Consider the following 121,896-nt stretch of genomic DNA (forward strand, 5'->3'; position numbering starts at 1 on the left):
GTCCATTCGTGATTTGGTTTGGAGAGAAGAAATAAGAACGTAATAATAGTAATAAAAAAAGAAAACAAGTAATACTTGACTTTGAAATACAGATATCGTTTTAAATATTATATATTTATATATGTACAGTCATATGAAACAAATATGGAGTAAATTTTCAGTATTTTCACAGTTTTTAGAGACTTAATCTCTAAATTGAAACCGATGGGCCGTCTTGTGTTTTGATGGCGATGGAATTAAAATCAAAAACACCCAAGATGATCTTTGATATTTTCTTTCCGATGCGAGAGGTAAATATAATGCAGGAGTGGAGTGGAGTGGAGTGGACCGTCACATCAAGTGGTGTGCAGGTGGTTGCTCTTGGTTTTACTGACGAATTTCTTCTCCTTGACACGCCGGTTCTGGAACCAGATGGTGACTTGGCGCTCTGAGAGGTTGGTGGCGGCCGAGATGCGTCTCCTCTTGTCTTTGGTGATGAACTTGCTGGCCGCGTACTCCTTCTCCAGCTCCTTCAGCTGCACCTTGGTGTACGGGACGCGCTTTTTACGGCCGCGACGGTAACTGCTCACCTCGGGCGGCAGGGGCACCACGTCTGCATGGAGGAGAGGAGCGAGAGAGGACAAGGTCAAACGCACATCCATCATGGCACACAAATGTCACCTGGGGATGGCGACGAAATGAACGGAAGACGACAACGTTTATGAATGGAGACCGGCTGCACCCTCGTGAAATTATTCATCGTGGCATGGCTCGCATTTGGTGTGCAAACACGCAGCGACTATAATTAAGGCAACTCGAAGAAACGAACACCACATGAATGCTGTCTGTACCTTCATTTCCTTCTATCTGACGCTCTCTGTCTCTCTCTCCCTCTCTCTCTCTCTCTCTCTCTCTCTCTCTCTCTCTATCTATCTAATCCCTCATGTCACAGTCTAATTTCGACAATGCTGCACGTCAATATCGAACCTGCTGAGCTAAATTAAACCAGCGGCATGTGATGTGTGCAAGAGGTGTCTCAAGGAATTGTGGGTAATACTGTCAAGCGCGAACAATAGTAGCGTCCGAAGCGCACAGGGGGCCTTGACAGCGACACTGCATTGAGGGAAAATTGCCATTTGTGACCATCGACAAGTCGTTTTTGTCGTGTTAAAAAAAATGATGACAAATTAGTTTGAAATGATTTTATTTCTTTTCAAAATTGCTCTATAGTTGTTTAGGGAGCTCATTTGTGAAATGTCTCAGTATTTTAAATGTGTTATGCTGCTTCGAAATAAATATTAAAATCTGCAAAATTAGATTTGGGCAGCGAGGATAAAAGATGATATAGATTTAGGGGACTAAATAGAATTAGTAGGGTAAAAAAAAAAAAAAAAAAAAAATGATGATGATGAATATTGCTGTTCTGGTGTGTCTCCTGGGTTGGGTGTTAGTCACCAAGAAGCATTCATGGCGCTAAACAACGTGGGGGATTACTAAGTGGAGCTTCTTGGGTGCCTGGCTTGTCATCTGGAAGCAAAACAGTACATGTGTCTTCGCGGGGCTCTATTCCCTTACAGAGGGAGCTAAATGTTGTATATGGGCAAGTTGGGTTCACATGTGATTAGTAACCCTGTATGGCATTAATGCTCATAACGAAGCAGTACAGTAAACACCTTATAATAGAGCTTAGAGGACATGTGCGTTTGACACAATCGTAAGCGAAGCAAATTCATGTATTATAATAAGGCAAGCTTCGCAATGAACCATTTCTGTGCATGTGTAACGTGATGCCGAAGTATTTATACGTGTGTGTGTGTGTGTGTGTGTGTGTGTGTGTGTGTGTGTGCGTGCGTGCGTGCGTGTGCAACACAAGTGGGTCCTGATATATACAACACATCACAGGGCGTTGAGGTTTATTGGCACAGTCCAAACAAGCAAAGTCACCATCTTGTCATAAAGGGAGCAAAGGTTTGCACTGCTCTTCTTTTATTCTGCGTGACTGAAAACCCAACTTGTGTTCATCCATCGCATGACCTCAAAAAAAGGTTGTTTTCTGAAGTCACGCCCTGAAGTTCACTGTATAACTCCCTTTGTTTTTTTTCTTCTTCCTCATTTTTTGAAAGCACGTATGGGTTTTGACAAGCTGAAGAACAATGCATCTTTAAAATAGCTAAGGAATAAATAAATGGAGGTTGCGAGGTGTTTGTTTATCTGGCACAGTGAGGGCACCTTCGGTGTGTTTTCTAGCGGAACACGATCACATTAAATATGCAAACAACAAATATCCGAGTGGAAATAAAGTGGTCACGTTGAAAATAGCCCCGATGACTTTGTCCCACGCCACCCCCACCCCCCTAAAAAAACAAAAAAACAATCAATCAATCAATACAATAAATGGCGATGTACGGAGAACTCAAAGGAAAGGTGATTTACCTGGAAATGGCGACTTCCACAGATGGTTCGACTGCGTCTGGTCCTTGGAGCAGTACACCTGCCCATCCCAGCCATTGGAGAGAGCCCAGTGCTGGTAGCCCTCCATGGGGATGAGGGCGTCGTGCCTCGGCTCGGGGTGGCCGCTGATGCCGGGCACCACCGACACGTCCAGATATCCCGGCACGGCCTGGTACGAGCTGGCGAAGCTGGGGTAGAAGGCAAACTCTTTGGCTCGGCTCGACAGTTCCTCGGTGGGCAGCGCCGTGGTGGGCTCTGCGTATTTGTCCGCGGGGTGGTACGAGCACGGCTTCTGCTGCGAGTGGGACAGCCGACAGCCGTAGTAGGGCCCCCCGAACGGGTAGCCGTAGCTGAGCGGGGCGCCCGAGGACGACTGCGTGGCGGGACACTGGCGAGCGGTGTCCGGCGAGGAAATATCCGAGTAGACGGAGCCTTGGTGGGTCGCGATGGGGCCGGAGTGTCGTCCCAGGGCTGGGTGCGACATCAGGTCCCTGCAGTGAGTCGCGGGGCAATTAGCGCTCAGTCCCTCCATTGTTTGGTTTTTATTCGGGCCGCTTTCATTCGGGCTTTTTTCATAAACGTACATCAAGCTGTCCGCCCAGCGTGGATGCACCAGCAGCGAAGTCGTCATATCAGGGGCTGCCGATGCTTTTTAAAAGTCGACTTCTCCGAGACGGGCACCTCATTTCCAACTACATTTTTACACCCGGCGCATGCGCACACGGGCGCCCCTCGTGTGTCCACTTCATTAAGGATGTGGCACGTGATACGCTAACAGGTCCTCGGCTCGGCGCACATTTGCAGCGCCACAGCGAGCCAGTGAGCCCTTTAAGAGCCGCTGGCTCGCATGTGGACGCTTCTTCCGCACGCCACGCGGCGCTGCCATTGGCTCCGAGCGGCCAGCCTCACGCCCTTAAAGGGAAATTCGCACAGTGGGGCGACTGCTGCAAATGAAAACAATCTGGGAATTTTAAACCGGCTTCCAAGCACCGAAAAAGGCCGTCTTGGGCAAAAGGCAACAAATACGACACTCTGGTCTTGTGTTGCTTTTTCTACAAATTCCCACCAGAACGCGTTACTGTAGTGCATAAAAGTGTTTTTTTATTGTATTTATTTATTTATTTTTTTTAACGGTTGCTTTCTGGAAAGAAAGCGATCCATCTTAGTGAGGCACTGGCAATGTGTAATAAACACACGTTCAATTCACATTCTGGTCTAATAGTCTTGCAAAAGGCATGCCAAGGTCATGATTTGTTAAAGCAGTTGCAAAGGCAGTCAGCACCCGTAACGATAATCAAGAGAATACAGCATTCACGCTCCATAGTCATCAAAAAACGTTTAAAAGGCGCCAGGAGGTGGTTATACGGTGCACTTACCTGTTGATTTGCGGAAGGGATCAAGTCAAAGTGCACACAAAAAAAAAAAAACATCTATTCTATATTTCCCCCCAATATAGAGCTTTTAAAAGTCTTGAAAGGTCCGCAACCGGTGTCATTTACTTTTGCTTTGTGGAATGGATATGGCAAAATGGGAAATAAGCAAAAAGGCACAAAATGGGACGCCTTTCAGAGTATTTTAAAATAAGCTATTATTGTTAAGGTGAAAATGTCATTTTACTTGTCTATTCATTTATTTCAATATTCCCAAATCTGTAGAGGTAAGAGGCGGATGTCTCCCATCTGTGACTTAACAGCAGCATAATACAAAAACAAACATACCATCTGAAATGACATCTAAGAGCTGCATTCATATAGACATTTTCAAAAAAATCAGATAAAGACTCATTAATCAACGCAAACGTAACTATTGTTCAACAAGTCATACAAGCCATTTCCCAGCATGCCCAAAATAATACTAATAGTAACTAATAATGATTAGTTGAGCGAGAAATAGACCTGTGCGTCTTTTTCTCATTGTCATTCTAGGTAAGTATGTCACCACTGTACTAATATATATATATATATATATATATATATATATATATATATATATATATGTATATTTTTCCTCCAGGGACATCACTTTAGCACGTTAACGTTTTGATTTCTGTCACAAAAATGGCTAAAAAAAAAAAAAAGCATGCATTTTCACCGCAGTATTATTCAAGCGAGGCTTACTGCGGTCCATTCATAAGGGGCGCATTACTGGATGCTGACGCTTCAAGCCCCCCAAATTAAAATAAGAACAAGCAGACCGTTGTGTCTTAAATTAGACGCCATGCTAGAATTGCGCAAGTATTTGACAAAATGCTTTTTTTTAGTTGAATCCACTCGCGTCCCAGTTTTGAGAAAGCCAAAGTAGGAAATGCGCCGTGTTCCTTGTCGTGTACAGATTACACTATTCATGAAGTGGACGTTTTGCACTGGCTATCTCATGAGCAAGCTGACCGCCTTTGAGCGTCTTTAGTTGATCACTATTTTTTTTTGTTTTTTTGCATTGCTGAGTTGTCATGGGAAATGTTGCCGTCGTGTGTGTGTGTGTGTGTGTGTGTGTGTGTGTGTGTGCCCGCCACCTCCCCTGTCATTTTGAGGAGAGGGACTATAGGTCTTTTGTCTTAAGGAAAAACACAAGCACGAAGGGCGCATCTAGGCGGCAGCTGCACGGAAGTCCAAGGTCAAGGTAAAAAAACACAGACAAACAGAGACGTAATCAGAGTCTAGACAGACAAGTATGAACTTCACACTATGCAAACTAGTTGTTATTTAGAGGCGCTGAGTCTCAAACCTTTGCTGTGTGTGAAGGCAGCTCCACATCATCACGAGTTGATATGGAAAAGGGTTCCACGATTGAAAAAAAGAAAAAAGAAAAAGAAAAAAGAAAAAGTGCTGCAGCTCTACGAAGGAAGTGGTTCCGCTCAAACTCATTCCTTTGCTCTACTCACACGAGCCAATGGGCTATTTTATTTCATTTTTGTTACTTTCTCGATTTAGTCAACTATTTCTTACTAGGATATTGTGTTTGTAAAAGATAATCGTCAAGGATTGCAGAAATAATATATATATATATATATATATATAGCATATTTATAGTTCAGCACCTTGCTATACACGAACACTATTCAATAAAAAGGTCAACATTCTATAGAAACAATTCATCTACACTCATTAAGACTAACTGCTTTTGCTCAAAAACAAATGATCAAATAAATAAATAATATTTTTGGGGTCAGTGAAAATAGAAAATGGCCAAAGCTAATAATCGAATAGCAACAAGGAATGGCGTATAATGTTTGCAATAGTTTGATGTAATGATGGCGAGGGCAGGAGTAAATCATATCGCACCAGAGCACTGAGACACTTCGAAATGACTTTTAGAACGGCGATCGTTTCTCATGCCTCGCAACGAGAAAAGTTTCAGATGGACCTAACTTCTGTTACGATTTGAATTGAAAGTTTCGCCACACTTAAGCCGCCTTACAATTGTACACAATCCCCTCCCTCAAACAATTCACATTTTTAAAAAATACAACACTATTTAGAAAAATGGATTTATTTTTTTTCAGGAAGTGTTTTTATTGTTAGCAGTCTGTGCGGTATATGGACGAACGTATATTGAACGTGAGAACATACCAAGCAAATGAAAATATGCTTGAAAATGATCATTGATAAAGTATACATTCTCTTTTATTCTTTCCATGTATGACGCAAGTCTGCAACGGGTTTGCAAACTGACGTGGATGTGTTTGGAGAGGAGGCTGGCGTGGACATGCACGCGAGGAGAAATGCTAAAAAACGTGGCAAACTACACATTTTACAAACACGTGCAAGTTCGTATTGATTTATTTGATTATCCTGAAAATCATTCGAAAGTACAGTCCCATCTATTTGAAGGGGCGAACCGGCTCCCCATGACTTAAAGCGGTATGCATGTTCCCCTTCCATTCAGGACGATAGTCACCGCGAAGTGGTGACTATGACTATCTTAACCAGCAGCCACGGCGTGTTGTCGTAAATATCTTAACAAGCAGACTTCATGTGCTTCCAGACAGAAGGTGTCTGGAGTGAAGGTCTGTGCGTGGGGGAGGGGATGGCATCCATGCCCACTCAAATGTTGCCTACCTGCGGCTTCCGCTCTCAGGAAGTATGGCTGCACGGGGCGCATGACAGTGCCCGTGCATTATCTCAACGAGCCCGTTTCGACCGGCAGTACTCCACACGAGACTGCAGACAAGGGATACTCTTTGCTCTGTTTAGTGGGCTTCGGTTGCATGTGCAAGTAAAACACGCCATGTTCACTGCTGAGATTAAGTCGAATAAAAATCCACAGGCATGAATCTCAGAGCGAGAAACGTTCCGGGAGGGTGTGGCATCAGGTACATATAGGGAGGCTGCACCGTGCACGAGGAAATGCTTGCAGCTTTGCGGTGAGCATACACACAACACACAACTAATAGTGTCAGTAAACGCGTCGGTAATAATGCAGCAAAAATGGAAAAAAAATAAATTCAATCAATAACAAAGAACCTCGATGCACATATTTCAACGTGGTCAACAATGAGTGAAATTAATTGAGCGCGTCTGGTCTTTCCTTGAATGAATGAACGCAAATGAGAGTGACAAAATTCATTTAACTGGGCATAAAGGCGACGGTGCAGCCGGTAAGTGGTATCAGTGTGAGTCGCGATTGCTGGAGGTTTGTGTGCGTGTCTCTGTCTTCCATTGAGCTTCTACTTTTTTTTTTTTGTGACTAGACTGGATGCAACGTTGGCTGCTACAAAAAGTAAGTTTCTCCGTCATTGAAAGTCCCTTCATCGGCCACACCATTAGGTACACCTGCAGAAACAAAATGGATCCAATACCAGAGCTGTGTGGAGGAAAATAGCAAAAGATCAGAATGCGCCGTTTTCAACTGCATCATATTCATAAGCATCTATTGGTGGCATCATATATACCTGTATGATCATGTTTCTACTTGTACTTGTATTTCAGTTGTGTCATTTTGCTACATGCAAGTTATGTATCAGAAACAGCTCTCAGCAGTGCACCGGCAATATTTTTTCCTGTAATAACAATTTGGCGGTTTCAGTCAAAATTCCTCTCTTTAACCAGGCAGATTTATTTCCCTCTCAATTGCATTGGAGTGTGCAGGTGTACCTACTGTATAATATAGCGGGGCGTAGGTTGCCTGTGTGTGTCAGCTATTTTTGAACCACAAGAGGAAGTTTCAAGTAGTTCTAAGCTGTTCTCTCTCGTGAGACTGACAAAAAAAAAAAGAAGGAAAACAAACAAACAAAACTAAAGCAGCGTCTAATTTGGGTGTTTTTGACTTTTTGGGTTGGAATCGAGATTTTTAAAAAATGCTGGTAGAGCCCATGGAGACGAATGCCATGGAATGGCGGGGTCAGAGAAACAGAACGTTTAAAATAGGAGTGTGTGTTTAGGTTTTTTGTTGTTGTTGTTGTTGTTGTTGTTGTTTTTTTGATCACGTATTAGGATGAGCAAATTCCTGCCACGTTCCACGAGAACTTTTACCTTCCACACATCACGCCGCACCATTGCTCAAACCCCATGAACTGTATACAGCGGCGCATCCAAGTCACGGGACGTTTGGATGACTCGCGTGGCCATGAGCCCAAATATTCGTCAAACGACAAGAGCAGAAATTCAAGTGTCCTCTTTCAGGCCTTCAATGCTTTCCGCTGCAGTGTGTCGGGGCGTGCGCGTGCGCGTGTGCGCGGGGAGGTGGGTGGCACATGTTAATTGAACTAAAATATTTCAACACGTTCGCTCAAAGAAAGAGTCCTTTGAATTGACTGAATTTGAACATGTAGATCGGCGGCACACGATTGAAAAGGGATAAAGTGACATAATTAAAAAAAAAAAATCCAACCCCCCCCCCCAAAAAACAACAAACAACAAAAAAAACACAACAACGTCATTGTACCACATTTTAATTGCGTGCAACCGATGCACATGTTCAAATGAAGTAAATTCAAAGCATTCTTTTTCAGTGTGGAAAAATTGGTTATTTCCATTGACAGATGCGGCACACGTGCGCAAGGGTTTTCTTCATCTTGAAAACTAAATCATCCTGCGGATGTGTGTGCACTGTTCGTTTGCACGCACTGCGTCATTAGAGTGGCAAGGTGACGCGAGAAAATGAGTCCAGCGCCACCAACTATTTGCCTTCCAATTGAACACGTTTCAACTTCACCCTTGAGCGCCATAACCTTTTGTTATGGTAATAGCAATAGTAAAGCATTGAAAATATTGGGTGTGATTGCGTCGCTTTCTGTCAGCACCAATATAGATACACGACTGAATTCAAAATATGCAATATGGAGACATCTGAATCGAATTCATTTCTGAATTTGTGTACATGCTATGTGCTCCAAATATTGTCTGTAAGCGTGATTTATTTTTTATTTTTAAAGAGGCTATATTCAACACTTCAGTGCACAGCATAGGTAGCCCTGCATCATCTGCGGAAACAAGAGTGGAAAACTGTTTCAAAATCAACTCTTGCAAATGTAACAATGCCTGTTTTCGTTTGACTTCAATCAACTAGAAGTATACATATATGATATTGGTATGCAGGATTGAATTAGTACGGATAAATCCAAAGTCTGATTCAAATCCGACTCATATAAGACACCTCCTATTTCAATGATTCTGAGCTATGTCGCCTATGTGTATTGCACACGCCAAGGCCACAACATTAGGAACACCTGTTGGTACACACGCGCTCACGAAAACGAACAAAAGCAGGCGACGCATCAAAAATGTCAACAATTCACACTGCCGGAGAGCAATTCATTTAATATGTTTATTATTGGGGTTGAGGTTTGTAGTGACGTACAACTACACTAGCTGAATCACCTTGCAAGATTTTTTTTTTTTAATTATTATTTTTTTTTATACGGGGTGATTGAAAAGGAACTCCCCATTTTAAAATACTAATAATTTATTCATATTTTGTAATATTTCTTTTCTCTCATTTTTTTTTTTTTTTGTGGTCTGTTTGTGCCATGATGTATGGAGCAAGTCTTTTCGACCAAACCGACGACTTTGGAAGAACTTGAAGGGCGAATTCGAGAAGTTCTGTGTTCCATCACGCGGGAGTTCCTTGTGAAATCAGTGAACGCGGTTCCAACTGGCGCCCACATCGAATTTGAAATAAAACTCCATGCAATACACTTTCTTCTCATGTTCATTTCTTGTCATAATTATAGTTCAGAAATAAATCACAAGCCCTTCAAGTTACTTTTCACTCACCCGAATATATATATATATATATATATATATATATATATATATATATATATTTATTTATTTTTTAAATTTATTTATTTATTTTTGTTTTTTTGTTTTTTTTGGTTTTTCTTTGTGCCCATTTCATGCAGCTAAACATAATTTTTTTCCACGAGATGAAAACAGAATTTTCTATTGTAGAAGACAAAATCTTCCCCATTTTTTTTGTATTAGAATGTACTCAATGTCGTGTTCAGTGAGTGTAGTTTACGTTGCATCCGTGAAACACTGTACGGGAGTGGAGCGAAGAAGAAAGAGGAAGCCCCCCCCCCCCCCCCCCCCCCCCCCCACCCCCACACACACCCATACATGCTATACAGATAATCATATACTTGTGGATATAGCTATATTAAACCATGTACTGATAAAACACTGTGATATTTACCTACGGTTGAGCACGAATAAACTATTGGCCTACGTCATAATGTGTACGTTGGAGTACTGTTCCAACTCTGGTCTAAGGGGCGATATAGTCGCCAAGATATTATCTTTTCGCCGCATCACATCTACGAAAGAAAATGTCAAGTCGAGTGTCTTGTCGTCTTCAGCGAGTCCTTTAAGGGCGAGTGGCTGGTGGGTGGGGGGCCTGCACATCCACGCGACAAAACATCGATCGCCGCAGTGAGGTGCAGCCCGAGAGCAGACTAAATAAATCCTGGGCACGGCGCGGCTCGTCGGAAGTCCAAGTTCAAGTTAAGAGAGGCGGCGGTGGCTCCTCGCAGACAAAAGACACACACGTTCATCGTCAATCATCTCAGCCTGCAGACTCACACAAGAGCGAAACACTCCTCTGCCCATTCGTATCACACCCCGTCAAATCCCATAATATAATCATGCAAACGTAAGGGTGTCGTTATAGTTTGGAAAAAAAATCAAAATCAAAACCAAAACAAAACTATTACACTCACTGTGATTATTTAGCACCAAGTTGTCGAGGCAATCATCTTCGGCAGACATTTTGAAAAATCTTTCCTCGTTTTTGATTGCACATTATGACTGCACTCTAACAAGTTGATAGGAGGGAGTCGATTTGCAATGCGCAAGCGAGCAACACGAATAAAAGATGGTCCACGTGTGAGTGTGATTCAGCCATATTTCCGCGTGTACGTGAACGTCACAGAGAAGGCACAGCGTAGTATAACTTTTCTTAAAACGCAGAGAACAACTTCAAAAAACAACAACAACAGAAGAACTCACTGGCCACTTCATTAGGTACACCTGCACAACTTAATGCCAAAACAAGAGCTGCGTCACAACACGTGACGTCACAATGACTATTATGGCTCCGACAGAATGCTTTTCTCATCGGGTTCAAGAAACAATATTAAACTATCGACAATTCCTCTTTTTACGATGCACGCTCATGGTTTTGATCACACGGTAGTCATGTTTATTTTGTGCTGGAAGTTTGTTGCGTGTGAGCGCATTGCATCATACGCAAATGTGTGTCCAACATGATTCCCCTCTCATGTATTAAGAGTAAAACCACATATTAGAATCCCTTTCGCATGATGCGGTGTAATTTTACCCACTGCACACCACGGTAATAAACAATGTTCCATTAATCTTTGCGAACAAAAGTGAGCATTATTATCTCTGGAAAGGCAAAAATAATAGAGTGTTAGTGTTCCTCGTGTTTTGGCCGGCGCGTGTATTTCGTCGTCTACTTTAAAGATGACCTTGAAACATTCTTAGGGCTGCTTCCAACATTTTGCAAGCATTTGATAGCAAAATTCAAGTGAGTTTATTTATTTTATTTTTTTTTATATTTCCCGAAAGGAAACATGCAGAATCGAAGCAGACCACGAATAAAAGCGAGTGTGTGCACACAACTTTCCAGACGCATCTCTGTTATTAAACATCCCACTTGGATTATAAAGCTTTTTTTTTTTTTTTTTTTTTTTTAAATCACAACACCCAGGGCCATTGAAGACGACATACTGTAATCACAGAGTTTTCACTATTATAATCCTTCCTAATACGCCTTTTGAGATGAGCCATTTCGGAGCATGCACGAAGAGTACAACAGACTAAAGTTTACCGAGAAGGAAAAGGGGGGGGGGGGGGGGGGAGAAGTAACGCATCTCCAAGGGAGGGAGGCCTGCCTCAGCGAACCGAACTGCGTGCAGGAACCTTTGGTCCAGCCGGTTCGGGCGAGTCTGCTGTCGTGTGTTTTTCTGCGAAGGTAAAGCGATTCTCAGTGTGTGGCTGCAAACATTCGATCCTATGGTCATGACGCGCAAAAATCAAGGAAGCGCAACGGTGATTTGTTCTACGATAATGGTACAGTAATTCAGTTGGAATGCTGAGATGTTTAAATTTGGGGCTGACTGGGGCCATTTATTCATTTATATTTTGTTTAATTGACACTGGAGGAAGATGTATAAATTAGGTGCGAATGCTATCTTACAGTCGGTTGTGTTGCACGTGTGACGCGTACACGCGCCTCGAATAAAATGCCGTCGCTGGTCTATGGAGCAAAGTGGAAAAACACTTTTCGCCATACTGCTTCACTGCGGCAAACATTTTGATGTCGTTTGTCGTGTGTTTCCATTTATAGGCAGAGGAGAGTAGAAAGGCCAAGGCCATAGTGGGGGGGGGGGGGGGGGGGAACTAATTCAACGGGGAAATCTTAGAAGTACATTTGGATGCCTGACTTCATATAGTCACACCATCACGCGACGTGCGCATTAAAGTGTCACCCCCCCCCCCCCCCCCCCCCCCCAATTTGCAGGCTGGCGAAGTCATTGATTTAAAAGACTTCCTTTGCACACACACAAAAAAAATGAGTGTTGGGGGTTCTCGACTTATTCCAAAGAACATCCAGACCACACACCTCGTGGAAAATGAAACGAAGTAGCACGGGAGCCACGCTTGCATTTGGAGCCACGTTTTCATTGTCACCTGCTGTCTTGAGCGTCAAAACCATCCTCATTTCTGACAAGCTTGTCCTTTGCGCAAATCCAGACGGACAGACGGACAGAAGGGACGCTCCAACCAATGCACACAAAACAATTAGTGCAGGCTCATTAGTGTCGGTGCGGTGCGCACATGAGCAATATGGCCAAGATGAAGTTCAAGTTCAAAGTCACTTTCCACAGTCGGGGTGCAGGGCAGTCTTCCGCTTCCAATAAGCAACATTTTGCGCCGAATCGAGCAAATCACTCCGATCGACAGCAAAATGATCACACTGTGACGTCAACATATCCGAAGACGCTTTATAGAAAGAGGGGAGAACATTCAATGTCCGAATAATATTGATTCAATGTAGTCTAAAGTTGATCACGGAATTGGATGCAAAATAAAAACCACAACACTGTTTTCAAACCGCTGCTAAAATAAATGAAACGAAAAGTAAAAGAAAAAGCGCTTTAAATGATGCCTTTTAAAGGCAGGTGCATTGTTTAAACCGGCGAATGTCAACAGATGATTATTTCACAGCTTGGCTACAATAAATACACACGTGAATATAAAGTTATTTAATAGTGGAAAGGTGATTATAATTGTCGAGTTTGCCATCCTCGCTTATAAACTAACATCTGTGCGGTGTTTCTGCTCCAATGGAGCAGGTATGTCAACGCAAACCTTTGCACACGCATCGCGGCACTTTCATGAACTGACTGAGGGCCGACCACAGCGCAACATTTTGCAACGTCCGCTCTCGAGAAACAAAAAAAAAATAAAAAAAATAAAATATATATATATATATATATATATATATATATATATATATATATATATATATGTAAAACTATTAGGTAACGCAAATTGGGCTACATGACTGTAAAGTTCCAAAGTTGCCATTCGTTTTCTATTTAACTATATTAACTTTTTTTTTTAAAGTCGAATTTGTTTATGAAATATAAAAACGAATTCGATTTTCTTCAGACAATATAGATTTTTAACCTGTTGACATAATGCTGAGTATGAAAACTACAGTTCTGAAATGTTATTTGACTTTTACATTGTTTTTCCTAACAATATCTAAAAAAAACAAAAATACAAACATTTAAAATAACACAATCCATCACAGTAATCCAGAAATATTCTATATGGAGGCTCAAACTGACCCTAATAGTAAACAAATCATAACCACGTGTTATGTTTTCAACAAACACGTTTAAAACACTTTCATTTTGTCCTAACATTCTTTATCTAACCCCACGGTACAAGCAAAGGTGTTTAAGGGCGCGTGTGAATGCATCAGCATCCGGTATAAAATCAGAACGCTGAATTCAGTCTCTATTAAAAGGGGATTCATACATTTCATCGCGCTAAAGACGTGAGCGTGCATTACACATTGTTAAGGGGCAGACAGTTTAGCGGGAAACGCAAGACAGGAATCCACCGTGAATTTCGCAGCGCCTCTAAATGCCTGTGGGATGCATCTCCCATGGCAAATGGCTCTTGTGTCAACGCTCCTCAGTCTGTTTGGACTCCTGCGAAACATTGGAAGTAGCCTCATTATGAATATTTCTTGACAGCCAATTAACAGGTCAGGATACGTTGGGACGCCGATGTGCGGCGAAAGCTGGGAGAGTCCTTTCTTGTATTTGAGGCTAATACCATCTTCATGCCAAAAAATGCATTGTTGAAGTGTTCAGGACGGAGAAATGCAGAAAGACCCCCAAGCTCAATAACGGCAGCCGCATCACACAGCTCCATGTGCATGTAATATTAATGCTTTTCACTGCAAATTCAATCTTAAATATTAATACATGCGCTGCAGCAATGAGCTTTTATTGTTTTTGCTGCCTGCTTTGAAGCTATTGGTATAATTTTGTGTGGGCCTTCTTTGGTATTATCCTCCTGATTACAAAATATTGCCGCAATCTACATTCCGTGTACGGATTAGTGCAAAACGAAACAAACATGTTTCGCTTAAATTATCAGCTCATTCAGAGGAAAGTCTCTCATAAAAGTGCACATTTCTTTCTCCCAAAATATTTGAAGGGATCCCATTGTTCTTCTGGCTATCGTGCACGTGCTTCAGAGGATCTGTATTACACCACAGCATAGTTTTCTATAGAACCATTGTACACCACTGGGGTTCAGTACTGTTTATTTGAGAAAGATGAAAGTTCTATGTAGCACCAAAAGGACCACAGATTTCTTAAAATATACATTAGGATTAATAGACAAGAACCACTTGGTTCTTGTTTGGAGCTACATTGCGCTATTGGAAAATGCCTGGTTCTGCAGACCACAATGAATGTGTGCTCAGTAGTACCCAAAAGCAGTCCCCCTGCGCATACAAGCCAAAGAACCGCATGACTCGGACCTTTTCAGAGTGTATGCATTCGCTAGATCAACTAGTTATCAGATGTATTATTTCAACACTGAAAATCAGTTCATCGAAAGGTATCAATCATTGGCGTGATCACACTTCAGTTTTGTAACATTACACTTGATCGGAAGGTTTATATTGGAACTGAAATTGAGGATTTCATTTAACATTATGTTCACTATGGTGGTTGCAGTTTAGTGCCTCATGCTGAGAAATGTTTCCAATATTTTGTTCTCTTACACAGTCACATTACAATACATAACAAACTTGGAATATTTCTTTTAACTTAGGTTTTCTTGTACGGGTCTCATTAAATTGCGCAGGTGTAGGCTACCGAGAGCTTTTGTGGTCAGTGTGTGTATTGATGCGCTCATTTTCATAAAAGAGGAAACATTTTTTACTTGGCCCCAACTAATCCAGTTAAGTCCCTTCTGCAAACATGTTTGTTTAGTGTATTTAATATTTGCAGCTCAAGAAACACTTTCCACGCCACCTTGACAGACAAATAACAATGGAGCCCTCACCTGAATAAGGGTGAAATACGGCTCGGAAGGTGACCTCGCTGCAGATCTCCCAATGAACTGGCTTTTCAACATGTGTGACCTGCAAGCTTGTGAAGTATTTCTTCTTCCGGCTTTGGCCAAACTATAATTCAGTCACTTCAGTTTTTACTTGAAAACAGTCATAATCTACTGTATATCACGCAACCACTTTGAAACGGAGCTATTCCTTCGGTACTGATTAATATGAAGGGTTACCAGTTTGATATAAACTATTGAAATAAATTTGCTCGACTTACCTTTAATTAGGTTATTAATAATAAAGAAGATATTCATCCATGTAAAGACACTGATCAGGTTAATAATTTCTCACAATAATTACCAACTTTGATTTAACAAGATGGCAAACGGATAAATCTTGATATGCAAGACTATACATTTCAAGCGTTAACATTTTCAAATGGTCGCTTCTCCAACATTCCTAGGAAATCACAATGTCCCATGACTGGTGAGCACGTTTTAAAACAAGCCAGGGGGCTGCTCATGTGTCCTTGCAGGCTACCAGGTGCCCCGACTTTGTGTTATCCTTTTTGTTTTTATAGGAAGGTAGCTTTGACAAATTATTTTTTCTTTCCTTTGTACACTATGTTTTATGCACAACACTGCATTATGTGTAATTGCTTTTAACCTTACATTATAAAAGTTATTTATAATTATGTAATTAGAATTTCTATCTACTTCTCTTTAACCTGCCCAAGATGTTTTATTTCTAGCTTGCATAATTTCATTATTGCCGACCACGTTTAATTGTATATTCAAATCACAATTAATTAAAGTCATAAAATGTGTCATTCCACTGCATAACCCTTGAGCAATGACCGTAGCAGTTTTGCTGCAAGCTAGCACCATGCAAAAGCTTACCAATGGAAGAAAAAACTGAAGAAACACTAAAAAGTATCAAGACAAGTAATTAAAAGTCAAGTTAACTGCACATCATACAAAATAGAAACCCAAATAGAATACAGGAAATCTGCAATGTGAATGAGCTAAATAGCACTACGGTGGCTTTGTGATGAGTCTTCACACCACAGCAGTAGGAAGTGACCATGCTGATCGACCATTATTACGGCAGACAGAGAGGAATGAGGCCCGGAGGTCCCCGCACGGCTGCAACAGCTGGCAAGTTCACAATCTGCACAAGAAAACCAGAGAAAAAATATTATTTTTGTAGCTTTGGCACACATGTTGCTATTTGGTGCGTTCTTCCATTCCTGCTGTGCTAGCACTTACCTGAATTTTTTTGGGTTTCCTTTAAGTACCACTGAAGTTGTAGTATATCATCCATTGCAGTGTCTATTAGTGCAACGTAACTGGCTTTAACTGTGAAGGAGTCGTCATCTGAGTGACCAAGGTCAAAAAGCTAAATTCTTGTGAAAAAGCATAGAATGCAATTTATTGGAGACAAGCACCAAGGTCGAGCAAAAGTTATTTATTTAAGATCATCAGCAGGAAAGTCAAAGGGCAGCAAACATGCCAAGCATTTCCAAAGTAGCAAAATGAATCATTCTCATGGTACACACTGGCAAATACATTGTTTTCATAAAGAAAGACAAAAAATGGACAACTGATGTTTAAAGTAGAGCAGATGTTTTGTTCAAAACAATTTCTATGGTTACCCGAAGCACTGTCATCCTATCTGAAACACAGTGGAGCCATGTGCATTCACGGTTCGGCATTTGCAAATTCACCTGTTCGCTGATTTTCCCCCGTTACTGGCAACATGTTCCACCAAAAATCTCGTTTTCTACACTGAAAAATAATTTGATTTTCTAGTGTTATGTGAAAAATGTTCATTGTTTCAGGGGTGACAATAAAGCTTAACACTTTTTAAACCATGACAAATATTGAGGGGTTGAATTTACTATGCTATATTGTGCCACTTGAGCCATACACACATTGTTCATGCATTGCGTCACATTCATTTTTCAAGATATGGTTCAGGTCCCTTTAAGTTGGATTGGGACAATTACAGGAAGGATTACAAAATACTGATTACAAAATATTGTCCAGCTTGTAAATACGGTACTTACACTGCAGCAAGTACCCATTGTAAAACAGAGAGGTTTTGCTGTGTGGTCATGGGAAAGCATCACTTTTCAACACTGTTGAGGAAAAACAGCTCACCTGACATGACAAGTCTGTTGGGAGAGAAACACTGGGTCACAACGAGCATGCTGGGATGAGGTAATACCACTTTGCCACTTTGAGCTGCCAAATTCAGTATTATTGGCTGTAATGGAAGAGCCAATTTGTTTTGGGAGCATATTGGAGAGCGCGGACTGAGTCATCGATCACTTTGCATTTGCACTGCACAATGCTGCCTTTGAACAGGACACCTACAAAAAAGTGAAAAATTCAGTCAAGGGCGACCAAGGATGATGAGCTATCATTTTCTAATCTGGTCGATTAGATCACGATTGAACTCAAAGTGTCGTCTTCGTCGTCCTGGAGCCTTAGTGTTGTGATATAATTTAAAGATCCTGTCAAATGAAATCAAAGATTGGTTTCTAAATACATTGTACATGATTGAAGACAATTGCTTAAAATGTACAAAGGCTGAAAACTCTGCAGCTCTCATTCGTGGAGCTACACTGTTAAACTGTTGTTCTGCAGCTTCCGGTGGAACCAAACACATTATATACAGAAATAGAAATAACAATGGAGCAAAGGAAGAGTAGTTACACCCACTGTAGAAGAACCTGAGCGCCTTCGTCCACATCGACGGTTATCCAGTGCAATTATGATGTGAGGTTAGCTCGCTAGCTATGCCTACACCCCAAAAAGGCATCTTCCCTTAAGATGGTCCAGGTGCGTGGCTACTTTAGAGCGCCTTATTGTCAGCTGTGAGTGCTTTGGCTTCACGCCGATAAAGGCAGAATAGCAAGGAGGGGGGGGGGGGGGGGGGGGGGGGGACAAAAAAAATTTCAATTTGACAGAGAGTGTGTGGACCAGGGCTTCGGGCTGGCGTGGCTGATTTAGAGTGCCTCGTTGTCGTGGCATGGAAAACCCTCGCAACAACCCAAGGATTCGAGGCTCAAACATGCAGTTATGTGGAGGCATAAGAAAGATGCGAAATGAAGTAGCATCCATTTTTCCAAGTCGTAGATGTTGGGGTTTGATTGACAGATGACAGTTGAGTGGGGCGTGGTTTCAGCGCATTCAGGAGACACGCACACAGCATTCGACAGCAGAGAGAATGGCTCGATTTTTATTTTGAAACCTTTATAATCTTCTCAGTGGTGTGACAAATTTAACTGACATTAACATTTGACTCACACATATTTTCACTCTCCAGGGAATTCAAGGCTGCAAAGGTCCACTGTGAACGAATATGTGGTGTTATAGGAAAAAATGGCTCAAAAAGCAACACATACATGAAAACAATTGAGGCTAACAAATCTGAGGTGAGTTAGTAAATTACTCACCTCCCCGATCTTAATTTACTAACTTCATTGAAAGTAATACCAATTATATTGGGATACATTTTGTCCAGGAGTTTTAAATATCTTTAATATGTTTATTCAATCCGAAAAAAATCACCTGCAGCACTGATAAGCAAAACTCACACACACGCATTTCTTTTAGCGTTGACTTTTTAGGTAATTTTGTTTTTATTCTTTGTTTTTTTTTTTCTTTGTGTGTGTGTGTGTTTTAAAACAATGTTTTAGTGCACTGAGAGTCAAAAGAAGATGACAATGGATCAGGAAAGAATTTCCTCGATAAAATGAAATACAATTTATAAGATGTGTAGTACTGATGTCTCTTCATCATGGCAGCAGATTGTTTACAACCGAACACGTCACTTCCTGTTCTGCTATTAAGATACACCATGCAAGGGAATGTTGCTGGGCACGTTTCAGCACTGACCCCAGTTTAACGGAGATGAAGCTGATGTATGGGAGTACGTCGTGTCACCCTGTGTATGCGGGCTGCGTAGCATTAGTAGCACATTAGCAGAGGAAGCAGCGGCAGTCACACTGGTCTGTGCCGACAAATATATTCCATGCAGAATTCAATATATTTTAACCTACCTTTGGAAAAATTTTGAAATTATTGATGGACTGGATGGCAATACTCAGAATGAAGTAAAAACACGACTAGGAATAACAAGCTGGAAATGTAAACGGCATCTGTATATCTGTACCTGCATCGTAGTCATATTAGAAAACCAGGAATGGGGAAAAAAGTTCTTGAGAGAATGTATTTCATAAAGACGAATGTAGGTGTGAATCCATACTCATGTTCCTCTGTAAATTGGGTGAATGATTTAACAACAACAAAAACATGGCATCTAGAAATAAGGTCCTCATTTTGCCTGCATATACAGTACAGAAGAACCTCGAACGTCAAATAAAATTCATCCAGGGGCGTTGGTCGACCTCGGTTTTGTTTGGCTTTCTAACCAATATTAGTAATATTCAGTATATGGTAAAGAATGGAAATGAAACTGTTGCCATCATGAAACCTTTGTTAACTGTACACACTCATTCAGGAGTACAGATTTGTTAATATTATTGCTGTTAATATTTTGAAAAAAAAAACGACAAAGCTTCAATGTGAAGGCAATTCTTTTTTTGCAGATGACAAACACACAGACACGCGCGCACACCCAAACACACACACACACACACACACACACACACATGCACACACACGCACACATACAATAAAACTAAACGCACACAAAAGATTTGTTTGTGTAGTCTTTTTTCAATTTTAGAGGCATATTCCTCCTAAACAACCTCATTTATAAACGAAGAGCTGTTTTCCGCTTTACTACTAATAATCCATTAATATTATTCAAAGAAATTTTACGTGAACCCACATGAAAATTCTACAATCCTAATTTCATCCTGTTAGCCATTCATTGGCTCAGCCTGATTAAGTTAAACAACAATTGACAATATTGTTGATTTACAAAATCAGTTTATGAATATATCTATTTTTCAATACATTTATTATTTGTGACAGACCGTTCCACAAATTTTCCTGGAATATTAATATATTGAGTTCACCAAACCACATGAAAACACAATGTAATATGGGTATGTATCAAGTCAATTTTGATCTCTATAGCATAAGACAATAGACGTCATCTCAAGGTAGTCAACATGTGGAGCAGCTGTAGAACCTTGCAAAACCTAACTGAACCCCCCCCCCCCCCCCCAAACCCCCCCTCGTGAGCAAGCACCACACCAGGCAGTGAGGCAGCAAACACAGTTTACTGTTGGGTGCACATTCATGCTGCTTCTACTAACTCGTAACCTTCTCGGTAATAACTAAAAAAAAAAAATACACAGAATAGACGGGGTAAAGGAGAAGGGAGTAGGACAATTCATGACAACCTAAACGTCAAGGCAAAAGCACGGTATTTGAAGACAATTTAAGAACTGAAAGGCTCGCCACATAATACACACCCCGCCGCTGGAATACATCTGCTACTTAAACGCTAAGTTTTTCTTGATTTCCCATGTTAATGGTTCTCTTTATTCAATACGTCATCTGCTTCATGCTCAAAATATTACTCGCTCTTCAGAATCATCACAAGTATTCATCGTTGAAAAATACTGTCTTTAAAAAAAGCGAAATTAAACTTGATTCAGGGCGTTCGCCATGTTGGATAGATTACGACGCTGCTTAGATGCTGATTGGCTGAAATGGCGATGACTCAGTCTGTCTATCGCGCTCCGGAATATTAAACAAGGATATATTGCGGTTTAACACAACAAGTCGACCCGTCAGATAACGGAAACTGTGTACAATAGATTGTGCAAGGCAAGGTTTTAATTTGGCGATTTATCGCTTTTTGGAAAAGAGCTCTACACACTACACATTAGGGCTGGGTGGAAAGAAAATCCCATAACTTCGAACAATGGTCGACACAAAATTTCTGCCTCGGAGCTCCGCCAGGACACCCCCCCCCCCAAAAAAAGTTTGCAAACCCATGTTTCAGACGGATATTTATTGCAAATGGACGCAGTGTTGAGCCAATGACGACCTTTGCCAAAAACGACAAAGCAGCGTCTGTAAGTGACTTTTAAGACAGTGTCAAATGTGCAATGTACATATAACATGATAAGCATGAGAGATCTGAATTGTAGCAGACCTCGAAAAAGTAGTACAAATCTTGAATCAAAACAGGTTCCCTTGATCTGCTTCTGTGTTGTTATTAATGTTGCTACTTTTCACTTTTTCTTAACCAACTGGAAACTTGATTGGCAGTTACAGTATAGTCAAGTAACAGGCAATATATCCATATTGCCTATGAAGGCATTAATGACTTTTTATACCTCTGTGCGAAATGTTTAATATTTTTCTAAGTGCAATTTATTTAACAGAGCCTGAGTCTGTTTTACTTATATTTTTTATCTAAGATATTTTATTTATTGTTCTACATTACAATGTTAATGTTTAATCTTCTTAGATTTAGAATCAAATGTTAATTGTTCTTAAAAAAGGAGGTACTTGAATTATTATATTCTAATATTATACGAGTGGCATTAAAAACATCAACGATACTACCATTTGTCGTTATAGTTTTGGTGAAATATATCTTCCTAAAAAATGTGTTATCGTCACAGGCTTAAACACATATAATATATTGAGAGAGAGAGGAAGCGAAATGGATAACACAAAAACATTGTACAAACATTAAAAAAATAGAGTAACAACTGTAATAAAAATCTGCAATATAGCGGGACCGCAGAGCAAGAACCGTGAGGTAGCGGAGGATTACTTTCTCTGTATTCCGTGATGATAAATTGCAGGCACTCATTGTTTCCATGACGTGCGTCCCGGGCTCACATAGACTGAAGTGCAAAACGATCTATGCGATGCTATTTTAATACGAACACGCTGATGTCGATAAAATGTGTTTGCGGCTACTCTTTATTATTTTGTTAGTTTTTCAAAAATGTCGGTCCCTTCTGCCCGACCTTGTACAAACTCCAAACAGGAAGGCCGAAACCTGAATTCAAACTCCCAGACTCAGAACTGTGAGGTATATGTGCTAACCACTCATGCTGTGCTGCCCTTTTTTAAAACAAGTTTCCCCTAAAAGAGACACAGTATACAAGCGATGTGTTCAACCCGCGTCCTACAGCAGGTATGAGGACAGAGCATGAGGGCTCTTCCCATTTTTACCGCTGTGGAGCATACATGTTTTTATGAGTGCGCTTTTATGTTGGTTGGAGCATGCACGGCGCACAAGGACACGGGTATTCAAAGAGAATATGCAGGCTAGCAATACACACTTCTACAGTAGTTTCACTGTGGTCAACTGCAACACAAAGAAGAGTAATGTGCCTATGAAGTGAGGAGGAAGGCCACAGCGTGACCATGACGCATTCTAAACAATCTTAGCAAAGTGCAAGGATAAAACGGAACACTGTAAGAAGTGTGTAAGGTTGCACATACTAGAGTTTGTGCATTGAGATATAAGGTAAATTTATTCCAAGACCACGCTCGGAACTCAAAACACTTATACTTACCACGTATCTGAAATTATCATTCCCCACTGAAATGAACGCAAATCCCATTAATCCGTCCAGCACCAGAGAATAACCCAAAATATTTAAAATAACATTGAAATCTTAACACTTGAAATCATCCAAGAATGACATATTAAATATAATGTAAAGAATCAAACGGTTTTTGCCACATTTTTTGCTTCGATTCAATGAACATTGTGCTGCTCCTTCTGATATGTGGGCCTTGGCCACCTGGGGCCAGTATAATACACACATAGAGACAGATACGAAGAAGAGTTTGAAGAAGAGACGATGTCTGTGGTCCCCCCAACTCCTGTTAGTTTACACTCAACTTGTATAAAGTAAGCCAGTTTCAGCCATTCACTGAACATTAATCTCAAAGGGAAGATACAGAAGGAGAGATCCTACAAAGCAAGAACAGCACTAACTTGTTAACTCACCTACGGTTATTACATTTTTTCTTTCTAAGCATCTGAATGCCTCTGACAAGTGAGTGCAAAGTTTTTAAAGCTAAACTTTGAAGGGATTTAATAGCCACACATATAAAAATCTAAATGTAAAGAAAGGATGTGACCTTAACGCCACGTTTGGCTTTTCCAATGTTCGTATTTGGTAGAAGTACTCCATGTCGTAATACAAGCACATCTTATTGTGACCGATCTGGCGTTGCATTGCGGGGAGCGGCAGTGTCTATGGCTGCCTGATAAATGCACGGGCTTGGCTTCCTTTTTTGTTTCAAGTCCTTCCCTGCACGATATCCAGATATCCTCTTATCTAGTATGTAAATGAAAGCTTATCAAAATCCACCCTAACCGGCTGATTTATCCAGAAAGATTATTTAGTGGAATTTACACCGTGTTCCAAATTATTAGAGATATATGTTTTTATTCATTTTGCACTAGTCAGTGCAATTGAATACAACTTTTGACAATTATTTTAGCTCCTAGGGCGATTTGAGATTTTATTTAACATGGCCACCATTTTTACAAAAAACAACAACAACAAAAACAAAGGTTGTAAAGACCTCAGAAAAAAAGCTTACATTTATGCACTACATAAAGATAATTCAAAAAACAAAAACAAATGCTATTTCAACCAAAACACATTACCAGTGAAAATATGTGTTAACATAGAAGTCCCTTTTTGATATGATAGGATATAACAATTCGTTCATCCTTTATAAATTCATGGAGCCTTTCTGTTTGTATTTGTTTGTATAAGAGTTGCTGTTTTGAAGTATACTGCCGTCCAAGTTCAAGGATCTTCCTTTTAAGGATGCGCCACAGGTTTGAAATAGACTTGTCAGGAGCTGATGGTGACCACACTATGAGTTTTTCCTCCTTTTATACCCATAGCAGCTAAAACTTGAATGGTATTATCTGCAGCACGAGACGTTGCGTTGTCTTGCTTGAGAATTGTTTTTCTTGTTGGCACATGGTGGCCATCCACCAACGATACAGAACTCCATCCAAAGTAGCATGGCATTGATCAATGAATAAAACCATTCAGGAAGTAGTCACTATTTCTTTAGGAGCTCACTTCAAACGTTTCTCCTTTGGATTGGAGATCGGTTAGAGGTGGCTGAAATCGGCCTTATTCAGGACTTCGTTTCACGAGCATTTGGAGGATCTCGCATCAAGAGTGTTCCGGTGATTTCAGAGGTGCCAGCAGCGTTAAATACTTCCTTGCTGGTCATCAGTGGCTTTTTAACAGCTGCTCTTTTCATGACGCATTTGTCTGAGGGAAACCTTAATACACCTTTATCAGAACGAACCCATTTGCTCATTGAGTAACGAGGGGCAGTTTCTGATATGGGAGATAGCAGCATTCTATGAGGGAGGCAGCTCGCTGGCGTGTTAGCCAATTTAGCAGACCGGTCTTCGCCAAGATGGGTGTACCGACGCAACAAAGGTGGTCCTTTGACATGCAACCATTGCATGCATTTGGTGCCTGGAAGTTGACTTCTAAATTGTGGACTAAATAAAGTAGTCAACATTACACAGTTGGTCACTCAAGGTCAGCGTCATATTTTAACATCATAAATTTCACGTTTTAATGTGACAAGTTTCATGTTTTAACGGCATAAAAGTTATCATGTTAAAATGTGATAAATTTGACTTCTGGTTTTCGGTCTTGTTTCGAAGAAGAAGAAGACTGGAAACCGGAAGTCACATTTATCCTGTTTTAATATGATAACTTATGATGTTAAATCGTGAAACCTATCACATTGTTGTGTAATACTGAACTTTTTTTTTTTCTGGTGCGGCAGCAATAACTTTCCGTACCACTGACCATGTCAATGTGACATCTTATTCACAACAACTCATTGATTCAGTAGAGCTTTTATCAAGCATTTTTTTTTTTTTTTTTTTTTAATCTCTTTTGGGTGACCATACAATATGTTCCCATTTGTCTGCCAATGCAGAAGTGAGCCAAAAACAAATTCTATTCTCCATGTAATGTGTCAGAAACTTCATGTTTGTTGAGGACAATGCTTGCGGGGTGTGACATTGTGACAAATATAAAAAAGTAAACATATACTGTATAGCAATTGTAATTCCCCATTAAGAAAGCCCCAAGTGCAATCTATCATAACACATACTTGTCAGTGAGTGCATCTACCCTTTAAAAACATAACAAGGAGATGCACTATTGCTAGATGTGTGCGTTTAAGCAAAGTTAAAGGTATTTTCTTTGGAAGGATCAATAGTGTAATGAATTACTTGCAGTGAAGTCATTAAGGACAATCCATCACAATTTCTCACACACATGCAATTTCTATTGCAAAGTTATGCCTCAAAATAAAATCAGCGGCATAATAATCAATAGTTCATTTTCCGCAACCTTATGTTATGCCTCATTAACATTCACTTGCTGTGTCAAATCGCTAAAGTGAGTTGCATCTGATCTACGGTCAGTATTGGGGACTCATTTCATCATTTTGCCTCTGATTTTTGTTTTGACACACACACACACACGCACAAAATACTCCTTCACACATTTTAAATGTGCTGTGTGCGACCAGACCGCGAGACCCTTCATACCTTACAGTAAATCTTCATAAATTATTGTCCATCCTCGACAAAAACTCATTTCCACAAATGCGTCCTCAAGCTATCAGATGAAACAACGCAGTTTTACTTCCACGGGAAAAGCAGGAGCCCCGCTGTTGAAGTAAGACTTTGTAATGGTATTGGGAGGACAATAAAAGTGTCAAAGCTCTGTGCACACGCCATCACAGACTCAGCCGAGGTCTGCTGCTATTTATCAATCATAAAGAATTGTATAAGTCTGAAAGGGAGGTTCGGTAGTTGACATAATGTGATGGGTTTACTTCGTTGGCATTATTGGAAACCAACAAAAACACTCACCTGTTTTTCAAATAAGCACTCAGATGTTTGTGTGGATATTAAGTGAACAAGACAATTAGATTTATAATCAACGATCACTTCTGAGCACCGACAGCGTTCATATGATTTCAATCTACTTACCATCTATGTTGTAGTTTGGGAGAGCTGACGCTGATGACCCGAGACAAGGGAAATGCCAATAAAACGAATCAATCAAAGTGGGACATTTCATTACATGACATTGTGTACAAAGTAAATACGAACACTTACTCAATGCTGACTTTGTTAAATGTGACATGAATATAATGACAAACTAAGGTCTCTACGGCTATGTAGTGAAAAACCGGAACATTTTCTTCTTTGTGTTGTTGAAAAGGATTGGGTACGATTGACATCCACCGACTGAAACTGCGGTAATATGCGTACCAGGCAAGTCGCAGGACTTTCTTCATAGAGAAACGATACGCAAATGCATGGTCTTGTTTGAACAGCCCCTTAATCATTTGCGGCAGACCTATCCCAAAACAATTTCTATTTGACAATTATTACCATCATTTCGTTGCATGGCATCTCTTTCCAAATGATGTCACAATCAGGAAAAACATGTTGGTAATTCTCGAAGGGTAACTAGTTAAAGCAACAATAATTTATTATTCTTTGACGGGAGCTCTTCCTCTGCTTGTGTAAAGAGTTTGGATTCTTCCTGTTTGGAAGAAGGTTCAGAAGGTTCTTCCTCTCTTTGTTTGCCTGTCTGGTAGCAACCCTCTGAGACAGTAGTAGAATAAGCTTTAGTTTAAAGGATAATGATTTTCAAACCAATGGACTGAAATCTGCAAGCTGCTGCAGTTAGACAGGTGTGATGTTTCACACGGCTCTTAATATTGAACGGATTCATTGCCATTAAACTTTGTTACCCGGTTCCCAGGCAACGCTTGCACATGTTCTCCAATGACCGTGATGATCTCCTCTTACAACCCCAAAGCTGACATTTATAGTTTTTGAGCAAGATATCGTCGCATCGAACAAATGATTTGCAATGAAATTTGCCTCCGACTTTTATGTTACCCCCAGGATGCATCAGACTGATGTTTCAATGACAATTTAGTGGCATAACCTTCAATATTCAACTCGGAGTGAAAGTGACATGAAGGAGAAAAAAAAAAAAAAAAAAAAAAAAAGGGATCCCCCAAACCATATTTGTGTTGGTTTGACATTAGGGTCAGAGGCCATTTCTCCAAGCAGCGGTGTGTATACTAACATACAAATACATTCTACATTAAAAACATCATCGCCCACATAATGACATAAGCAATGACATGTGACCAATGTAGTGCTAAAGATTGTACTGTTAGGTTTGAAAATACAGTGCCGTGAAAATGAATCTGTCTCAAATTTGTAAATTCTTTGCATAGTTTCCGCACTATTTAAGATCGTCAAACAAATGTAAATAACAGACAAAGATAACTGAAGTAAACATAAAATGCTGTTTTTAAAAGGTGATTTTATTTACGAAGGGTAAAAAAAAAAAAACTCTTCAAAGCTACCTGATGTCAAACATCTCATAAAGCTGCAACAAAATGCCACGATCCAAAGAAATTCAAAAACATAAGAAAAATAAAGTAATTGACATCTATCAGGCTGGAAAGGGTTACATAGGCATTTCTAAAGCTTTAGAATTCCAGAAAACCACGGTCAGAGCCATTATCGTCAAATGGAGAAAAGATGGAACAGTGGTGAACCTTCCTGGGAGTCGCCAGCCTACAAACATTTTATTAGATTAAATTAAAGTAAAGCGATGACTCATCCAGGAGGTCACAAATAAACCCAGAACAAAAATGTAAACAACTGCAGGCCTCCGTTGCCTCAGTTAAGGTCAGTGTTCATGACTCGACTGACTGGGCAAAAATGGCAGCCATAGCAAAGTTCCAAGACAAAAACCACTGTTGACAAAAAAAAGAACAAAAAGGCTTGTCTTACTTTAGCAAACAAACAAACAAACAAATCAATCAATCAATAAATAACTTTACAATCCCAAGTAATCCCAAGACTTTCGGGAGAATATTCTATGAATTTATGAGATAAAGGTTTGTGTCTTGTTAAATCTGGCATTTCAGAAAAAGAACAGAATAGCCTATCAACAGTCCAACATGGTGGTGGTAGTGTGATGGTCTTGGGCTGCTTACTCCTTCAGGATCTGGACAGCTTGCTGTGATTGATGGAACCATTAATTCTGCTCTTTACCAGTAAATCCTGCAGGAAAATTTTCGGCCATCAGTTCGTGACCTAAAAGCTGAAGCACACTTGGGTTCCGCAACAGGACAATGACCTAAAACACACCAGCAAGTCAATTTCTGAATGGGTTAAAAATAAATAAATAAATAAATGAATAGTTAAATGTGGCCTCGTCAAAGTCTGGACTTGAATCCGATTGAAATGCTGTACCATGATCTTAAAAAAAGGCCTTTCGCGCTCGAAAACCCTTCATTATTGCTGAATAAAAACAATTTTGCAAGGAAGAGTGGCCCAACATGGCGGCACGGTGGACGACTGGTTGGAGCGTCAGCCTCACAGTTCGGAGGACCGGGGTTCAATCCCCAGCCCCGCCTGTGTGGAGTTTGCATGTTCTCCCCGTGCCTGCGTGGGTTTTCTCCGGGCACTCCGGTTTCCTCCCACATCCCAAAAACATGCATGAATTGGAGACTCTAAATTGCCCGTAGGTGTGACTGTGAGTGCGAACGGTTGTTTGTTTGTATGTGCCCTGCGATTGGCTGGCAACCAGTTCAGGGTGTACCCCGCCTCCTGCCCGACGATAGCTGGGATAGGCTCCAGCACGCCCGCGACCCTAGTGAGGAGAAGCGGCTCCGAAAATGGATGGATTGGCCCAAAATATCCCCACAGAGATGTGAAAGACATATTGCCAATTATAGAAAACACTTGATGTCAGATTCTGCTGTTGAGTCTCCCAACCAGTTATTAGGTTTAGGGGGCCAGCCAGTTATTAGGTTTTGGGGGCCATTACCTTTTCACACAGGGCCAGTTTTTTTCCCCTTAATAAATAAAATCACCATGCTTTTTATGTTTACTTGACTTATTTTTGTCTGACATTTACATTTGTTTGATGACCTCAAACATTAGAGGGAGGATACTATGGGGGTGAAAAAAAAGAAGAATTTGAGGACAATACTTTTTCACAGCACTGTATGAAATTTGCATTTATACTTACAGCAATGAATGTGCTTTACACGTCTATGACAATTCAAACCCAAAGTGGCAGTTGTTTCTGTTTTAAGAAAATGTATATTGCTGCACATGTTCTCTGTAAATTGCGTGATGTTAAATGACCAAATGATATGACATTCTTTGAATGAACTTGTAATAGAATTTCAGAGATTTATATTTGTCTCCCAGTCACTAATATGTAGCTTTGTGAGTGCCCATACTGCTCTGTTTACAAACAGTCGGCCTAACTGCACATTTAGTAAGTTAGAAACCTATTCACGGACCTACTTTAAGTTGTAAATGCTGTGTTTTTGTGTTGCCAGTTTTGATGCTGATTTTTTTTTGGGCGCATTCACCAAAAACTACAAATTGATTCAAAGGACTATTTGACCAGGAGTTGGAAACTACACTTGGATATTCTTAGCCAGATGAGTGACAGAAGGATTAAAACAATAATACTACTCAGGTGAGTAAATACTATGTTTTGTTTACATTACTATAATGATCAGAAATTAGTCTCCTTTTGTGAAAGGGTTTCTACACCATAATGATTTATAGCACATTTTTTAAATGAGATTTAAGATTATAAATGATTATTAAGAGAATTTTGTTTTAAGGTGTCCGACATGAAAACCATGTTTTTTGGGGGGAACCTTACAAAATTCCAATCCATTGGTTTTAAATGAAATATTGTAAATCACGCTGTATTAGCATGGGGTTCTGTTACTTACATTTTGTAAGCAGCAATAAACCATGCAAAATATTAAAATGATACATGAACACAAATAAAAATGGACTAATATGTTATTCATAGTAAATACAGTGAGGCAGTAGGTGAAGGTAGGGCTGTTATTTTCTTGAATCAGCTTCAATTGACAGAACAAAAGCTGTGACAAGTATAGAGCGGATTTAAGGGATAAACCAACCTACGTTTCGTTATTGATATACTATGCTTATGAATACATTTCAATGAAGCACACAAAGAATATCTTGAAGCAATTATTATCCTGTATGTAAGCCCTTTTAAATAGAAAAACAAACAAACGTGTAACTAACACGAACAAATGCGTGCACACACACACACAAAAAGACACAAACTCACACACACACACACACACACACACACAAACACACAGACACGCCTGTAAACGTGGCAGTCGACAAAGCTTCAGCAGGAAAGGCAAAATGATCATGACTGATTTCTCCGGGTTAAACGGTTCATGGTCAGGAGAAAACAGATAAAGAATCAAATAGATTGATTTAATTTCTCAATTTATATCATAGATTATAAAGCAGTTGTAGTTTTCACATTCGCATTTATGACGTTACCCATCTCATGTCAGTTTTGAGAAGTGATCACATAGTTGCAAGGCAAATCTATTCCACTTATATCTGAGAAATGCTGTTTTGTATCAACTGTACATTTTTTTTTTTTGTAATTCCCAGTTAATACAGTTGTTGAAAACCTTGAAAAACTCTCACTTTTGATCACGCTGGAAGTTGAGCACCTCAATTCTTGATATGAAGAAAGTAACCGAAGCCGGATAGCTGCACGTTTACTGCAGTGACCAGCCAGCAGAGATGACATCATTGGGATTTTATTACCTGCGCCAAGGAGCTAATAAAATCCGAGGTTAGCTTTTCATTACCATTTGTTTGTTGTTTGTCACCTTTGTTCTCCACCTCTGACTGATATCAAAACATAGTTGTCTTTACTTCATACTCAGGCAAAACATTCCTCTCGTGAAAAAGAAACACTTTTCACCTTCCATTCTTACACTGTAATCAACTATTTTCTATTATTACTATAATCGGCTAGTTTACCTAAGAAATCTGCATACATATTCCACATAAAAATCCCTCTTACGCTAATAAGTGCGTGGGTGAGAGGAGCGTCAGCCACAGTTCAAACCATAGCGTCGGCTCCAGAAAGCTACCTAACTGCAAGGCGCTCAGTACAGGGCAGACTTTCTCCAGATTACGTAAATGTGTCTTGCGTGTGTTAAAGGTACCTGAAACGAAATTTAACACGCGCTACCGTGATGCCGAGAATCCTCGTCAACGTTTTGTAGAAACCACCCTGGAGTTTGAATGTAAACTCTGGCCTGTCTGCCTGATGCAAACAACTGCGAGTTAGTCACGCAATATCTAGCAGGGTCACTTTTATTGAAACTACTCGGAGGCCTTTGCTGGGTTACCGAAGTTTGACTACACAGTCATGTGTTCGGATTTGTATAGGGTGTGACCAAAACTATGCAAACAGTTAGGGGAGTTTTTTTTTTTTTGTTGCTATATCATGAGTATTATGGCCGTTTCATGAGTCATAGCATTTCACAATTGTTTTCATCATATCGTTTACTCGAGGCTTCTAGCATCTATAAACTTTTTTTTAAACATTTTGTTTAACAGAAAGTGATGGTCAGTTTTTGTGTAACAACTCACTCTTTAAATATAGTAATGCAATTTACTCCAATTCTTTTCATGGGAGGTTGGACATCTGTTTACACTCATATTTTGTCCGGCTTCTTCAAGCCGTCTAAAACAACAAATGTGGTGAATCAAAAATAACGCCTCTGCGGCGCATCATTTCTGGTGCCACAATTAGATGTGCAAGTAGAAACGCTCATTTAGGCTTCCAATTCCCTTCATTTTGGTAGTCTCCCTTAAACTTTAAACTCTAAATAAGCACACACCCATGTCTATGTGTGCCCCTGTGAATAATTACTCAATTATAGCGGTACAACATTGTCATAAAGGCCTAGCAAAAGGAAAAACAAACCTTTTTTATTTTTTTTATTTTTTTTTAATGAGACCACAAAAGTGTTTGCTGCTTGGTTGGCATTGTCGGGCTTTAAGGACATATTTGGACAGGTAGGTGGAGCTTAAAAAAGGGAGAAAGTGCTCCCTGGCTTACCATCCAAATGTAAGTAAATGGAGGAAAGGGGCTGCAACATGACTGCATTTAGCAGACGATAGTTAGCTGACACCTGTACAAACAACCACATGGCCAATTCAAACATTTATCATTACATGAGAATACTCAATAATATAGATAAATGAAGGATTCGTTTTGGGGAGGGGGGAGGAAACAATTCATCAATGCCAACTGCTGTTTTTTTCGTCGCGTAATAACGAGTCTGTTTGTCCATCTCATTTCTCCTCATGTCAGGCTCAGATGAGATGCCTGACATCTAGGCATTTATTGTGCTGGCAAACAATGGCTGCTGGCTGAAGCTTAGCATACTTTGGAGCAACAAGCAGGGCTTCGTTCAAACAGAGCAGATTTTCCAGCGTTAATATTAGCTAAATCTTAAATCCAGCCAAAACATTCCAACTGCTCCAAGTTGGACGCGTGTATGATAGATGTGTTGTGAGTAGCCATAGATAATTTATTGAAATTGATTATTTTGAATAGTTTTGCTCTATTCCTATGCTAAGCAACATTTTTAAACTGTACCATACTACTTAGATATTCAGGCTATGCGTGTATAATACGCAGGCAGTAACAGTCAACTGTTATTGCTTTGACTCTCCAAAACCATCACTTTTCTGGAAAACTAAAGAAATGGCATGTTTTTAAAAAAAAATTTTTAGCCATTAACATTGCATTGTCAAAAAGCCATTTTTAACACTTTACATTGGTCAATAATTCGTAAAAACAACAGATACTCATGGGGACTGACTTAAATGCATCGATTTGTAAAAAAAAATAATAATAATCTAATTGACCAAATTTGAATATAGGAGGTTCCTGCCTGACATTGACAATATACTGTTAAATTTTTTTTTGTGGTAGTGGGGGGGGTCGGGCTGTACCAATAATTTTCACTATCTTGAAACTCCTGTATTTAACCACAACCCAAATATCAATGGTGAAGATCAGTCAGTTTTGAGGCTGCTTCTTCATCGGTGGATGATTAAGTGGTCTGAAGAAACAAAGACTTAAGGGCAAGCAATAAATCAATGAAGACCTTGTTTCCCTGGGGCTATTCAGCCACTTGGGGTGTAAAACTCTCAAAGGCAATGAGCACTTGAAAGTCTGGAACTGTGGACAGATACTGGCCAGCAATTATCCTGTCTGCGTGCCTCCTCAACGCTGCATACCAGATATCTTGGGACGTCTTCTGCAACAGTCGCGGTTATGGACAGACAAATGCTAATGGAACTTTTCAGAGCTGCAGAGACAGAGGGCCTCTGGCCATCGCTCCTAAAACACATGCCACACAGCCTGCACCACCCACACCACACAGACATGTTATTGATGACCAACGACGGCTCGCCTCCCCACATGAGCCAGGGTGGCCGCCATGGGCAACAAAGCAGTAAAAACAACTTGTCAACTTGCTCATCAGCAGTTCCAGTCACTTGTCTTGTTAGTCAAGACAGATATCTCAGAAAGGTGTGTGCGCGATCGCCCCGATTCCTCGTCACCTACAGTTGAGTGTGGTGCCATCCAAGACATTAGCGTTTCCTTTTTGGGCTGCTGCCTAGTAAGGAGCGGGCTGACCAGCACCTGTCAGGAGGATTGATGTGTCCAGCTGGTGAGGAAGAGGTGGGTTAAGAGACATGGGAGCAGGGACAGAGCACATTAAATCTGATGGACAAGATGAGAGGGGTGTGGTCGGGGCCAGAGCTGAAGACTCGAAGGCGATGGCGAGATGAGGTACGATGGAGCGGTGGATGATTGCTAGAGAAGGTGACGGAAGTGCCTCTACCTTGAATATCTTCAAGGTGACTCAGTATTACATGTACATTTCCAGTGGTTTACTACTGCAGAAAGGGATTGAGAGCAAAGGTAGAGCGATAATTTCAAGGTGCAAAAGCTCTTTGCAGATGTCCAAATATGCAGTAAATCACTGCAAAGACCTGAGGGTGCTCAAATGCTTTTGAGTGAATCGGTCTCTGAGCCAAGAGACTTCAGAACGACTAAAACATTAACAGAAGCATTCAGGGTAACGACAGCAGTCCACCCATCCCCCATCGGCACCTACACAATTCCAGGACTGTGCAAACATGAGAAACCAAAATGGCTCCCCATCGAGATGTTGTCTAAATGCGCCACAAACGTTCGAAAGCGAGCGAATGCCGGAGTGGACGACAGGCTTGTGCACAAACTAACTATTTAGCCGCATGCCCCCGTTTCCATGAGTCATAAAGCTGCCCCTGGCATTTGAGCGGAGAGGTTTGTGTGTCGAGTTACAGGTGTTCTTTTTTAATGCAGTTGCTCAAAAAAAAAAAAAAAAAAAAAAAGCTATGACTCATCTACTTTGGAGGGGCTGAGGAAACACAAGTGACATTGGTCTTGAAAAACAATCTTAAAACCAAGATGTAATCTGTGGTAAAGCAGGATATACTACCACAAGTGGAGAAACATTCAAGAAAAAAAAGCTACTTGGTGAGAGGGAAATTAATGTATATATATATATATATATATATATGTGTGTGTGTGTGTGCGTGTGTGTGCATATGTGTGTGTGTGTGTTTTACTTATTCATAACATACATATAAACATCCACGCACATATATGTATATATTTAATAAAATAAAAATGTAATATTCTTATATAATGGATAGATAGATAGCTTGCTAGCTAGCTAGATAGATAGATAGATAGATAGATAGATAGATAGATAGATAGATAGATAGATAGATAGATAGATAGATAGATAGATAGATAGATAGATAAATGGATGGATGGCTGTTTAGATGGATGGATGGATGGATTGTCAGTCATGTTAAAATGACTCTAAATTTGAAAATGACAGCAAGGAGCAGTCAGGTGTGATTTAAGTGATTTTTTTTTTATTTTTTTTGTCTGAATAGATTAAAAAATAGAAATAAAGTATTGGGTGAATATTCAGTCAGACGTTTAGTGCTACACCGTTATTCAAATGTGCTGTAACATTGACGTACCTAATTCTTATTACTCATAAATGGCTGAGTGGTGAAATGAGTAGTATGAAATTCATGAAATTCTTTTTAACAGTTTTACGGGCACAAAATTACAACTCTACATTTTGAATTCATTGAACTGTAACTGTTGCGCTAAAACTTTGGAGTGTGTATCAATGTTCTTTTTACGTATGCTATTTCAACTTTTTGTTGCACGCTGAGCATTTATTGTCCTAACATACCGCTCATTCACCAGGAGGAGACGATCTCCATTCCATCCCTCACTTTGCCTCTTCTAGCCTCGGAATGGAAAATAAGACATGTGTAGTGAACATTAATAGGGATAGAAACCACTAAAGCCCTATAATTATCGGACACTCACAAAGCTACCAACATCTAAAAATGATCATTATCTATAAAAAAAAAAGGTGCTCTTCTTAACAAAATGAATAACTACACTTTCAATTTTCTGCATGCGTTTTGCAAATTTTTGATATGAAGTGGAAAGCCTCCAAGACAGAAAATGACGTGAAGTGGTCTATGACGCGCTTGCTGTCTTCATGCGTGTGCTCTACTGCCCCCTGGCAGATGCAGTTATCATTGCACTAACGTGTCAACACAAATGACCACTCCCTAGAGACAGAAAACACCACAGAAAAGAAGAAACAACCCAAGCCGTAAACGCGTCATTTCACACCATAGAAGAAGAAGAAGCCCGAGTTGTGCGAATGCAAGCAAATCATAGTGAACATTTGGACAGATATGTGAGCCTTATGGGAGATGTACACATTCTATGGTCTGCAACAACAACAGCAAAGAGAAAAAAAAGGTTTCCCATTGCAACTCTGTGTAGAAGATCGCAACCATATAACAGAGATCAGATACCCTTACCTTTTATTCACGTTTTCTGTCAATATTTGAATATGCAGCATTTGAGCTCCAGTACTCGTAGGCTAGTGAACAAAATGTTCTAGTCAAACATTTTCCATACACCGGACTCACCGTCAGCAGGTTTATGACCACTTTTACAATCCAATAACATGCAGGAGGATCTGAATCAGAAATATTGCCTATATATTGAACACAATGTTCAGTTTTGATTGACACTGTCAGAAAGTAATTCATACAAAAATATGTTTATCAATGTGGTGGTAATTTGCATGCAGAAAAGCTGTTTATTTGGCTACCATAAATGCTCCATGACGGGGGTAAAATATTAGAAATGCCCCAATTCTCCACCAATGCTATGTAAATAGTAAATCGGAAAAAAAATGAAAATAAAAATAAACTAGCAATACAGATAAAACCACATCGCAAAAGATCATCTCAGGTTGGAAATCATAATTTATGATAATGATAAGGAAGAGTTTCAACACAGCTGGGCAGTTTATCTGCGTGTCAGGGTGTTTCACATAAAGCTTGCATGTTCACGGCTACAGTCGCTGTAACACGGTAAGGTCAGATGTGCTATTAAACTGCCCTCTGTCACAGACACATGCTATGTGACTTCACTGCGGAGTAAAGCCCGAAACTGACACTGTGGAAATGGGCACTGCATTACAGTACCGCAGCCAAACTAAAGGTGGCAGCACAGCCCCTGACAAGACTCCACTAAGTGTGAGTGAGCACATGATACCAGAGAGCATCTCGAACTAACCTTGCGTCATTGTACACCGCTAGGCCACACATTGCTATGATAGGTGCCCAGTATCTGGGCGAATGGGGCCAACTTTATGGAAAGCCCTTCCTGGTTTCAGGAACGCACTATAGAACTACTGACCCTAAATGACTAATCGATAGCTTCTCCTCCATTTGAGGTGAGAAATACGCCGGTGTCTCTTTTCACAGCTGAAAGAGAGTTTTGTGCTCAGCAACACCTGTTAATGGATGGAGATGACACTTCTGAAAAGGCCTCATGGAGGAAAATGTACATTCATTTGTCAAATGATGTCACCAAGGCAATGCCACACAAAGTAATGTTGAATCACTACTGTATAATGACAAAAAAAAATGGACAAGCCTACTTGCACACGATGCTTTTAATCTTATTTATCAGTGCTAATAAAGTGTTTTGTGATTTACCAATGTGTGTGCGATTGAGATCGGACTTTGCACTGCCTCCAACTCTATGTTGCTTCTACGTTCTGCTTCTAAGCTGTTTAGTTACAGTACATGCGACAGGCATGATATTGGAAATATAAGCAAAATAATAACCACTGTTATATTAATATCTCTTTGACAGTGACTATCAAAGTATCATGTCTATTAGTGGAGCATTGTAAGTGTAAAGGCATTTATTTTCTCTTTTTAAAAACACAGAGCTTGTATTTTAGCTCATTAAATTGTGACAGTGTACCTTTTGTCCAGTGTGAGCACTGTTAATGGGGTTGTACGTAGGTTAATTGAAAAATACACTTCAGCATTGAGATTCAAAATTAGAGAAATATGCCTGTCACATTGCTCCCTGATAAAATCCTGAAACAAGCTGCATGCTGTGATGGTGTTTAATTTTATTTGGAGAATGCACTCGTTCTGGAGCATCTCGGGGAAACAAGTCAATCACGAGGTTTGCGAATACGGTCCTATGGACAAATGATATACCCCCTGCTAGGCTACAAAAAGCAGATCAATATAGAAAGCATGTCAACAAACCAGGGTGGAAATGAAGTTGAGATGGATAGAGAATAGGTCGAGGAGGAGAAGTGAGTGTGACCACTCGTGCTTCAAATAAAGCACATGGCTGAGGAAAGAATGGAAAGGTGGGGGTGAGGCAGAGAGAGAGAGGGGGGGGGAGGGGGGTGTAAGAGCTGAGGAGCAGCGGGAATGCAAATGAGAGGAGATGCAAGACGCCCGGCCACGAAGGAGAGAAGAGGAGAACATCCAACAGAGATGGGAGGGGGACAACAAGAAATGGAGGGAGAGAGGAAAACGGTTGTGTATAAGTGATTTATGCTGGTTGTATAATTTTCTACAACACTGCCACCCCCTCCCCCCCAAAAACACCCCACACACTATCGCTCCCACCCTTCCCTATATGGCTCTCCTCCTATTCTGCCTCCACATCCTTGCACCCTCCCACCAGGCTGTGCTCCTCCTCACTGTCACACTAAGAACAGTCCCTGGCCACACTGGCAAAGTGATTAAGATTCTGCCGTGATGCGACTGCAGCACTTCGCAAATGGAAGACTGGACATAATTTCCCTAAAATGCTGTTTTTTATCACCTATTTCCCCTTCATCAGCTTGCCGCACACGATTGATAGCTGATGGCACCTCTGACAACTTAACGATTTTATGGTTAGATTTATGGGCTATCTGCTCCTCTCCTTTTACAGCTCAAACTCTGTAAAAATGCTTATTTCTTAGAGAAGGAGAGGGAGGGCGCGCGTCTATGTGTATGGAATAGTATCATACCCAGCAAAATCAGCGTATGAGAAAGACGATCCGCTACACTGCATTGCAGCCAAAAAGGGGCTTTCTATGACTTCATAGCTTTTTGAAAGCCTAAATTATGTCTGCACATTACCATATATTAAATAACACTGTGTAGATAGTGGACCACCTAACTCTCATCAGCTCTTAATCACCACATTACAAAGCATCAAGAACCAGCTGTTACAGTGCAATCTTTTCCATGTGTCACGTCATAATTTTAGGAATGTTCCTTTTTCACTGTAAAGGAGGTTACTACAATAACAACAATACGCTAAGTGTCATTTTTCACTTCATATCACATTAACAGTATAAGCAGACCAGCTAAAAGTGTGATTGATGTACATTAGCATGATAGAACATTGCACTTCTCAAGTCTGGACAATCTGGTTGACTTTGGATGAGAGGTGTCATACTTAACTTTTTTTGGGGGGGATGGACGCACTGGGCTGTTTTGGGGGTGATGCCACCCCAGGAACACCTCCCAGCCTGGACAGATTTACAGCCAAGTACAGACTCCCAGTTAGCCTTCTCCTCGTCTCCGCTGATGAGCCTGGCAGATCCCAGACGGAGATCCCTGGGGACTCGAGTGTGGCAGAGAAGGCGGAGGTGGGGAGGGAGGAAAAATAGTGAGAGAAAAACAGTCTGGTGTGATCAGTGAATCAAAGACAGCCAAGGAGGACACACCCTGCAATGGGGTAATACCACACATGTTTTAACAGGGAGCGTCCATAATTCATTACAGTTACCAAGGATACAAGGGGCACCTTAGGAGGGAGGCTGCAGAAATCATTCCTACTACATGTTATTCGACACGGCATATGCACGAGTGGGTGGGCAATTAAAATTCGAAGCCTACGGTCAACGTGACCTCTGTAGCAAAGACCAATCTTTCATTAAATCAAACCAACACATTTCTTGTCTTCATCTTTTCAATTCAATTCACTTTTCCCTCTTTATACAGAGTCCGAGACTAGAGGGAGCGGAGAGAATGAACGTTCCAATTTTTTCAACAAAATCAGAGTGTGCCTTTACTGTAGGACAAAGATTCCCGCTCATCCAACTACAAACCTAACACCGCTGCTGTTAGATTTGTGATTGACAGTAGATAGAAAAGATGGCTGCGCCCGTGTCAGCTGCGGCTGCTTTGGATGACGATAGTTTTTGACAAACTAGGAGTAAACACGCCATTACAACCAGTAGAATAGATTACAAGAGCTCAGCCGAACATTGCTAGACCTAACTGCGACTGCCAGTTCATGTTGTCACTGGGGATCCAACACCGAAGCACTAGTCATTGTCGTCCTAACTGTTACATCACTTGGAGCCGGCAGACTACGAAACTGCGGACTTCCCCACCAGAAGGCCGCCTCAGGAGCGTCAGCACTGTCGATGTAACTCCTACGATTTGCTGGGTAGTTAAATGTTTATTGTTTTCAACCGGACTGCGCCATTAGAGCAATTCGTCGTCATTATCATCATCATCAGAATTGCTAACGTGTACGTAGAAGTATTGTACATTGTGTATGTGCGTGCGTAGCTGTAAATTGTTTACTGTACTGTATTTTTAAGAGTACAGTAAGATGTTTGTGGGTCAAAGTAAGGTTAAAAATATACTGCCTAACGGTGGTGTCCTATACACGGATGGCTGCAAATTGCTAAGGCTTGGGAAACCACCGGTGCCGACCGTAGGCGGAATTTTACAGGGGGCGCATGTCACCTCTGTTTTTCAGAGGGCTCTTTTTGTCCCTTGCAGTTTTACCATCCATCCTCCATTGCTTTTTCCCCCTATTTAAAGATTTCATGAAATACTTCTCAGAGAATATACTCTACTTAATTGTTAGTCTCGCTACATCTAATCTATTTTATCATTGACTATCATAGTTACCTGTTTTCAGATTCTGGAGCAAACTCGAGAGTTTAGTTTTGATACTGCAGCTTAAAGAAGGTATTCTCCTACCTACCATATGATTTTTTTTCACACTACCTGACTGGTCTTCCCGGCTCAAAATGCTAGTGAAGTCATCTCCAGATATATGCCTGTGACTCATGGTATAAGATAGAAAAATAATAATAATAATTTTTAAAAAAAGGTGAAGACAATACATGCTGCAGAAACATACAACAGCTCTATTAACATTAACATTTTTGCAACTATTTATGGGATTAGTTGTTTAACTTTCATAAAACATCAACAACATTTAAAAACGTCACCTCGTGGCTTCTGGGTATATCTCCGGTAGCGAGCCGCCATGTTTTAACGATGACGCCGTCGTTGACGTCATGGCGGCTCGCCCGCCTATTACAGTAGCATTGGTTTACAGTTTTGTAAATGACGCTTGGCTGTCCCAATCACGTCGCTTAGACGTTTTAACCGCAAATTTCATATTATGCACAATCGGAACATTAACACTTTGCTTAAATATAGACAATAAAAAACTGTACTTACTGATTCAAATCAAATGTATTGTACATAAAGTTAAATAAAAATTGTACCTAATTAAATGTTTGAAAAAAAATCCCTAAATGATTAAATTAAAAAACATTATACTTAAAAGTGAAATACAACTGAATTGTACAAAAGTACTAAACTGTATTTAAAAAACTAAATAATAGAACAGTTAAAACCAACATGCAGTTTGAACCTTTAATTTGGATTCTTTCAGGTACCAAGGAGTCTGCACTATACCACCCTTTACGGACCACTGCTCTACGCTGTTGTTTTATACATAATTGTTATCCACGGGACCCTCCTAGTACACTAATTATTGTATTTAAAATTGACCAAAATTTGTCATCAGCATTTTAAAAACTCGCATACCCTGCCTTTAAGAGGCCTTCTCAACAATCATACAGCCAGACATTGTCTGTGCACCAAGAATACCTGCTTAGACACGTTTCAACCAATTTCCAATAAAAATTCAGCATTGTACACCATGAAGTGTTGTTGGCTCAGTGTTGCCATGACAATTATGTAAAACTTGACCACAATTGCACGGAAAAATATTTACGTCTCTGAAACAATGTAGAAACATGATACATTTTTTTTTTTTCCCCCCATGGATCATAAAAGCAGCCTTACACTCCCTGGAATGCTTAATTAGTGTGCTCATTATCTATTATTGCTCTATCTGGAGTTTATTGGGGTCTGCTGAACAGCTACAGGTATGCTTTGGGGGGGAGACTCACAACACACTAGGTTTGGGCTAATTATGCTATTTCTGCTTTACATGGAGGTTGACTAATTCTTGAGATGCACATTCTTCACATTTTCCCAGAGTAAGTAAGATTAGTAGAGGAAGGCACATGCAGACGGTATGACTTGAATGCACTTAGCTTTATCATCATCTTTCTTTGGATGGCACCAGTCTGTTGGCATCCAACAGTCAAATCTGGACAATATTGAGATCCTCATCAGGATTTGAATGAAGGGAAGGCTTTAATCGTGATAATGAAAGCTGTTGTGTCTTCTGAAGGCCTCAAACGGGTTTAACTTGGAAAAGCGTTCTCTATCAGATTAGGAAAAAACGAATGCTTAAGCAGCACAGTTCTAATAAATCCCTTCAAATGTGCACATTTGATTAGAACAGTTTTAGAGTAAGAAACAGCAGGTGTGTCCAGATCATCTCCTCTTTACCGTATATTGCTCTTTAGGATGTTTCTGATTAGTGTGAATATTAACGCCAATGGGAAGTGAGCATGGATGTACAAAAATGTAAAAAAGGAATTTGGAAGAGCTTTTTAAAGAGCGCCATTTCATCAGAATCATTATTTTTTTGCGGTTCTCCAAAGGCTCGTAACTGGCGGCCTATGAAGAGAGACATGCCGCAGTGGGGCTTAATTTAAAACCAGAAAGGTCACCGCACTAAGAAAGGTCCTCAGCTCAGCCAAAAATATAAAACAAGGAGAAAAGGCAAGCAGTGGGGGTGGGAGTGGGTGTGAGCTGAGAAAGAGGGCAGAAAGAAAGGAGATGAGAGGATTCTGATTGAGAGTGGGGCCCAGGCAGGAGGGAATAGGTTCATATAATTTGGAAAGACAGCATTACAGATGGGAATGCAAAATGAGGAAGGGGAAAAAGTGAGCCCGGATAATGACGCAAATTGCAGATGAACTGGAACAAGCCTGAGATCAAACAGATGTATGAGCTTTTTTGTTTACTCTAATTGTGTTTTTGCAAGTAATTTGTTATAATGGGCTACAATATTAGGGAAAAACACTGCATCAGTGCAGTCTGTGCAACAATCTGTGTTGGCACAAACACAAGCACCCCGAGCCTTTTGCTGAGTTGGGCGCCACATGCTTAGTACTGGACCCGTGTTCTAATGGTCAGATGGGAGATTTGCTTTGCCATATGCAACTCAGCACAAAATCGGTATGACCCGATCAGTCTGTTTACAAGCATTGATGACATTTGATTTGGCTGGGAGATATATCCCTGTCATGTGTTGGATTTGGCCTTGTTAACAATTGTAAACTGTTGGACTGCCCCCCCCCCCCCTCCCCCAATGCATTCTACAAACGAACATCCATGTCTTCAATCACTTGTTTATCTATCAGTTCACTTTAGTTGTCCGCTGGGTTTTTGACTGCACAACATTACATAAAAACTCACAGGAGCCTCATGGCAGCGGCATGACAGCCTCTGATGTAAAGCCCCATGCTTCGCACAGATAAGGCGGGTTCAATTTTAATGTTGCTAGCACACCGAGACGCACCAGGCTCACTTGTAAAACAGAATGCCCCAATCGCTTGTAAACGCGGCAACCTAGGAGGAGGAAAGGGTTGGGGGTTGGGCCGGCTGAGGTGGGGCCGCATTAAGGAGGAGAGGAATTCTACTTGCCCAACTCGTGCAATACATTCGTGGATCAATTTTGTCTCTCAAAACCCCAATCCATTCCCCATCTCGTTTAAAAACTAATACCCAATTCCAATCACAAGTGCAGTAAAGCATATCTTGTAAAAGGTCATAGTGTGGCCTCTGAGTTCTCTTAAGTGATATCTGTGTGGCCCACTTTCCTTTGAAATACTGCACAGCTCAGTTTAAAACCCGAATCTATATTTTCAAATAAGGGTAATTCTGATGTGAAGGGCCACGTCACAGAGTTTGGGCATATTCTTTGTCTATTTGGGTAAAATGGGAACAGGAACTGCAACCAAAACGGACAAATGGGGGATGTTTGGGATAGGTGTGTGTCTGGTGGCCACAGGCTGAATGCCGGCATATAAGTGGTGCCTCCCCGTGCACCCAGCCAGGGGAACTGATCAGATGGACGATCAAACACTAATCATTCCCTCACGGCCCATACCGAGTAAAGCTGTCATTAATTTTGCGGAATTACATCAAATCTGAGACATTCTTTATGTGGCCCACGGCCTGTAGACAGTTATACGACAGGGACTGCTGCGCTAAGCAGATGGGGCAGCTTGGTCGTGCATACTAAATAACTCCGTCAGCCTTTTCTCCATTTCCTCCCTCCCCTACACCGGTACCTATTTGGAGGCATTCTGCTCCGACTGTACGTCTTTGTTTTCTATCATTCTACTGCCTCTCCGTGAATATATAATGACATCGGTCTGACTGCATGCATCACCCGCCTTAAACTGATGTCCAATACTTCACCAAAAATGCTGCAGATTGTTTAATTGGAGGGCAAAGGGCAATTATGTATGTTACTAGTTTGCTGCAAAAGAGCATTCAAGACAAAATGGGTGAATAGGATGAGGGAATAAATTGCTGGCAGACATAAATGTTAATGTTTTTCTCTTGGATGTTGACAAATCTAATGGTTACACACAACAGAAGGTCATAATCCCATTGGAGGTTTCCTTGGCAACTGATTACGTCTGGAGGCAATGTACAATTTATGGCTAGTGACACATACCTGCCATTCCCTTTGAATGAGACATGTGGTAAGCTATATTCAGAATGACCACCCCAGGTAATGAAACTGCAGTGGCACTCAGGGGCTGTGCCATTTTCTTATATTGAGAAGAATTCCAGGCCAGGTTGGAAATAAATACAATAAAAATAAGAAAATAAAATCAACAGACAAGAGGAATTAAATTGGTGCGTAATAGTGCTGCCACTGATAAACAGCATACTTAGACTTTTGTGCCATAACTGTTTTTTGTCTAATCTAATGCTAAAATGTGTATGTGTGTGTGTTTACGGCAGTCAAAGGAGGCATAACAGTAAGCTGCCAGAACAAGAGCACGCCGTTCTATGGACAATCAGTCTACAGATGACTCTGAAACCTCACACGATCCAACTAACCCGCAAACGTTCTTATCATTGAAAAGTCAAAGCAATCCTCCCGAACAGAAAGGAGCATTAAAACTGCAACATAGTAAAAATCTCAAGCAAACACACAAACACAATAAAGGCAGGCAACAACAGAATCAACGAGTCATTGCAATTGAAACTATTTAATTATCCCGCTGCACAGAGTGGTACCACTCGCTCACATGGAGACTGCACACTATTAATCCACTTAAACACAATTTATGGGGACTAAACATCGACTGTCCATCGACATAAAATTACTTGAATCATCCTTATAGCGTCTTGAGCAGACCAAATTAGCCAAACTGGACTTACTAATTGAGGAGGAGTAAAAGTACTGTGTGACTGGATTGACTGCTCGTTGAGCAGAGATAAATAAGCAGGCTATAAACTGGATGAGAACACCAATAACTATAATTATAAATTACCAACATTATTTAAGATGAGGTTTCTGATGCAGGGTTACATTAATTCTAAATGTAATTTCTCCTCATGTGCTCACGGTTGATGCATTTCATGGTCCCCATTGAACATCAGGCTGTATGCATTAGTGTGTACAATTTGAAACCATTTAAAACATTCTCATTTGAACCTTCCAGAATTCTCATCTACCGTTGGTTCTAGTATATATTGAAAATGTAGAAAATGCGTCACAAAATGTTTGAAAATACAGTACCAGTTCATATCAGCCTTTTCCCTTTCCTATTTGTATTTGGGTCTCCCAATAAATTTCAATGAGACATTAAAGTTTAAAAAAGTGCCAATTTTGTGAGTTAAAAAAAGCAACAATGAATCAACTTGACATTTTACTTGAAACATACAAAATGAAAAAAAAAAAAAGAATTAAAAAAAAAAGAAAACCGCCCCATATGGAATTTGAAATCTGGCATTATTATTATTATTATTATTATTATTATTATTATTATTATTATTATTATTATTATTATTATTATTATTATTATTATTATTGACGGCACGGTGGCCGACTGGTTAGAGCGTCAGCCTCACAGTTCTGAGGACCCGGGTTCCGGCCCCGCCTGTGTGGAGTATGCATGTTCACCCCGTGCCTGCGTGAGTTTTCTCCGAGCACTCCGGTTTCCTCCCACGTCCCAAAAACATGCATGAATTGGAGGCTCTAAATTGTCCGTAGGTGTGACTGTGAGTGCGAATGGTTGTTTGTTTGTATGTGCCCTGCGATTGGCTGGCAACCAGTTCAGGATGTACCCCGCCTCCTGTCCGATGACAGCTGGGATAGGCTCCAGCACGCCCGCGACCCTAGTGAGGAGAAGCTGCTCAGAAAATGGATGGATGGATATTTCATTCTGTATTTAAAGTCCTTCTTCAGAAAGCATTTGGGTCTGAAAATGGTATACTGCCATCTGCTGTGCAGCAGCGGTACTGTAAAAATAATCCACGACAGCTCAGCTATGGTGGACCCAAAACCTCTTTTGCAAAGCACGTTTTAAGATTTTCAAAGTTACCTGACAGTGACTTCAAAGTACTGGTTGTTTCTAAGTCTTTTTCAAATAAAATTAAAAATAATAATAATAAATGAGGTGAACTTGTTCTAACACCATACTCAATGGTCAAAAGTAGTTAAAAGGGTTTTTAAAGTGAACAAATTGTCACACGGCGTCAATACATTCGGTTGGAAAAGGTTTTACAAAAAGAATGACAGTGTTCATATTCAGTGCTTTCCACCAGGGATCTACATGATTATAGTTTCCCCCACTAAAACCAAACAATGGCAAGGTTGTCGTTTAAAAGAACTCGCAATCAAAGAAATTTGACTTCCGCAGAGACGAACAACGCGAGGCGGTGACAAGGGTCATATTACGCCCGACGTCACTTCATCTTCGCTACATAGATTTCTGGGATTTGTAGTTTAAAGTGCAGACTGCGGGCGTCGGATGAGCGTAACAACAAACTACAACTTCCACAAGTCCACAGAAGAATGCGAAACCTGTCACGCTTGTGCTGCTTTTTGTTATTGTTTCTCGGGGGTCGTGGAGCCACGCAGTCCGAGCAGAAGGGACGCGGTTGTCCAGCTCAGCTCTTGATGTTTGTGTCGTTATTTTGTACAAGATTAAGCCGCCCAGATTGCGAAGTGAAGGCGGTGAAAGGTGAGGAAGATAAGATAAGAAGATACGGTGAGGCACGATAAGTGCGCAGATACGGTTTAAGTGTCCATGATGCTTGTTTTTGTCACGCGCTTCAAACTGAAGTTCAAAGCAAGTTGGCCTTCTCTGTGTTGTTCACAGTTCTCTGTGCATTCGCAGCACGTTCATATATTGAGCACAGGCAGCACTGTTGTCGGGCCTCCAACCTTCGTCCTGTGTAACGTGAACCCTCGCTAACATGCAGCTAGCTGTACATCTGTCGCCAGGCTCGCGTTGTCGACGCCATCAAGGACATCATATGTTGTGCAGTTTTTCAAACTATGGCAAGTTTGATCTCCATGTGCTGAATTAGTTTAATTACCACCGTACTATGGAGAACCATTCGTGATGTAAAATAGATTGGGGTAAAATTGGCATTGCATCGTGTTTAAAAAAAAAAAAACTAAGACTCAAAATGTTGAGTAAGTTAAAAGGCCTTCTGTAAGTTTAAGATGAATGGCAAAGTTTGGGGCCAAGAATTGCTAAGGTGCACATGGTGTATAAACCCCGCACGTGCTGGAGGACTCCCACACTTGTCAACAGTGTACAATGGCCTTTAAGTCTTTATATGACCGAAATAGCCCTGGTGAGAAATGTGTCATATGTCAGGTTGCTGAAATACCCTGCTGTCACTGGGCTTTTTAGTTGTACTGTCCTTCGTTAGAACGTGCTCCCAAAGGAGAGAGCATATCTTCTTACGCCGACTAGTCGACTCCTGCTTTCTTCAACTCGTTGACTGCACTTGTCGATTTCGATTTGTTGTGTATAAACACCATTGAAACCATTGCACTGTGACCCCCCTCCCAAATTGCAGGGTGAAAACACAGCGCCTTTGTGTTGTGTTACCATGGAAACAGTGGCGTTGGTGGAGTTTAGAAACGTGGGCTGCAGTTACTTCCCTCAGAGCAGAGTGGACTGTCACTACACACTGAGCTCACAGCACAACTGGGCCAGCAGTGACTGGGTCGGGCTCTTCAAGGTACCGTCCCATCTGCTCACTGCCACAAATTCACAGTACACTACATGTATGCCACTGCAACATACTCCTTTATCTACAGGCGGGATGGTCATCAGTGACGGACTACCACACGTTTGTGTGGGCACTGGCCCCAGCCGACTGTCAAGAGCGAACAGAGGTCAACTGTTGTGTTCAATTTCAGGGTACTTGTGTTTCCTCTCCATGAAATCCCATAATTAGACAATACCAACAGAGGATATGTTCCTATGAATGACTGCATTTGAAAACGGCTACTAACGTTAAGGTAGAAATACAGCTAGACAACAACAAACTACTACATTTATATAATAATAAATAATACATTTACCTGACACCTCATTTGGTGCGTTATAATGTCGTGAGAATATATAATAACCTATATTAATGGCACAATGGGGAAATTTGCAATTTGATAATATATTACAAAACAAGCACTGTATCAAAAGTTGTGCATTCATTTATTTTTATTTTTTTTTTTTTTTTTTTACAGTTTTGAGGCAGGTGACACAGTCCAAGGTATTAATCTTACAATATAATAATCAGTGTGAATGGTGCAGTCCACGCGCACTCCAGTAATAAATTGTTAAATTAACATTGCTGACTGTGTCAAGACAAGTGACCGTTAATATCTTTGAAAAGGAATTTTTGTAATTCTGCTCCTTTATTGGATCATCATATTTAGGCCATTGTTCATACTTATACACACACAGTGGGTACGGAAAGTATTCAGACCCCCTTAAATATTTCACTCTTTGTTATATTGCATCCATTTGCTAAAGTAAAATTTTTTCCTCATTAATGTACACACAGCACCACATATTGACCAAAAAAATGGAATTGTTGAAATGTTTGCACATTTATAAAAAAATAAAAACAGGATGTATCATACAGCCATAAGAATTCAGACCCTTTGCTCAGTATTTAGTAGAAGCACCTTTTTTAGCTAATACAGCCATGAGTCTTCCTGGGAATGCAACAAGTGTTTCACACCTGGATTTGCCATTCCTCCTTGCAGAGCCTCTCAAGTTCTTTCAGGTTGGATTGTGAACGTTGGTGGACAGCCATTTTCAGGCTTCTCCAGAGATGCTCAGTTGGGTTTAAGTCAGGGCTTTGGCTGGGCCATTCAAGAACAGTCACGGAGTTGGTCTGAAGCATCTCTATCGTTATTTTAGCTGTGTGCTTAGGGTCATTGTCTTGTTGGAAGATGAACCTTCAGCCCAGTCTGAGGTCCTGAGGACTCTGAAGAAGGTTTTCGTCCAGGATATCCCTGTACTTGGCCGCAATCATCTTTCCTTCGATTGCAACCGATCGTCTTGTACCAGCAGCAGAAAAACACCCCCACAGCATGATGCTGCCACCACCATGCTTCACTGTTGGGACTGTATTGGACAGGTGATGAGCAATGACTGGTTTTCGCTTAGAATTAAGGCCAAAAAGTTCTTTCTTGTCTCATCAGACCAGAGAATCTTATGTCTCACCATCTTGGAGTCCTTCATTTTTTTTTTTTTTTTTTTTTTTTTTTTTTTTTAAGCAAACTCCATGTGGGCTTTCATGCGTCTTGCTCTGAGGAGAGGCTTCCGTCGGGCCACTCTGCCATAAAGCCCCAACTGGTGGAGGGTGGCAGTGATGGTTGACTTTCTAGAACTTTCTCCCATCTCCCGACTGCATCTCTGTAGCTCAGCCACGATGCTCTTTTGGGTTCTTCTTTACCTCTCTCACCAAGGCTCTTCTCCCCCGATTGCTCTGCTTGGCTGGACGGCCAGCTCTAGGAAGGGTTCTGATCGTCACAAACGTCTTCTATTTAAGGATTATGGAGGCCACTATGCTCTTAGGAACTTTAAATGCAACAAAAACACATTTAATGATTATGGAGGCCACTATGCTCTTAGGAACTTTAAATGCAACAAAAATGTTTTTGTAACCTTGGCCAGATCGGTGCCTTGCCACAATTCTGTCTCTCAGCTCTTCAGGCAGTTCCTTTGACCTCATGATTCTCATTTGCTCTGACATGCACTGTGAGCTGTAAGGTCTTATATAGACAGGTGCGTGGCTTTCCTCATCAAGTTCAGTCAGTGTAATCAAACACAGCTCGACTCCAATGAAGGTGTCGAACCATCTCAAGGATGATCAGAAGAAATGGACAATACCTGAGGTAAATATCTGAATGTCACAGCAAAGGGTCTGAATGCTTAAGGATGTGTGATATTTCAGTTTTTCTTTTTTAATAAATCTGCAAAAATGTCAACAATTCTGTTTTTTTTCTGTCAGTATGGGGTACTGCGTGTACATTAATGCGGAAAAAAATGAACTTAAATAATTTTAGCAAATGGCTGCAATATAACAAAGAGTGAAAAATTTAAGGGGGTCTGAATACTTTCCGTACCCACTGTATATATATATATATATATATAATAATTATTGTTGCACTACTATGTGGCACCTTTGGTTTCAAATTGCTCTTTTAAAAACCAACACATTTCTTATTTTTTTTGTATTGCGACTTATTTATTTTATTTTTATACAGACTTCCTTAACATGCAGAAAAGGGTGAATTCGACTCACCAACCTTAAGGGGACTATTCGTGAGTGCGCGATAAGAGCAGGTGTTGTTTTTAATTGAGACTCACTACAGAGCTGCTCTCATTAAGCAAATACACTCAAACCAACATTCAGTTAACAGTTTGCACATGCAAACGCACAGAGCCGATGAAAGTTAAGTCAAACTATTAGTTTTGTGAGGGAAATTCAGGTTACAGTATGTGGTTATGGTCTGTAAAGTGCAGTAAATGACCTGAATTTTAAGTCTTTTAAAGCTGCTGTCATTGCACTTTGGTGCAGCTTCATATTCCCATCTTTGTTTGAAATTCTAATGCTATGGAATTATGGACATAGTCAAAATAGCACAAAAACATTTATGTTTTAATTAAAATCATACTTGTTTTAAATATTAACAACAGGATCTGAGAGTGGATCATCTTGTACACAGGATAAATTTCTTTGATTCTTTTGAGTCTCTGCTTCAATGCTTTTATCAAGGCAGGGGCATTGAATAATGACAGTGGCCAAGACAATGGCGTAGGACTGTTGACAATGTTCACTTGGAGTCTTTCATTGGCCGCTGATGAGTATGATTCAGTGTGAAGGGCACAAGTACAGCAGATAAGGCACTGACCTCTGTCGGAGTGATTCATCGCAAACCTAAGCATATTGTCATTGTTTCTCTTCATTGAAAGAGTCGAAGAAGGGAAGAAACGCAAAAGAAATTGTGGATTGTTTCTTACCAGTGATGCAGCCATTTAACAAGATGCCTAAATGTGACCCACGTTGATGCAGGGAATAACAATATAGCTCATCAACTTTCCCATCCTCCTCCCTTTGGTGTGTGTGTGTGTGTGTGTGTGTGTGTGTGTGCGCGTTGTTGAAGGGAATCTGTATAAATTATTCTACAGTGATGTGTTAGAGAATTATATTAGTTCACCTTACTTTTTGGTCGGGATGTAGTCACTTCAGCAGGCGGGACCGTGGTTACAGAAAATGGGGGGAGGGGAGGGACATTCTATGAAAAAAGGAAAGAAAACAAGAATTCTATACCGAAAGGTGAGGTGACCCTGAAATCAATGTGGATGGATGGATAGATTTTACAAAGCTATGACTAGCTTGACCTACATAGCTATGGAAGCCCATTCCAGACAGTTAAAAAAAATAATATGTATATATACTTTATATATATTTTTGACTCGGGAAAGGAAGCCCCTTTCTGCCATTATTTTACATATATCTTTTCACCTTATGGCGGAAACGGCACATTTAGGAAACTTAAAACAAAGCAAGACACAAACAAAAAACTACCACATGCTCTCCATGTGTTGCCAATGCCAATGCAACAGAAGGGGGCGGAGAGCCTCTTTGGAAAGTTAAAATCTCATAACCATTCATTATGCCACCTTTCTTTCGTGTTAGTTGGAATACATCAAGGAGAGATGAAAAGGTGCTTCCTTTCCAACATAGGAAAGGACAGCACTGTTTCAAATAAGTTATACTTCACTTTTCGTTCATCAAAGTTTTGATGACAAAAGTCTCTCTCTATGTTCGTTTTCTCTATTGTCCAAAAGTTTTATTTATTTAATTGTTTTATTTTTATAATACTTAGTGTTGACAGCTGGGGAATTTTCTGAATGGATAGTAATGTTAGTCTTGCAGTTTTGGATGCAAATCTTCATGTTCACATTGCTACTTGTCTTGAAAGACTTTGTTTATATACAGTACGCTACATTGCCAAAAGTATTCGCTCACACATCCAAATAATCAGAATCAGGTGTTGTAATCACAAGCATCTCGGCATGCAGACTGTTTATACAAACAATAGTGAAAGAATGCGTCGCTCTCAGGAGCTCAGTGAAATCAAGCATGGAACTGTGATCGGATCCCACCTGTGCAACAAGTCCAGTCGTGAAATTTCCTCGCTCCTAAATACTCCACAGTTGACTGTCCGCTGTATTATTTGAACGTGGAAGCGTTTGAGAATGACAGCAACTCAGTCACGAAGTGGGAGGCCACGTAAACTGACGGAGCGTGGTCAGCGGATGCCGAGGCGCCTAGTGGGAAGAGGTCGCCAACTTTCTGCCGAGTCAATCGCTGCAGACCTCCAAACTTCATGTGAACTTCAGATTAGCTCAAGAACAGTGCATGGAGAGCTTCATGGAATGGGTTTCCATGGCCGAGCAGCTGCATCCAAGCCGTACATCACCAAGTGCAATTGCAAAGCATCGGAAGCAGTGGTGTAAAGCGCGCCACCGCTGGACTCTAGAGCAGTGGAGACGTGTGGGGTTGTTTTTCACGATCTGGGCTTGGCCCCTTAGTTCCAGTGAAAGTGATTAGCTTGTTTAAAACACACGCAAGGCAAATCAGGGAATGGGGCTATCAGTTTAGCCTGTCATGCATTATATTTTCTTAAAGAAAAAGACCGCTGTTGGATTAATAGTCTCATCCTGCTGTCACTTAACCTGCTTCAGCACCAACCACACATTAGGGTTTGTGACCAGCAGGAGACTGTTTAAGGTGCTGCCATTTTACACGGTTATTCTTGATATTTCACAGCTCCCAAATGAGGAATGATAGTATGAACCAATTGAAAGGAAGGTAGTGACAATATTTGCGCATTTGATTCATTTAACGTCTGTTGCTCCCAGTGGTTCAAAACGACATTGGTGCCAAACTGCCTCTATTTATACATTTTTGGTCCTTGTTTTTTTTTTTTTTTTTTTTTTTTTTTTTAAAGCTACTTCACCCTAGCTAATATACTCCAGTCTTACATTGTTTTTATAGGGAACATACCTTCAATAAAATGTAAAGAGTTTGGGGATTTCAAATGATCAGAGAGTGCATCGTCACTACTCAATCCGCATACACTAATGAAAGCCAATCTAACAGCTGTATCATAAATTCTGCTGTCACAAGGACGATAACAATGCTCGTTTTGATCATTTAAGAACTCTCAGTATGATAGTTTCGCTCAACTGCAGAACTGCACTGTTCCCATAATAATAAAAATGTTAAATTAATATACCTCTGTATAATGCAGTACAGTTACCACCATTAAAAACCTACAGAGCTTATATAGTCATTAGTGTTTAGAATACATTTGCATATTTGTATATTATTTATGAAAGTGTCATTAAAAATGGCACATCTTGTAAATTGCTTAACACTGATTTTGTAGTCATTATTGATAGATTGCGCAACTAATATGCTGGAAACTAAGATGTGTGATTTTTATCTCATCAACCCCTTTCTAGCATCCTACCTTCCCAAGCCGAGTGCCCAAGAGTATGAATTCGTGTATGTCGATGCGAAAGGGGACGTTTGCTCCCGCAGCTCTAAATTCACATTCTGTGCCCCAAAACCCCTGGAGGATCTGGTGACCCTTGAGGAGGAGCCACATGGGGAGGAAGAGGGCACAGATATGCTTCTGGTGGTACCTCGGGCTGAACTACTGCAGGTGAAAATAACAATTACAAAGCTGCATAGTGAATAGACTAGAGATTCTTTTGAGTGACAACTTTTTTTCTTTCTCTCGACAGGGCCGACTGCAGGAATGTTTGCGAGAGCGGGCTGAGCTGCTGCAGATGCAAGAGGCGACGAGAGAGCAAAAGGAGAAAGAGAGGGAAGACTTCAACAGAGAGAGGGTTGCCTGGAGCGGACTTCACAGAGACCTTGATACCGACATCAGCAGGCTGCAGGAAGAGCTGAAGAGGAGCCAAGAAAAGATGGAGGAGGTGGAGAGGAAGCAGAAGGTATATTCACAGACTACTCACAACAGCTAATAAGATCCAAAATGAGTTGTGACAGTGTCAACTGTAAACTGAGCTTTGTTATCCTTGTAAAGGCAGACTATTTGATCGAAGAACTGAGTTGTTTAAATGGTTGATGTAAGTTAGACATGAAAAATACAGATTCATTGTAAGTAGAATACTCTTCTACGTGCCCACATGAAACAAACAACTACCATTTAAGATCTAAATAGCATTTATGTGTGCCTGTGGTCTCTTAGGAGGAAGTGGCTTTAGGGGAATGTCTTACAGAAGAAAAAAGTGCTTTATTGGAAATGAGAGAGGCCAACAAATTGCAAATTGAAGAACTGGAGGAAGACATCAAAACTCTGACACAGAGAGCTCTGGAACGAGAGATAGAGTTGGAAAGGTTAGTCACTATTCTTCCCTTTTCTTAAAAAGAGAAAAATCTTTACACGACTCTGTAAGTCCTCTTAAATGTGTGCAGGATAAAAGAAAAAGCTAAAAGGACAGCAGCCCACTGGAAAGAAGAGGAGAATGGCAGAAAGATACTGCAGGTGCTTTCTCGTATATTTACTAGAGTTAGTGTGTGTCTGCGTTGTTTTTCTTACTTTTCCCACCTGTATGGTCGCTGCTTAGACCAAGCTGGAAGAGACAGAGGGCGATCTTCGACGTTTGTCCAAGGAGTTCCAGGGCCTGAGGAACTCTTTGGCCCAAAGAGACACCAGTGTGTTGCAACTCCAGAACAGCATTAGCAGCCTCACCCAGAAACTCACCACAGCCCACAGGAAAGAGGTCTATGGAAACCCAAATGGGCACAACACATGCACTATATTGTATGAAAATGAAAAGACACCTCTGAAGGAAGGAATCAGTATGACTGGTCCAGTGCACAAAGCGAGGTCTGGAACGGTATTCCTGGATTAGTTTTGTGTTGAATAATTTGGCTCACCTGTACAGAACAGAAAGTCTTTCCAGAAGCAGTGTAAGGAAGGAACAACTACAAATTTGATGTCCTATTTTGATATGGCAAACATTTGACATATCTATGCCAAATTCCACACACCTCATCAACAACTTTTATTTCAAGTCACAACGGGTATTTTGTAGCAAGTAAGTCTGATAACATGATTTTGTCTTTGTTGTCAGGCGTTGAACGAGGCAATGCTGAGGGAGATGAGGAGCATGCAAGAGCGTCTGGATGTGAGCGAGCGCGCCGTGGAGGGCCTGAAGAATGATTTAAGCGCAATAGTAGCCCAAAGAGATCGCGGGCAGGCCGAACTGCATCAGGCCCGCCTTCAAGCTGCCCAGATAACCCTGCAGCTAGCAGATTCCAGTCTTGCCCTAAGAGAAGGCAGAGCACAGTGGGCTCAGGAGAAGCAAAGTCTTCAGCGGACCTCTGAGGTGCAGTGGATGGACTCACTTAGAATACATTTTTTTGTGTCACTTGTTTTTTTTTTTCTTTCTTCAATGTCATGATGGGTTTGTTGCTCTGGCAGAAGGAGCATGAGCATCTAGAGAACCTTACAGCCGAGATGCAGACGATGGAGGAAAAGCTCCAGGAGGAGAGGACAGAGAGAGTGAAGCTGGAGGTAGAGCTTGGGAGAGAAAAGGATTGCAACCGGGTGAGATAGACGACAAAGTGATCATCTTGTCAACTGACACACCTATTCAAAAGAATACTCATTTTATATACTCATACTCATGAAATCTATGAGAGAACTCAACAAAATAACAAATCATTTCTTTTCCACTGGTTCCACACAATTGTTTTTCTATAATTCAAGAAAAAACAACAACGAAGTTAATGTTGGGTCAGCACCAGCTTAAAAAAGCAACAGGTTATTCCTCATGTTTCTGAGATTGTAGGATGAAAGCTGCAGAATGTGGACTGAATGGGTGGCAAATAGGAGGAAATGAAATGGCAGCATTTGAAGGAAATAGCCTGTCAGCGACATATTGGGATGAAAGAACCATGAAGTAGTTAATTTTTTTGAACGGTGAACTCAGTTCAACATTTTTGATGATGAACTGAATTAGTTGATTTTTGGAATGGTGAACTCTGAACGTGTGTTTGCATAGAAAGTGGACGACCCCAACCGTGGGAATCCATACACACAAGCAATGCATACAAGCAAAGTTACAGTCACTTGGAATGAGCATAGTTCTACACTCTTGGAGAGAATCTGACCAGTCCTGTATTTTTTTAATGACATTTTTAGGTCCAACTGAGTGAAATGTGCAGGGAGCTTCAGGAGCTGAAGGCCAGCCTGAGGGTTGCCCAGAAGGAGAAGGAGCACCTGCTTTCTGAGAAAAAAGTAACTACTAGTCCAGTTGCCACAGTGGTTGAATATCCTTAATGCTCCGTTTACGTTCTCTTTGTAATCAGCTGATAAGATCCAGAGGCTACTTAATGGCTTGTATGGATTAACAAATAAATAGCGGTTGTTTTTCCCCTCCTTGAGACGAGTACTCCCATTAAACTGCTACTTCATTCAACTGCAGTCATTATCAGCTTTAAATTTAGTCCGGGTAACATTTTGTATCACTCTCTCGAGTTCCAAATAGCGACATCATTGCTATTAATAAACCAATCAATTATTGAAGTGGGGCGATAATGTACACGAGCATACTGTTCTTGCAAATGTCCCAGACGTTGGGCATCTTTGGGCCGTTGTTGTCTTTTTAGCTGTTAGTGAGCAATATAAAACTTTTATGGTATAATATAAATCAGTGTTTTTCAGGGCACTCAGTGCTGCTGCTAAAATGCCTGCACAGTTTTGTCTGTACCTAACCGCTCTCGCTTGGCCCGCCACTTACATGGTGTCGACGGCCAATGTTTTGAAAAATGCCAGTCCGGTTTATGTAAACGCTCATCATTGTGCCACAATGGAAGTTGTCGGTGGCAGATGATAAATCTCTCAAGTGGAATAATGTTTGACGTCTAGTAGTAGTTGTAAAGTGCACGTTTGCCTAATGGCAAACACAGCGTATTGTGTAGTGTGCGTGTCCACTTTATGTGGCAGACATATGGGGGTTATGAGAGCACTAGCTACTGAAGCTGTGATTATGGAAGGCCCGTCCCGCTGTGTGCAATGATGGCTGTTTCCCCCACGACAGGACTTGATGGACTACATCTGTCAGTTGGAGCAAAAGATGGGAACAGCAGCCAGTGCCAAGTGGCGCGCTTCCCCCGCCGCTTCCACAGGTGAATGAAGCCACATTAATCTGCCCAACACCCTGCAGATGGGAACAGTAAAAGTGTTAACTTTCATTCAACGACAACACTAAATAGCCTTCGCAACGCCTTGCGAGTGGCCTGACTCGGGCAGCAATCTGCGCTTGTGTTCCTGTCGCCTAGGCTGTCCCGACGACGCCTTGTCAGATTTGTCAGATGTGTCAGAGGATGACGACCCGGAGGCCTATCGGCCTCTCCATCCAACGAGACCTCTCGGAAACTACAGCCTGTGCGAGCAGGGACGGCCGAGCCTATCGCTCCTCACCACCCCTCCGCCGTCCCCGCGGGAGATGGAGAGGAGTCTTGTGGTTATCAGCCAGCCAGCTCCTCTTTCCTCACCGTGCCAGCCTGGACCCGACTCTCTGGCGCACAGCTCGGATTCGGTGAGACCCAAAAGCTGAACAGAATTGTTATGTGTGATACTGAAAATGGCATATGCCACCACACCTGCCAACACAGCCAGTGGATCATTGGCTATCATCAACCCGATGAGCAATTAGAATGCTTATGTGTTAGTCAGATTGTTAATAACTGTGTGCGTGTGTAGGAGGAAGAACCGGATCCGCTTAAATACGGAAGAAGACACAGCTACGGAGAAGAAATGGCACTGCTTTCTGATCACACGGACACAGTTCTAAGGTAAAACACCAACACAATTCTGTGAACATACACTCACCCCAAGTATACAATCGATCAGGTGTTGCGACGCAATGTATTAAAATGTCAAACGATCATTTTGACACCAATTTCAAGTGAAAGCACACTTACTAAAGTATAGTGCTTCATTTCAGTGGCTTGTATACCTACTTTGGTGTTAATACCGCCCCCCAGAAAATAATAACAATAAGATAAAATGACAGATTTCCTGCTGCTAGTATTATTTATTGTTTGTAGATGTATGTAGTTGTTCTACTAGATAATGGGCTATATGATAATACATAAAGTAAAGCATGTGTGCAGCAAAAACTTAAAATGTCTTCTTATTTTGCCTTTAAGCCAAGGCAGTATATAACCCGAGCAAACGCCACAGTGAGGGCCTCACAGGAATATACTGAATAGAATGGAACACAATAGAATAGAAAAGATATTTGTTGTCATTGATGCAGAACCATGGAATACAGTTTTAGCAGCAGCTTTTGGTTAGGCAGCATAATTATAAAAAGAGATATTTAAGGTGCCCCGATCTATTTACCACAAACAGTAACGTACAAACATGATATGAATGAAACTAGCATTATTGATCACTAAGTATACATCAATAAATAAAACAGAGCCTTATCAGTATAGAAAGATGAATCTTAAATTCAAATTTGCAATTAATCGAGTGAGACTTCAGAGAAAACACATTTGAAATATCCCAAACGCATGTGACAAAATGTTTCTACGATCCGATGAAACTCAGGTTTTTGGGCATAATTCCAAAAGGCAGGTTTGGCGCTAACAAACACTGATCATCACCAAATGAGCACCATACCTACAGTGAAGCATGATGGTGGCGGCATCAGGCTTTGAGTATGTTTTTCTTCAGCTGGAACTGGCGCTATAGTCAAGGCGGGGAAAATTATGAACAGTTCCAAATACCAGTCAGTGTTGGCACAAAACCTTCAGGTTTCTACAAGAAAACACAAAATATGTCAGGAAAAGCCTACCAGAACATCTGAGTTTTATTTGGAGTAAATCACTTTACATTGTGGCAGGTGTGTGCTGACTTCCATTAAATATGGGTTTGAATTTGATTGGTTGATTCTAAAAAAATACCCACATACCCTTATGTGAGGGTGTGCAACCAAATTATATGAGCTGTGAATTTTTAGTTCATCTCTTGAAATGTTTTATTTTTTTAAATTTAGTTGAGTTGTACAGGCAGAGGTCACATGAATTGTGGAAAAGTCACAAAAACCAGGCACTTGAAAAGGGGTGGGTAGACGTTTATCCACTGTACAGTACTTTATGCATCTAACAATACTGCAGCAATAATCACACAACGTTGAGATTTTTGTATGTTATGATTACTCACTCACCAGCCTCCACACTGCCGCACCGTTGGAGGTATTTGATATCGGCAGTTATATGACTATTTAGCTGTTATAGCCTCTGAAAGCAGAAATGGTTCCAAAAACATACAGTACACTGTATGAGCTAGAGCAGCTTCAAGGTCGTCTCCTGCATTGCCCTCCCGTTGAAGGCCAAGGTCAGACATTACAAATGTAGCACAGTTGAAGATTTAAAGTGAAGGAATTTAGATTTGCATTATTGAGACCATATTAAAATTAACATTTCTTTTGAAGAAGCCTACAAATTTGCCCTCTGTCACGGTGGCTGATTTAAACATGAGCAATGCATCACACTTTATGAGCCCGCCACTTGATTTGTGTGTACAACCTCACTCCGCAAAGTAATTAGTGAACCCAGCCAGCGGGAAGACGTAGCCGAGTAAAAAGTAACATATTTCTCCTTGAAATATAGTGTAGAAAAAGAATAAAGAATCCCAAAATGGTGGAATTAAGTGCCTCCACTAAATTGTACCTCACACATCTGGCCTCACACAAAAAAAAAAAAGACTTCTCCAATGAATTCCGAGCTCACTAATGCACACAGACAAAACGCCAGCAATTATTTATGGTGACAGGGTGAGTATGGCCAGAAGATGAAAGTTTTGAATATGTGCTCGTAAAAGAAGTTGAGGCAGAGGGTTGAGACAGTTGGGGGGAGGGGCCGGGGGGAGGGCCGAGATGGGAGGACAAGGGGACAGATAAGTTGACAGCGGGCCGTAGCAATGATTTACCTGCGGGGGTGTAGCGTCGTCACGGGCCAATTTTCAGCATCATTAAAGCCCTCGCTTTTCCTCTCAGACACTCCCTCCGTCTAACCTTTTGCAACCACACTGTGCATTTCTCGCACTTGTGCTCACTCTGCTCTGTGTCCCCCACGCCCCCGCCCCTTCCCACCAGCGATCTGTCCGACACATCGCTATGGTAACCAAGCGGAGCGGAGCGGACCGTCCCACACGTGAGAAGAAGCTCCTTTTTCGTTTTTACATTCTTTCTCCACGGACTCAACGTTTATATGCAATCTTCCTCCATTTCGCCCTCTACACTGTTGCTCCTTTGTTGTGACAAAAAAACAAAACAGGTCAACCGTTCGTTTATGACAGACATAAGACGCTGGCCCAGGTGGACAGAGCGGGTGTGCAGGCTCCGCTTCGCAGGTTGTAGCCGAATGCTTCCAGTTGAATCATTGCTACGTGGAGAGCTTTACAGCGGATGTGATGTCGTTTTTATGACATTTGTGATTAGGAGTCATGACAGGCACCGTAATTATGATGTTTTGTGCAGGGCCGGGCCCCGCTGGAAATCATGGCAAAGCTCCCTCGCAAGCATTAAATTCTCCCCATCGCAGCTTTGAATGCGATTCATGACAGCATGAAGCATTGATACAGCATCGAGCTGGAATTACTTTAGCAGTAAGGCAAGTGCTGTGACGTTATAGTGCTCCCCCATTTACTCCTGGACTAAGATTTTAAAATGCACTTTCTTAGACACGTTAGCAGTTGATGAGCGCGCAGTAAACATTTAGAGTTGCCGAGGCGCTCAAAAGACGTTTTTGCAATCAAACGCTTGTTGACCAGATTGAAGTTGACAGAAACTTTGCATTCATAATATTCTAACTTTGATGCTTTCGTTTTAGGCCAGCTGGACTAGCATTTTCTTGCTGCTCATAGGGAGGTTTTAGTACAATCTTCTCGTCTTAATTCACATTCACGCAGCTCTAAATTTGGGCGTAAATAATTAAAGAGATGAAAGAAAATCTTCTTTATGGATACCGACATCATCACATGCTGTCAGCGTGTTCCCTGAGGCGTGTGGCAAGATACTGCCTAGTAAAAATCGCTGCCTAGTAAAAATCGCTGCCTATCTTTTCATCAATACTGTATGCATTTTTTTTAGATTTTGTATTTGTAATGAAAACCAGTTGTGCTGCAATTAAGCTAAATTTAGGTGATTTCAAAGAAATTGCCACACTTGGCTAAGAAACCTTGATGCTTATACATTTATGTGCTGATTTTGCACCTTATTTTCACTAGACTAAGGTTTTTATGGTATTCTTATGAAGTTATTACATGGATTAGGGATGGGCAGATTCATCAATCAACTCGCTTAATTGTTGCGAATTCAGTTGATTGTGTGGAATAGATCATGTTGGAAAGCAATTGCGGGAAATTCGAGTGCACTTCTTGGCTGCAACCCGCAGAGGTGCTGCTGATTCAGTCTCAACTAATTTGTTGTCTAAAAAAAAAAATAATAATAATAATAATGAAAAAAATGTCAGCTCTGGGACATTGAGCTACATCCAACACGATGGCAGTGTTTCCCTCGAAACAGGAGTTCAGAACATTCAAAGAGAGATTACAATTTACAACTTGCTTTTTTCCTTAGTCAATCAAAGAAATGTAGCCAAATGCCCATCCCTAATATGTATACTTAATGTGTTTTCATCTTTATCTTAATCCTTATATATTGTGTGTTGTGTTTACATATATCTACACTTTTTTTCTTTGACTTTATCAAGATTTTCTATCCAGATATTTTTCCGCATTTGTTTTAATGTATGGGAAGAATAACAGTTTATTGAACTGAAGCTAGAAGGGAAATGGATTCATAATGTGCACAAGAAATGGAATTTAATGTTTAATCATCTTCTGTGGGATTATTGAAAAAGTCATAACTGGGAATTGTGAGCCAGTTTAGTAGGCCAATGTCTCACTGTCAGTGTGTTCTTCTGGTGTTCATCCTTCATGTTTGAAATGGTTTTAAAAGCACACTACATGTACAGTATGCTTGTGTTTGTAAAGCAACTTTTTTTCGAGGTCGTCACATCGCAATAAAGCTCCGGTAGTTACGGTTTGTTTACGCCATGTATTTTCTTTCTATCAGCCATGTAACAGGTTTTGGGCTGGGGTTCTTGTATAATAAAATGGTTTATGTATCCGTTATTGGGCATAATGTCTTATTCTGGCCAAAGATCATGGCAATATTTGGATCCTGGCGTGACATTTCACCGGCAATTAACTGTGCCATTTCTTTTCTCACCGGTGCCACATTCCCTTCTGGCTCATTGTCTGCTTCAAACACACTTGTCGGGGGGGCTCCCTGTGGCGTCACCACCTTCCCCCCTCAGGGCCGACCTCACCATCATCATCATCATCTTCATCTTCATCCTCACGCCTCGCTGCTCCACTTGACGGTTGCCCCTTTTTTTCTTTTCTTTTTCCCCCCCCCCCCTTTGAATTTCTTCTCAAGCACACTCCCTCGGTCTTGAGTGTGGGGTGACGATAGCTAATTATAAAATCAATGATGCCGGGCTGCCTAGTTTACAGCCCCCTCTAAAACCTTAACTGGGAAATCACTGTGGGATTGATGACTCCCTCACTCTTTATCTCTTTTAATTAGAAATGTAAAAGATATGAAAGAGCCAGAGGCCAGAACACATCGCTGAGTTTTTTTTTTTTATGATCCTGCCTCCTCCTGCCCGAATCACCTATTCCCTCTACCTGAGCCTTGTTTATTTCCTCTCCCTTCATTTTCCTCCCTGCTGGCACACCCTCCATCCTGGCTCTCCTCTCCGCCTGCTTCTCCATCACTTGTTCCATTACCCTTTCTTTAAGATGGCCCGCGCTCACATACACACACACACGGGAAGGTGTTAAATTTATGGTCTTTGCACTTGAGAACGTTCCTCACCTTCCCCTCACCTCTCCTCTCTTTTCCCTTGACTGAGCCGCAACCCTCGGCGGGTTCGACGCATGTGTAACAAATGAGGAGCACGTCCTTTCTGTCTGCTCTGACCCAAGCAGGAGCTGTAAAATGATGTCGCGTCACACGTAACGACCCCCGCTGCCACCCGAGTGCAGCCAACATACTGTTTGACTCGTACATCTGTCTTGTATACAGCTTCAGGTTGGTCCATGTCTTCATATCGCATCGAGCTGCAGTCACACCTCCGTTCCAGGACTTTATCAGGGTCAAATGTCAAAAGATTCCTCTCGCAATACTTCAAGGAGTTTTGTTAGTCAACCACTTCACTGCTGTTGCTGCTGTTTGCATTTATTCTGCTCACGACATTGGTTAAATAGCCTACATTCATATACAACAGAACCTCCTAACCTAACTCATAAGTGGTCCAACTTGGAGGTCAACCAAAAGAAAATGTCTTAAAAGTCAAACAAAACTGGAGTTCAAATCTCTTGAGCATCTACAGCAGGGGTGTCAAACTCATTTTTGTCTCGGGCCGCATTGTAGTTATGATTTCCCTCAGAGGACCGTGAAACAGTGAACAGTGAAACCATATAAATGTTGAATCATCAAATCATATTATTACCATTGCACAACAAATTTAGGGACAACTACTTTTGAAATCAGAAGACAAGGATAATAGTTTGTTCAAGTATTTTGTTTTAAGTTACTGTAGAAGAAGGGTTTGGTAACAGAAAAATGCAATATCTCAACATTATTGTTTATTATTATGAATATTGTATTTGCTTTTTCTTGGGAACAACAATTGTGATGAGGACAACAATTGTGATGTGTGTGATGGGAACAACAATTGTGATGATGATTTAAAAAAAAAAAAAAAAAAAACAGAAATTGAAATTGAAGCAGTCTGATGGGTAATATGAGCAATTCCATTAGTTAGGAAATGCATATGCAATCGATTTCTCCAAGAATATGCTAACGTAAACAGCATGCAGCTACAACGCTTTCTGGCAGCTACACAACACGTAAAACCATCAGGGCGATCTTGAAAACGATCGGAAGTTTCTCAACAAACAGTTGAAAATGTGTATCGTATTAGTTCACAGCCAACTATGGTGAGTATGTAATTATTGAATTAGTGCATACATACCAATGACACAACCACAAAGCTCAAGATGTGCTGCCTGCCGACAGCACAGTATGCATCCTCGTTAATTTCAGCAATATTGTACATAAAAAACACATCATGTTAACAGATGTCTCTTCAAAGGGTGAGCAGTTTTACTTTATTCTACAGTGGTTAATATTGTGTTAAAGCACAGGTGTCAAACTCTAGGCCCGGGGGCCAGATCCGGCCCACCTCAAATGATGTGGCGGGCCGGATCTGGAAGCAAATCGTGTGTGTCAACTTCCGTGATTCTTGCTAAAATCTGTTCCAAATGTTTGGATATTCATATGTGATAAATAGTAATGAACTATTGCAAGCATGGTTTGCCTCCAAACCCCTTTTACAGTTACTTGAACAATAGTTGAACAAACCATTATCCTTGACTTCTGATTTCAAAACTAGTTATCCATCAATTTGATGTCTGTGTAATAATATGATGAGGTAATTAAACATTGATATGGTTTTACAATCATAATGGCCCTCCGAGGAAAACCGTATCAACAATGTGGCCCGTGACAAAATGAGTTTGAGACCCCTCTGTTAAAGGGTCAACGACATGACATGCATATTTTTGTGTCTGAGTCAATTATTTAATAAAAACAACAACTAGTTTTCAGGCTATTCATGACATCTATCACTTTATTCTGTAAAACCTATTTCTTTTCATACATTTTTCAGTCATTTCAAATACATTCGTTTATGTTTTGGCCTCAAACACTTTAGATTTTAGGTGATACAACTCTCCGAGCAAGTGAGCAGGCGAAGAAAACTACAAAAAAACTCATTTTTATCATGATGAAGTAAAAATGAAACTTTGTTTGAAGTCTTTTTATTATTATTTTTATGTATTATTTCCCCCAAAATATCAAGAGTTAGAAAGCTGTTATAATAACTGCAAATATTTTGTCCAGCAATTTACATTTCCTGAATATCAGGGTGGCGCAACCATAAACATTGGACTTGTATTTTGAAGTGAAGAGGTTTGTTCACGAGTGACGGAAGAATGGAGCGGGAGAACAACAGGCGGGCCGGTGCAGCGTCTGCAGTGATGCTGATGTGATGGGAGCCCCTCCGGAACCCCCCCAGAAGAGGTAGATGAAGTGCCTGGGGACAGGAAAGTTTGGGCTCACCTGCTTAAGCTTCTGCCCACGTGACCCGACTCATGAATGAGAGAAAGAAAATGGATAGATGGAGACAATAACTGTAAACAGGATGTTGCATCAGCCAGATGACCCCAAGTGACCCTTGGAACTAAGCTAAAATGTTTGTGTCTGTCAAATACTGATACAAGTAACTACTTCAACTCATATGTAGGCTGGTACACATTCAATGTCAGGTGGTACAACCAATGTAAAACCCCGCCTCCCGCCCGAAGAAAGCTGCCCGCGACCCTCGTGAAGAGAAAATGGATGGATGGAGGCGGTGCAACCAATTTAAACCAATAAATGAATCGTAAAACTGACCAAATTGTTTCTAAATGTAACGTGTGTTTCCCTGTCATTAAATTGATCATATTGGATGTTAAAGATACTTAAAACCTGATCTACAGAATATAAGAATACATACTGCTATATATACACACACAGACACACACAGCATATACAGCGTTTCTTCCTTTTCCATGTTAGCATATCTCCTCCATCCTCCTCTCTTAACACCAACGGCACAGCACTTGCCTTTTCTGGACACTCGTATGACAAAAACAAGGTTTTTTTTTTTTTTTTTTTTTTTAATGAAATTGGCACTTACACTAAGTCCATGTTAGTCAATATGGCGGTCTAAATAGCCAAAATATGGGGCCTTTAAGCTCCTGTCACACCTACAGTACATCACATCTCACCACTGTTCTGATGCCCTCTTACATGTCCTGTACTGTTCTAACATACTTCTCTGCCATTGTATGGTAGTATTGTTATTGTATATTGCCCTTGTGTCACAATGTTAGGTGTTCTACAAGTTAGCGTTACTATCATCACACATTTTGACACACATTTTAAAAGTTGTGTGAAGCTTTACAGAGTTGATGTTAGATGTTCAGATGAGGGCAGCACAGTGGATGTCCGCCTCACAATCGAGAGGTCCCGGGTTTGAATCTGGTGTCCATGTGTGGAGTTTACCTGTTGTCCTGGTGCTTGCATTGTTATCCAGGTACTTTGGCTTCCTCCCACATTCCAAAAACATATATGTTCTCCGTGGGTGTGAATATGAGTGGTTGGTTGTATGTGCCCTGCGACTGGCTGGCTACCAGTACCAAGGTTTACCCTGCCTCTCGCCCAAAGTCAGCTGGGATAAGACTCCATACTCACCCCCGAACCTAATGAGGACAAGTGGTATGGGACAATGGGACAACCGTTTAAACAGCATGACATCGTAGACTTTCAAATGCAACCACCGAATCGGGGTCGATCTTAAGACACCAATCAATCAATTATGTGCCTCAAAACGTCCATCCAAACAGTCTATGAGCTCGTGGACGACCGACATCACAAGATTCGAATGCTCTTTGCCCTTCACAATCCAATTTCTATCCTTTTTTCCTCTTTTATTTCATATAATCATGTATGGCGGAGCTGGAAATATGTGTGCGCCTCTTTTAACCCACCCTCCCGCCTCCCCATGGTTACCACGGCAACCCCCTTCCAGAGGCTCAGTATATGAGGCCATTTGATCGTTCCTTGTAAAATAGTGTATTATGTACGAGCCTTATTTTATTTTTAGTCTGGCATTATTGATCTGTCTTTAATGATAGTTAATTAAAGCAATCATATAATTGATAGAATCTCATCTCTGTTTATCACCCTGCTCTATCAATTAATAAAATCAAGGTGAGGCCTTTGTATCTGAATGGCACACTGGGGTGGGGGGGGGGGGGGGGGGGGGGTGTAAAAATAAAAATAAAAAAGATGTTTACTATGACTATAGCTGCTCCGCTCCGAGAATTTATGAGAATATCAAAATAAACGGATTTGATCAGCTGAGGTATGCGTTGTAAACTTCGTGCTAAATGCATAAATCCTGATTATTGATGTGACATTTACACAGGCCATCACAAAGGGTTCTTTTATTCATTTGCTTGTTTCTGATGTACTTTGGGCAAACATTTAAAAGGTGCTATTGTGACAAATGCGATAGTGTTTAACTTTAAGGCCCTGATGTCCTATAATTTGTCACAGATTGGGTGTCAGATCTCGGAGGGCTCTGCTATTTTATCTCATAAAAACAAACAGGATGCTGTCTTCTACAAGATTGAGTATTATTTATTGAGTATATTTTGGGCTCCAAAATCAATCAAATTTGGGACATTTCCCGTCCGAGGGTCGACTATTCAGATTTACAATTTACTTCCTGGACTATATATTTCATACATACACATATGTCCCCTTTTTATTTGCACGTTTGACCTTTTCCACAAGTGTTGCCTGTGGTGTGCTGTGACGCGCACCTCATCCAGGAGCTTCTCCACCGCGCGTTGTCCTTAAATTCAAGTCATAAATCACCAAAGACAAGTTTAGCTCACAGCTAGCAGAGTACTCCATCTTCGAGACAAAACTATAGCAAACCAAACGCTGCGATGCAGCCCTGTTAATGCGAGCAGCTGCCTTCCTTCCAAGTGCACGCTGAAGAAGCGTTAAGAGCAGACTTTTATCTGATGGCCTTGTTCACCAGAAGCCTATGATGTACGACCCACTGCACCCACTTCTCCACATGACCTTAGCACCCATGCAGCTCTTTTTATTGATTTATTTTGTATTTTTTTTCCTCTCGCAGAGCTGCAGGCCCGAGTCACGGTGCACGACCTCCCTCTAGTGGCGGAAGTTGCTCTTGTCCGCTCGAGATGACGAGTTTTGCAAACATGTACATGACAAACTTGAAAAGGTCGATTATATGAAATAGTCTCTGTGCCAGGCCTTGTACTGAGAAAAAGAAGGGGAACTTTTTTTTAAAACTACAAGCTCTTGCTAGCGTCGGCTGTACTTTTCGGCTGGCACAAAACCACCAAACAATTCTCTAAATGAAGGTCATGGGTGGGGAATACAGTGGGAGAGAAAAGTATGTGAACCCAATGCAATTTGTTAAATGTCTGCATAAATTGGTCATACAAGTCTGAGCTTCATATAAATCACAAGAATACAACAGTCTGCTTAAACTAATACCACACAAAAAAATTCTCTCTTTTCATATTTTGATAGAGCATACCATGTAAACATTCACAGGACAGGGTGGGAAAAGTAAGTAAACCCTTGGGTTTATATAACTGGTTGACCCTCCATGTGCACAACAATCAGGAGGACCTTTGGACCGTTCCTCTTTGTAAAACTGTTGCAGTTCAGCAAAATTCCTGGGAATACCTCTCTTGAGATCATGCCACAGCATCTCAATCGGGTTGAGGTCAAGGCTTTGACTGGGGCACTCCAGAACCTGTATTTTCTTCTTCTGAAGCCATTCGGTTGCTGATTTGCTTCTTTGTTTTGGATCATTGTCCTTTTGCAACACCCATCCCCTTTTGAGCTTCAACTGTTGGATAGATGGCCTCAAGCTCTCCTGCAAAATATAATGATAAGCATGTGAATTGATTGTTCCATCGATGATAGCAAGCTGTCCAGGTCATGAAGGAGCAAAGCATACCTTTACCACGATACTCTCGCCACCATGTTGCACAATCGATACAAGGTTTTGATGTCTGTGTTTTTCCCTCTACACGTGGCGTTGTGTATTCCTACCAAAGAATAACATTTTGGTTTCATCTGTCCACAGAATATTTTGCCAGAAGTGCTGTAGAACATCGAAGTGCTCTTTAGCAAACTTGAAACGTACAGCAATGCTTGTTTGTTTTTAGACAGCAAAGGCTTTCTGCTTGGCGTTCTCCCATAAGCCCCATTCTCGTTTCATGTTTTACGTATGATAGATTTGTCAACAGAGATATTGGCATTTTGCAGTGTTTTCTGTAAATCTCCAGCTGACACTCCAGTTCTTTTTTTCTTTTTTTTTTTCAGCTTTAAGCCACACCTCCAATCTTGTCTCATGGACTGGAATCCAGGTTGGCTCACACCTGACTCTGATCAGCTCTTGGACAATCCATAGAGGTTCACTTTTTTCCTCCGTCCTGTGAATATTCATATCCATTTGATGATATTTGTATATAATCTACACTATTTGTCTTAAATGTTTTGCTCAATGTCTATATGGAATTGTTTCACATTTGCACCTTTTTTAAGAAAACTGTCCATAACTCTCACAAAAGTAGTTTATTGTGCCTCTTACTGTTTATATGGCTTTTCTTTGTATAACAAGAGTTGACATAAACAATGGGTACACAACACATTGGCCATGTTGAAAAAGTAGAACGATGAAAACAGCATCATCTCAAATGTTCTGTCTCCATCAACATTCCATTAACATGGTAACAGCCCAGCAGAGAGTCATCACACAAAGACACTTTAGTGTGTGACAGCACCGTAACAGCGGACATCCTATGGCTGAAAACACGCTCACGCACAGTTAGCCCAAAGTCATTCAGAGCCTGGCTACGTTTTGAGTGAATTTGAAAGGGAATTTTTATTTGGTGAATGGTGAATCTTCATTGTCATAAGCCTGATTTTAACAGACAAATGTGAGGAAACAATATTTTGCACCATTATAAAGGATACAGATAACTTGTAGGATAATCTACAGCATTCTAAAAAAACAGTGATTCTCAAATTGGGCTCCCTCCAGTGGCATGCGAAAGAATCACTGCCTAAGTACAGTTCAGTTGTATTGAACTTTCGACCTCAATACGTTTGCATTCATTTCATGAACTATTTGTTTTCAAACATTTACTTAGGTGCAATTTTAATTCAACTTTTATGTGCAATGCAAATCATTTTTTTTCCTGATATCTGAGTGGAGTGTTAATGTTCAAACAGTGTATATTGTTACAGTGGCTTCCAAAGTTAGTATTTTAAAGTATCTTTTTAGGTGGCACTTGGTGTAAAATGTTTGCGTTACCACTGATCTAGAACATTTGGCATGCATAGAAAGAGAAAGGCTGTGAATATTTGAATAGTTATGAAAAAAATTCAACACATTCTTAAGTCATTTCCAGCTAAATATACACGTTCAACAAATACAAATTCACGTTAACTCAATTTGGCTTGGGTATGAATAATTTTGGGCTTAACTGTACACACACACACACAAACGCACTTGCACACAACTGAAAATGAGGAGACCTGCCCACATTCATGTTATTGGCCCTCTCGTCGCTACAGTTTATATTGCTTGAAAGAGAAGAAAAGTAAAATTCTGTATTTCTGCTGCTTTTCCCACGACTGCTTGCCAAATGAGAGATTTTGGCAACATAGAAATATAGAAATGATACATAAGAACACATATTCCTACACATTGAAAAGAGAAGTGAGGATATACACAAGAAATGATGATATAACGATGGCTTTTTTTGGGGGGGATGAGAAGGCAGCGTGTTGCATGGATGCCAGCCTGAGCGAAGGTCAGGCAAGGACGATGCTGGAAGTAAGTCACGCTGGCAACCATGCCACCTGCTCAGACTTCTTTGTCACCTTCTATGTACACGCAGAGGGGGTCGAGCTAATCAAAACGGGGTCAAGGATACACATAAATATTGCCTGTTTCTAGTGCCTGCAAGCAGCTAGTGTTTGGTCCTCATCGAAAAGCCCTGAGTCTTATTCTAAAATATCTTCCATAAGAATTTTCCTGCTTTCCACTTGCATACGTGTGTTCAATTGCTGCGCTGTTTTTGTTTGTTTATTTGTCCTCCGTGTGTGTATATATTTTCATTGACATCATCGGAAAGAGCTCCGAGGTTGATTGTATTGCCGGTTGAACATGCTCATGCAATTGTCTTGTACAAAAGTGCTACATGTACGATCAAGTGTAAATCTGCAACAGCTGAAAGTGTGTGTGTGTGTGTGTGTGTGTGTGTGTACGACCTGCCAGTAGTCAAACTCCCCCACCCTTAAAAATCGGAACTTTCCCAAACTTTGGCACAACATTGAATTCAAAAGCGGCGGCCTGAACGAGCTGAGCAAAAGAGAATGCTCCCAATTCCTCTGACAACAGAGATGTGATTATTCACTGCAACGTGACAACAGTCCTCATTGTTTGATTATCACTGTCACCCACAGTGAGGTCCCCTCCCCACTGCCAATAAAAAACAAACAGACTGTTGAAGTGTTACGGAAGACCCGGTCTGCATTCTGCTTTCCGTCTGAATATCTCCTCAGAAAAGCTCTTCAAAATAAACAAGGAAGTCATATAAAACCAGAATAACAGACAAAACTACAATGGTAAATGAACTTTCATAAATTGAGAAGAAAAAACAAAAACAATAACAACATCGATAACCACAAAAAAAAAAAGATTAACATAATGTGATTTGGTTTTGCCTTGTACTCTTGTTTGTTTTGACAAATGTGCTTTGTCCTCTTCAGATAGGAACAACAATAGTGGAGACATGAGAGCTTCGCTTCTTTTTGTCATGTAACATTCCCCTTAGCCTTGACAGGAGTTTGTGTGTGTGTGTGTGTGTGTGTGTGTGTGTCTGTTTTATTGTCGTCTCTCCTTTGCCCGATGTGTCTGGAGTTCATTTGTCATGGAGCATGTGGGCCACAGTTTAATGCTTCTGAACTCATAAGGCTCCGCTGTGGAGGACACCAGGATGTGAGGGAGGGGGAGCGCAGGAGGGTGAGAAGGCCAGCTTTTTATCGAGGTGCGAGATGGAGTGAGGTTATCTATGTGTTGTGTGTGTGTGCGTGTGCGTATATGTGTCATCAATCAGTGCATGTGTATGAAATGGGCTGTTCACTGAGCCCTCCCTACAAGGCCTTTCCTGTTGCCGTCTAAATCTATGGCATCCAGAACCCCCCACTGCTCCCCATCGCTTTCCGAGCCCCTGTCTCTCTCTTCATCGCCCACGTCGTCGTCGTCGTCGTCCTCCTCTTCCTCCTCCGGCGACGGCTCGCTGCCGTTCTCTGTGGCCCAGCTGTCGTCCTCGTCCTCGGCCTCCTGCTTCAGCACGAGGGTGGGGGGCAGAGGTGGCTGCGGGGGCGGGGGTGGCGGCGGGCTGTCGTTGCGCTCTGTTTGGTCCTCGAAAGCCTCCGGGTTCTCCAGCATCTCCCTGATCAGAGGAGGCATCGGGCCGGGGATTTCCATCTTCAGAGTGATGGCTCTCTCGGCACCTAAAAAATATGTATATATGTATTTATATAACATATGTGTTTAGTCTTCGCATATTGTACTTCAACACGGATACGCTTCATCATGAAGTCCAGTTCAGTTCAGCTTTTAAAGGCTAAACCTTGATCTAGCTTCTGTTGGGAGACGATTGACAATTACTGTAGTTTAAATGTTTTAAATAACTTTTTAATGGGGCAGCACGGTGTCCCACTGGTTAGCACATCTGCCGTACTGAGATTGGAGGTTCAAATCCAGGCTCCGGCCATCCTGTGTGGAGTTACTTTTCCCTGTGTATGCTTGGGTTTTCTAGCCTCCTTCCACATTCCAAAAACATATATGTTAGATTAATAGAAGACTGAATTATCTTTAGGTGTGAATATGAGTGCGAATGCTTATTTGTCTAAAGGTGCCTTGGCATTGGCTGGCGACCAGTCCACGGTGGACTGTACTCTTGCCCAAACGCAGCTGTGATATGCTTGGGCTCACCCGCGACTCGCAGGAAGATAAGCCATATAAAGAAATGATGAATGGATTCGATGGAGGAGACTGGAGAAGCTCACTCTCAATGTTCTGAACTACTATTCTGATCCCATATGATGACATAACAGACTGTATGTAGCTGAAGCAAACAGCATCTTTTTTCTTAGTAGGTAGTGCACTTCTACACAGTAAAAGCAATCAACTGATTATTATCCCCTCGGGCTGAGTCTGGGATGTGCAACTCTTCAACTCCTTCAACAAAAGTTCAGGTACATCTCAATAAATTAGAATATGGTAGGAATGACCATTCATTTCAGTACTCATAACATTATATACAGTAAATGAAACACTTTTAAACAAATATTAAATGAAACAAATACTTTTCAGAGAGCACATTTCTGCCTAATTTCTATCTTAAAAATCACTTTCATCGTTTCTTGACTGTTATGCAATATCCTAGTGTCTAGATATAGTACATTTTGGGTTTTCGTTTACTGTAAACTATAACCACCAAAATTATACAGATTAAAACTTCATGAAATGTTTCACTCTGATCGTGTGTAGTGCATCTCTACAATATGACTATTATATATCATTTTCTGAATTGAACTACCTAACTAAATCCTTTTGATACTATTCTATTTTGTAGAGATGCACCTGCTTGAGGAATATGGCACAGTAAGCAAAAGACAAGTATGAGGACATACAAGCCATTTTTATGGTGGCTCTTATTGTAGATCATCACGTTGTCCTCTAGGTGTCACTTTTGTCTTTGGGCTCACATCTTTATGAAAGGACCTTTAATGAGTGAGCAGGTTTTGCATGAAGGCGGTACGGTGGAAGGCTGCTTAGCACATCAGCCTCACAGTTCTGAGGACCCAGGGTTCATAAATGGCCTCGCACTGTGTGGAGTTTGCATGTTCTCCCCGTGCCTGCGTGGGCTTTCTCCGGGTACTCTGGTTTCCTCCCACATCCCCAAAACATGCATTGTAGGTTAATTGAAGACTCTGAATTGCCCGTAGGTGTGAATGTGAGTGCAAATGGTTGTTTGTTTGTAAGTGCCCTGCGATTGGCTGGCAACCAGTTCAGTGTGCACCCCGCCTCTCGCCCAGAATCAGTCAGCACGCCCGTGACCCTAGTGAGGATAAGCGGTACAGAAAATGGATGGATGGATGAGGTTTTGCAAGTGGAAGCAGCATCAACAGTTTTGGGATGCTTGCTACACTACAGTAAGTCAAGCATGCGCTTTGTATTGGTGACTGTTGTATTATGAATCCTGGTTTTGGGCTCTTACGTGAAATAAGCAGTAAGCAATACTATATAAGTTAACTGTTAAATTAACAACGACAATGCTGAACCACCTTGTAGGTACCATCCCTACTGCTATCTGTACTGTTAACAGAAGGGTGTCAAAAGGTGGTATGGCACAGATTGTTTGTTTTCATTATTGTCATTACCATTAGAGAATATCTATCGAAATACAAGTTGTCTTTACCCTTGGTGCTGATGCCCCTGAGGTCCGTAATTTTCATAAGCATTCGGGGGAACATGTGGGGCTTGTTGGGGCGACGACGGCGGGCGTAAATCTTTAGAGCCTCGAGTAGAGGCTCTTGCAGCTTATCCACTTTCTGGGGCTCCTCCAGATCCATACGATCTGATGAAAAGTGCAGAGAGAACCCATTATTTGTTGTTTGTTTTTTCAACCTTACATGTAGTCAATAATAAAATACACACAAATTCCCTTGATCGAACAGCGGCAATGACAAATTAGGCTGCAATACCTCCACAGATGAGGCAGATGGCACTGAGGAGGCCAGTTTCGGTGTCGTCCATCTCCAGGGGTAAAAGCTGGCCGGCAAAGGCAAACACCAAGTCTGTCAGCGGTCCAAAACCGGCATTGTGCATCTGAGTCCGGTTCAGAGTCAGGCCGTCAGAGAAGGTCATTGTGTCCTGTTCTGGAGTGTAGCGTGTGCAGATCCTCAGCATCTGTGGGGGTGGGGGGGGGGGGGGGGGGGGTACACTTGTTGGTTATCATGATTTGACTTCAATGAAAAATGGCCAGGAGATAAAACTGACATGCTCTTGGTGCGTAACTTATCTCATAGCCAATACCCAGCAAGGTCAATACAGAAGAGGTGAATCCTCTTGCATTACCAACCATGTCCAACAGATGCCACTATTTCTTTATATCAGAACGAGCTATTGGTTGTCATTCCATTAATAAGTCAATTACATGGAAAGAAAAAAGTTACTCACCAGAATGTCCAGGCAAGCAGACTTGAGAAGTGTGATCTGGTCAGCGATAGTGAGGGTGGTGAAACCTGGCAGCCGTTTAGCGAATTCCACGATCTTGATGATGCATTTGGTGGACAGCTCGCTGAATTTGTCCCATAGACCCAGATCAAGCTGAACGCGGTGGTCTGAGCTGGAGTTCTGAACACACACACACAAAAAAGCACAGACGAATCAGCGTGCTGCCTGCGGAGGCGGCGGACAACCGTGTTTGCATTGAACGTGTTTCCGAGCTCTCACAATGCATTTACATTTTACATCCATCAAAGAGGTGAAATCTATTTACATGTTGCATCAATCATTGGGAGGTCTCACAGATGGCTAAATGGGGAACTGAATTAATGAAGCCACCGTGACATTGGGAAAGCTACGGTGAATTTATGTCTATGCAACTTGGGAACTGTCAGTGACGCTCGAGTGTTAGCACACACTGGAAGTAAAACATAAAAGAAATAAATAAATGAAAAAAAAAGGGAAGGTAGGGGATACATTAGTGTGTGACTTACGGTGGTGTATTTGCCTAGTTGGCAAAGTGACGGGAAGGTTTCTTGATGAGCTTTGCTGACTTTATTGACCAACTCCTCGAGCTCTCCACTGAGCTCGTAGCTCTCTGGGAGCACCACCTCCTCCTTCACATCCTTCTTTTTCTTGTTTCTGTCATTGCGTACCGCTAAATGAAAACAACAACAACATAAAAAAGGAATTTTCCCTGGGCAAGCAGCAAAGAGAATGTTCTCTCGTGATCACATGTGACAAGACTCACGCGCTGTGTTGTTTTTACCAGCGTCACGACTATGGAAACCAGAACACACTAACAACTGAGGTTGCCCTTAACAGTATTAACATATTTCCTTTAGCGCAGCTTGGACGCTGGCTATCTCTATTTTATCGCCACTCTCTTCCTTGTCCATTTCTCTATCAATTTGATAGGCCAGTCTACTCTCTCCCTCCTCCCATTCTTTCCTTCCTTTCAGGATATCCAATAATAGCAGAGGCACAATGTGATCCCGGTCTTAACGTACATCCCACACAAAACATTACACCCGCGTGCGTGTCCCTGGGGCTGTGTGCGGTGCGACAAACTGCCATTTGCGCCCGGACATCCACCCGACTTTTAAAAAGGGCAGAAGTGCGCATCTTTCTTTGTGCAAACAGTGTGAATTCTGCCACCACGATGGCAAATGTAAAGGTTTTCTACTTGCAAGCAGACTTGGTGTGTTATCGTAAAAGAAAGCAGTCATATGACTACTCGAGTCACATTGACAATGAAAACAATTTGAATGGTGCTCCCATGACTCCTACATTACAGGACGGCACGGCAACGAGTCGCACGCACAGTGGGAGCTCTTCAATCGTTAGCGTTGACTTTGGTTTGTCAGCGAGACTTCCGCCATGGGTGCTGTCACATGACTCCCTTTCATCAATCCAACGGAACTACAGATGGCGTTTGACTCCATTTGACCAGTCAAATGGAGCCAGGCAGTCACATGATCGCACACAAAGGCTCCGTGGCCTCATACAGAGGCAAAGTTTTCAAAGTGAAACATTTTTGTGAAACTGGTAACAACAGAGAAAAGAACAATCCCTGCCTGTTGAGCATATTTGCTGTGTCATGAGTGCACACAAAGAAAGTTAATTCAAGACAATTTCATGTGGCAGAATGTGCCTTCATTTGTTAAAGATTACATTTATTATTGTTTCAGTCACAGTGACATTGTTGGGCAATATGTTAATTTGCACATTCCCCTTCTATCTTTTTTTTCTTTTCTGGGTGACATTCATGCTTTGATTTAAGCAGTACTTGAATAGTCTCTTAGTAATTATTTGGAATACTACTTTTTACTTGAGTCATATTATTCTAAAGTAACAGTACTCTTACTTGAGCACAGTTTGTGGAAACTCTCCCCACCTCTGGAAGTCTGTGAGTCTGCGTGTGAGTGTCTGGCCGTGAGCTGTGGCTGACAGCAGCTCCTAGGCGAGTGTGCTTATTGTGTATAGGTTAAACTGTTCACCCCTGCATCTGCGACTGTGGTTCTCCTTTCCAACATGCGAGGGAAACAATAAGTAAAGCTACTGTAAAAAAGCAATCGCGATACGGCAGAACGCAAACGATGAACCACGATACAGTGGAAAACAGATGGATTATCAAATGTTGTGAATTGCATAAAAATGATCACGATAACGATGAGGCAAAATGCCGGCTGTCATCCATTGTTATCCTACTGTGGTGCTATTCCTTTCTTTGAGGTCACACCATTTTTGTTGGTAATGCAAATTGCACAATAGTGAGCTGAACTGTTACCTGGTAAGAAACACGGCTGAAATCTGTCCATTTTGTGTATAACACATTGATAAATAGCTTCGTGAGGTGTAGTCAAATTCCCATCCCTCTTTGAGAGTCAAACTCCTGATCTGTTCATGAGTTTGTATATACCAAGTGGAGTTGTAGCACTCACCTTCCTTGGACATGCCGACCTCAAAACACTTCTGCAGCCTGCAGTACTGGCAGCGGTTGCGTGTGACCTTGTTAATCTGACAGTTCTTGTCTCGGTGGCAGGTGTACACCATGTTCTTCTGGATGCTGCGACGGAAGAAACCCTAAAGCGTCGGGAAAGAGCGAGATAAAAGGGGAGACGGCAAGAGAGACGGTCTCCATTATAGTCAAGCCATCAAATTATGTGACATTTAATTGCGAGCCACCCTTCCCTTTGAGACAATCTCTATTTTTAAACTTTGCAGTTCTATGCCCTTTCTTTCGTCGCAATTTAATTTCCTCAGGTAACGGAAGCCAAAGCAATTTTCCAAATGCTAGGAAAGCAGAGTAGTGTTACTACGGCGGGATCTTCTCACCTTGCAACCCTCACAGGAGCTGACCCCATAGTGATACCCTGAGGACTTGTCCTGGCACACAAAGCAGGGCTTGTAGACACGAGGTGGGGGAGGTGGAGATGGAGAACTGGGTACCATCTCCTCTGAGCTGGTGCTCTGGGTCTCCACCGCTGTAGAAGGGGGGGGGATGGAGAAAAAGAGCAGAGCACATGAGCATGTGATATGTCACAAATCGTTGTCCTACGGCAATGGAGCGCTCATATGAATACATGAAGCATGTCCACTGTTTAGAATTGCTTTCAAGGATGAAATGACAGCCACTGGCATTTATGTTCTCGGTGATTGATTTGTGAAGCCAGCAACATGCTGAGCGGTGTATATATACAGTGTGTGTGTGTGTGTGTGTATATATATATATATATATATATATATATATATATATAGGTTTTTGTTTTTTTATTAGACTTTACACTGATCTGATCGGCTCAAAAATTAGCACTTTATGTTCATCGGCTTTAATGTCATAGTTCGGTGAATTACGCATTTACTACGTGTCACCATCATGTATGAATTCAAAAGCTAGTTTATTTTTAGCCTTGTCACGTGTCTCGTCAAACTTGTCGGTGAAAAAACATGTCGGCGGTGAGGGACTTTTTTGCGACGTCTCAGATACGAAATCCATTTGCAAAACTGTGCAAAACTGAAGTACCACGTGGAGGAACGTCATCTAAATGCTTCAACAACAAATTTGATCAGGCACCTGAAGAATGTACACAAGGAGGAGTATGCCGCATTCAAGCAACGCAGCATGGAAAAGGAAAAGCCAACAACCAAACGGACGATGATGCAAACTCTGGACAACACCCGTGCAGACAGCCGTACAGTAAGTTAGCACCCATGGGAGCCCCCGCGACCTGACCTCGCAGAAATGGAAGAAAATGGATGGATGGATGGATGGATGGAAGTTAGCACCCATTATTTCTGTCTCAAATAATGTTGGTTTGACCTGACTGAATTTTAAATTTATGTCAGTGGGCAATCCAAGAATGCGCCCTAGTTTTCATTAATGTTTTACCGTTTATCTAAAATGCTAGAGAATACTTTTGAAGATCCTCAGTATAAAATACACAAGTATATACAGTAAATGAACACGTCGTTTAAATAGACACATTGCTCCATGTTGTGATCGGATGGATTGGTGATTGGTCATCAGATTTTTAAACTCGCTGGTCGGTGATCGGCCCCCAAAAATCCTGATTGTGTATAAAGCCTAATATATACAAATGAAGGGCCATAAACATTTTACTAAACCCAATTCAATTAAATCAGCGTAAGCAGGGTGAGAAGCTGTAATGCCAAATCTAGTTTCATCTGGATCTGATCTAGATTGGAGATTTGACATCAAGTTAAAAAGTGGAAACCCCCTTTAATGTGTCAAAACTAAAGAGTTCCCAATACAGTTTCACTAGATGCAATTCTAAAAGGTAGAAAAGGATCTATATTTTCAAATATTCTCCATCCAAAGGAATAAAATGAAGGTAATGTATCCCGGTTTAATTTTACAAAGGGCACATTTTATAGTCTATGTGTGAAAGATTGACATTATTATGTACAAATACTAGGCAGAGAGAGGAATAAAATATGAATTGCATGCGCCAACCTCAATTTCCGAGAGCCAATTACAATCCTGCATGTGTGAGTGCTTGACAGTTGAGACAAAACAGTTTTACCGTTTTTGCCGTTGACTTGACACCTCCTCTGATAAGACCAGGTGACAGAGCGACTCAAAACTGGCTGCTCGTCATTCCACAGACTGACACTGGCTCATGAGAACATCTAACACACACGCACGCACGGCTAATTGCATATTGCGCATATTGTCCGTGCTAAGAGTTACACCAGCACCACAATTGTAACATCAGCAAAGTAACCTCAAGTCATATACTGTATTTTGCTATGCTATGTTTATGATTGTGAATTTTATACCAGTGGAACAGATACAGGCCTGACATACACGCATCTTAATTCCCCTGGCAACATGTGCTAACACACATACAGCACCAAGCTCTCTTCACACATGCACCTCTTTCAACTTTCCCCATTAGTCACCCTTAAACTTCAACCCCCCCTTCAACTTGGTATCCTGCCACCCCCTGACACACAAACCCTATTTTTCTCTTGTTTCCTGGCCCTAAATTCCTCGGTGCAGCCCTGCCAGGTTTTAATAGAGGCCTCGGCTCGTAAGGCAGCCTATAAAGCTTGGCTGGAGGCCCCGGCCGGGCTGGCCTTCACTTTATTGGGACTCGGTCACCTTGGGCAGCTATTCACACTCACACCAGCTGAAGCGCCCTGCCCGTAAAAAAAGGCCAATCATAAAATAAAAACAGGGAGGCTCTAAAATTCGAACTTTTACAACACCCACCTCACCCCAGTGCCCTCAATGGAAAGCACAGAGGGCTAGCCTAAACTTAACCTACAACCCCTCCCCCCTGCCCCTTCTTCCCCTCTCTCACACCCAAGGCTGCAGCGAAAACCACCAGCTTGGCTTTTTACAAGGGAGGGGAGACTTCAAAAAGAAGAAAGAAGGACATAAATGGAGGAATTTGATTGGGAAGAGAGAAAGGGGAAGAGGAGGAAAGGGGGAGGAGAGGACACAGTGAAGGAAAGTCTTGTTCAAGACCAAACTGACCATTAGTACCACTTGTGTTGTGGCCAATGACAAGCTCATTGATGACGCTAACAGAAATATGTCAGAGATGTTTCATCTTGTCGGCTGCTTCTCAAACATCTGTTATCCATATAAATTTGACTGTTCAAATTTAACTTGTAGGAATCCGCTGGTAATTTTATCCCTCAAAGCCTTACTTTGCTGGAAGTAAAAATATTTGCCATTATCCTTTTCCAAATTTTCAAAAGTTGGCGGCGGCCTACAACAGTCCTCATTTCTTCTTGGCCGGAATGTCAGAAAGCGGGGGTCGACGGGAGCGCGGCAACCTTCTGAACGTGCCATGAACCTCTGTGTTTATGCAATAATAACGGAAGCAAATGAGGCTCCTGTATGAGTGCTGACAAGAGTGTAGAAAAAGGACCGATAAATGTGCTGTAACACACACTGGGTGACATCATCAAACGTGAGCCGAATACAAGCCATCCTGAAGAGCGTTTTTGGATGGCAAACAACAAAAGTTTGAAGATGGCTCCTCCGAAGTTTAGAACTCTTGGACTGGCTTTGCTGACCTCATTCAGTTTGCTCCGGTCAATTCACCCAAAACCACTTAGCCCAAGGCGCCATAGTAAGAGGACCCATTCAGGCAGCTGCCGTGAGCCCCTTTCCCCGGTCTCCTCAACTCAGCTCATCACTGTTTAGAAAACAAAGCCCTGTGAAATGAGAGGCCCTCCTTATCAGCGCTCCGATGCCTAGGGCACCATTTGCATGACAATCCACCCGCAGAGGCCTGTGAGCTGATGATGGACGGATGAGATGAGAGGGTGAGAGGTGTAGGATAGGTGGGTGGCTTCTGTTGTTTGGGAAGGGAACGGGAGAAGGGGCGGCGGGGGGGGGCAAGAACGTGGGCTAGTTGACTTATCAGTGGCCACTGTTGGTTTCCTGCCAGGAATCAACTTGCTAATCCTTTCTCTCATTGCGGCCCAGCTGCAGCGCCCAGGCTTAATGCATACACGCACAACCTGATCCTATTCAGTGGCTACAAACACCAGGAACAAACCAACACCAAACAACAATCCACCTGGGTTCCATTGCACTTATGTCCTCAAGATTGGGTGGGAATGAGTGGAATCATTAGCCTCATTAAGAGGGAATATTACACAGACAGAAATAGCATTTTATCTGGAGGTGACCTAACGTAGGTCAATTATTTTAAATTCTGGGTCATGTCAGTTGATCTACTTTAGGCTAGACATATATAACATAACAGCAGAGGGGGGGAAAGGCAGCGAGGAGGAAGAGCAGCATGTGGAGTTTCTGGTAACACGAAAGGCGCCTGTTGTTCACTAAACTGGAAATGGGAGTGTTTCTTATGAATGTGAGCAAAGGCGTGACTATGCGGCTCGTGCTTGGTGTTGCAACAGCCTGCTTTTAGCTGTGCAGCATATGACAGTCTGGCAGCGTAACAAGTACTCTTTCACAATAGGCCTGTAGATCTTGTCAACGTGACTTGTCCATAGGAGTGAATCTTTGATGGGATGTTGTTCCGTAAGTGCAACCGTGGCATACCACAGCGGTTGTACAGCGTGAACAATGTTCCATACATGTGTGTGAGCGATTGGCACGGTCCTGTTTGGAGGTGTTCCTCTCGCTCGTTAATGTGCGCAAGGCACGCTCACAGCCGCCTCCACGTTTGATTTGTAAAGGGCAGCCAGTTCCTAACAGTGTACCAGTGCGCTCCACTGTTCCCCATTAAAATGCCCTGTGTGTGAGGGGCTCATTATGTTCATGTTGCTGCTATTGGTGTGGCTGTGAGCGTGGGCATGTGGAGCCTTTGTCTCCATCTTTACCTTCATTAAACAGCCTGCAAAGCTTTGCGTGTTCCTGACGCAATTTGCTGAGCAGTAAAATGGTGTGAGGTTTTGAGGCAGCGCGTGAGAGAGAAGCACAAATTAGGGCTTCTCTGCTCAAAGAGGGTTATTTTACTGGGCAGGCAGAAGCGGCAGAAGGGGAACAGATTGAGCAGGAGGGGGATAAACAGTGTGTTAGAGGACTTGCTGCCACTTTTGTGGGTTCCCTTGCCTCTCTACCTCAGGAAGCAGATCTCCACCAAGAGCTGGGACTTTAAAAAAAAAAAAAAAAAAAAAAAAAAAAAGAGGAAAAGAAAGTACCACACCCTTGCCGTAGTGCCACTTTCCTCTTTGTCTCTCTACCCACGTCTTCCTGCCATCCCTCTAAGGCCTCTGCTGCAAGGTCCCACACACAACACACTCATTTCCTTCCCCTTTTTTGGAACCAGTTTTTCCTGAGGATCTCCGTCACTGCTTTTGTGGCTACGTCTATGTCCCGCTTACATTTCCCACAGCTCACATCATTCTGCTGCCTCGCTCAAGCTCTGTTGCACATAGTTGAGTCACCTGCAAGCTTTCATGTGAGAAATCTATCAAGAGTCCATTGTGTGACTTACACAAGGCTCAGGCCCCACACAAGAGCCCACACAATGTAACCTGCCCACAATAGGGTAAGAAATGGTTTCTATATTGTCGTGCTACAGCCAAAAGTCGGAAGGCAGGGATGTGCGTGTTGACAAGGAGGAGGTGACGCTTTCATTAAAGGTGCTGTGTAGTCGACAAAGTTGTCAATGGTTGTCAGAAACCTCATTAGCCGCGACACAGACTCACCTAAAGAAGCCCTGGCTAGCTGATTTGTGAAATCAGTCAAATATATCCACAAGCATAGGTTTGTGGCTACTGGGCACCTTCCTAAGTGACAAAAAGACACTCTAAGATGGTCAGTAGTTGTGGAAAAACACACACACACACCAATCCAGGAATTCACACCAGTCTGTTAGAATCAGCAGAAAGCTATGAAACGAGAGAGACAGGATGAAAACATATAATCTGAGAACATATTTAGTAAAACATTGTAGTATTTGCTCACAGGTGCCACAATGGCTGCAGAGGAAATCTTGGACTGTCGAGTACGACATGGCCTCCAAACACACACACGCTCCCCTGATAAAAGTGCACACACAGGCAGAGCAGTGGAAGAAAAAGGCAGCAGGTGGGAAAAGACAGTATCCCCTGGGCACATTTCGTTAGCCTAATAGTAAAGTTGCCTAAGACGAGCACATGGGTATTTATTTTATTGATATTGCAACACTTGTCAAAAACAACTTGTGCAATTAAGCTATGAGGCAAACAATTTTAAAAAGTGGAATTATCCTTCCAGTCAGCTGGTGCTCTCAAAACACCCCTTCTTCTTTACAGCACCTCATAAAAGAGCCTTTTGATATTTTCTTGATGGAGTCAGCCAAGCCGACATTTGGCAACAAGCATCCCCTTTTCCTGCAACACACAACACTGTCAAACACAGACATAAATTGGCTTCAAACGCCAAAGGGTCTGTCCCCAGTGAACCCAGTAAAAAGGTTTCCTTCAAATGTCCTTGCACAAAACCAGAGGAAGGAGCCATCTAAATAAAAAAACAAGGTGGGGAGGGAGGATTTAGAGGAAATATAATTAAAATCAAAGGATTTGACACACTAGATTTTCATGGCAAACAGGCAAAAGAAAACAGTCAAGTGCAGTTGTGTGGAAAATATGTGCCCTCTCATCCCTGTGGTGAGCTCCAGCTGATTGTTCATCTGCCCACCAGAAGAGAGCGAAGCACAGCTTCACTTCAGTGACTGGAGAGTGAACCCGAACCTGGCAATATGGCTCAGCCTTGGGCCATTGATCATGTCAAGAACACAGGAACAAGTGACGGGCAGGCAAGGAAGCAGACAGCAAGCGGAGGAAGCAGACAAGGAGAGAAGAGAGTCATCGAGGTAAGCCCACAGCCTTTGATCCTCGGGTTGTTTCTCGTCCTTACAGACTTCCTCTCACCATCTGTAGCCCTGGCTCTCACCTGTCTGTCTCTGGCAAGGTCTCCAACACTCATTCAATGGCTATTGCTTCCTCTCCACAACAATAGAAACCTACAAAAGTAGAAGTAGCACGGCCATGGTTGCAGCCTTGCTCTGTCAGAGGAAGTGAGGGGAGAGGAGGTCAATGTAAACAACAACAGTAGTACTCACTCCCACCCATTAGGGAAGCGCTGCAGACCAAAATGAGCAAATGCGAGCCTCAAATGGGACGAGACTAGAGCACAAGTCATTCCCAATCTGAATGAACACGTGTTAGTTACCCCTTTCTTTTTGTCAAGGTTTTATGAAGACTAACCCATTTATATCAAACCTTACTGACAAAATGACTGAGAAACTTATTTTAAGTAATGAATCAATCAGGGGCTGGGCTTGAGACACTGAGATGTTTTGAACAATTCTGTGCCTCCATCTTTGGAGACAGACCTTTTCAATTCAACCAAGACAAGCAAAGTCCATAAAGGCATGCTTGAATGAGTTTGGAAGAAACTAACAGTCTTGACCTCAACCCCATCATTAGGATGAACTAAAAACAGATTAGGAGTCAGACTTTCTCCTTGTCCAATATAAGTGACATCAAATTCCCCAAATTCCCACAGGCACACACCAAAACCTGGTGGAAAGTCTTCACAGAAAGTCAGTCATTTTGGCTCCAAGACACTTTGTTTACCTCCATTTCCTGTGGCCCAATATTTTTCCCGAGTATAGTGCAGCTACCAATCTGGCTTTGACCATAATACCTGTAAAAGAAACATTTTAAGTCAAACTAAGCGCAAGAGGAAGAATGACAAGTTCGAGTGAGCGAGCAACCAACAAGCGACTGTGGCTTTCCGGTGCCTGAATGATTTGCCATCCGTGCCACTGTGGTGACTTCTGAAACGCAAACAGTCACAATGGGCACAAACTCACCTCAAACTGGTTTATAGACAAATACTGTAACTGTGTGAGTTCATCTGAGAAGCTGCACTATTAAGAGGTTTTTTTTTTTTTTGCCAACAGATTAACCAGCTGGGCTAAACTTGAAGCAACAACCTTCACTTTAATGTTTCCCCCCCCCCCCCCCCCCCTTTTCTATCATAGTGGAACATTTTGCCATGTAGAGAATAGGCACAAAGAAAAGTTTAGTGTGTTGCCTTTGAATGTCTCTAAAGGGAATAGGTAAATCCACATCATTCCCATGTGTGGTGCGAGCGCAAGAACCAAGTATAAGGAAAAAGGACTGCACACTCAGAGAAGCTTGCCCATGAGAGTGTACCTTGCAGTCCTTCAGCATTCTTGAAGCAAGCATAAATCATCCCCGGCAGCGCCTCACTGCTTTGCTGGATGACTTCCTGTCTGTCAGTATAGCCGGCTGCTTCTCTCAGTGTTTTTTGGCATACATGCTCAAACTTGGGAGCGAGAGTTGACACATCCTGGCCTACAGACAGCAGGACTACAGTGAAGATAAGGTGTCTGTAGCCAGAGAGGAGCACCTACCTGCTCGCGAATGTGTCATGTGCAAAGTTAGAATGTGCTTCTTGTGTAAGACGTTCTGAGTCAGAAACCTGGTCAATGTCATCTTCTGATGAGAGATTAGGAAAGATGTTGGGCAGCATTAAGTGAATTTATAAATACATGAACATTCAAAAGAAAGCGCCGCTGGGAAAGCAGCGGTGAAACGAAAGGAAATATAATATATCGCTGTGGCAGGGAAAAACTTATGTCCAAAGTAAATAAATACAAATCTGACTATAACAGAACCAGAGACTCAAATAAACATGGACGTTTCCACATCTGTGCACGAGGCTATTTGCAGAGTTCACAGTGAGGCAAAAAAATGTGTGGTCCTGGCTCAAAGATATGACAGTAGGTTGGGGAGAAATGTGATGACAGAGCAGCTGTAAGATGTCAACGTGTTCTCTTGTTTCCTGCTTTGAGAAAAAAGTGTCTCCTTAGGGTGCCCATTCACAATAATCGTATCACAAAGTCTCAGCACAAATCAGCAGCTTGCAAACACCTTCGCCCTCACTCATACGTAAATAAACTAACGAATGCAAAAAAATAAAAAATAAATAGATTTTGTTGGAGTTGCAGAATTTATCTTCTACCTAGTCGTCTTTTAAATCCTCCATCACCCTCCACTCATAAGCCTGGACAATAGTTGTACAACATCAGCCCCCCACCACTCCCTGCCAAAAAACTGCTGCAAAAACACAGGCCATTCACACAGGGAGAACGCTCAAGCTCGTCTGGCTTCAGAGGCCCGTCTCGGCCTCGGCTTCTCATAAAAGTCAGCCCCTAGCAACGCTGGAGCCAAGGTGTCAGTCATTTACACTGTCATAACAGCGCTGCGCTCTTCTCACATGGCTTCAAGGTGACACGCGCATGCTCCTATATACACTGTACACACATCCACCTCAAAATGTTGCAGGCTCGCCGTTATAGATAAAGACGCAAATGCACCATCGCGTCTGCACTCACTCACTCACACTCACACACACACACACACACACACACACAAAGGCTGCCAATTGCCCACGCCTAAGAGCGAGGGATTCTGTTCTCAGTAAACAGCAACAATAGCAGCAGCCAGATATGAAGTGTGCAAACTATTATGAAAAGTCCACATTTTGCACAATGCTGATATGCAAGGCTGTGGGCTCAGAAAGCTCACAGTTTCACGTTTTGTGAGCTTTTGCTCAGATGTTTCAGCTGAACAGGATTCTGCCTGTTTTTTAATAACATGGATAAGAAGGATTGCGATCCAGTGCGACCTGACGTATTCAGTCTCCGCACAGTTGAATTTTATTTACAGCCGTGTGACTGACGTTGCTGGAGGGGGCTATAAACTGCCATTAGGGCCGCGCCAGATTCCAACAGGGGTCTGTGGAATCCAGCCTGGCACATTGACTGTCTCTGGATTAGACGCAGCAGTTTAGGTGCCCAAACGCCAGCCAAAACAGGCACGTAAACACTGCAGTCATTGACATATAGGAGTTTGCATATAGACCCCGCACACGCAACCACAGTATCACCAACTGTCATTTGTCTGTAAGCAGAATGGCACATGAAAGAGGGCTTGTGGAGAAGGCAACAAGCAATTGAAAAGATTGAATCTGTTTATTTATAGGCACCTTTGTATTATTTGTTGGTGGGATACTGCAAGTATGTATAAACTGAAAAACACTTCTTGTTAGCACTCTCTGGCCACAACATTAGGTACCCTCGAAAGGTGGACAACATAGAAACCTGCAGTTCTCCACCCCCTGAAACTGCAACCATAATTGTGCATTAAAACGTATCTGTAAAGGAAGACATTTTGATAGAGCACTTGTATTGTTTCTCAATCGATTGTGCAAGTTTTACTTAAATAATATGAATAATCTTGTGTGATGTAACACGGCAGACGCAATTATAAAATGGTGCATATAATATTTACTTACACAGTAAAAAAAAAAAAACAGCAGCAAGCATAATAAGATCTCTTCTGGCGCCAACCCATCTGTGTGTTTTGCTTAGTGTCAAATTGCAGAATAATTAAGGATCAGGACATGGAACATGTCACTCTAAACGACACTGAAGTTGTGGGAATGCTCTGGTTTACATTGCTTGTGTGCTTTGCTGCCGCATAATAGTTTGCTGAAACAAGTGAGGGTCCGCCCCGCTCTCATATCAATTGCAACCCAATGACCTTGGAGCAGCTGACTACTTAACCCTTTTAACTTTGGCACATTCATTTGACATTATCTTGAAAGGATCAACGGGGTTTATGTATACAGCAGCGTGGACAAGTCCTCATGAGAACATGAAGCTTTGTAGCACAAGTCTCCTGAATGCGCTCCGCCATACATACACCCCCACCCACTAACACCGCCACAAGAAAGATAGCACTATCTATCCAGCCCCCCCCAAGGCATTCTAATCTTTTAATTGAATCTTTTGTAATTATAATGAAATAACTGTGGCCTTCCATCAGGGGAAAATGATCAGGGCCAGAATGAACCTAGCGGTCAGAGGTAGCGCTTATTTTTCCAGCCATTTCTGTCAAGATTTACACCCATTTCAATCACCTTGTGTTTCAATGGAACTTTAACAAGGAGTTGTGTACGCGTGTGTGTGTTTGTGTATGTGATCGCACACAAGTTGACAGATCTGTTTACCATCCCATCAGTTTCTAAAGCGCGTCGGTTGCATGCTTGAGACCCAAATAAATGAAGACCCCCAAACAAATGAAAATTGGGAGCAAAGAGTGTGTTTTGGTGGGAGAGAAACATTTCCCCTTCTTGTGACCCTGGAGAACTGCTAAGCGTAATTGCCTCATTCTTCTAAGCAAATGAACATTGACAGAGAGGCAATTGGTCTGCTCAGGCTCCCTCAAATGGCTTCCCTGGCAGTTGACTAATTCAGTTCTCATTGACGTATGACTAAATCAGTGTCCATTATCTTTACGTGTAAGGCAGCTCAGATGTAGTAGCAGCCCTATGGCATAAGGCACTTAAGGGCATTACACAAGTCAAGCTGGTTGAAAGGGTCCCCTTTTCAGCGTGCTGACAAGGCTGCCACACATGGAGCAGAACTGACATTGGCCAGGCCGCAGCCCCTGACTAACCTCTGACATTGAGGTCTCCCTCTGGTGAACAAAAAAACAGGAAAACTGACCACACACTTAAATCCTCCGATTGTTTCTGGGCTGACAGCCAACAGTATTGACACTTATCACCGCCAGAGATTTACCACCGACACAAAAGGATGCACTTATTTTGTAGCAGGATTTAGAGAGGATAAATTTTTTTAATAGCACTTTGCACACTTTGTGTCCCCCTTAAACGGCAACCATTTTCAAATAAAGTGCTTAGCTTTACTTTATTCCAACTGCTTTGACAAAATGACACTGACAATGTTTGACTGCGAATTAATTCTGCGATTCTTTACAAACCATGTGGTTATTTTGGTGTGTGGTATCACGAGCCAGGGAGGCAGGTTTTTTGTGCGGTGCAGCTGGACCGTCTAATGAGATATCAGCCTCAAACATCAATTCATCAGCCTCATTGATGAGTATAATGAGGAGCAACTGCTTTGGTAAAGAGAGGCATTATGGGTCCTCGTGTAGGGATAGGGCGGCCTTGTTTACAAAGGTTATTGGACTTGAAACAGTACACCACAGCAGGCTCCACTTTGCTCTGCTCTGCTAGACTCCACTCCCATACCCTCGGGGCAGCTTCTCAGGACGTTTTATTTTTTTTTTTACCTCTTTGATTTTCTGGAACAAAGCAGAAAAGAAAAATGTACTTCTGGAATCCAGGTCTATTTTTTAAGTGTGTACATGTGTATGAATGAGTTTAAAGAGGGGGAGGGAGGAGGGGTTATAAATGCCTGATTGATTAAATAAACAAATCTCATCTTGTTATCATCAGGACTCCCCTCACTAAGCAGAGCAGGCCGTACTGGCTGGAGTCCCCCCCCTGGCCTCGGCCTCCACTGACAGGGCATCTGTCTTCATTAAAGCTGAGCCAGTGTGCATGACAGCCACTGAAACCCTGGTGTCTTCACGATTAATGAAGACAGATGACCCAATGGCCCCCACCCCAACCCAACAACCCTAGGCAGTGAAAAGGAACAAAAAGCAGGAGAATGGCCAAACAGAAAGAAATGAAAAATGATTAGAGGCCAATTTTGTTTACCAAACTGTCCCATCTCAAAGATTTGTTTCCACTATCGCAACTTCCTTCATACTTCGCCCACCATATCATGCACGCATAGACACACATTCACTCCTTTTCTAATCTTCCATACTTTCTCAGACAGCAACAGGGCATGGAAATGGGCCACAGTTTTGCCTGTCCACAGCTGGGCTTGTTGTCCCAGTCGGAGGGACGAGATGAGACAACTAAGGGAAGAAACAAATCCCCCCGTGCGCATTCCGCATTTCTGATTTATTCATTCATTTGCCCGTTAAATAATTCACCTACTTATTAATTCATGGCTTCGTGTTAGACTCGAGAGGAATATCATTATCCGTCTAGTATTCAAAAGCGTAAACAAACCTTCGACCTTTTCAATGGTGCAGTGGACTACGTTCAACTTTTATCATCTGTAATATTGAAAAGGCTCCATTTGTCATTAACATTTCATGACAACCGCACCAGAACCCTTTTTTTTCTGGTGTCAAGCCTACATGACGAAATGTGGATTAAGGCCAGGCAAGCACCACAGACACACTCTCTGTTTCTCTCTCACTCTCTCTCCCATACACACACACACACACACACACACACACACACACACACACTGAGCATATCATATCATAGCAGAGTTTCTCTCAGATGACTGAGCAGCTCAAACCAGCTGTGGGCTGAGGGGTGTGGGAAGAGGAGGAGAGGAGACTGTCCCAGTCTCTTCCTGTGCTGCTCGGTAGCCCCTGACAGCAGCCCCATTGGCTGAGCCCTGAGGGGTAAACAAGCCAGCTATGAAAGAAAGCGAACTAGGGAGTAAGTGTGTGGGTGTGAGTGTGTGTGCCAGAGAGGAATAGTTGTGTCATGTGAGAAAGCAAGACAGGATGTCACTTACACTGAATGCTGGCACTGCCTGTCCAAGCGAAGGGGTCCAACCCCGCGAAGAAGGGGCTCGCCTTCCGCAGCACGCATGTGCCGCGGCTGGTGACATCATAGAGCTGGCGGGGGCCCATTCCCAACGCCTCCATGCAGTCGAACATGGCACCCCCCCCCCCCCCCCCCCCTCCGCCCACCCCTAAGGAAAAATCTCTCTCTCTACAAGTCCTCAGTCTCTTTTGCCCTGCTGGCGCTGCTCACGTCAGCGGCTGCAACAAACTGCAGCAACAGCTAGCTGGAAATGCCGCCGTTCCTCTTCGTCGCTCGTCTCTCTTTGCCCGAGTTCCACTCTTCCCCTCTCAGCTGGAATGCAGATCTGGTTCCTGCCTGACTGACTGAGCGGCGCTGGACTGGACTGGACTGGGCTGGGCTGGGCTGGGCTGGGCTGGGCTGAGCTGGGCTGAGCTGGGCGTGATTCTCGTGTCTTCCCCCTGCCTGTCCTGCTTGAGCTACTCCCCGTCTACTGTAACAGACCTAAATAACACCCTCTCGCAGCTCTCCCTGAGACCCAGACACTGCGGAGTGAACCAACTGCCTCTGTGTGACGCTCACAGAGGGGGGAGGAGAGAGAGCTAGAATGCCAGAGAGGGAGGGGAGGGCTGGAGAAGAGAATCGGGGGCCGGGCCAGCAGAGCCTGCACAGGAGGAAGAGCTGATCTGGTTAGAGGACAAAACTTTATTTCCATTCTTCTTTTGCCATATTGTGCCAGTTACGTTTGTGTTTTATATTCCAAGCCTCAAACAAAAACAAGCGTAGCCTTGCCCTCGCTCCTCCCGCCGGGCTACATTGAAACCTGGTCTCTGTCCTGTTTTTTTTTTTTTTTTTTTTTTTTAATTGCACCTCCCCCAGTTGGCCCTGCAGTAAATATGAGCGCCCTCAACTACCTCTTCTGAACCTCCGTCTCCAATCATAGCCATATCAAACTCCAACCACTACCAGGGTGTGCACGTGAGTGTGTGAGAAACAGAGAGAGAGAGCAAAGTTGGGGTGTGTTGGGGATTGGGGGGGGGACGACGACATTGTGCTGTGGTTGAACCCAGAAACCAGATGCCAGGACAAGTCCCTCCCTCCTCTCAGTTTTTCCGAGGGAACAGAGGATGGGCAGCTCTTTCTCTGGAAATGTTTTAACAGTGATGAATGAGAGTTGCCTTACTCTATCCCTGCAGTGCATTTACACAGACAAATAGCACTGTTACACAAACACACACAAACACACCATGTGCCGGACACACTTCTCACAGGTTCACTTGACCCTGCTCCAAATGCACATGTGATGGATTCATGAAGGTCCACTGATTTTTGAGAAGCCTTTTTTTTTCCACTTGAGGCTTTATTGCACTTTCGGTCTTCTCTCATTCATTTTCATTTAGCTAAAACAATTACATTTAAACAGCGCAGCCGTGCCCTTGCAGGGCTAATTCGTCAAAAGCAAATCAATAGGCGCTCCGCTGACCATAAATAAGACCAGTCCTAACTGTTGCACAGCAGACAGATAGACTCTGGCGGTGCTAAAACAAACAGCCTTATAGAATGGGAGATATATGATAATACAATGGCTTCAGTCTGTGAGCTCCTCACATTCATCTCCCCCTGTCAGATCAGTACAAGTGGTACAGCCCAGCAGGCAAAAAAGACACAATTTCCTGTCAATCTGTGCTGCTGGCTAGGCTCTCCATAAACACCCAGTGTATTCTGTCCCCTTCTCTTCCCCCTCCTCTGTCTAACACTTCACTCCTTTTCCTGTCTCATGAAAGAAAATGCACTTTCACATCTTGAACAATTTCGATTGAATGGCCCATTGACTTGAAACCTTTCCTTCACGTTGAGCGCCTATCTTTTTCCAGGTCACGTCAACATCACGTAGTGTAGACACACACACACACACACACACACACACACAGCAGGTCACGCATTCTTTGTTGCAACAAACAGTAAACATCAGTAGTTTTTATGTGGTTCCTCATAGAGTTGTCAGGTCATAAAGTGGAAGCTTTATGACAGCAACAATAGTACAAAAAGGTTAGATAACAAACCGTTATCAAGGATGCCTCTGCTGGCAGTTTGTTATCAAACTGTTTCTTTCTTTGTTTCTCTCCGCACAACAATTGGTCCTGCTTCTGGGTGCGTTTCAGATTAAATAATCACAACTACGAGCTACATATTTATGATTCATAAGCTTTCCTTTCACACACATATTTCATCTCCTTCTTGCCTTTTTTCCAATAGCATCTCTTTTCAGAGCATGCTGAAAAATAAAGTTAACTAACCCTTTGGTATTCACATGTTCAGTGTAATATCAGCATTAGTTTGCCAAAACTTCTCTCCGTTCCATGGAGCTGCAACGCAACCCATTTATAATACAGCACAGAAAGCCAAATGTTCAAACTCTTGTTTTTGTAGATTAATGGGCCTTAGTCTTCTTTTCTGGTTTTACCATTTTACTGTGGTCGAGAGCAGAATATAAATGCCTAAAGCCAGGTTGTCCACTTATGGGCCCACCGTATTGAGAGAGTCTTCCAGCATTTTGAGAGGCTTTTGTGGAGTGAGTTTAGACATCTAATCTACACATACTCACACATTCTGCTTGCTGACCCAGGCCGGTCCCTGCCTCCCCACACTCCTCCCCTTCCTTCCCCGGCCAGAGAGATTGAACTCAAGAAGAAACCCCCCCTGGGCCACTAACTTTCCCCCCAAAAGAAACTTATCTTGCCCTGGTTCCTCACTTTTTGGCTCACATGTCTCTCCATCGCTTTCTGTTGCTTCCCTTCATGAGCATAACCCCGCCATTTTAAAAAGTTCCCCAACGCCAGTTTTTCCTGACTGCATGATTTGTTTTAGTTTACAAAGTTCTACGCTTTTGTTTCGGGTTTGGGGAATGTTTTATTTTCAGGCCTGGCTGCCAACTGATATTGTGTGACGTCTCTGTGTGCAGGGAGAATGCCAGCTTTTGTTCGCAGTGCCTCTAGTGATATGATTTTGTAACAATCATGTGTCACCTATCCTTCTATATAGGCAAGAAGGAAGCAAGCTGAACCAAGTGGCCTTAAAGTATACACCTGTGTTGAAGTCCAAGAAAATCAGGCTTTACTACTGTCTGGCGCTGTGATGCCGATTACAGATAAGACGTATACAACACATTGTTGCAGCTTCCTCTGTATACAGTCATTGAGGTTCCAGCCGAGTAGTCAACAACACAGTGGTGTGTGAGGCAATAAAAGATGGCTTCTTTTTAAATGGCAACGGTAGCACGCTGGTTGTGTGAGTGGAGGAATGCAACATTTTTCCACTACTGAAGTCACCATGTGTGCAGTGTGTGGACATGCAGAAACAGATTGACGGTGATGATAGAGACACTGAACACCAGTCCAGATTCAAGTTACACGCAAGGATTCCAGACATATTCTAACTAGTAGTTACATTTTTTTTTTTGCAATTTTCAAGGTGTTGCTGAGCTGATCAGAGAAAATTGCATAAGCCTACAGTTCCTCTGTGTCCCATCCATCAAGTAGCAGCCAGTTTTACACGTTCAGCTTTGACATGAAGATGTAATCTTTTTCACTCATCTAACTGGCACATTATATCTCTAAAAGATGCCTGATGTGTCAGTGAGCAGGAAAATGGGCAGAAAGATGCATGAGTTATATGAGAGTGTTAGCGGCACCTATATTACATGCTCACCCCCCCCCCCAAGGCTGAACATAGTGCTACTTTTCACAACATTATCAGCACTGGACATCTTTCAGCAACCTTTTTCTCTCTCTGTGGCTCCACTGTCATGACATGTTGCTACTCAAATTGTGTGGGATGACAAAAATATATATATATTTTAGCAGCTACGCCCCAAAAACGATCCTATGTTTTTCACATAGGAGTGGAGGGCGTGCAGACTTGCGCCACGGTGCCCACCCACGCCTTCTGGAGACCCTACCCCCTCCCAGTTTTCATAGTAGCCTCTTTATCTACATAAGTCATCTTGTCAGGGCTGCGGCAGAATTTGTAGCCTCTGCTTTAGTGGCAACCTTAGCAGACTTTGCTCTCCTCTCCTCTCCTCTCCTCTTCCAAAGCAGGCCTGAGCGCCTGAAATGTTTCTGCAAGTTTCCAGGACTTAGGGCAATTGGCTCCAACTTGAAAAAAAGGGATAACAAGAGGAAATCCAAGGGGAAGGCTGCAGAGAAAGCGAAAGGAGAGAGAAGCGGGTGAGGGAACTTGAGAGTGCATAAGCCACTAGGGTTTAGGTGGATATCATTGGAGAAGCAGATCTAGCACGGACTATCCATTTCACAAAAAAACTCCTGGGTGCTTAAATTGTCAGGAAAACAAAGAGTCCAATCCTGCTTTATTTGGTGAATCATGACCAGCATCGGTTAAAATAAATAAATAAATAAAATAAATAAATAAATAGCAACGCGAGGGGAATTTCTTTCCACAAAGGAGCCTCAGTAAACTGTCATCTTACGACCGGTGACGACCCGGGGAGATGAAAGCAGGGATGTCAGATGATGCAGAATTGTTTATGAAAGGCGAGGCGGCTCAAGCGTCACTGATAGATCAAGGACGAGCAACGCTACACAAGCTGTCACCAGCAAAAGAGCACACAAACGGACCGGGGCTAGCATGGCTAATTCGCTGTGTAGATCATGGCCGCTAGAGCAGTGATGACAGGAGGCAGATGGCTCTTTTATATCTGATGAGGTTTAGATGCTCATAACATTTCAATGGGTGCACCACAATTAGCAGAAAGTCATGACTTTCCGTGCACGTGTACTTGAGGAATCGAGGTCAAATTTACTTAAATATCCATCCATCCATCCATCCATTTTCTGATCCGCTTATCCTCACAAGGGTCATGGGAGTGCGGGAGCCTATCCCAGCTATCATCGGGCAGGAGGCGGGGTACACCCTGAACTGGTTGCCAGCCAATCGCAGGGCACACATAAAAAAACAACCATTCGCAGTCACATTCATACCTAGGGGCAATTTAGAGACGTCAATTAACCTACCATGCATGTTTTTGGGATGTGGGAGGAAACCGGAGTGGCCGGAGAAAACCCACGCAGGCACGGGGAGAACATGCAAACTCCACACAGGCGGGGCCGGGGAATGAACCCCGGTCCTCAGAACTGTGAGGCAGACGCTCTTGTGTCGTTCACCAAACTATTTGAAACAGCTCTCTAAATTGCAGTACATTATTAGACCACTGAAAACTACAAATATAGACAAACACAGTAATTTTAAATTCATCCATCCATTTTGTATACTGATTGCTCTCATTTTTTTAGAGCCTATTCCCGCTGACTTTGGGCGAGAGTGGGGTACACCCTGGACTGGTTAACAGCCAATCACAGGGCACATACAGACAAACAACCATTCATGTTCACATTTACATCTATGACGAATTTAGAGTCTTCAATTAACATATATTTTGGGAGGAAGCTGGAGAAAATCCACACAAACATGGGGAGAACATGCAAACTCGAGATTCTAACCCCTCAGAACTGTCAGGCACACATGCTAACTACTAGGCCTGCCATAATGTTAAAATAATAATAATAATATGAATAATTAATACTTCTCTGACAGTGTCAATCCAAACTAAGTATTGTTATATTCGTAAAGGCAGAATTTGTGATTATGATCGCTTTAGATTTAGTTTTGGCTACGATGAACACAAATGTAATATTTTTTATTGAAGTTGTGTAAGGATGTCACTTTTCCACCTTGAGCTGAGATCATTGCACTTACCCTCCAATACAGCAAATGAAACAGTAAATGCCATCAAGAAAAACAGCAGTGGTCAGAGACGAATTGTGTGTCCTGCAGCAGTTTTGTGTCAAAAAGCGAGGCCAGAACATAGTTGTAAAGAGCATGCAGGAAGAGCGCAGGGGGGCGTGAGGTCATCCTGGCTTGTAAGGGAAATTGAGCTCATGTACCCATGCACAGTTAAATGTCTCTTCTTAAATACATACGTGCACTCAAGTAAGCACAAAATATGCATCCACGCATATCCAAATTAATGTTCTTGACAGCTACCTCGGGCAAGGCTGAAACCCAGCACTTCAATCTTTATTAAAATAAATAGAGCACTACAATGTGCTGTTTGTGCTGTGCTCACCCCTACCCATCAGAGAAGGCTTCACTCAGATATTTGACGTCCTTTCCTGCTGTCCTTCGCCTCAATTTCAATATGCACTTTCACATTCTCTCACAAACCTCATTTCCCACCAAAATGGCCCTTATATAACTCCCCGAGCTCCATATGCCAACAAGAACTCTATGTTTGTTTCAGAGGAACGCAAGGAGTGTTTTTAATTATGTCAGTTTTCCTTTTTACAGCTGTTCTGAGTGAAGATTGTGTAGGCGCAAATATGTGCATTCATGCCTGGCAGCTACTATGTTAATGCCAGTGTGTCTATGTGGGTGTGAGCTGTTCCAATCCATATGTGACTTGCATCGAAATGTAACAAGACAACTGTTCCTGTCATCTCCACAAGAGGCACAAGTGAGCAGATGCAGGCAGTTGTTACCACAAGTTCCAACATGTCATTCATTCCTTTCTATGACTATCATGCTTTTAATTTCATCCCACCGTGTTCCAGTTTTCACATCTGAGCCGCTCTCGCATTTTCAGGTCACATCAGCAGATAAAAGTCTACATGAGGCTTTGAACCATCAATTGGAGACCTCAGAATTCGGTCTTTGCCGTGTGGGCTGAAGGAAATGACCGAATAGCTTTTCAAAACATCCCTGTGGCTGACTTGGAGGCCAGGGCTCCGGCCCCGATTGACGAAAGCTTAAAGAGGTGTTTCACTGGCTCAATGCTGATATTATCTCATAGTAAGTGGCCTTAATGGGCTTCCAACTGTTTGTTTGAAGGACTCCCATAATGACAGGGATCAGCTGATACTGGCCTCCCCTACAGCACACTGGGAAAAGGCTCCTCTCATGGATGAACAAACTCCTTTCCCGGCTATTAAACACATTTGGACAAATCAGCCTCCTGTGACGTGTAAAAGTTCAAGCGTGATTGTTGTCTTATTCCATTTCGAAATGATGCCAAGACATCACTCAAAGCGTGCACAAACACAGGCCGGCTACGACATCTCTCCCCTGTGCCGTCTCTTCCCATCTGTGTGCAAAAGAGGTATTTCCAAAGACAGACCGGTGCCAAAAGAGCACAGTGGCGGTGGGTGCTCCGACCTGTTGGCACAGCGCTCAACAATAGAAGGTGTCACCCAGGCAATTATACACAGAGCTATGAAGCTGGACAAGAATGCAGCACTATTTGCGAAACACACAAATATCTACAGCTCAACTCCCTTTAAGTGGAAGGTATTTTCTCAGTCTGGCCCAAAGACGCTCCTGACAACAATGAGCAGGCTTGTTAAGGCGACACCTGGTGAAGAAGTGGAAGGAGAGGAAATTCAGGGCCTGGGGAATGTCCAAACCAAGGCCCTTTGTTCCTGTGCGCTAACATTTAGTATAGAATGATGCCGCTATAGTATTATAGTACAACCCCGATTCCAATGAAGTTGGGACGTTGTGTTTAACATAAATAAAAACAGAATACAATGATTTGCAAATCATGTTCAATCTACATTTAATTGAATACACTACATAGATAAGATATTTAATGTTCAAACTGATCAACTTTGTTGTTTTTAGCAACTAATCATTAACTTAGAATTTTATGGCTGCAACACGTTCCAAAAAAGCTGGGACAGGGTCATGTTTACCACTGTTTTACATCACCTTTTCTTGTACGTTGAGGAACATTGTCCTTAAACTGTTCGACTATTTTCTCACGCACTTGTTCACTAAGAGGTGAACCTCGCCCCATCTTTGCTTGTGAATGACTGAGCAATTCAGGGAAGCTCCTTTTATACCCAAACGTGGCACCCACCTGTTCCCAATTAGCCTGTTCACCTGTGGGATGTTCCAAACAGGTGTTTGATGAGCATTCCTCAACCTTCTCAGTCTTTTTTGCCACCTGTCCCATCTTTTTTGGAATGTGTTGCAGCCATAAAATTCAAAGTTAATGATTATATTCTAAAAACAATCAAGTTCATCAGTTTAAACATTAAATATCTTGTCTTTGTTGTGTATTCAATTAAATATAGGTTGAACATGATTTGCAAATCATTGTATTTGTTTTTATTTATGTTTAACACAACATCCCAATTGGGGTTGTATATATCCATCCATCCATTTTCTGAGCCTCCTCATTAGGGTCGCGGGCGTGCTGGGGGCGGGGTACACCCTGAACTGGCTGCCAGCCAATCGCAGGGCAAATACAAACAAACAGTCACACCTACGGGCAATTTAGAGTTGTCAATTAAACTACCACGCATGTTTTTGGGATGTGGGAGGAAAACAGAGTGCCCGGAGAAAACCCACGCAAGCACGGGGAGAACATGCAAACTCCACATAGGTGGGGCCGGGATTTGAACCCAGGTCCTCAGAACTGTGAGGCAGACGCTCTAACCAGTCCTTCACCGTGCCGGGGTTGTATATAGTAGTATAGTATTAGTAAAGTGACTTTCAGCAGGTCACTACAACTGATTAACACATTTAATCATCAAGTGGCACAAAACTGACAATGTTGAATGTTGGTAAAAAGTGCACCTCAAGAAGAGTTTGATCATATTTGATGTTTTTTTTCCCCCCGGAAAACAATTTTTGCACACATACAGTAGAAGACCGACAAGCCTGACATTTCCCAAGGAGAATGAAGAACAAATGGAAAAAAAAAGTTTAAATATTACCAATCAACTATTTTCTTCTTATTTGTATCGTTATTTTAACAAATGAAAGTCAACCTTTCCACACAAATGTAAATGCAATAGTCTGAAATGAGCACTCGCTGTTTCTCACTTGAGAAATGTCATACTTTTATTAGGTAATATATCATTAAATATTTCTATTTCAGTGTTTTTGAAACTTACCAAAGCTAACAGTCCTCATCTTAATGTAACTACATTTATGCTTGTTATAGGACAACTTTGTAAAATCAAAACACTCTCATAATATTACAACTTTATTGTCAACATTGGGAATTTCTTTTCATAATTTTATCACTTTATTTTCCTATTATGTCTTTTAAAAATTTGTGTGTGGCCTTAACACTCCTTGGCACGAAATGAAGATCCTGTCTCATTTTATGATAAACATTAATATATTTATTTTAATTTACTGGAAAAAGGAATTAATTAAAAGGCTTTATTTCAGAACTGTCACTTGTCCGGAAGTGTTTTGGAACAATAATTAAAGCCTCTTTACTGTTGCGACACAAACTTAGTTAATAATATAATAATAATAATGAATAATGAAGAGTTAGCACATCCACCTCACAGTTCTGAGTTTGGGTGTTCCAATCTGGGCTCCGCCCTTCCTGTATGGAGTTTGCATGCTCTCCCCGTGCGTGCGTGGGTTTCATCCGGGTATTCCGGCATCCTCCTGCATTCCAAAAATATACATGCTAAGTTCACTGAAGACTCTACGTTGTTTTTAGGTGTGAATGTAACTGAGAATGTTGGCTTATGTGCCCTGCGAATGACTGGCAACAAGTCAAGGGTGTACACAGCCTCTCTCCCAAAGCCAGCTGGGATAGGCTCCAGCTCACATGAAACCCATATTAGGACAAGCGATATAGGAAATGAATGGCTGAATTCAACATTACCAGTGTGTTTGTGTATATTTGCAGTTTTTAGTGGTGTATTAATGTAATGCATTAGACTGAGAGCGGTTTTGAATATTTGAATATTTTGGCTGACTAAAGCTAGTTGTACACCTAACAACAATCCCTCCAGCTGATCCGTGACCCTAATGAGAATAATGATAATCATAGCCACAAGCAGACCGCGAGTCATTTTGAGGTGTAATAAATAGTGCAAAGCCAACTACTACACTGGTTCGTCAGCCAAGAAAGATCTCTCGCTGTACAGAAGCTAATTGTCACGATGAGCCCGACTTCAAACTTTGACCCTGGCCTTGTTTAAGCTCGTCTCGAGAGCTTAGTCTGTGTCCCTTTACCCACGTGGACCACAGTCCCGCCATGCAGCACAGATGTGTCAGCACAAGCTATCAAGTATGAACCTTCAGAGCGTGGACTTGCTTAAGCTTTGATATTTGTTTTTTGTTTGATGCCACTGCGAAACACCAAAAGACTCCATCTGTCAGTGCACTGGGATTTCATTCTGCGTCAAGGGGAGGGTCGGCTTTATCTTTTGGATGAAAGACGTGCGCTGTGAGTCCAGGGGCGAGAGTGGGAAGGAGGGGTGGCTCTGCTCTTGTGTTTGCATGTGTGTATCTGTGTGTTTTCCTAGCAGGGTGTGTTCTTGGAACCCAGCACACTGGGACATCACCCCCAGGTGTTCTCCCTCCCTCCCTCCCTCCCTCCCTCTCTCTCTCTCTCTCTCTCTCTCTCTCTCTCTCGGGTTCTGTGAAAATACCTTGAGGATTAGGTGAGTAGCAACTGCGAAGTGGGGGTGTGAGGTAGTGATTGACAGCTGAAAGGCTGGAGAGGTGCTCAGGCATGCCGTGGTTAAGTTGGGGGGGGCGGTGGAATGGGTATGCACACACAGGCGGGATTGGTTTGGTTTGGCGGGGGGTGGGGGGGTACTCAGCTGTTGCCACCCACTATAGCCTCTCCACTCGGCCTCTTTATAGTCCCGTGCTCGCGCGGCCAACAACGCCCACATTGCATCACAAGACCGTCGAACCCCTCTGCGTAGCCTGACGTGCACACGGCAAAAATTGTTGCTGCGCGAAGAATGCTGCAGAGATTATCTCTCGTGATTGGTCCATTTTAGTCACATGCTGTGATGACGTACTCAGCGTGCCCCTTGGTTCTATATACCATCTAAGCCGCCGCCTTCTTGATCGATTTTGCAGCATAATTAAACATATTATCCGGTTGTCGAGGTCCATTTGTTTCTAGCAGACACTGTTCCACGGTCGCCATTGTTGTTGCTTTGTTCCTTGTTCCAGAAAGGAAAGGAAAAAAGGCTACCGGAAATGGCGAGAAAATGCAGAGGACACTCCACCCTGTGGTGTCCTAGCCAATAACAGCCGTAGCGACACCCCAGACTTGGAGGTGAACTGCAGTACATTTTCAAAACTGCGTGCGTGGGTTGCGCTCGAGTATAAAGGCAAACTACACGCAGGACAGCCGCAGTGACGCCAGCGCGGTCGCCGCCCGCACGAGTATAAAGAAGCTTTAACACCACCTGCCACCCCTTCACAGCACAAGTATAAAATTTCAAATAAATTCTTCTCACCATTGCCTATACGCCCCCCAAAAAAACCTGCACCCTCTTTTCTCTGGTGCTCTTCTCTAAACACAATCCCAAACTGCAAGTAGTGCTGCAGTTGTGTCATACTCTCCCAAATGTGATTGGACAAATATGAAAAATAACTACCATTACTTCAATGTGTGACTGCGGGGGTTGATCTGCCTTTTTCCACAGCATAAAAACACTCCTGATTGCCAACAATCCTCTCTTTGTGCTCCATGTCCCATACATACATCATAATCCCATCCTGGCACTCCAGAGGACAACAGTGCCTTCTGTGGACATGTTGTAGACTACAACCCAGAACCACACATCAGGAACTTAAGGATGACAGCCTCCCAACAAAGGTGAATGGTTCTGATTATAATTTTTCCTTTTGCTAATTTTAAAAAGTAGCCAGATTATTGAGAGGCTTTTCTTTCAACATCTGTTGTATATTGTTGAATATTTGTCGGTGCTAGGGGTACTCATCCACTCACACTAGAAGAATTCTGTTTGGTCTTTAATTGCAGACTTGTGGGTTGCCTGCTCTAAAGGCCCTGCTAGGCTCAAACGCGCACTCTTGCACGCACATACAGAGGCAGAGCTTGCAGACACGACCGCACCATATACAAACCTCTATAAGGTAACCACAGGGGCTGTGTAATCACTGTATTGATGAAAGTGGACTTTTTCCTTATGGTTCCATTGTGGGATATTTTTTACAGCACTCGTCCTATATCACAAGCTGACCGTAAAGTTTTCCGTGTCTACAAAAATACATGTAATGAAGTGCAATTTAGGAAACCATATTTTCCACTTTGCAGTGGCTGCCCAAATTGTTAAAAGCAAGGAGGCCAAATGAATATGGGCCATATACTGTACGTAGTAAGGGCTGGAAAGAAAAATGACACACGAGAGGGAGTCAAACACATACACTAATGAGAAGAACTTACAGAGTGCAGCCATCTCTTTGGGCAGGTCAGCACCAAATCTCCCAAAAAGGCTACTGTTGGCCAGCAGGTCAAAGGGAGAGTGGCTTCTCATGGAGTTGAAGGCGAAGGGGTAGACAGCAGGTGGGAAGCCAGTCATGTGGCCCACCTGCTGTTCCCTGTTGGTAGCCATGACGACGATGCACCAGCAGGCCCACTGGCGGATGGGAACGCACTTAACAGTCACCCCTGGAAATCCCCGTTAAAGTTTGGTGTCCTCTCGAAGGCTCCCAGGATATGGGAGAATGGATGAGTAAGATCGGAGGCCTTGCGTTTAGTGGGGGAACAACAAACTCCTCTTGAATGGAAACATCCAGTTTCTGGGGAAGAAAAGAGAGACACACTTGTTATTTCTTATTTCACCGCATAAAACAAAAGGATAAATCCTTCTGATTGGCATGAACATGATACATAAGTGGTTCCCTGTTGGGACCACAAACATGTTTAACCTCGCATCAACTCAGAGACCCTGATTCATGCTCTCTCTGGGATGGGGAAAAGTTTATCCACAGTTATAATGCGAGAAGGATCTGCAGACTTCATCAGAACAGGTATGAGGACAAGAGAAGGAAGGTGGGGTGGTCCTGAACGAGAGGACAGCGAGGAACCACAATAGATAAAAATGTGTGAGAAGAAGAGCGAGCCAGAGGAAAATCCAGAAAAATTGGGAATGGGTGAGGGGAAAGAAGATAAGAGAGACATTTGGAAAAAGTTATAACTTAGATGAGTAGGGGGTGGGGGTTGAGATGAAAATAAAAGAGAAAGCACTCTTGTTTCTTCAGTATTGAAGAGTTTCCAGACTTGTGCACTGATTCCAGGCTATGCCATATGATTTAAATCACCAGAACTCTGCTATAAAGAGCTCCTCTGTTCCTGCTGCCAGCCTAGCACAGCAGCCTGCTTCCCTCTCCCTCTGACGCTTCCCCCCCCAGACCAGAGGCCCAGACACGGGGTCCGTGGGGGTTGGGGGTTGGGGGTGAAATAAGATCCACTGATTGCTAACTGCTGCTGTCACTTCCAACAAGCTTATGTTGAGGTAAGGCTCTCACCCCACAAAGTCATTTTGGCTCAAATCTCCCACAGCCCACTCGTCACTTAGACACCGCACAGTAGGCACGGACAAGGAAGCAGGCATGCACTGCTGTTGATTGTTAATACAGGAGGGTAAAAAGAGCGAGTAAAGCCTCCCCATTTTCTTTTTCATGTTTTTGCAGACCGCTCCCTGAGCGTGACTTTATGAGTGGGTGGTGTGATGAGCTTGTTTTTACAAATGTGGCTTTGAAAAAGAGCACAGCCAAAGAATTTGGTACTGCGGTGGCTTGTGAATTTGAGGGAAAGGACTAGGACAGAAATTGTGGTGATGAAGTCAACAACGTTGATTGGAAGGGAGGGTTTTGAGAAGACATAACTGGTGAACGTATACATGCCGATTATAAAAAAATTAAAAAAGTAACAAATGAACAGTGGCAAACTCTAGGCACTGGGGGGCACTGTGAGGCGGCGCCATGCCTTGATGAGAAAGCAGGCAGGGAGCTTTCCAAAACACAGTATATGTACCACAAAATCTGAAATTCATAGTACATACACATGCAATCAAGTGCTTGGAAAGAAAAAAAGCTACGTGTTAAAACACATACACACTTGCGCGCGCACACGCGTACACACACACACACACACACACACCTCAATCTTGCATCTTTTCCAGGGCTCTGGCTCAATCCCGTCGCTCTCTCGTTCTCTCTCTTTCAACAGAACCAGTTAATTACACACTACTGCTGCAGGCAGCTTCAAACCACCACTAATTTAGAGTTCCATTACAGTAAACTGTTCCACATGTGGATCCAGGGCCTGGGCAGGCTCGGGTGACCACGTTTCAGGAAGGAGCAGCCGTTGATAGGCACCAACCCCCAATTCTGCCAACATAGCCAACTTTCTTTTCAATTTCTCTGCGCAGCCTAGTCCCTCTCCATAGTCATGATTTTATGGCTAATTCAGACCCCCTTCTCCATCCGTCACCGCATCAACACAGCTTGTGCCGAGTCCCCATGGGTCAGCGGGTGCAATCATTAGCAAACAAAGAAAAAAATGACAGAAAACTTCACAGCATGCCGAAAGGGAGAAAACGTACTGTATAGTGCAGGATTTGTTTTGCCCATTTGGTAACTGCCTCGTGCACTCTTCAAAGGCAGAAAAATCTGCCAGTGCTGAGAGAAGAGAGTAGGATAGAGGCTTTTGTATTCTCATAGGAGTAAACAAGAATGTATTGATCCATCTATTTATCCAGTATTGCAGCCATGAATGCAAAGGAGTTCTAAGCTAGTGAAGCTACTCGAAGAATGCAAACTTAGCACAATTACCCACAGAAGGAAAGGCAGCATTTTAAAACAGAACACAGCAGATTTACTTTCCTCCCCAAACACAATGATGAATTAATTAAAAAAAAAAAAAGATGGCACCAGTGTTTTTTTAATGAGGCACATCAGTCCAAAAGCTTTTTAAAGAGTCATTTGTGTTTTATTATGGGGTCCCGTGGTAGGCTCGCTTCGCCACTGGGTCTGAGTGTATAAAGGGGAAGAGGGGAATTTGGAGTGACCTCATCCCCTGTTAGCCAGGGCCAAATGGGCACAGAGGCCCTGCCCACTTCCCCTCAGCCTGGGGGGCACACAGGAGGCAGCAGGCTGCCATGCGGGCGAGCACCACGGGGAGGGTTCCAGGCTACTGGGGGGACTTCCCATCCTTGGCCGGGACAGGCGCACTGGAGCGGAGTTTCCAACCTCACAGTGTGCTCCAGTGTGCTGCCGCAGCCATGCTGGTTGCACTTTGCATGTAGCAAATCAATCAAGCTACTAATGTAGAGATGGCTCAAAAAGACGAGGCACGCTTTGACACAAGACTCTCGTTGTTCTGAGGACTTTTGGTTGTGACAAAAAGTCGAAGATTGGAGAAATAAACAATTAAAAAAGCAACACAGACCTACCCAGTGGTCAAACAATAATAAGGTCATGGGAAATTATTTCCTTCTAACTTGACAGCATGTGTAACATCAATTGTGCAGATGTTACTAAACATATTCTGCATTTACCTGAAGTTACACGAACCTCAGCTCTTAATGTGTTCTAGTCAATAATGTTTCCCTCCACTCCTGGAGAGTGTGGTAATATGGACTAGAAAATCATTGACAACTGCCAAAGATGTTGAGAATGGGGCAAATATTTTTCACAACACTGACTGTAGCATATCCAGGAATGATTTATTGCGAAAGCTCTGATCTATGGAAGGCAGCCAACACAGCATCTTCAGTTTCCTCACTTTAATGTTTAAGATAATGAAATGTAAATATCAAACAAAGATAACCCAAGTAAACACAAAATGCAGTCTTTAAATGATGGTTTTATTTATGAAGGGGGGAAAAAAAACTATTCAAACCTACCTGGCCCTTTGTGAAAAAGTAATTTCCCCCCACCACTTGTTAAATCATGAATTAACTCTGGCTAATCACATAAATTTTTGGGGAAAAGCAGAGTGCATTTACATTGACCAGAACCAAGCCTGATTACCTCCAGACCAATTCAATCAAAAAATGACATGAATAGAACCTGTCTGACAAAATGAAGTCAGCCAAAAAATCGAAAAAAGCAACAAAATGCAGCGATCCAAAAAAATTCAACAACATATGAGGAATAAAGTAATTCACAGCCATCAGTCTGCAAAAGACTACAAAGCTACTTCTACAGCCTTAGGACTCCATCGAACCATGGTGAGAGCCACTGTCCACAAATGGTGAACATTCCCAGGAGTGGGAATGAAATATACAAAATATACCCCAAAGGCACAGCAACAACTCATCCAGGATGTCACAAAGGAACCCAGGACAACATCTAAAGAACTGATCCCCTACGTTGCCTCACCCGTTGCCTCACTTAAGGTCAGTGTTCATGACTCAACAAGAAGGCAGAGACTAGGAAAAATGGTATCTATGGCAGAGCTCCAAGGCAAAAACCACTGCTGACCAAAAAGAACACAGAGGTTTGTCTTTTGCAAAAAAAAAAAAAAAAAAAAAAAAAAAACAATACAAAAAAAAACATCTGAATGATTTCCAAGACTTTTGGGAGAATATTCTATGGACTGATGAGAGGAAAGTTGAACGGAAAATGTGTGTCTCATTACATCTGGCATACATGTAACAGCATCTCAGAAAAAGAACATCATACCAACAATCAAACATGGTGGTGGTAGTGTGATGGTCTGGGGCCAGCTCCTTCAGGACCTGGAAGATTTGCTGTGATTGATGGAACCATGAATTCTGCCAGAAAACCTGAAGGAGACTTTTCGGCCATCAGTTTGTGACCTCAAGCTGAAGTGCACTTAGATTCTGCACCAGGACAACGATCCAAAACACACCAGCAAATCAAATTCTGAATGACTTAAAAAACACAAAATTAAGGTTTTGGAGTGGCTTAGTCAAAGTCCGGAAATTAATCCCCGATTGAAATATTGTGACCTTAAAAAGGCCCTTCATGAAGAAGAAGAAGAAGAACCATCTTTTATTGTCATGAACATGCATGCATGCACACAAAATTTGTTCTCTGCATTTAACCCATCACAGTGAAGACATACACATGTTAGTGGAACACACTGGAGCAGGGGGCAGCTGAAGCGCCCGGGGAGCATTTCGGGGTATCAGTGTCTTGCTCAAGGACACCACAGCCATGAGTCCGGGGGATGTTGGCGGATGTCCAGACGGGGTCTTGAACCTAGGTCCCCCACGGTGGCAGGCGATGATCTTAACCATTGGGCCATGGCTGCCATGCTTGAGGCTGCCATTCATGCTTGAGAACCCTCCCAGTGTTGCTCAATTAAAACAATTCTGCGATAAGGAGTGACCCAAAATATCTGCACAGAGATGTGAGAGACTCATTGCCCGTTACAGAAAACGCTTGATTTCACCTGTTGCTGCTGAGGGCGGACCAAACAGTTATTAGGTTGAGGGGACAACTACTTTTTCATACAGGGCCAGGCAGGTACCTATGAATAGTTTTGGATAACAGTTGTTGTTTCCTTAGTGTCAACAATATTTCCTTGATACACCATTAGAAAAATTAACAATCATTTATTTATTTTTGGGATAGGAGAATCGAGTTTGCATGTTCTCCCAGTGCTTGCGTGGGTTTTCTCTAGGTACTATGGTCTTCTACCACATTCCAAAAACATTCACGTTAGGTTCATTAAAGACTCAAACATTTCCTTAGGTATGAATGTGAACAGTCATTTGTCTATAATTGCCCTGCGATTGGTAGCGACCAGCCCAGGCTGGACGCCATCTGTCGCCCAAAGTCAGCTGGCCGATCAACGCTAAAAGTCCAAAGTCAGCTACCGATCAACGCTAACTAGAACTAGTAGACATTCCAACAGCTTCTTCCCTCTTGCGATCAACTTCTTAAACACCTAACCTATAATTCCATTACAACAAGCTGGCAATTTTTTGACTTGAGTTCGTTGTCACATTTCTGTGGGGCCAATTATTTATTACTTGTGCACTCACTGTAGTTGTCTCGCCATGCTGCACTATTTGCATATACTGGCCACTCATGCCAGAGTAGCATCTGCTCCATTTGCACACTGATTGAGGAGTATCTGTAACATTTGCACAACCGACATTGTCCCAGATGATCGCACTACTTGTCACTTTAAACCGCTTTTTTTGTCAATGTCTTTATGTCCCCAAAGTGTTCTGTAAATTGACTGTTTGTTGTACTAGAGCGGCTCCAACTACCGGAGACAAATTCCTTGTGTGTTTTGGACATACTTGGCAAATAAAGATGATTCTGATTCTGATTCTGATTCTGATTCTGATAGACTCAAGCTCACTTACGACACTAATGAGCACGATACAAAATGAACGGATGGATGGAAAGGTGGAATCTCTCTCTCTGTTTTGATGCCAGTGGTGTATTGAGCAGAATAAAGGTCTGCGTGGCTGTAGCTTAACTTCAGAGTTGATGTCATGTTTTTCTTTATTGACCACAAATTAGTGAAGACTGCATCACCTCTGCTGGTCGAAGCCAAGCAACGCACTCCATTTTGCCTCAATAGCAATCAACAATTTCGCACAGAATTTTAAACTATCAATTAATCGATTATTATGCCCACCCCTGGTCACAATCGAGAAAACCACCAACTTCTGGTGTGTACTAACCCAAGTCTGTACATGTGTATTTGGGGATGTTTGTAATCCCTTCTCAGAAAAAGCGTAGAGGGATTGTACAGTAATTAAATGCAATGCTTAAAGGAGTTCAAAGTCCTATTTATTCTTTATTGTATATTTTACAATAAAGATTAAAAAATGGTGACGCTCTGCTTCCTGCCAGTTGAGGATACTTATTGGTTTTCATTTCTCTGCCACCAAGCTCGTCTGACTTCACAGGTTTTCTTTGAGTATCCTGAACACTATAAAAGTCTAGAATGGGCCATTTTTTTCATTCCCCCCAGATAAAAATGTGTGTCAAAACCTTCAGCGGAACAGTTGACTTCACATTCACAGCCTCCAGATAAATGAAAAGTACCTTGTATCCTGGTAGGAAAACATTGGCAGACTTAAATGTTTTTTTTGGTTTTTTTTTTAACCTCAGACTTGCCCACTCATGCCAATTTTTCAACACAAAGCTAACCATGTCTTCCAGGCACAGTCATCTAATTGTCAACATGACAGTGATTTATGTTTCATAACTTTGTAAAGGAAGTAAGTGGAGGCACGGAGGATTATGTTTAAGTTCTGGATCACAGGTAAAGTCATATTACTTCACCAGTAAAACAATTCTTTTTATTAAATACAACAAACAGACGTGTGAGCGTTATGTGATCTGGTCGCTGGTGCCGTCGAAATTTTGTCTGTGGAAACCTTACCTGAAACACATTACTGGTCGATGCTGAGCTGACAGCTTGCCGTCTTTCAACAAGTGTGTGGCTAATGGCTCCGAGAGAGACACTCAGTGACAGACGTCTTGGTGTGTCCAAACACACCTGCATTCCATCACCTCAAACTTGTTTGACATCTGCCTGCTCTTGGCATCGCACAAACATGTATTTGCTTACACGCAACAATGCAAAGTAGCACTTGGGTGCAATTATTTGACATTTAAAGAACAGTACGTTCCCTTGGAGTGCAATTGGAACTTAATAGTAAGAGAAGAAGAAAATGTACAGTACAACAGCTATCAAACCTAATAGTCGATTAAAATGATCAATTAGATGTCATTATTTTGTATACATTGCACACTTTGCAATTAAGTCATACACCATTGCACAGTGTCACTAACAACAGGCTACGTTGAGTTGCAGAGTGGAGAAGATTATGGAAAGAGTTTTACTCAGTGAGACATTAAACACTTTCTGAAAAGATGAAGTCACCCTCACAATTTTTCTCTTTCCATGATGTGGTAGAGCACTCTGGCGTATTAAGCACACTCTCCCACTTCGCATCGAGCAAAACAAGAACACGCATACACCACAACAGGAAAAGACAGATGGTGGAATACAATTTTTAGACAAATACAACCAGAGCGGCAGAAAATCACTCAAAAAAAACAAAGAACTGGCCTCTCCTTTTTCAACAAGTGAGTATGGAGGTGTTTGTATTCCTCAGCTCAGAGAGAAAACAAATCCTCTATATGAAGACCACTTCCATGTCTGATTGTAGTCCCAGGAACCATAGCAACACAAAGCGGGCTCAAACAAACACATACAAAACACACAACAAAGTGCCAACAGGCATCTTAAGAAATGCTCTGACTCTAAGTGAACATGTAAATAGACACAAACACACCTATAAAAATCAACCCTAACCCATGCAAATTGTTTCCTTGTTAATTATAGTGCTGTGGCAGAAAGATCACCGCCCCTGCACCCCCCCCCCCCAAAAAAAAAACAAACAAAAAAAAAACACCTGTCTAACCTCCCATCCACTGAGTCTTAATGACTAGAGAGAGTACAAAAAGACAACGGGTATCAACAACTTTCTGCTTAAAGAGGGAAATAATGGCGGCCAAATCTTGCAATGCAATCTACTGGTCAAGTTGCACAGATGAATGAATAAAATTAATTAATTTATGTACACATCTCAAATCACTAAAATGTGATTTTAACTTGTTTCATTCATGAACTCCCTCCACCTTCCACTCCAGAGGTCTCCTCCTCTGAGTCCAACTGGTGTGCTTCAGCACGCGCCTTCACTTAGCCATGCTGTTACTATTTTTCTCTGTTTAACTATCCCACACTCTTGTGTCAGGTCCATCAGGGGAGATAAAACTGCAGATGGCAGGTGCTGTGCTCGTAAGCCGCCACTGCAATACGACAACACTATATTAAAGCTACATGGACACGTGAAACAAGAAAAAACACGCAATGACATCAGGAACAGGATGTCTCTGATATGTACGCCAGTAACAAGTGGAACCTGTTAACCGAGGCAATACGCCAGAATCAAGAGATACAATTCACTGACAGACGACCAAGTATGGGAACATAATGAATAAACCTACCATATAAACTAAGAGCAGAGCTGTACACACAGACACACACACAAACAAACACAAACACACACACACCTCACTCTACAGGAATTAGCCTTTGCTACTAAAAAGGTGGAAACAATACTGGTCTTTTCCAAGTTTCCAGCAGGTTCGTTATAATAAAAAAGGTCAAGGACTGCTGACTCCTCTGGTGAATAGACATCAAACACATGCAGGCGTGTCCACACTAACACATGCTAATAATAAAGAGCTCCACAGGCACTGGGCAACAGCCACTAATAAGCACATGTGCATGGAGGAACATGCAGGCCCACTCACGTCCTCAAGTACGTATTCATACAAATGTAGTGTTTTGTCCATGAAGCCTAATGAAAGAAATGTGTATGAGGATGTTTTAGTGTTTGCTCACGGAGATGTAGTTTGAATTAGGCAAGTGCGAAAGTATCTCGGTCTTCTATTAAAGACCCACTGATGCAAAATACAACCTCACTGCTAACAAAGGCAGGCTGAGGGGAAAAACAAAAAACAAACAACAAACAGGCAGAAGTTTGGGGAAATTTGAAACTTTTTGCACGTGAAATTCACTCACCAATTCCGCCGTGGACGAACAGATGAATGACTTAACGGAAGCGTCCGATGAGCGGCGCTAGCCTGGAGGGGAAAAAAGGAGACAAGATGTGTGCACGTTCATCGGCGTACTTCTGACAGCACCAGCAGGCAGCAGCCAACCTCTCTCTCTCTCTCTCTTGCTCTCGCTACCACTCTCTCACTGGACTTTTTCCTCCTCCTCCTCCTCTTCTCCCTACCTCTAAAAATCACTCTTTCACTTGCTAGGAAATAATTATACTCTCTGATTCATTACGCTATCCTTGGTCACGTGACCCAACACTTCAAAAATACAGCACATTTTTTTTCACAAGCCACAAAATGCCTGCAGGGAAGAAAAGGGCCCATAGTGCTTAAGTTTCTGTTTTTAATACTCTATCTTTGTCTCTCGCTTTGGCTCTTTTTCTTTCCTGCATTTGCTTGGCTACCAAGTTGTTTACCTATACTAACTATTTGTGCAATTGGACAGCCACGTTGTCATCTAACATTGCAATCAGCAAATTTGCAGCTCATGAAGAGGATGCTACAATATCCTGAGCACCACAGATTATCGGTGTCCTCATATTTTGATCTCACCCACATGACGTTTAAGAAGCAGTCACTCCTGCCCAATGAGATTCATCAAACTGTAAGGCACATTTCACCCCTACCTGCTTTCACAGTGTGGCACTATGACAGTTTCCCCAAATCACTACTATCAAGGCCACAGCAGTGCAGAAATGCAATGCAACTCAATATTAAAGAAACACTGGGAACTGAATGGGGAAGTCGAACTGAAAGCATTCTGCTCTTATGGAGGACAAATTAAAGCCGAAATTTGGCTTTCAACGCGTTTTTGGGGAAATACAACATCTCTCCACATCCTGACAAACATTGTGGAGTTGAAAATGTCTCACAGCTCAAAATGGCTTTTGCAAAATAGAATGGCTTTGAGTGAAAATGGTGGCACATCAGTTTAAGGCGAAGTTCTGTATGATGGCAGAGTGCAGCAGCGACGATTTTGGGTGTGCCCCTGAGCGTGCCCCTCTTAGCCATATGAGATCATATGTTTCAGATCTGTTTGTGTTTGTGGTTCTGGGCGTGTGCCTTGCTTTTCTGAATGTAATGTTTCTCAAGTTGTTTCGGTTATAAGGAGCAACTCACAACTAGGAGGAGAGGACACACCTTAACTGGCACCTTAATAGAAACCTTCACCGAGCACAGGTCATCTTTTCCCCAAAGGGCAAGCAACTGTTTAAAAAAAAACATACTTTCTTCTCGTAACTGTCAAGCAGCGTCGGGAACTCAGCCTCCATTCACAATCACAGCATTTAAAGACAACTCTCAGTACAGTACCGGTAAATGTGTTTGTTTCCTTGCTTTGCATTTATGTTAAGAAAGACGAATGCCATTGTGGCGTTGCCATTATTATATGTAACATTTTGCCTCTATATGGCCACAGGGATGCAGCCACAATGACGAAATGTAATAACAAATAATGAAATAATGAATAATCAACAATGAAATAAATGAAATGTCTGCAGAAGCAAAAATAGGATGCTAGCTCACCACGATCCTCTTTAGGCATTGAAAAAATGCCCTTCAATTGGTCAGTGACTTGGCCGGCTCGAAAACAACTACGCAACCTAGCAACTAGCTTCGTAGCCAAGTATTGCTAACGTGGACTTTTGACAATTATACAGCCAGAGGTGGGCCTTCTCTGCTGGCCTAAAAACTATCAGAAGCACAAACCTACATTTTCAAACTAACTTTTGATAATTGTTCAATTAAATTCAATAATGTACAGTATTCCCAAGAGTCTATTGTATTAATTCCATAAGGTTTCTCTTTGCTATACTGCTTCCAGTAGGGTATGTGGAACTTAGACTTCTTTTGTCCAATCCATGTCCATGTCAACATAATCTGCCCAGGGCCTTCAAAATCAGTAATGCTGGCCAATGAATACAAATTGGGACAGTTTTTTTTTTTTTTTTTTTTTTAATCAATCAGAGTTTCAATTCGATTCAGAGCTAGCTGGCCCACAACCACGTCAACATTTCTCATTCCTCTGATTGGTTGATCACAGTAAGCCAAGTCTGACTATTGTCTGACTGTACTGATCTGCACACACATTACATTTAATAATGAGCACCTCTCGTGAGTATGATGTATTTTATCTAAATGTTATTGAAATGTTTTTCTCATGTCAGATGTATGTGGGACAGTTGCATGCTGTGATATTACATATTTGTATTATATTACTGGTTTGTATAGTTGCACGGTGATAGTAGTGGTCGGGTAAGTCCCTACTAAAGGCCTAAATACCAAATGCACAGTCCGCCACTGGTCACACTGGTACCTCGAAGTTCAACCACAAACCATTCTGTTAGATTTGGTTGACTTTTAAAACAATATTTTCCATTGAGCATGATTATACTTAGAAACATCTTTTATTAGTCCAAGACTGTGTTTTAAGTAACATTTTAACAAGTATAAGCAGAGGTTAACAGTCATTAATCGGTACAAAACCATTTAAAACAATAAAACACTCTAAACTCGGTTAAATTTGATTATATGAGGATGTTTAATGCATTCACCTGTTAAAGGTTGAAAACATAACACAGATAAAACACTAACTCCCCCCCCCCCCCCCCCCCCGCACAAGTGACAAGCACATGACATTGAACCAGTCGATGCAAAGCTACAGAAGCTAACGCATCACCAGCAGATGGACGAAAATGCCTGACACCAATCAAAGAACAATTCTTGACCATTTTTCCAGAAGCACATTTGTGAGGTCACACACACTGATGTTGGACGAGAAGGCCTGGCTCTCAGTCTGCACTCTAATTAATCCCAAAGGTGTTCTATCAGGTTGAAGGCACAACTCTGTGCAGGCCAGTCGAGTTCATCCAGACCAGACTCTGTCATCCATGTCTTTATGGACCTTGCTTTTGGCATTGGTGCACAGTCATGTTGGAACAGGGTGTGGCCATCCCCAAACTGTTCTCACAATGTTGGAAACTATGAATTGACCAAAAGCTCTTGGTATGCTGAGTCCTTCAGAGGTCCTTTCACTGGAACTAAGGAGCCAATATTTTGGACAATTCCATGCTCCCAACTTTGTGGAAACAGTTCTTCCATTTCTAACATGGCTGTGTACCAGTGCACAAAGCAAGGTCCTTAAAGACATGGATGAGAGGTTTGGTGTGGATGAACTTGACTGGCCTCCACATAGTCCTGACCTAAACCCAACAGAACACCTTTGGGATGAATCACAGCGGAGACAGAGCTAGGCCTTCTCATCAAACATCAGTGTGTGACCTCACAAATGCGCTTCTGGAAGAATGGTAAAAAATTCACATTAACACACTCCTAAACCTTGTGGACAGCCTTCCTAGAAGAGTTGAAGCTGATATAGCAGCAAAGGGTGGACCGACGTCATATTGAAACCTATGGATTAAGAATGGGATGTCACTTAAAATCATATGTGAGTCAAGGCAGGTGAGCGAATGCTTTTAGCAATATAGTGTAACATGAATAAAAGGTGCTTCTTCCAAACAAAATTAACCTTTGTCCATGAAAATGTAAACAAAATCTTGTATACAGTATAAAGCACTCGCCTAGTTTTAATGATCATTTCAATGATCATTCAAACTAAACTAAAAAACTAAAACTTTCAATTTTAATGATCATAAATAAGCCTGTCAACAAAATGAGGCTTTAGGCATCCCTTTATGTTGCAATGCCTATATTGAAAACCCTCTCTAATGGGACATTTAGTGATAGACAAGTATTTCTAGCCTATATTACTTATTACTAAGTTTATTTCACGCTAATGAAGTTCCGGGCGGTCTTATTGTGAAGTCACACGACCAGAAGTGGTCAGGTAAAAAGCAATACACTGTGACTTGACGAGAATAAACCCCGGTGAAGTGTGAAATGCATTTGGATAAACTACAGTACAAATTGTATGCAGTTTATTACAACAGCTGCTAACACAATTCAAGTGGATCAGTGTTTGGATAAATTACTACTTTTGCAATGTATAAACGGACACCAGATCTTTGACAATGATCACCACAATCGCCTCCGTGATTGCCTTCCACTGCGGTGGTTCCTTTATTGTTATATATAGAGCATTGTGAAATAATTCCATCCATGCTGTCCGTTTCTTTGCGGGAGTTTTCCCTTCTGTGCTACTCACTTTGGTTATAACAGTCTTTGAACATAATATCCAGTGGGCTGTTTGTTGCTCATTGTCTGATGCTGTAAATCCGAACCGATTTCAAATGACTGACAAAACTTTGCCTTTTTAGTAACTTAGCTTCTCTCGGTTCACTGCCATGACTTCAGTGTAAACAGTGCGTGTCAGTTGCTATGGAAAAAAATAATAATATTGATGTGACCAGAACAACGATTTATCGATTAGAAATCGATAAATCAACCAAGCCCTACTTTGAACTATTTTGACTGATATAAGTACATAAAACTCTTCTATAATTTCATTTGCAAAACCTAGAAAATGGCCTGATGTAGTAAAACATTATATCGTAAACTACACCGCCCCGTTAATTTGCACACATGGCCTAATGCAGTGATTCCCAACTCGTGTGCCGTGAGAAATCATCAGGGGTTCCGCAGGAAATTATCCAATTTCACTTAGTTTGTTCGGAAATTATTATATATTAATTACAGCTACATCTTAGTTCATCTGTCTATCCCAGCGACATATAGTGACAGGCAGAACAATTAAAATGTGCTTCCATTAGAAGGCAGAAGGTACACTAAATCTATGTATCCATTCTGTTGCCATTCATACAACAGAATAAGTCATGGCTTCCTGCGAGTTAAACAGGCCCACATTTAACACTGAGTAAGTCAGTTTGTGAGTAAATTGAGATGAGATCATCATTATTTCAGTATTCATACTTTTTGTGACATTTTTGTTCAGTGGTGTGGTATGAGATTTTTCTTATATAAAACGGGTGCCTTAGCTCAAAAACATCGGCCTAATGTATGCTCGTTCTTTCATACATTTGTATGTACACTAGCTATACCCATACAAAATGAGAATAAATGAATGGCTCAGCAGTCAGAGGCGCTACTACTCTTCTTTCGCTTTCTTTCAGAAACCTAATATTCAGGAAGCGCCCATCTTAGCCACTCTGCAAAAGGCACCTCTACAGATCATTATCTCGTTTACATTTGATTTAAGTGTTGCTTATGAGGCCACCGAAGCTAAAAGAAATCCCTTAACTGTTTATATAGCAGTGCTAAATCAGCAATTGCGCAACGCGAAACAAGAAGGTACCGCTAAATGTCTATGTGGTACCGTTAAAGACTAACTCTATTAGTCGTTAGAGTGATGTGAATTTCAAATCAGTGTGATAGCATCGAGCTAACTGAAAGCATCCATAAGTGACTGAAGGTGCAGTCAAGTGCAAGAGGATGGTGTCAGTGTGTGCAGTGGCTCTTATTAAATTGTGACAGAGGTAGGGAATATTGTGTGTGTGTGTGTGTGTGTGTGTGTGTGTGTGTAGGTGGTGTACAGCATGCACTTGAATGTGCGTTGGTGTCTGCTGCATGGGTGAGTGTGCACAGGCAGTAGCAGAGAGAGGGTCAGAGGTTACTTGTGTTTGTGTTTCAGTGTCAGTGAAGTGTGCTTCAGCCAGAGATTTATGATCATGGTGTCTGTGAAGTTGTAGAATGGGGGATAATGAAGACAGATCAGGGCGCTATCTCTTTCTCTGGGCACCACTGGAAACATGGCCTCTTGCCCCCTCCATTCGGGTGTCATTAACTTCAACCAGTGACATCACAACGGGCTGGCCTGACATCAAACCTAACCGAACACACTCGTGCCGGCTAAAGGTCGACTGTGGGAGTTCAATTCCTTACAGGAAGTCATCCGGCAAACAAGGGAGTTGTAAGGCGCGAAGCTCTGCAGCTCCTCTGGATGTGTTTATGAAGGTATGAAATATTCATAAGAACCAGTCGTGTGTTTCCACTTAAGATTCAACATATTTGCATTCACGGAGCAATGTAGCAGAGGCCTGGGGCTTGCTGACAGAGAAAAAGAAGCAAAGGCAGAAGAGGAAAGAGCAAAGAGTGATGACAGAGGACGCAAGAAAGGCAGGAAGTGAGGTCAGTTGGTTTTACGGCGAAAAAGGTTGAAAAAGACGATGGCTGGTACAGTGAGCGTGAGAGAAAGAAATGCGAAATAGGACAGCGAGCCAAAGCAAGGGTGGGATTGATGGAGGCATGGATTCTAGAGGGAGTGGGGGGGTTAATGGGATTGGCGGTGGTGGGGCGTCGAGGAGGCGAATAGGAGCGGGTGCCTGTGGCGGCAGGTTTTAATCAGTAACAAGATGCCTGCATTGAGATCACCATTTCCCCACATTCATATTGATGTCATGTCAACTTTGCTAGCGCAGCGAGACCGGCCGGGGACACAAAGGAGAGCGAGCGTGCTCGGCTCACGTATCATACGCACAAATATACACTTTCTTGCTTGCATACTTAAACAAACATCTGAAGAAATGAAGGAGCTCATTCATCCTGCCTGGCAAACTCTGCTCATTTATAGTCCAACTACCTTGACGTCCACTGTGGAATACTCACCGGAAAATGACTTACTCATGGCAAAGGAAAACGTATGCGTTAAGGGCCAGGACAGGTTTCTACCACAATGTACTTTTGGAGCAAAAACAAATGAGCAGAAAGCTTGGAAAAAAAGTCCCTCTTTTACTACACTGGAAACTGCAGGGGGAAAAGGGGGGTAAAAAGAAGTGTGCATAATTTTGAGGTGCATTCAGAGGTTGCGGACACAGCTACCAGTGTGTGTGCCAGTAAATGAGCGCTCTCGCCTGTTCCCCGACATGTGTGTCCAATGAAAGGTGAACGTCTCTTCTGTCTATACTTTCCTCAAAAATCAGCCATGATGTCACCATGAACCCATCTTGAACCCACCTCTGTCAAAAAGCATTACTCCAGCCCTCCCTTCCCCTCAGCCTCATTTTCTGTTCCACCTCTCCCTCCTTCACGCTCCGCTCCTGCCTTGCAAATTCTTCACTGAGCTCCCATTCTTTCCCTTTTCCTCCTTTTTCATATTTCTGTATTTTCAGCATTTCCCCTCTGCCTGTCTGTCCGTGTCTCGCCTCACTCGCTCGCTCCTCTTTCAACAAGGGTGCACACATATTTTTGGCGAGCCTGGTTAATTTATTCACCCCAAAAACAGTGATTGTTTGCCAAAAATGCCAGGATGTTCTGATTACCATTAACTTTGTTTAAGCTGTGGTTTGAACACCCCCCCCCCCCCACCCCCCACACAAAAAAATAAAAATAAAAATGCTCAGAGTGCATGAAGGGAAGCCAAACAAAATAAAAGTAGCAAAAGTAAGGAATAAAGGGAGAATGCAAATGTAAGAAAGAAGAGAAGAGGAGAGCGAGAGGGAACGAGGGGTGGTGGGGGCAGCGAGAAGGCAGCCAGAGAGCCACATATGGAAGTGATTCTGTAATTACTGCAAATCTGTGAGCTCAAAGGGAAAGGTCTTCTTTTCCATGCCTATTTCCCTGCACATAAAAGTGCCCTTGTGAGAAATCTGGGCACTCAACACTGCTGCAGCAGAAAATGCATTTACTTTTGGCGCGTGTGCTTCATATATAAACATGTAGTATTTTCTAACTTGAGTTTGCCTTGATCCACAAGAAGAAAGCGCGGTTGATCCTGCATGCATGGGGTAACCTTTCGGTATTCGTTGCTCACTGGCTCTTGCTTCTTCTTCCCCCCCCACCTGATTTCAACCAGCCACCTTGCCAGTTAATCTAAAACAAACTGTGAGGTTCTGCGTGGAATAAATGTAAATCTCTCATCGGCCACGGAGCGAGCTATCATTACTCACATAAAGGCCACATTCAACATGTTGCATGAGGGAGGGGCGCCGAGGCGCTGGGTGGCTGGCAGACAGACACGGGGGACGGTGTTGAAGGCTGTGTTTTAAGCCTCGGGCGAACCAACGCTTTGCAGGTGTGTTGGCAGCCACTCGTGCTCCACTCAAGAGCCCCAGAAACACTCGGCGCAGCCTGTAATTACGCAGTGCCCTGCCAGGACGTGTTCTGCTGATAAGTGCGCGTCTCTGCCACATTTATTAGACCGTAAACATAAACCCAGTCGGCTGCGGCGTCGCATTTTTTTTTATACCGTGGCAGGTCTAATTAACGTGGCAATAATTTATGTGAAAGAGCAACGCCTACCTTTTCTTCCGCCTGTAGCTGTGTGTCGGTTTCAAAATTCCCCACAAGTTTAGAGATCGAGCGAGTGAGTGACTGGTAGACAGACAGCAGATTTGACTGTGAAGGAGACGACAACAAAGTCACGTCTCCCTTCAACGACGCTTCCAGAAAATCTTACACCATTCGGTTTTAAACGCCTCACAGATCAACAATTGGGGTCATTTGTCAGATTACCCACGTTGGTTGCCATTGCCAATCCGTCACCAAATCCCGAGCAGAATTGGGGCGTCTGTGGAGATGAAAACCATCGAGTGTGCACATTCCTGGCACGGTGACTCCCCCTAGCGGCTCGAAGGAAGTCTGCTGCAGAAATTGGTCTTTGCATTGAGAGACAGTACTGTACTCTCAAAAAGTTAGGGATACAGTATTCGGCATCCGGGTGCAATTTCAGGATGAACTTAAAATTCATGGCAGGTCCATTTAAATTAACTTTGCGTAAACATTTGATTGCACAT

At 42.2% G+C, this 121,896-nt stretch overlaps 3 protein-coding genes across 8 annotated transcripts; 1 reads left to right on the forward strand and 2 right to left on the reverse strand.

Moving 5' to 3' along the window:
• Positions 1-335: 335 nt before the first annotated feature.
• Positions 336-3,061, reverse strand: hoxc13a (homeobox C13a). The gene is made up of 2 exons (XM_061675660.1): positions 2,413-3,061; positions 336-592 (listed from the first exon to the last, which is right to left on the reverse strand). Exons 1-2 carry the CDS (start codon positions 3,059-3,061, stop codon positions 336-338), a joined length of 906 nt encoding a protein of 301 aa, XP_061531644.1.
• A 44,116-nt stretch (positions 3,062-47,177) lies between these two features.
• Positions 47,178-62,869, forward strand: calcoco1a (calcium binding and coiled-coil domain 1a). Of its 2 annotated transcripts, none has more exons than XM_061675586.1 (15): positions 47,178-47,342; positions 48,166-48,330; positions 48,410-48,512; positions 54,144-54,346; positions 54,429-54,641; positions 54,899-55,047; positions 55,126-55,195; positions 55,278-55,433; positions 55,788-56,042; positions 56,138-56,263; positions 56,861-56,956; positions 57,759-57,846; positions 58,000-58,259; positions 58,424-58,515; positions 60,828-62,869. In XM_061675586.1, the coding sequence occupies exons 2-15, from the start codon at positions 48,199-48,201 to the stop codon at positions 60,853-60,855; spliced, it is 1,971 nt and encodes a 656-aa protein (XP_061531570.1). In that variant the 5' UTR covers positions 47,178-47,342; positions 48,166-48,198; the 3' UTR covers positions 60,856-62,869. The 2 variants fall into 2 exon arrangements, with proteins under 2 accessions (XP_061531570.1, XP_061531561.1); XM_061675577.1 differs by having other exon boundaries at positions 47,178-47,315.
• A 7,155-nt stretch (positions 62,870-70,024) lies between these two features.
• Positions 70,025-121,670, reverse strand: rarga (retinoic acid receptor gamma a). 5 transcript variants are annotated; one of them, XM_061675599.1, is made up of 11 exons: positions 121,620-121,670; positions 121,403-121,498; positions 113,151-113,212; positions 103,998-104,353; positions 78,616-78,764; positions 78,222-78,363; positions 76,272-76,435; positions 75,730-75,906; positions 75,255-75,459; positions 74,969-75,127; positions 70,025-72,995 (listed from the first exon to the last, which is right to left on the reverse strand). In XM_061675599.1, exons 4-11 carry the CDS (start codon positions 104,164-104,166, stop codon positions 72,619-72,621), a joined length of 1,542 nt encoding a protein of 513 aa, XP_061531583.1. In that variant the 5' UTR covers positions 104,167-104,353; positions 113,151-113,212; positions 121,403-121,498; positions 121,620-121,670; the 3' UTR covers positions 70,025-72,618. The 5 variants fall into 5 exon arrangements, with proteins under 5 accessions (XP_061531583.1, XP_061531608.1, XP_061531591.1 ...); XM_061675624.1 differs by lacking the exons at positions 113,151-113,212; positions 121,403-121,498 and having other exon boundaries at positions 121,620-121,637; XM_061675607.1 differs by lacking the exons at positions 113,151-113,212; positions 121,620-121,670 and having other exon boundaries at positions 121,403-121,581.
• Between the last annotated feature and the right edge of the window lie 226 nt (positions 121,671-121,896).

The sequence above is a fragment of the Phycodurus eques genome, chromosome 1 (assembly GCF_024500275.1).
Source record: "Phycodurus eques isolate BA_2022a chromosome 1, UOR_Pequ_1.1, whole genome shotgun sequence".
Taxonomy (NCBI): Eukaryota; Metazoa; Chordata; class Actinopteri; order Syngnathiformes; family Syngnathidae; genus Phycodurus; species Phycodurus eques.

Coding starts and splice junctions, on each gene's coding strand:
- hoxc13a (XM_061675660.1), bottom strand. CDS start 3,061: ATGACGACTTCGCTGCTGGTGCATCCACGCTGGGCGGACAGCTTGATG. Junction 593..2,412: donor GTGGAAGTCGCCATTTCCAG/GTAAATCACCTT, acceptor TCCTCCATGCAG/ACGTGGTGCCCCTGCCGCCC.
- calcoco1a (XM_061675586.1), top strand. CDS start 48,199: ATGGAAACAGTGGCGTTGGTGGAGTTTAGAAACGTGGGCTGCAGTTAC. Junction 48,513..54,143: donor CTGTTGTGTTCAATTTCAGG/GTACTTGTGTTT, acceptor ACCCCTTTCTAG/CATCCTACCTTCCCAAGCCG. Junction 54,642..54,898: donor AGGTGGAGAGGAAGCAGAAG/GTATATTCACAG, acceptor GTGGTCTCTTAG/GAGGAAGTGGCTTTAGGGGA.
- rarga (XM_061675599.1), bottom strand. CDS start 104,166: ATGGCTACCAACAGGGAACAGCAGGTGGGCCACATGACTGGCTTCCCA. Junction 78,765..103,997: donor CAAAGAGATGGCTGCACTCT/GTAAGTTCTTCT, acceptor CCCCTTCTACAG/CGGTGGAGACCCAGAGCACC. Junction 75,907..76,271: donor AACTAGGCAAATACACCACC/GTAAGTCACACA, acceptor GTGTGTGTTCAG/AACTCCAGCTCAGACCACCG.